The 121,497-nt window shown below is 43.8% G+C and overlaps 2 protein-coding genes, 1 long non-coding RNA gene and 1 other non-coding gene across 6 annotated transcripts; 2 read left to right on the forward strand and 2 right to left on the reverse strand.

Moving 5' to 3' along the window:
- The first annotated feature begins 1,471 nt into the window (after positions 1 to 1,471).
- Positions 1,472 to 74,834, forward strand: DGLUCY (D-glutamate cyclase). Its single transcript, XM_043549098.1, has 12 exons — positions 1,472 to 1,477; positions 14,575 to 14,663; positions 19,020 to 19,218; positions 20,480 to 20,630; positions 22,529 to 22,651; positions 29,648 to 29,845; positions 36,541 to 36,801; positions 37,384 to 37,483; positions 39,772 to 39,920; positions 60,896 to 61,015; positions 63,821 to 63,972; positions 74,103 to 74,834. Exons 1-12 carry the CDS (start codon positions 1,472 to 1,474, stop codon positions 74,235 to 74,237), a joined length of 1,683 nt encoding a protein of 560 aa, XP_043405033.1. The 3' UTR covers positions 74,238 to 74,834.
- LOC122466280 lies at positions 4,589 to 13,772 on the reverse strand. Of its 2 annotated transcripts, XR_006291674.1 has the most exons (3): positions 12,923 to 13,736; positions 10,775 to 10,886; positions 4,589 to 7,945 (listed from the first exon to the last, which is right to left on the reverse strand). It is a non-coding gene; the product is annotated as an uncharacterized LOC122466280 (long non-coding RNA). The 2 variants fall into 2 exon arrangements; XR_006291675.1 differs by lacking the exon at positions 4,589 to 7,945 and having other exon boundaries at positions 10,774 to 10,886; positions 12,923 to 13,772.
- Positions 39,423 to 39,496, forward strand: TRNAI-AAU. Its single transcript has one exon. It is a non-coding gene; the product is annotated as a tRNA-Ile (tRNA).
- Positions 74,835 to 80,275: 5,441 nt separating the features above from the next.
- On the reverse strand, positions 80,276 to 118,352 carry GPR68 (G protein-coupled receptor 68). 2 transcript variants are annotated; one of them, XM_007055465.4, is made up of 2 exons: positions 117,712 to 118,352; positions 80,276 to 81,787 (listed from the first exon to the last, which is right to left on the reverse strand). In XM_007055465.4, exon 2 carries the CDS (start codon positions 81,643 to 81,645, stop codon positions 80,563 to 80,565), a length of 1,083 nt encoding a protein of 360 aa, XP_007055527.2. In that variant the 5' UTR covers positions 81,646 to 81,787; positions 117,712 to 118,352; the 3' UTR covers positions 80,276 to 80,562. The 2 variants fall into 2 exon arrangements, with proteins under 2 accessions (XP_007055527.2, XP_043405040.1); XM_043549105.1 differs by lacking the exon at positions 117,712 to 118,352 and adding an exon at positions 96,570 to 97,174.
- Between the last annotated feature and the right edge of the window lie 3,145 nt (positions 118,353 to 121,497).

The raw sequence follows: 121,497 nt of genomic DNA on the forward strand, positions 1-121,497 counted from the left end.
CAAATAAACTGAGTTAATAAGAAATAGAGGAGAATGATTCCTCCTCAGTGCATCAGAATCTGGGTGACCCACACTTTCTCCCCTCAGGGAGGGGTGTTCAGGCAGGGGTCATCTGGAAAACACTTACTTTCAGTCAGCCCTTGCCTCAGGAGCTGAAGTTGTGTTCTCTTTACTGATCTGCCAGCAAGTGAGCAGCTCTGCTCCCCTTTTAAACTGCTCCTCCTCCAACCTGTGCATGCCTTGCCTGTGTGGTGGGGCAAAGCTGCCTGAGCCTAGAGCTGCATCTTAACTCCTTCTTGTCTAGTGTGGGGTTTGGATAGCCCATCATAGGATGCTATAGCTCTCGCTGAATATTACCTTCCATAAGACAAATGCCTTTCACGGCTTACTTATCAATTTTAAAATCTGCCTTCATGGTGGATGGAATAATGCACTTCTTCCACAGGGACCCAAACTCAGCAACACCTCAGGAACTAACTCTGTAGGCCATACATAGAGACTAGGTTCATAATATGAATGGGAAATTTGCATACCCATGTACTAGTTTGTCCTCTCGCCTCTGTTGCCCTAACTTTTGCAAAGTATGCTAGCACAGCATGAGATACTAGTTCTGGAGAACACAAGGCTAGTTGCTGCAGTTATGTATCAGCCTTGTAGTAGAGTAGAGAAAGGGAGAATAGGAGGTAGGCAAGAATAAAGAAATGAGCCAAAATTCATTTCTGCACTAAATGTCCCAACCGCACTGACCAGAAATAAATCTATAACAGATTTAGTTTGTCATTTATTTAATATTTTAAAAAAAGCTGTGCACAAGTGTTTACTGAGTAACCATGTAAGTTTGTTGACTTGTCCACTGACTCTCTGTTCCTACTGTATTGCTTCCCTTCACAATGTTGAGTGTAATTTAGGATGTAATATTACGGATGCTTATCACAACAATTGATCACCATCCTCCTTAAAACACCCCTTAACATATTTAAAGACTGTTATCAGGTTCCTCCCTCATTCTTTTTTACTCAAGACTAATCATGCCCAATTTCTTTTTTAACCTTTCCTCTCAGGTCAAGTTTTCTAAATCTTTTGTCTTCTTGTTGCTCTCCTCTGGCTTCTTTCCAATTTGTCTACATTTTTCTTAAAGTGTGGCACCCAGAACTAGACATGGTACTTCAACTGAGACTTTAGCAGCGCTGAGTACAGTGGGATAATTACTTCCTATATCTTACATACAGCATTCCTGTTAATACACCCCGGAACGGTATTAGTCTTTTTTGCAATTGCATCATGTTGCTGATTCAAATTCAACCGTCATCCCCACTATAACCCCCAGATCCTTTTCAACAGTACTATAGCCAAGCCAGTAATCCCCATTTTATAGTTGTTGTGAATTTCATTTATTGAATTTCTTCTTATTGATTTTAGACCAATTTCCCAATTTTTCAAGATCATATTGAATTTTAATCCTGTCCTTGAAATGTTTGTAACAGCTCCAAGTTTGGTATCATCCACAAATTTTATAAGCATATTCTCTACTCCATTATCCAAGTCATTAATGAAAATATCAGATAGTACTGGACCTAGGATGGACTCTGACAGGACCTCACTAGTTATGTTCTCCCAGCTTGACAGTGAACCATTGATAACAACTCTTTGTGTATGGTCTCTCAACCAGGTATGCACCCACCTGATAGTAATTTCATCTAGATCACATTTCCCTAGTTTGCTTATTAGAAAGTACTCTTAACACCATTGTACAAATGGGGAACTTAGGCACAGAGAAACTGAGTGGTTTGCCCAAGATCAACACAGTGACAGATCAGAAAATAAACTGAGGTCTCCTGAATCACAAGCTAGTATCCTTAACCACTGGACCTTCCTTCCTCTCTAATTGACCTACCAGTTCCTGTGGCTATTAGTCCTCTAGTAGACTTCAACACAGATGAATAGATACAAAGAGAGACAATTTGAAAGGTTCTAATGGAGGATTCTGTTTCATTAAGATCATTTAATTTTATGAAAACCATTGGGCTGTAGCCCATGAAAGCTTATGCTCTAATAAATTTCATAGAATCATAGAATATCAGGGTTGGAAGGGACCCCAGAAGGTCATCTAGTCCAACCCCCTGCTCGAAGCAGGACCAATTCCCAGTTAAATCATCCCAGCCAGGGCTTTGTCAAGCCTGACCTTAAAAACCTCTAAGGAAGGAGATTCTACCACCTCCCTAGGTAACGCATTCCAGTGTTTCACCACCCTCTTAGTGAAAAAGTTTTTCCTAATATCCAATCTAAACCTCCCCCATTGCAACTTGACTAATTTGTTAGTCTCTATGGTGCCACAAGTATTCCTGTTCATTTTAAGGGAATAACTATCAATTTTCTTGTAACCTGATTGGCTGATAAAGATTATCTTTGGTATAATAAATAATGAGAGATTTTTTAAAATTACTGTTAGTTGACCTAGAGATGGGTCCAAACCAGAAACCTTAAACCAAATTATTTTTATTCATAAAGCATTGACAATGTGTTTAGTGCTGTACAAAGATACATAATGAGGAATGTCCTTCCATTTAGTTCACAGTCTGATATATAAAATCAGAGAAGACCGAATAAACTGCAAAGGAGATGTGACAGAGTTATTTTTCGTTTGTTTGAATCCCTAAAAGACAAGAAAAAAATTCCAGACCTTCCTTCCTTTGGGCTGCCAACCTATTATAAACATATGAAAAGTTCTGGAGGTACAGGGTGCAAAATCCAGACCCTAAACTTGATCTGAATTTCACAGTGGACCAAACCAGAACCCCACTTAAGAATACCTCATATTGTGGGAGTGGTTTTGAAATTTGGACTCAAGATCAGATCAGAATTTCACAATCAAAACCCATCTGCACTCTTAGTGCAAGTTAATTAATAATAAAGTTGCTCAGAAATGTAAATTACCATAGTAAAGTGGTTCATGTATCACCCCTTAGGACTGGAATCTTGCATTGTCATGGTAATAACACAAAACACTGTGGATTTTTAACAGAAATTACCATTTTCTAGAAACCCATAACAACATGTTGTACATTAACTCATGAACTTCTAAAAGAACATCACTGAATTTTCTATGTTTAAAACCACTATTGCTTCTTTAGGAATTGCATCAACAATAATGGCTTCTCCAGAATTAAAAATAACTTCAATGGTAAGGTAATTTGACTACTTGGAGGGTGTTTTCTTACTAACAAGGAGTTGAGCATAGTCTGGAGGTGGCATAGGTTAGTTGTTAGAACAGAGGGGCTGGGAACTAGGAGACTTGGCTTCTGGTTTCCTTTCTCTTTGGGTACGTCTACACTGCAGCTGGGAGTGAGCCTTCAAGCCTGTGTACACAGACTCTCACTAGCAGGGCTCAAGCTAGCATGCTAAAAATAGCAGTGTGGCCGTTGCTGCACTGGCAGAGGCATGGGCTAGCCACCCAAGCTTGGACCCACCCAACACCCTGGGGGTCCATCCTTGTGTGGTTAGTCTATGCCTCTGCCAGTACAGCAACATCCACGCTGCTATTTTTAGCGTGGTAGCTTGATCCCTGCTAGTATGAGTCTGTTTACACAGACTGGAAGTTTCGCTCCCAGCTGCAGTGTAGACATACCCTAAGGCAGAGGCGGGCAAACTTTTTGGTCTGAGAGCCACATGGGGTTTCCAAAATTGTATGGAGGACCCGTTAGGGGAGGCTGTGCCTCCCCAAACAGCCAGGCGTGGCCCGGCCCCAGCCCCCTATCCGATGCCCCCGGAATCCCCGCCCCTGCCTGCCCCAACAACCCCTCCTCTCCTTCCTGACTTCCTCCCCGGGACCCCTGCCCAATCCAACCACCCCTTCTCCCTGACCGCACCCGGAAACCCTGCCCCTGACTGCCCCCCGCAGCCCCATCCGACCCCCTCCTTCCTAACTGCCCCGCCCCCCCCCCCGGGGACCCCTGCCCCCATTCAACCCCCCTATTTCCCACCCTCTGACCGCCCCGACCCCTATCCACACCCCCGCCCCTAAACTCCCCTGCCCTCTATTCAACCCCCATGCTGCCTGGAGCACCGGTGGCTGGCGGCGCTACAGCCGCGCTGCCCAGCTGGAGCCATCCACGCACAATGCAGCACAGAGCATCAGGTCAGGCCAGGCTCACCTTACTGCCAGCACAATGCTCAGGGCAGCGAGGTGAGGCTGTGGGGGAGGGGAGAACAGCAGGGGACGGGACGGGGGCGAGCCTCCCAGGCCAGGAGCTCAGGGGATGGGCAGGAGGGTCCCGCAGGCTGGATGTGGCCCGCGGGCCATAGTTTGTACACCTCTGCCCTAAGGGTTTGTCTGGACTAGGACAAACGTCCAAAGTTAAGTCAGGCTAGCTAACACATTACCTTATCCTGACCTATACTTGAATGTTTTCCTAATGTAGATTCAAGTTAACAACTTTTATGTCTGCTTAGCAGGTTGAGGTTGAGTGGGGAACTTAGGGTGGACTGTGATTAACAAAATCAAGATAAAAGGTGTTAACCTGCATCTACAAAAGGTCAAGGATAGGTCAGGGTTAGGTAATGTATATGACTTCAATCATATTTCCCAGTCTAGACAAACTCTCATTGCATGACCTTGGATGAGTCACTTAAACATCTTTGTGCCTAAATTTCCCCAACAGAAAAATTGACTCAAGAGTATCCATCATACTATATAAACAGGAAATATTAAGGTTACAATTACATTCAGAAAATATATTCTCTGGTTATCAAAGAGCTAAATTTCTAATCTATATACAGAGATATTTTCAGTTAGTAAATCAGTTCTACAAATCAAAATCTGATGGACTAATCTAGTTGTACATTTGAGAGTCTCAAAAAGGTTTTGGGAACCGAAAACTTCAGAAACAAAACAAAGCATTAAAGGGAACAATTATCAGCTACTAATTCAATTGTTAATATATGTGACAGTAATATTTCTGTATGGATTTTACCTAGAGAAGAGATTCTTCTCCCTTGAAAAAGAGAATTTTAAAATATAATACAGACTACTATAGTTAAATAAAATTTCAATGTTTTTGGAAAGACTGTTTATAAAATCACTCCTAGATATGCTCTTCACAGTCAATGTTACTGCAATCATTTTAATAGTGTAAGTACTTGGCATTCACCAGTTTGAGAGGGTGGCTTTTCTCTAATAAGCTATCTTATGGGGAAACCAGAACCCTACAATGACTTCGATTAAATAGTCTGGCAAATTGATATGTTATAGAACGGATTATCTTATTTGATGTAAATATTGGCATGGAAATAAAAAGAGTACAATACTTTGTCCATACAGCACTTTATTTTTCTTGTGTTAATGCAAAACTGCAACTCAAAACCAGTCTAGTAAGTAAAGATCTTTCATTACACAGCCCATTTTTCACAGGCATTTGAAACTTGGCCTTGGAAATGTACTTGGGTTGCAATTTAGCACACAAGGGTTTTCTCCCAGGAGTGAAATTTTGTCTGTTAGGTTAGATTCAAGTCATTTCAGCTATTTCTAAATTATAGGAGGGAAAATAATAGAATTATTACAGATTCAGACAGGTCTGCAATCACCTCAGAACCAGCTTTAATTTAAAGCATGTCATTTTTGCAAGCTACTATTCTGTAACAGACCTCTAGCATCTTTGAGATTTTTCAAAATGAGAAAAAATGAAAAAAGCAGATATTCATCTTTAAGCAGCAACTACTAAAATCTTTTATTTTTTCCATATGTAATACTCATTGACCACAACAGGGATGCAATCAAAGGGGCAGGTCTGGTCTACAGTATAAAATACACAGATTAATAGTCCCTAAAGCCCACATTTTTAAAGGGTATTTACGTGGTGCTGTATCCAGGGATTGGCAACTTTTGGCATGCGGACCATCAGGGTAATCCACTGGCAGGCCGCGAGACAGTTTGTTTATGTTGACCATCTGCAGGCAAGGCCCCCTGCAGCTCCCAGTGGCCGCAGTTTGCCGTTCCCGGGCAATGGGAGCTGCAGAAACTGTACTTAGCTGTACTCAGTGCTGCAACACCTAACTGATTTAGGAGCCTGTGAAGGGATTGACTCACCACTAGCAACTCAGTGTGGCCAGCCAGGCATGGTATAGCACTTCTTTCCCCAACAGATACCTTCTGTGGTGGTCTGCCTCTTCCCATGATGTGGCCCTCTGGCCAGGTCATTTTAAAGTCTCTCCCCACCTTCCAGGATAGTCAACAAACAGAAACAAGGGGAATTAACACAAATGAATCTCCCAAAATTGGATTAAGGCTCTCTTTCTTCAGAGGGCACTTGTCATGCTGTGGCCCTAAACTGAGTTTACAAGTAATAGAAGGGAATGGTTCCATCTCAAGATGAGTCAACATCTAACCCTCCCTTCTTTCATGGAGGGTCCATCAGTTCGTGGTCATCTGGGGAGTTCCTGCCTTCAGTCAGCCGTTTCTCCAGGAGCTGAGGACTGAATCTCTGCTTTCCTTCCTGATCTATCAACTGAGATGTGCTTTTCCCTCTTAAGCTACTTCCTCCAATCCTGACATCGCTCACAGGTGCAAGGGGGAACAGCCACCCTGAGCTCATATTAGCTCATTAACCCTGTGTTGCCCCATTACTAAGTCTAAATCTCAGTTTTAAAAAGTGACTTAGGCACTTAAGAGCTTAAATCCCATTAACAATCAACTCGCTCCTAGATCAGTCAGGCGTTGCAATGCTGAACACAGCAATGCCTAAATACCGTTCAAAAATCTGGGACTAACTGTGCCATCAGTACAGGTGATCTCTGACTTGAGGGTATACCCTTTCCAAGCCTTTGAGAAATCGGACAACCATCTCGTGGGAGAAGACTGATCAGATGTCCACCTTGGGATGGAAGGCAGAAATGGCCGTTAAGTGGACCTTAACTGACAAGAGGGCTAGGCCTTGTTGTTTCAGGAGCAGCAGGTACTCCAAGATAAGCTGTATAGATGACCGTAAAGGTGGGATCTGTCATTGGGATCACCAGATGGAGAATCGCTTCCATTTTGCAAGGTAGGTGGTTCAGATGCAGGGCTTCCTACTGCTCAGTAGGACCTCACGGACCTGCTCAGAGCATGCCTGCTTCTCCGGGTTCAACCATGGAGCTTCCAGGCTGTCAGATGGAGAGACAAGATTTGGATGTAGCAGCTGGCCATCTGGAAGATCAAGTCTGGGTGCAGTGGAAGCTGAATTGGCACCTCCACGGACATGCTGTGGAGAGTGGTGAACAAGTGCTGTCTGGGTCATGCTGGGTTTATGAGAATGACTCAAGCTCGTGGTGAGAGGAGAAGAACCTGCTGACGCAATCCGCTAGCCAGTTCTGGGTTCTCTGGTCTTGACCCTTCGGGGATCCTGGTAGTGGCAGGGTGAGAAGGTCTCTAGCCATTGCGAATGCCTTAGGAGTTGACGGCATCGCAAACTGGCTGGTGCATTGTCTACTCTGAGGTTGCTCCTTTGTAGGTGTCCAACGAGTTTGCTGTAGCACTGGAGTTGTCGACACCTGATGTTTTGGTGCTGGGGGAGACGAACGGTCCAGTGCGGATCTCGCTGTCTTCCTGTCTCCCTTTGATTTCAGCACCAGAGACCTGGTCTTCTCTTGGTGCTTGTGGTGTTTCTACAGGAGGGCGATCAGTGCCGAGAGTCCCAGGTTGATGGATGGGCGCTCGGCACAGAAGCTGAGGTGCTTGGTGCTGAGTCCGAGCGTGGCTCCGAAGCCGGTCTTAAGGCTGCCTCCATGAGGAGGACCTTCAGTTGAGCCTCTCCGTCCTTCCTAGTCCAGAGTCTGAAGTCCCTGCAGATTTGGCAGCAGTCTTTCCTATGAGCTTCCCCCAGGCACTTGAGACAGCTCGAGTTGGGGGTCACTCAAAGGCATAGTTTTATTGTAGGCAGCGCAGGACTTGAAACCTGGCAACCAAGGCATCGCCCTAACACCGGGAAGACAGACAACCCTGCAAGTTAAGTGTGGAAGCATCGGAGCTATTTAAAACCTAAAACTACTAAAAACTACTCTAACTACTAACCATAACAACTACTTACACTAAAACTGGTATGAAAAAACCACTAGGAGAGAACTGCCTAAGTAATGAAGGATTCCCGCCAACCATCAGTGGTGGTGGGAAGTAGGGTGACCAGACAGCAAGTGTGAAAAAATCAGGACGGGGGTGGGGGGTAATAGGCGCCTATAGAAGAAAATACTCCAAATATCAGGACTATCCCTATAAAATAGGGACATCTGGTCACTCTAGTAAGAAGGAACTGAAGGGGAACGGGGTCGGAAGGGCCCTTTATACAGGTGCCATGTGCACACGGCACCAGAGGGCGCTAGAGCCAACCCGATGGATACCGCTGGGGGAAAATTTCTAGCAATTGTGCTTGTGGCATGCACACACCTATGTGGGAATGGACATGTTCAAGCACTTGAAGAAGAATAAATAGTGCACTTGGCCCATTAGAGCACTGCAGGTTACTGTCACTCTGGGTCCTCTAGGTGGTATTTCCTGCGGTGCCTATTCTCCACAGTGGTTCCTGGACATGGCACTGCATGCAGTCCTAGTGGCACTCTGTGAACTTCAGCTGCCCCAGGCTCTGCAGACCTGGGTTCCGGTCCACGGATCCTTATACAAACTGCAACTGAAATATCTGAGACATGATAGAAGTAACTGTTCTTTACATAAAGGAAAAAATATCAATATTAACTTAACATCCTAGGCCTGACCTAAACTGACAAAAGACGGGAAACCAAGAGACAAGGCTACCCACCCTGCTCTTAAAGGAAAATTGCAAAGCAAAGGTGAGAATTGAGGTATGCACAAATTTATGTACTGAATGCTCCCCCCCAAATCCAATCTCTAGGGAGTTTACAGGACAGAAATAAATTTTATTTCTAAATGTACATACTAACTACAGAAATGCATTTATTACTAACCATATTTAATACTAAATGTAAATAAATATATTAAATTTAATACCAAATTTAAACATTTTTCCCCCTCTGAAGTCCACTGACATGTCCTGCTTTGCTGAAGATATTGCAGAAAACATACATTTATGCTTTTATTGAGCAGAGATGAAGATGAACACATGAGGTTAAAAACACCAATCAAACCATCTGACATCATGCATCCATAGCTTAGAAATCTACTATAAATTCAGGAAATGAAGGTTACTAGAATTCTTCAAGGAGGACTCTGCATATTAATACCCTTGGGAGGGGACAACTGGTGTAGCATGAACAGTGGAACTTGCTAGTAGTAATGCCTATTAGAGTACTCACATGTCCCTCCTATAACTTATCAGTGTTCAAGCACATTTGGAGGCTACAAAAGGGGGGCATGGCACCAGCTGACCCCTCAGTTCCTTCCACTGCTAGTACAGAGTATAACAGTATTACTTAATTAGGACTACACAGAAGAGGGGAAGGTGAGCAGGGAGTGTGAACATGCAGAGTCCGTCTTGAAGAACTTTGGTTACACGTAAGTAACCTTCATTTCTTCTTTGAGTGTCTTCTGCATATGTCCATTCTTGGGACAGTTTGGCAAGCAGTTATTTTAAGAATGGATGGAGGGATACAGAGTGCCAATTAACAAGGACTGAAGAACTGCTCTGCTAAATGGAGCAATAGGTCTGGCTGTCAAATTTCACACACGATGTTCAGTGAAAATGTGAATTGTATCCCAAGTGGAAGCTTTGCAATATTTTAATAAGGGGAACATGGCTAGCACATGTTGCAGATGTAGCAACCACTCTCGTAAAGTGAGTCCTAATACCAGCAGTAGAAAAGTAGGAAGAAATGTTATAAGACTCCATTATACATTATCTAATCCAGTAGTTCTCAAACTTTTGTATTGGTGACTCCTTTCACACAGCAAGCCTCTGAGTGCGACCCCCCCCCCCTTATAAATTGAAAACACCTTTTATATATTTAACACCATTATAAATGCTGGATGCAAAGCAGGGTTTGGGGTGGAGGCTGACAGCTCGCGATCCCCCCTTGTAATAACCTCGTGACCCTCTGAGGGGTCCTGACCCCCAGTTTGAGAACCCCTGGTCTAATCCACCTAGACTAGGACTGGGCAGAAATAGCTTGGCCCTTACAATGATGTAAACAGCCGATGTTTGCTAAAGGCCACAAAATCATACAAGGGAACAGGATGACCAGCTCCTTATGCACTTATCTAGAATGTGTGGAGGGGAAAAGCTACATGATCATAGGGAAATTGAGATTGAATGACAGATGCCAGAGGTCTCATGCTGCCCATAATAAAACATCCTTGGAATGTCTAAATATTATAGATGACAATTTCCTAACTCTAAACATTTTCTACCCAACATGGGGAAATTCTATATTAGACCTCATCTTGACATAAAGAGGAACTGACCACAGACCTAAAAATTAATGATAGCTTAGGTTCAAGTGATCTTGACTTGATCACATTTATAATGTGCAAACAGAATAAAGTCCAGATCAGTAATTAATATACACTTGGTGCTTTAAAAGGGCCAATTCCACTGACATTATAGGGAGCTTCTGGGTGCTCTGCAGTTTTAAAAATGAAGCCCTTTAAGTGAGTTAATATGGATTTGGGAGCCTACCTTTAGAGACCCAGAATTTTCAAAAGAACCCAAGTGAAATAGATACAAACATCCTGTCTTTTGCATCTGTTTCACTTATGTGCTTTTGAAAAATCCTGGCCATTTATTATTATCTAGGAATGGGATTTATGTGTCCACCTACAGCTCTTGTGTTCACTTACCCTCAGCCATTCCAGAAGTATTACTTATATTGAGTTTGTTGAATCTAATTAGTCTTCTGACTGTAAGGGGAAGAAGAGATTTCAAGCTTCCTGTAAAAACCATCTCTTCATCCTTGAACAGAAAAAAGTGACAATTACTGGATTATAAACTTAAAAACAAAGCACATGCATTTTACTATTGCTTTAAAATCAAATGTGTCAGTTTCAAGGTTTGTGTTTCCTCTTAATATTCTGCCATGTCTCCTCTCTATTTGCAATTCTCAGTCTCAAAACAAAATGCAGACCACAAACTCAAAGGGTTGTTTCACGGATCGCGACTAAGCAGAGGCTGAATCTCCTAATGAATTAGCCACTGAGGTTCAGTTTATCAGTCTGGCTGCAACGTCAAATCTAGTTAGTTACAGTTAGGCAACATATAGACTTTATTCATTTTGGTAAGTGTTTAACTTCTGAAGTTTTCGGTTCCCAAAACCTTTTTGAGACTCTCAAATGTACAACTAGATTAGTCCATCAGATTTTGATTTGTAGAACTGATTTACTAACTGAAAATATCTCTGTATATAGATTAGAAATTTAGCTCTTTGATAACCAGAGAATATATTTTCTGAATGTAATTGTAACCTTAATATTTCCTGTTTATATAGTATGATGGATACTCTTGAGTCAATTTTTCTGTTGGGGAAATTTAGGCACAAAGATGTTTAAGTGACTCATCCAAGGTCATGCAATGAGAGTTTGTCTAGACTGGGAAATATGATTGAAGTCATATACATTACCTAACCCTGACCTATCCTTGACCTTTTGTAGATGCAGGTTAACACCTTTTATCTTGATTTTGTTAATCACAGTCCACCCTAAGTTCCCCACTCAACCTCAACCTGCTAAGCAGACATAAAAGTTGTTAACTTGAATCTACATTAGGAAAACATTCAAGTATAGGTCAGGATAAGGTAATGTGTTAGCTAGCCTGACTTAACTTTGGACGTTTGTCCTAGTCCAGACAAACCCTTAGGGCAGAGGTGTACAAACTATGGCCCGCGGGCCACATCCAGCCTGCGGGACCCTCCTGCCCATCCCCTGAGCTCCTGGCCTGGGAGGCTCGCCCCCGTCCCGTCCCCTGCTGTTCTCCCCTCCCCCACAGCCTCACCTCGCTGCCCTGAGCATTGTGCTGGCAGTAAGGTGAGCCTGGCCTGACCTGATGCTCTGTGCTGCATTGTGCGTGGATGGCTCCAGCTGGGCAGCGCGGCTGTAGCGCCGCCAGCCACCGGTGCTCCAGGCAGCATGGGGGTTGAATAGAGGGCAGGGGAGTTTAGGGGCGGGGGTGTGGATAGGGGTCGGGGCGGTCAGAGGGTGGGAAATAGGGGGGTTGAATGGGGGCAGGGGTCCCCGGGGGGGGGGCGGGGCAGTTAGGAAGGAGGGGGTCGGATGGGGCTGCGGGGGGCAGTCAGGGGCAGGGTTTCCGGGTGCGGTCAGGGAGAAGGGGTGGTTGGATTGGGCAGGGGTCCCGGGGAGGAAGTCAGGAAGGAGAGGAGGGGTTGTTGGGGCAGGCAGGGGCGGGGATTCCGGGGGCATCGGATAGGGGGCGGGGGCCGGGCCACGCCTGGCTGTTTGGGGAGGCACAGCCTCCCCTAACGGGTCCTCCATACAATTTTGGAAACCCCATGTGGCTCTCAGACCAAAAAGTTTGCCCGCCTCTGCCTTAGGGTATGTCTACACTGCAGCTGGGAGCGAAACTTCCAGTCTGTGTAAACAGACTCATACTAGCAGGGATCAAGCTACCACGCTAAAAATAGCAGCGTGGATGTTGCTGTACTGGCAGAGGCATAGACTAACCACACAAGGATGGACCCCCAGGGTGTTGGGTGGGTCCAAGCTTGGGTGGCTAGCCCATGCCTCTGCCAGTGCAGCAACGGCCACACTGCTATTTTTAGCATGCTAGCTTGAGCCCTGCTAGTGAGAGTCTGTGTACACAGGCTTGAAGGCTCACTCCCAGCTGCAGTGTAGACGTACCCAAAGAGAAAGGAAACCAGAAGCCAAGTCTCCTAGTTCCCAGCCCCTCTGTTCTAACAACTAACCTATGCCACCTCCAGACTATGCTCAACTCCTTGTTAGTAAGAAAACACCCTCCAAGTAGTCAAATTACCTTACCATTGAAGTTATTTTTAATTCTGGAGAAGCCATTATTGTTGATGCAATTCCTAAAGAAGCAATAGTGGTTTTAAACATAGAAAATTCAGTGATGTTCTTTTAGAAGTTCATGAGTTAATGTACAACATGTTGTTATGGGTTTCTAGAAAATGGTAATTTCTGTTAAAAATCCACAGTGTTTTGTGTTATTACCATGACAATGCAAGATTCCAGTCCTAAGGGGTGATACATGAACCACTTTACTATGGTAATTTACATTTCTGAGCAACTTTATTATTAATTAACTTGCACTAAGAGTGCAGATGGGTTTTGATTGTGAAATTCTGATCTGATCTTGAGTCCAAATTTCAAAACCACTCCCACAATATGAGGTATTCTTAAGTGGGGTTCTGGTTTGGTCCACTGTGAAATTCAGATCAAGTTTAGGGTCTGGATTTTGCACCCTGTACCTCCAGAACTTTTCATATGTTTATAATAGGTTGGCAGCCCAAAGGAAGGAAGGTCTGGAATTTTTTTCTTGTCTTTTAGGGATTCAAACAAACGAAAAATAACTCTGTCACATCTCCTTTGCAGTTTATTCAGTCTTCTCTGATTTTATATATCAGACTGTGAACTAAATGGAAGGACATTCCTCATTATGTATCTTTGTACAGCACTAAACACATTGTCAATGCTTTATGAATAAAAATAATTTGGTTTAAGGTTTCTGGTTTGGACCCATCTCTAGGTCAACTAACAGTAATTTTAAAAAATCTCTCATTATTTATTATACCAAAGATAATCTTTATCAGCCAATCAGGTTACAAGAAAATTGATAGTTATTCCCTTAAAATGAACAGGAATACTTGTGGCACCATAGAGACTAACAAATTAGTCAAGTTGCAATGGGGGAGGTTTAGATTGGATATTAGGAAAAACTTTTTCACTAAGAGGGTGGTGAAACACTGGAATGCGTTACCTAGGGAGGTGGTAGAATCTCCTTCCTTAGAGGTTTTTAAGGTCAGGCTTGACAAAGCCCTGGCTGGGATGATTTAACTGGGAATTGGTCCTGCTTCGAGCAGGGGGTTGGACTAGATGACCTTCTGGGGTCCCTTCCAACCCTGATATTCTATGATTCTATGAAATTTATTAGAGCATAAGCTTTCATGGGCTACAGCCCAATGGTTTTCATAAAATTAAATGATCTTAATGAAACAGAATCCTCCATTAGAACCTTTCAAATTGTCTCTCTTTGTATCTATTCATCTGTGTTGAAGTCTACTAGAGGACTAATAGCCACAGGAACTGGTAGGTCAATTAGAGAGGAAGGAAGGTCCAGTGGTTAAGGATACTAGCTTGTGATTCAGGAGACCTCAGTTTATTTTCTGATCTGTCACTGTGTTGATCTTGGGCAAACCACTCAGTTTCTCTGTGCCTAAGTTCCCCATTTGTACAATGGTGTTAAGAGTACTTTCTAATAAGCAAACTAGGGAAATGTGATCTAGATGAAATTACTATCAGGTGGGTGCATACCTGGTTGAGAGACCATACACAAAGAGTTGTTATCAATGGTTCACTGTCAAGCTGGGAGAACATAACTAGTGAGGTCCTGTCAGAGTCCATCCTAGGTCCAGTACTATCTGATATTTTCATTAATGACTTGGATAATGGAGTATGCAAATGATGGACCTCTCCCACTGCTGTACAGAAGTAAACCAGGTGAATGGAAATGTCCTTCTCTGAGCAGCAATTGTGATATCCGGTAAGTGTGGAAGTCTTTCCAAGTGTCTCACAGGTCTGATATGGATACTGGAAATTATTTGAAGATAACATTTTCCAGAGTGCAGACCAGCCATAGCTTTGTACACAGTGAGTCCAACTTGCTCTCAGTTATACCTTTGCAACTGAAGAAAATGGACTGAGGCAATAGCATAGAATTTGACCCATTATCCTAGTTTTTGACAAACACCCCTTTACAATCCGCGTTGTCAACTTTTCAATTGTTTCAGTGATCCGAAAAATGAAGTTATATTTAGTTGCAAAGATCTCTCAGTAGTAGACCTCAGAGTTAGCCAATATTATTTTTCCCCATTTCTGCTTTATCCAATAGCAGCACTGATATAGTTGCTCTACATTGCTCAGAGGTGGTTAGGAGACTGACTTCTGGAGCAAGCAGTCAGAGCAAGAGTCAGAATTCTGAAAAACAGCGGCTCCCTAATTTTGTAATGCTCATGAGAAGGAGATCGGTCTCAGGAGCATTTGTCTAGTAAGAATAAAATGTGTAGATGGCTTGAATGTGTGCCCAAGGTTTCTGGCTTAACATGTAGTTGTGTAGGACAAGCAAGCTTTTACTGTTCTTCGAGTGATTCCACATTCCACTATGGTTGTGCACATGCCCCATGCACAGATGTCAGAGATTTTTTTTTTTTCCCTCAGCGGTACCCAGCAGGGTGGCTCAAGTGACCTCTGTTGCCAAGTGTCAATGCATGCTGGTATAAGAGAGCGCAATCTTCCCTGACATGCTCAGTTTCTTCGTACCTCCAGTGACGGTTGTCGGTGTGATCCAGACTTGAAGTAACAAGTGCTTCCCTCACTCTTTTCTGCATATAGATACTGTTGTAAATGAGTAGTTTGTTATAGTTAGTTTCAGTGCTTAAGCATGGCCCCTTCCCAATCCCTCTTCAGAGACCACTCTCAAAATTGCCCTTCAATAGGAAGTCTAATCTCTTCCTCAGGCAGAGGCCATAGAGGAAGTCTCGTTGTACCTCAGGAAGAAGGGCATCTATTCCTGCTACTACTACATCCCCCAGGACAAATGGGGGTCTCAGGCCTATTTTAGATCTAGGAGAGTTGAACAAATTCCTGAAGAAAATAAAATTCTGCATGATTACCCTAGCTTCAGTTATTCCTTCCCTGGAACAGGGGGACTGGTACTCTGCCCTTGACTTAAAGGACGCTTGCTTCCATGTTGCAATATATCATGACCATCAGAAGCTTCTCAGATTCGTGGCGAATGGTTGCAATTATCAGTTCACGGTGCTTACATTGGAGCTGTCAGCTGTTCCTTGGGTGTTCATGAAGTGCATGGCAGTTGTGGTAGCTCATCTATGAAAATCTGGTGTCCCTGTATGTTCCTGTACCTGGATGACTGGTTGATCAAAGGTTGATCCAAGGCTCAAGTCCTGCCCACTATATCCATTGTCCTGTCCACATTCTTTGCACTGGGGTTCCTACTAAATTGAGACAAATCAGCCCTTAACTCAGTATAGACAATAGAGTTCATCGGGGCAGTCTTAGACTCCACAAGGGCTAAGGCCTTTCTATCACAAGCCAGGTTCTAAACTTTACAAGATCAAGTATTGCAACTGAGAACATACCCTCTCGTAACAGTACATAGCTGCCTCAGTTTTCTGGGCCACATGGTAGCATGTACCTGTGTAGTTTAACACACCAGACTACATCTGAGAAAGCTGCAGGAATGACTAGTGGTTCAAGTCTCTACGTTAGTTCTGTCATGCCTGGAGTGATAAATGGACCCTCTGAAAGTTTGCCTGAGGATTCCCTTTCGCCCCCTGCTATCAAACCTCAGTTTGGTCACAGATGTGTCTTCAGTGGGCTGAGGAGCTCATATGGGGTCCTGCAAACTCAAGGTCTTTGGTCATCTCAAGATCTAGAGACTCATATAAATGTTAGGGAGTTAAGAGTGGTATGTCTAGCTTGCTTGGCTTTCCTCTCCCACATAGTGGGGAAAAAATTATTAATTCTGACAGACAATTTGGTGCCCATGCTTTACATAAACAGACAAGGAGGAACATGGTCAGACCAACAATGCCAGGAGGCAAATTGCCTATGGACTTCTGTCTCACCTCAATTTATCTCAGAGCTGCCTACCTTCCAGGGAAACAGAACATGTTAGCGAATCAGCTGAGCAGATCCTTCTCCGATCATCTTGAGTGATCACTATGTTCAGACATGGCCAGGTTCATCTTCCAACTCTGGGAGACCCACCAAGTGGACCTGTTTGCAATAAGAACCAACAGAAAATGCCATCCATTCTGATCCTGGGGAGGCTCAGCCCAGGCTCACTGGCAGATGCTTTTCTCCTGTCCTGGAAGGAATCCCTTGTGTATGCTTTCCTTCTGATTCCTTTACTTCCCAGGGTCATATTCAAAGTGAAACAAGACCATGCTCACCTCATCCTCATAGCACAAGCATAGCTCCTCAACACAGGTACTCAATCCTACTATCCTTGTCAGTCAAGCCTCCTCTGTCTCTCCTGTTTGATCCAGACATCATTTCCCAGGACCACGGGCACCTTCTCCATCTGACAGCATGGGATGCTTTATGGCTGACGACTTTTGAAATGTCCTGCTCAAAGGATGTTCAGAAAGTGCTTCAGAATAGCAGAAAACCCTCAGCTAGGAGCTTTTACCTCGCTAAGTGGCAGCACTTCTCCATTTGGTCTCATAGGAAAGGTGTATTTCCAGAGCAGGGCCCCTGAACCTCGTCCTTGACTATCTTCTAGATTTAAAACAGAGTATTGCAATTAGTTTTATAAGGGTACGTCTAGCATCTATTTCAGCCTTCCATGTCTTGGTGGATAACAGATCCCCTTTCTCTAAACTCATCCTCACCTGATTCTTAAAGGGCTTGGTCGGATTACACCCACACGTATGAGAACCCATCCCTCCTTGGGATCTTTTGAACTCAGTCCTAGCAAAATTGATGGGACCACCCTTTGAGCCCCTTGCAACTTGCTCCCTCCTTCACCTTTCCATGAAGGTAGCATTTCTGGTGGCAATTACTTCAGCCAGAAGAGTGGGTGAGTTGAAATCTCTGATGTCAGAGCCACCCATACAGTTTTCCATAAGGATAAAGTTTATCTTTGCCCCCACCCAAAATTACTCACAAAAGTAGTCTCTAATTTTCATGTTAATCTAGCAATCTATTTACCCAGTTCTGTCTGAAACACAGTGCACATAGGGATGAGGAAAAGCTTCACTCTTGGATGTGAGAAGGGCTTTAGCTTTCTACCTGGCACAAACTAAATCTTTTAGATCCTGTATGAAGTTGTTTGTAGCAGTTGCAGACAGAGCTATGGGCCAACCAGTTTCCACTCAGAGAATCTCCTCCTGGATCTCTGCATTCGTTTCTGCTACCGACTGGTTAGTACAATCCCACCAACTAGAGTGTTAGTACATTCTACTAGTGCGCAGGCAGTTTCTGCAGCTTTCTTAGCACAAGTGCCAATTGTAGACATTTATAAAGCAGCCACTTGGTCATCAGTCCACATTTTTGCATCTCATTATGCCATTTTTGTCAGTCAAGAGCAGTTGTTCTCAACCTGTGGCCCGATTAGCACACAGCTGTGGCCCATATGATATCCTTAGGACCATAGAGGTAGTATATATGTTGTGTGGATTTGGCCCACATAACACATAGAGAACTGCATATGTGGCCCACAGTGGTAAATAGGTTGAGAACCACTGGTCCAAAGACAATGCCAGTTTTGGACCAGTTATCTTACAATCACTGTTCAGGTAGACTCCGAATCCACCTCCTTGCATGTTTGCTTTTGGGTCACCTACAGTGGCATGGACATGTGCAATCACTTAAAGAATAAAAGCTAGTTACTTTCCTTTCTGTAATTGTTGTTCTTCAAGATGTGTTCCACATGTCCATTCCATGACCCTCCTGCCTTCCCCTCTCTATGGGAATTTGTTTGGTACAAAGGAACTATGGCAGGTCAGTGGCAGCTCTGCTCTCTTATACCAGCACGCATTGGTGCATGGCGACAGAGGGCTCTCAAGCCACACCAACTGGTACCACTGAGGGGGAAAAAATCTCTAACTATGCACAGGGTGCACTCACACCCGCAGTGGAACGGACATGTGCAACCCATATTAAAGGTCAACAGTTACAGCAAGGTAGATTAACCAGTTATTTTGTGTTGGTTGCGCTATCACCAAGAAGAAAAAGAAATGAACAGAACAGGAAAAATCCTGAGATTTAACACTTCATGAATCTCAATGTAGGCAACATTTCTTCATGTAATAATTCATTTTGCTTTAAAAATTGTGATAATTATGACAATATAGCTTTTCCTTTATTTCATTAGAACTGATTGCCTGCTGTACAGGATATATGAGTATGGAGCTTGTACTGGCACTTTGACAAGTCTGAAGGATTATTTTGATCAGCTTAAAGACATGGTGACTTTTTATTTAGGCTGCAGCTTCTCATTTGAAAAGGCAGTCCACAAGGTTGGTGTTCCTCTAAGGAACTTTGAGCAGAAATGCAACATAAGCATGTACAAGGTAAGAATACAGTAATTGTTAAATTACATCGAGGTTCAGATAGGGTTACATCAGCACGTTTTTGTACACTGAAACCTGTACCACAGACCATCTCCAATACACACAATATTGCCTACTAATAAACCACTTTTAGTATCTCCACGTGGTTTTGCTGTTTAGTTAAAAGGTTGACTGTACTATGCAATGGATTTTTGTTTCACCTTGGGTTATCATTCGACATGTTTGTTTCTGTTTTCTTGGTCTCAATTAGAAGAAAAAATCACTCTCACAGTGAGAGCCTATGTTAGTCTTCAGCTTGGAGAAAATATCTACAGTTGTTTATAAAGAAGAATTTTTCTAATTGTGTTTATTCCATTATAGAATTAAGAAAATATCGCTATTTAGTTCAGTAATGGTATTATCAAGATAGCATTTATTTTATCTTTTGAATTTAGACCTATGAATGATCCTTAACTATTATCTCTTTATACTTTAATTGAAATCTAATACCTTTTATTAAACATTTCCTGTGCGGACAGTATTATTTTTTGGTTTGCTTACTATTTCTCAAATGACAAATTAACTTGGAAGTAAGGCATTTTGTCTTTATAACCTAGATTTGTGTTTCTAAGTGGAAATGACTCAACATTAAAATTTCTTAGGACCAATCTGTGACTCCTCTTCCATGGGCAGGAAAGGCCCTGGCCCAGAGGAACTTGAATATTTCTGCTATGGAAATGGAGGATTGCCAATTTTGGGTTGTACTGCGATAAGGATCTGTAGGACCTTTGCAAACACTGCTATATGCAGTTTCCCTGCATTTTAGCATGCATGGAGGGTTGTGGCCAATAGATCTGTTTCTTTGTGCTTTTTACCCCGCTCTCCCCCCCAACCCCCCATAGAAGGAGAGAAAACTAGCAGTTAGGGCTTCATACCTGGGATCCACAGTTTATCTGGGCTTACCAAAATTCATGCTGCATATGCCAAATTAAGGATTTAGCTCTTAGAACATAATTAATGGTGCAGAAGATATTCACTGTAATACATGTTAATTACAAGAGCTAAAGGGTAGAATGTCTGGTTTCTTCACTATTGATTGTTATAGGAAATGGATTATTTTCATTAGATGCTAGTTAGAATATTACTCAAAATCCTTTAAAAATGTGTGTTAAAATGTGCCCCTTATAAATTCAAGGGTGCATAGTCATTTCAGAACTGAAAATAAGCCTTGATAGTTCTTCAATTCCTGCTAATGCCTTGGTTATTTTTAAAATATTGTCAGACAGATATCCCTTGCTGCAGAGTTGCTAGTTTTTGCTGCAATTTAGTGGTCACAATGAGACCGATTCCTGAAGACAAGTTAGAAGCAGTTGTGGGAGCTACTTATCCATTGAAAGACTCACATGGAGCACCAATTCACATTGGTAACCCTGGTCAGTGTACATTCCATACATTTTATTCTAGGAGTGACTGAAACTATAAAGCCAAGGAAAAAAATTAACAAAAGGTACAGGGAACAATAAACATCAGCCTAAATTTCAAGTGGCTACATTAAAAAACTAAACCTTTTTATAGGTACATAGGTACTGATTTGTTTACAGTTTAGTTTAGCTGAAAGTGAAGGTTTGATGTGACTGAACACAGAAAATGTGTTGGATAAAAAGATGGATGTGTGAAACAGGGAAAGAAGTAATGTAGTCTATATGGATTTCAGTAAAGTATTTGATTAAATCTTATTTGAAAAATACATGTGGTTTGGCTTGAATATGTGCACTGTCCCATCATTGGAAAGGGGAACAATAAATGGCAGTGTTGGGAGATGTCAGTTTCGAGACAGGGGATCAGTTGTAAGTCTGGTATTATTTAGCATCTTCATTAATGAATTTGAAAGTAAACACCACATTGCATTTCAAAATGATATTGAACTAAGATGTGTTAAAAACAACTCTGAGGACAGAAAAAATAATACAACTGACTTGGAGAGTTTAGAAATACAGTCAAGAACAAACAAAATGAAGTTCAGCATAGAAAAATGTAAGGTCATTTATGTAGGGGAAAAATGGAACACAGCTATTCAATAGGCAGATTATGTTTGGAAAGCAAAATATCAAAGGGCAACGGTGGAAAACATATTAGAAATGGAGGAGTACTTGTGGCACCTTAGAGACTAACCAATTTATTTGAGCATAAGCTTTCGTGAGCTACAGCTCACTTCATCGGATGCATACGGTGGATGCATCCGATGAAGTGAGCTGTAGCTCACGAAAGCTTATGCTCAGATAAATTGGTTAGGCTCTAAGGTGTCACAAGTACTCCTTTTCTTTCTGCGAATACAGACTAACACGGCTGTTACTCTGAAACCTGTCATATTAGAAATGACCTTTTATTATGAGATGGTAGTAATAAAAAAAGCCAGTGAAGTTACTGGTTTTATCAAATTACAGAGCATGGAGGGAGGTCTATAATAGCACTAGTGACCCTGCACCTAGAATAATGCATACAGGTCTGGGTATTTAACTGCTAGAAAGCAAACTATACATTGGAGTGCATTCAGAGAAGAGCCAACAAAAATGATTTGAGGCTATTTTTGTTGGTCTCTGAGGAGAGTTTTAAATAATCACATATGGCTCACTCAAATGAAGTCTAAGGCAGGTGGGGGAAAATAAGAAAACCAGCTGCAGATGTCTGAAGAACATAAACACAAAGGAGAGAGATCAATTGTTTAGGATGATCCAGGACAGTATAACTAGAAATAATTGAATTAAGTCAAGCAAAGGAAAATTTAGGCTGAAGAACAGGAAGGTTTGATAAATGAGATCTAATAAGCTGTGGAATAACTGCCAAAGGGAAGTAGTGGAGGCCCTTATCTTTAGTTAATGAAAATGGGCTGGACAGAGCACTGGAGAATGTGCTGTAGGTAGGAACATGCCTGTAGTGGCAAATAGGAATAACCCACCACAACTCTTATGAAAGTAGCTCTTGAGTGAACAGATCAGTTATTGTAAGAACGTTTCCTAGGAACTCTGAAATTCAGAGAGTGCTCAGCAGGTTTTCATTTGTCTCAGATACAGCCAGATATAATATGTAATAAAATATCATCCATGTTTTACTAACATACAAAAAAAATTTAAGGCGTGTAATATTAGGAGAGGAACCGAGGACACATACATACATGCTAAGGGAACCTAACAAGCCACTTGAGTCATAGGTTGGCTTTGCCATTGCTGCTTTCCATGCTGCAATTTTAACACCGTGTCACTGGATGAGCTCAGCTTTATACCATTACTGCTTTGCTGGAATTTAATGTTGTTTTACTGTTTGTCAATCATAGGCCTGTTAGGAATCCAAAACCTTTCCAGCCCAGACTATGGAGATCCAGTTCAGCCTCACCCTGGGGATGTTCCAGTGTTTTGGGCCTGTGGAGTAACAGGGGTGGAAGCAGTCAGCAACTGCAGTATGTACTACATATGATGTACTTTTTATGGTTGAGGTAACAGTGATTTCATTTTTATGTTGTTCACTGTACACTGAGAGACTTCTAACTGGCAGGATGTGGTTAGTGGGTCTGATCTTCATTGCCCTGAACTAGACCTGGTTGGAAAACCCTTGATGGACCCATACTCTGTTGGAACAGTTCATCTTTGAGTTATTTTCCCTATGGGTGCTCCACATGAGGTTGTGCACATGCCCATGCACTCTTGATTGGAGATCTTTCTGCTAGTAGTACCTGCAGGGCCGCACCTGCACTGTACACCTCCTTGTGCTCCAGTCTTAGAATATGTCGGCAGGAGTGGACCCATGCTACTTCAGTTCATTCTTAACTTCCTGCAGCTTGAGATGGAGTTCTGTGGTATCAGCTATCTGGTTGACAGTTATTCTTCTGCCCTTTTACTCTTTATTTTTGTTTTATAATTAATTTTTAGTTTTGGATATTGTTAATTTACATTTTATAGCACAGATGTGCTTTGAAGGTGGGTTCCCCCATCTGTCTCCCCTTTCTTTGAGGCCCACTTTTCTCTCAGGCCTTCTTGACTGGCAGCTTTCCTGGTAGGATATGCCCAAGATCCCAGGATTCAAGCCCTTCCAATCCTGACACAAGACTTTCTCCCTTCTGTGATAGGCATTCCAGCTGCTGCTCCTGTCCCATCCAGGCTTCAAGAGTAGATGTCAAAAACTAAGGAAAGACTATCTGAAACTGCTCTCCATGAAGTGCTCCCGTAGACCCACAGGATCAGATTTCACACACATGCACGCGCGCGCACACACACACAACATTAGACTCAGCAGTGCAGAGTGCTCCAATACACACACACACACACACACACACACACACACACACACACACACACACACACACACACACACACACACACACACCATTAGACTCAGCAGTGCAGAGTGCTCCAGAGACTTCATTGGCTGCAACCTCCAGAAATCAGGGGATGACTTCAGGTGCACAGAGAGCTACCAAACATAAGAGACCCCACTCCCCTGATAGAGTATCTAGAAAAGAGAAGTCTCCACTTAGATCTGGGAGAAGGGAAACCTCACATACAGCTGCACATACTGCCAAGGCTCCCACTAGGCATGGTATCAAGGCACCAGCATTGCTGAAGAACACTTTCTTCAAAGCCACGTGCCAAGATACTGCATACTGAAACTCTGAGTACTGAGAAGCCTACAGTTAAGCAGCCCTGAGCTGTTGACTCACTGATACCAAGATCAGACTCTTCCAGATGGAAGGACTCTTAAAAGAAATTATCTTACCAGGTACCGTCCATCAACAGCTAGATCTCTCCAAAATGACTGTGGTCTTCTGTTGTACCGCCTCCTGTACTGCTGGACACATTTCATCCAGGGGAATAGTCCCTGGGCTCATGGGTAGCTTCTAGGTACCTCTCTCACCAAGTCTACAGGGTATCCTTACGCAAGAGATCCCAGCAGGATTCCCATCCACCAATAGCTCAGGAGCCTCCTCACACTACTCAAGAGGGGCCACTAGAGGAGCAAGAGTTCAGATGAAGTATGCCCCAGAAGAGGCAACTATGCTTTCTCTGCCATTCTACATGGACAACTTTCAGAACTTGATGCAATGCATAATAGAGGCTATACAGATTCCCATGGAGGAAATCCAGGAACAAAAGCAATCCTTGGTGGACATCTTGCACACCTTCACCCAGGGCAAGGTAGCCTTACCTATTAATGAGGCTGTTCTCTCACCAGCCCACACAGTGTGGCAGACTCTGGCCATCATCTCACTCACCTGTACAGGGTCAATAAAAAGTACTAGGGCCCAGCCAAGGGCTCACAGTAATTGTTTTCTCATCCCACTCCTAATTCCCTAGTCGTCAATGTCGCAAACAAAAGAAGTCAGCAATATCTGACAAAGAACTTAACCATCTGACCTTCTAAGGTGTAAGAGCTACTTATCAGTGTCTCCAGTTCCGAGTTGCCAACTGCCAAGCTTTGATGGCAAAATACGACTTTACCTATTATAGTAAATGTTCTCACTTCATTGAGTCTTTGCCTCAGAACAAGAGAGAGCAGTTTCTAGCTCTTATTACAGATGGTCATACAATAGCCATAGCCTTCCTGCAGGCCTCCCTTAACACAGTGGATATGGCCTCTCATTCTATGCCCTGTGCCCTAGTCATGTGCCAGGCCTCCTGGGTACAGTCCTCTGGCTTCCTCAAGGAAGTACAAAATATTATGGGCTTGCCTTTTATAAAGGGCCTAAGCTCTTTAGTGACATACAAACAGATCTCTTCATTCACTCAAAGGCTCTAGGGTGACGTTGCACTTTCTTGGTATCTACACTCCATCTACAAAGTGAAAATATAGCAAATTTCAGACAGCACAATGCTCCCATCCGGTGTACTATAAGGCATCTCAAAGAATTATTGAGCCACCCAAAAAAAGGTTTAGGCACAAGAAAGGCCTATCTTCCATTGTCGCCTCTCAGATGGCTACCTCATCCAAATGACCATTTTGATACTTTGGTCGAGATTTCTCCCCAGTGGATCTTTAGTTACAGCATTCATCCATTCTCTCAACCTATGGAGACCGCCTTGCCCACTTCCTCCATTTTTAGGAGCATATCACCTCAGACAAATTGGTACCGGAAATAATCTTGACCGGCTACTCCAGGGTTTCTCAAACTTCATTGCACCACGACCCCCTTCTGACAACAAAAATTACTACACTACACCAGGAGTGGGGACTGAACTCGCCCAAGCCCTGCTGCCCCGGGTGTGGGGACGGAAGCTGAAACCCAAGGGCTTCAACCCCTGTCAGGGGGACTGTAACCTGAGCCCCACTGCCCAGGGCTGAAGCCATTAGGCTTCAGCCCTGGGCAGTGGGACTCGGGCTTTGGCTCCAGGCCCCAGCAAGTTTAAGCCAGCCCTGGTGATCCCATTAAAATGTGGTCGTGACCCACTATGGGGTCCCAACCCAGAGTTTGAAAACCGCTGGGCTACTCCATCCAATTCTGCTCCCCCCCCCCCCCCCCATCCCTGTTCAGGAATCCTTCTCACAGGGGGCTCCTAAAGTAGGAGGTAGAATCCCTCCTGCAACTGAGGACGATCAAAATCATTCCTCCAGGCTTCTTCAGAAAGGGTTTGTGATCCAGGTACTTCCTGGTCCTAAAGAAAAAAGGAGGGTGGAGATCGATTCTAAACCTTTGCTCTCTAAAAAGTTTTTATTCCTACACAGCACTTCAGGATGTTCATCCTAGCAATGACCATTCCATCGTTAGATCCCAGGGACTAGTTTGTCATCCTCAATATCCGGGATCCCTACTTTCAAGTAGCCATAGACCCTGTTCACAGTTGTTTCTTCAGGTTCGTGGTGGGCACCAGTCATTACCAGTACTGTGTCCTGCCATTGGGCTTATCAACAGCTCCTACGGTCTTTAAAAAGTTTGCTTTGCAGAGAGGATGAGGGGTCATTCAATCTCCTCTCAAGAGACTGTGTAAGTAGGTATCAGGATGTATTTTGGCATGCTATGAGACTTATAGATTTTACCCACCCTCCTAGAATCACTACTCACTTCATGCAGGCTCAATCTACTTCCAGTGCCCTCAAGACATTTGCAAGGCAGCCATCTGGTCCTCCTTTCACATATTTTTCACAGCATTATCCCTTACTCCATGCCACCAAAGTGGACATCACATTCGGTGAAGCTGTTCTGCACTCTGTACTGGATCCACCTCCTCAGCATCCTCTTCCACATTAAGGTACTGCTTGGTAGTCTCCTCATGAGAAACCCAAATGGACAACACTTGAAAAAGGAGAGTTTACTTACCTTGTATAGTAACTGGAATTCTTTGAGATGTTTTGTCTGTATGGGTGCTCCACTACCCACCTTCCTTTCCCTTTTGCTTCAGACTTTTACTATGCTCTGAGGTTGAGAAGGAACTGGAGAGGTATGGGTCTGCTTTTCTCCATATGCCCTCTTACTGGAGCATAAGGCGGCATACAATACAGGTGCGGACCTGTGGGATATATTAGCAGAAAAATCTCTGATCGAGAGTGCACAAGTGCATGCACATCCTCAAATGGAGCACCCATAGGGACAAAACAACTTGAATTCCAGTTACTGTACAAGATGATGAATAACCTCTTCTTCCAGCAGAATCAAAATGAAATGCAAAATCATGTTGTTTTCACCAAAATTTTGTTTAGGAGGAAAACCTGGAGAAAAAGAGTTATGGTAATGTGGAAAGGTTCCATTTCAGCATTTTGGGAAAGAAACATTTTGATTTTTCATTTCGAAATTGCTTTTCTTTCACATTTTTTTCAAATTTTGTATTATATTGTGTGTATATACACTTGGAAGGATTAGATTTTAATTGCTGTCAGTAAACATAGATTTCACCATACACACACAAAATGATGAAAAAAATCTTTCCATCAATAATAATTTAACTTTACAGATAGACAGAGTAAGAAAAATGCTGCTTGAGAACTTTAGTTTGATTTTAAGGATATTTATTTTGTACATTTTGACATGTGATGCTGGCAATTTTTGTTTTGATAATTATAAAACTTTAACTTTTGTGAACCTCAACATATACTGTCTTAAATAATTATTGCCTGACCCTCCCGCATAATTTCCTGCAACTGTAAAAATTAAAATTGATTAAAAATATGGGGAGAATACAGTAAAAGCTTTTTTTTTTTATCTGGCATGTTGGGAGAATGGGGGGTGCTGGTGTCATAAACATACAGCTAAGGGTAGTATAAAATCCCTCCTTTACTTAAGCTTATCTGTACCAGCTTAGGTTAAAAACTTCCCCAAGGCACAAATTCTTCCTTGTCCTTGGAACGGTATCGCTGCCACCACTGAGTTAGTTAGACAAAGGTTTAGGAAAAGGACCACTTGGAGTTCCTGTTTCCCCAAAATATCCCCCAAACCCCTTCGCCCCCTTTCCTGGGGAGGCTTGAGGGTAAACAAGGTGAGCGCAGACCAGCCCTTTGGATTTTTAGGGGACTAAAAACCAATCAGGTTCTTAAAAGCAGAGCTTTATCATAAAGAAAAAGTAAAAGAAGCACCTCTGTAAAATCAGGATGGAAGGTAATTTTACAGGGTAATCAGATTAAAAAAACAGAGGATTCCCCTCTCAGCAAAACTTTAAAGTTACAAAAACAAACGAGGAATACCCCTCCCTCTTAGCCTAGGGAAAATTCACAAGCTAAAACAAAAGATAATCTAATGCATTTCCTTCCTATTACTTACAATTTGTAATCTTAGATGCTTAGTTCAGGTATGGCTTTAGGAGATGTATTTTTCTTGCCCTGGTTCCTCGCTGTCCTGGAGAGAACACAAAGAAACACAAAACAAAAACTTTCCCCCACAGATTTGAAAGTATCTTCTCCCCTTATTGGTCCTTTTGGTCAGGTGCCAACCAAGTTATCTGAGCTTCTTAACTCTTTACAGGTAAAGGAGGGATTTTATGCTACCCTTAGCTGTATGTTTATGACAGCTGGTAAGTGAAATTCTGGTTAACTAAGAGGGTGGGAGTGGGGGCACTCAGGGCGCAGGCTCTGGGAGGGAGTGTGGGACAGGGGGTTGGGGTGCACGGGGAAGTGCAGGGTGCCGAATCTGGAAGCACTGAATCTGCAAGCAGCGACCGGTCCCTGCGGCCCCTAGGCTGAGGTGCGGCTGGGCGGCTCTGCACACACTGCCCCCGTCCACACACACTATCCCTGCAGCTTCCATTGGCCGCAGTTCCCGGCCAATGGGAGCTGCGGAGCCTGTGCTGGGGCCGGGGCAGCGTGCGTAGAACCGTTTAGCTTCTAAGGGCAGCAGGGACTGGTCGCTGCTTGCGAGGAGCCACCCAAGGTGAGCGCCCCCCGGATCCAGCACCCCACATCCCCTCCCACATCCAAACTCCCTCCCAGAGCCCTCGCCCCAACCCCACACCCCCAAACTCCCTCCAAGAGCCTGTGCCTCGCATCCCCCCCAGCCCTGCACACACACACACCCCACACTCCGAACCCCTCGTGGCCATTCCTCCACCTAGGAGCAACAGGAACATGTCGCCGCTTCTGGGGAGCCACATAGGGAGCCTGCCGGCCTCACACCAACCGGGACTATAAAGCAGACTTTCTAATAAGATTAGAAATGCCAGTGTATAGAGCTTTCCGGTTGGTAGAGGGCCAGATAACACAGCTTTTACTGTACTTTAAAACCATAATTTTACACTACTGTGAAAATTTAACTCAATAACAACAACAAAATGCTTAAAAATAAACATCAGTATTACCTGTCAAAATTATTTTAAAAATCTAATTTTGCCAAGCCTACTTATTTTACAATATAAAATAAAATCAACTGAAACAAAACATTCTGATTTTCTCAAAAAAATCCATTTTGACAGATCCAAAAAAAAAATTTTCCTGAATTTTCTTTCACAGAGAATTTCAAAAATTGGGGGGTTTGTTCCAAATCACAACAAAAACAAACTTCAGGATTCTTTGTGAAACAGCATTTCCATTCTCCACACAGCTCTGCACTGTACTTTATGCAGACATTTATATTTAATGCAAAGTGAGGGCACAGTGGATGTGAAATCATTGCAAACCTAAGTGGCAATGTTTTACATTGTGTCTAAATGACTACACATTATTTTTTTAATGCTTCTGCAAAGTGAGTTTAGTAACATGGACTAGAGCAGTGCTTACAGAGGGTAGGCTACCTCTCACACACATTTACTATACAGCAAATTCACATATACTAAAGAAAGGCAATGTTGTTTAGTGTTTGTTCTACAGAACTGCGTGACTGATTATATTTTTAATCCCAGCTGTACCACTGACTCATTGTATGACTGTGTATATGTTTTAGGATGCAACTTTTCTATTATTTTTATCGTTCTGGTGCTTTATCAATAATATTTATTTGTTATTAGTATAGCATATTGAGTTGAAGTTTTTCCATCTATTGTAGAGTCTCCACTGGCTTTTACACATTCTCCTGGCTGCATGTTTGTTACTGACCTGAAGAATGAGGATGCTGCAGTTCATAACTCTAAAGAAATCCCGAAGGTCCACTGCATTTCTCAAAATCCTTTGCATTATAGCATTGTATCAGAAACAGCTGTACAAAAGATAAGAGAACTAGAAAGCCTAATTGGAGTAGATCCAGGTAAAGAAAAAAAATTTTTCTTGAGTTATTGAAGAATTAATAATTCTGGAAATATAGGATTTGTCTTACTAAATTAGTATGATCCATTCCATTCATTTAGATATTGCACAGTTGACGTTAAATAGTAAACATTTAAAGGTAATTCCAAATGTTACAAAGAATTCTGATGTTAGATTATTCTGATTGAACATTGTTAATTCTTCCCTTCCACCTTACCAAATGGACTACTTTGGGCCAGCCTAAGGTACTGGTTTGCACCGGATAAAGGGAGGCATCAATTCAGTTCCCATTCCTGGTCTCATTTTCAGAATCTGAGTTCTAGACAGTCAGGCCTGGTGGTTAAAGCAGTGTCCGAGAACAGATATCAAGGGTTAAAGCTGGAGGTAGAATTGGGACCAGGCCGAGGGCAGCACTGAAACTGGGGTCCAGGAACAAACCATAGGTAAGAACTGGGGTCAGAGTCCATAGACATGTCAACTCAGGATCGTAGTCAGAATTTGGAAGCAGGATGAAGTCGAAGCTGGGCTGGAGCCAATCCAAGGGTCTGGGAGTCAGGAGCTGGGTGCAGGGCTGGAGCAGGTCAGGACCGGGGCTGGAGCAGGCTAGAACAAGGCTGGGGCAGGAACAGGGATAGTATCAAGGGAAGGCTGGAAGCATAGGGAATCTGTAACACCATGAAGCAGCAGGAAGATTACTAGCCAAATGGTGCTGTTGCACAGACCAAGTTGTGGCTCTGGTGGGGAGTGTGAAATACCTGTGCCTGGGAGTCATCTGCCCCTGCCCTGGATAGGCTGTTGCATCATGCCTGAGAGATGAGTCACGGCAGGCTCTGCTGGAGGGGTGAGTCATAGCTGAGAGAGCAGCCCTGGTCCAGCTGAGGGGTTGCCTTACACTCATTTTCATGCTATCTTGTACTGCTGACCATCACTGAAAACCGTAGACAGATTGCTCCTGGCTGCTGCAAGGTGATGTGAGAACTAGCTTGTGGCTCTCCACAGGAAGAAATCTAGTTACTGTATATAAATAGGGCCTTACCAGTGCTTAATTTGTAATGAAAGAGGAGCTGGGACTCAAGCAATTAGGTGCCGGGGCTCAAGCAATTATTTACTTTCATAACGGACTTGGCAAGGTTTACCGGGCTCAGTCCTGGCAAGCCCTGGCACAAATTTAGCACTGGGCCATACCAAATTCATAGTCCCTTTTGGTAAATGTCATGGTCATAGGATTTAATGAAATTTCATGGTTTCAAATATTTAAATCTGAAATGTCATGGTATTGTAACCATGGGAGTCCCAATCCAAAAGGGGGTTGTGTGTGGGTGGGGGGTGGCAAGTTTTTGAAGGGTGGTCACGGTATTGGCACCCTTACTTCTGCGCTGCTGCTGACAGCAATGCTGCCTTCACAGCTGGGTGCCCAGCCAGCAGCTGCCACGCTCCAGCATCCAGCTCTCAAGGCAGCTGCCACAGAAGTAAGGGTGGCAATACTGTATCGTGCCACCCTTGCTTTTTGTGCTGCTGCTGGCAGTAGTGCTGCCTTCAGAGTTGGGCTCCTAGCCAACAGCCACTGCTCTCCAGCTGCCCAGTTCTGAAGGCAGCGCCGCCGTCAGCAGTACTGCAGAAGTAAGGATGGCAATACTGCAACCCCCCCTACAAACTCCTTCATATATAAAGCGTGCTGGGGATTTTATTTGTCTATGTACTTTTAAACACTGACTTCTTCTGAATTGAATAATATCTTGCTTTGCTTAAATGTGCATGTACAACAAGTTTGGGGAAGGCAACATACTAAGATCAGGTATTGTATATCTTTCCTGTTCAGTACTTCAGCTTACCTTTCTGCTGTAGTACAGACCAGAGTTTACTTTTTTCAGGGCTTATACAGAATTTAATTTCTGATAGAAGGAGAATGACACAAACTCTAAAGGAAAATTTATGAACTAAATATCTATTTATGAATGCATAACAGTTTACCTATAACCCTTGAAGTAACTGTGAACAATGTCAGCAACTCTTTTAAGGGTTTTTCCCCAAGTTTTAGTACTGATTACTTTTGCAAGTCTCAGTGCAAAATATAATTATGTGCACATACATACATACACTCTTCTAGGGTTCTTTTCTGGGACATTTTACCCCTCTCAGTCTCTGTAGAATGGTGTCCAAACCCTCCATAGAGCATGCAAGCAAGCTTCATGAAGTCTGGGAAACAAGTGATAGTCCCACAGTCTCCTTAAAACTTCCTTTGAGTCTCCGAAACAACAGTCTGCAATTTGCACAGCCTGCAACAATTTTAGTTGCCGCCTTCTTCTCCAAATCTGGCAATCAGTTTGACCCTGAACACATGGAATACAGATAGGGACCACACATCTTGAATAACTTCCAGTAACAGCAAGTAGCCTCCATTTCCTCGTGATAGCCTAGAAGGGAGGGAATATGGCAAGTACAGGGGATGAATTCGTGTTCTTTCCCTAGCATGGAAGCCAAGAATGCAGGTCTAGGGTGCGGTTAGTGTAAATCATGGGGATAGTGCCCCGGATGTGCTCTGTACTGGCTCAACAACACATATCCGATACATCCCTGCCCCATACAGATTAAATAAGCAAGATATACAAACAGGAAAATTCCATCTGATTTTCTCTCTCTTGTGTGAGAACAAAACACACTCATTGCGTTATCCCTGTGTGGTATGTTGGGCTTAGCTGATGGGCTCCAGTTGGTCCCTCTCTCGCCACCCTCGCTGCATGTATGGACTGAGGATGCTTGTGCACTGTTAGACCTATAGAAACAAATTACATGATTATAACAAGAATGCTAACATCCCCCAGGTATTGACTGTGCTCCCCTTTTATCACTGTGCCTCCCAGTGACAGCGACAGGAGAGACATCAATGGAAATGTGGTGCCATCCCCCTCGTGACACCCTCTTAAAATTGCTCCTGTTTACAGACGTTGCTGCATTTCAGCTGATTTCTCTCCTCAAGCCAATAGTGTGATTTTTATCAGGCCAACAACTCTCATCAGAACAAAGTCCTTATCATTCTATTTACACTCAGTGTGTCTGCTTCCTGGTAGGGCAAGTTTGATGAAGTAACAGGCCATGGCACCAGAAACACCCACCTACCCAGGACTGTATTCATTGCAGAATTATTGTGGGCCAATATGAGTTATTGAAAAAGGAAAAATGGTTCCCAAGAACTGGGAGGGTCAGTGGAACGTTGTCACCTCCACATCTGGGTCTTTGCTTTGTCTCATTTTCTAGGTTTGTCTTCCTCAGTCCCTGCCCACATCTTTCATTTTCTTCCCAGCTTCCTTACCTTTACTTATCATAGACCCATCTCTCATCAAAACTCCTAGCCCACAACACTACTGAATTGAGCAGACATTTTGAATCCAAACCAGGATCTGTTTCCAAATTTCCCCAACAGCTCCCTCTTTATAAAGAGCTGAACAAAACTACAGTAACTCCTCGCTTAACGTTGTAGTTATGTTCCTGAAAAATGTGACTTTAAGTAAAACAATATTAAGCGAATCCAATTTCCCCATAAGAATTAACCCCCCCCCCTTTACATTAAGTTCCAGGGAAATGTTTGAAGTGGTGAAGTCAGAGGATGGAAGAGGGTGGGATATTTCCCAGGGGATGCCTTACTGCTAAATGATGAACTAGCAATTGGCTGAGCCCTCAAGGGTTAACTCGTTGTTAATGTAGCTTCACACTCTACAAGGCAGCATGAATGGAGGGAGGGGAGACAGCATGGCAGACAGAGACACACACCCTGTGTGTGAGAGAGAGATGCGCATTGCTCCTTTAAGTACCTGACCCCACTCTTAAGTACACTGCCTTTTTAAATTAACCAGCAAGCTGAGATGGCAGCTGCTGCCAGGAAGCTCCCTCCGTCCTGAGCCCTGTCGTGTGTGTGTCCCCTGCTCTATGGAAGATGGGGTAAGCGGGGTGCAGGAGCAGGGGGACACCCTGACATGAGCCCTCCTCTTCTCCCCCCTCCCCCTCCTGCACAGCAAGCAGGAGACTCTGGAGAGCAGCTCCAAGGCAGAGGGCAGGAGCAGCACATGGCAGTGTGGGAAGGGACAGCTGAACTGCCAGCAATTGATAGCCTGCTGGGCGGCTGCCACACAGGAAACTTAGGGGAACGGGGAGCTGATAGGGGGTCGACCCTGGTTCCAAGCCCCCACCAGCTAGCTGCAACGGGCTGCTCTTCCTGCAAGCAGGGGACACAGCAGGCAGCTGCCAAACAAGGTTATAAGGGAGCATTACACAACTTTAAACAAGCATGTTCCCTAATTGATCAGCAACATAACAACGTTAACTGGGACGACTTTAAGTGAGGACTTACTGTACCTGAGCCAGCCCTTCTATCCTTTGGGGTGAAAGAAATCTGAATCCACATCTGAATATTGCACCTTAGCCCCATCACCAATAATGACTCACCCCTTATGGTGGATCAGGGACTCCTTCCAACCTCTCCTTTTTCCCCCCCCTCTGAGTTGCAGATTGGACAATTGTCTCCATAAACCCCCAAGTCCATTCAAGACCATGCCACTGCACTTACCTAATGGGAGGTGATGTGCTTTTCTGACCATCTGCATTCCTCTTCTCTTTCACTGTCTCTGTATCAGTAGTGCTAGGGCTGCAGAAAAGGTTATTGGCTGCTCCTCTCCTTCAACCAGACTGACAGTGCAGAACAGGGATTGGTCCTGACACAACCTACTGGATAGATGAGGTCATCAGCATTGTGATATCCAGTCAGAGGCAGATTAAGCTATTGTGGGGCCCTGGGCCAAAAAAGTTGGGGCCCCTCCCCACTCCTTCTGCCTACAATCCCCCCCCCCCCCACACTCCTGGCAGGGAAATGGGGTTGGGGCACGGGGGCTTGTCCCGCCTCGCTCTCCCACCCGGCACTCCTGCCGGGGAGCTGGGTTGGTGTGTGGGGGCTTGTCCCACTCCACCTACTTGGCACTCCTACAGGGCAGTGGGGTTGGGGTAGAGGGGCTTCCCCTGCCAGCCCCGTGTTCCTGCCAGGGAGCAGGGTCGGGGCAAGGGGGCTTGCCCCACTCCCTGGCAGGAGCAGCAGGTGGAGCGGGGCAAGCCTCTGTGCCTCGACACCACTCCCAGGCAGGAGCGCCGGGTGGGTGGAATGGGTTGGGGTGTGGGGGCACACATTTTTCCGGGGCGCTGGCCCCATTTGGCCCAGTGGCAAATCTGACCAAAGAAATCACTGCATTTTCACTGACCACACACTCTTAGTTCCACTCCCACTCCCTCTTCCCAGATAGCTCCAAGCAACATGGGGCTCAATATGACTGTTATTATTTAACATTCATCGTGCAGTATGGCCTAAAGGCCGTAGTCAGGTTGGTCCCTGTTGTGCTAGGCCCGGTATTCCAGTTTCTTCCAGGGAATTGAGTTTCTTACACTGGAATCACAGCCTGTTAATTGCACACTCTCCCTCAAGCCCCATCCCTCAATACCTCAACCAGTTTAGAAAGAATTACTGGTTTGGCCATTATTCAATAAATCTATGTTGAAGAAACAGGTTAGAGCGAACAGGTTTGGACAAGTTCAAATGACATTGTCCCTTTCCCATTTAGGAGACAGCCCCTAGCCACAGTGTGAAATGCACACTTACAAATCGATTGCCCTGCCTTGTCCTGCTGTAGTTTTCCTGTGTGTACTTGTGAGCGCATGCATGAGCCTGAGTTTAAATGTATATCTATGCATTTGGACATGGATTGTGCTTGAGCTTGTTTGTGTAAAATGACTGGGGTCTGGATCTACTCAACCTGATTTTGTTCTTTACAGAACAACTTTGGGCCAAGACGCCTGAATTATTTAAAAGGGAAAAGTGGCTCCTGAATGGGAGGATCAATGAACAAAATCCCCTCTGCCCCAGAGTCTCTCTTGTCATATTTTCTAGGTTTATCTTCTGCATTCCCTTCCCACATCTCATATTTTCTTCTCATTTCACATCACTTACCAAAACTCCTGCCCCCAACACTTCTGAAATGAGTGGAACCAATACCCATTGGCTTCTTCTCTATAAAAAATTGAAATGAAGGCCTCATCCATTTGGGGTTTCAGAAATCTGAATCCAAATCTGCAGTTCAGCTTAGTCCAGGCTGAGGGAGGCTTCCCAACCTCTCCTTTTTTGTAAAGGGATCACTAGGTACAACAAAAATAACACTCTACTCCCAGGACTACAGGCTAGAAACCTGCTGCTTTATTCAAATGCATCTCAAACAAATTTAGTTTGTGGGGGTATGGAACTCCCAGTGACAAACATGATGTAGGCAGAGGTAGAGCACGGCTCCATCCCCTAATATTTTGGGTAACTCATTTACCCCACAGTGACCGCTTTATGACATCCTTCACAAGCGCACACATCAGTAGTGCTGCAGAATGGACAATAGTCTTCACAACCTTCTATAAATTCATTCAGGAGACTCGCTGCACTTACCTAGTGGGAGATGATGTGCTTTGCTGATGGTCTCCATTCCCCGGGTCTGTCACTATCTCTGGATCAATAGGGATAGAGGCTGGCAAAGGGTTGTTGGCTGCTCTTCTCGTCCCTGCCAGGCACTTTGACAATGATGGACAGGGATTGGTCCTGACAGAACCTCTTGGAGGTATTAATATGCTAAAAATCTAGCACCGTCTTTAAAAAAAAAAATTGGTTTTGATTTTTAGGAGACCGGGGAGTGAAACATTTGTGCTGCCAGGATGAGCTGCTAAAGACTTGCCTCTCCCTTTCACATGCCCGATCAGTGCTGATAACTACTGGATTTCCTACTCACTTCAACCATGAGCCACCTGAAGAGAATGATGGACCTCCAGGAGCCATTGCTATGGCAGCCATGTTGCAGAGCTTGGAGAAACATGTTGTTATAGTAACAGACCAGAGAGCCATGAGTTTGAATAAAAAGATTATTGAAGATGCTGTTCAGCAAGGTAAAACATGCAGTTAGGCAACAAAGACTGTTAGCTTTTCAGTTTTAATTTGCTAATCTGGTTCAAGATCTATTTCAGTGCAATCTCTAAATTAGATCAGGCCTTCAAGAAGTGCTCTAACATTTAGACAAAAAGGGCCAGATCCTCACCTAGCTAAATCAGCAAAGCTCCATTGACTTCACTGGAACTATACTGATTTATACCAACTGAGCATCTAGTTCGTAATCTTTTGAAATCCATCTAGAATCTTTCTTCCTATTACCACTGCATTTTGAAATTTAATGTATCATCAAAAAGAAGGAGGCGAGAAGAGAGCTTATTTTTAAAGTGTCTTCATCCCTGCACATCATCTCACTTTTGTCAGTCCAAATAACGTCTCTGGACTCTGGCTTGTAGCTCTGATTGTGCAAAAGCTAAGGATGGGCAACTAGTGCAGTATTTCCAGCTGGGAAATATTGTCTTATACAATCATATGTTTGCTAGAATCACCTTACAGTTCTAACTGTTCTGTTCTTTTAAAATCCAAGCTAAGCACACAAAAAATGACCTATGGAATCCATTTTGTATTTTTGTTTGCTCTAGGGGTACTGAAGACACCAGTGCCTCTATTGAGTTATCAGGGAGATGCTGCAGAGTCCGCTTTGATGTTTTTGTGTGAGAATGGGAATCTTGAAAGACCCAGGTATGTGTACTAAGTTCCTGAAAATGAGTAGCAAGGAGGCTATGCAAAGTCATAGTGAAAGGAACGGCTCTGTTCACAGAAGATATAATGATTGCAAGCAAAGCTTTGAAGTATGAAGTATCTGCCAATCAAATTGTTTTGTTCCTCTTTTTAAATGACTGTGTTTTTATAAAATATATATTAAGTAAATATTACAATAGCAGTTGAAGGTCTGAAATTAAAGGAAGAAAATTCTGAGTCAAACACTCCACTCTGCTGTAATATTGCAGTGCATGTGAAATACATGATCCCACATTATTCTGAGACCTCTGCAATCCCAATGTACAGCAGGAAATGGGGAAGGAAGTACATTACTTTGCACTTATATGGCGCCTTTCAGATGAAAATCGTAAAGAGCTCTACAAACATTCATTAACTTACTCTACACCTGTGAAATGCTGTACATCATTATACCCATCTTATCAATGGGAAAAGTAGGCCACAGAGAGATTAAAGGTCTTTCCAAAGACTATACAAAGTCCAGTGGCAGAGTCAGGAATAGAATCCTGGAGTCCAGGACTGTAGTCCACTTTCATCCATGTTCAAATCTTTGATGATCCATTTTATTCCAGTATGGAAGATCCTCCTATCTGTTTTTAATAGTCTGAAAAAGATCCTCATTGTCTTTAGACACCCCAGCCAAAATTTTTGAAAAGTGCATGTATTTCTGAAAACTCATTCAAACTATGTAAGTGCAAAGCCTGATGTGCACAAAGACCCCGATTTGAACATGCATATATTTAGGGTTTGTATACATGCATTGGAGTTTGCACTAAAATGTCCATACATTGAATATGTGGCCAGCAACTTACCCTTCCTTTTAATGGACTTACTGGGGGGGGTGTTCTTGAAGTTTCTCTGTGTAGAGGTGTATATTAAAGTTAGCAGCCAATTCTCTTTAATAAGGGCTTATCATCTAAATATATGCATCTTCAGTTCATTCAATTTCCATTTCTTTTTATGGGTTAATAAAAACTGTAATTTCAATAACACTCTGTTTTTCATCTCTCATACACTAGGCTCAAGAGGATGCTTTTATAATTGAACATAAATCAGCTACAGCTGATTTGTACCTCAATAGATCCCATAATCCTAGGAGGCTAAACTGAATATTTTTTCATGTTGGAAACTCAATTGCACAAGGAGAAATACGATCACAGTGTGTATTAGTCCATATCATAAAACCACTTAGTAACTTGGGACAATTGGTAGCCTCTATTCAGTAGAACTGGAGTAGTAGGGTGTTGCACATTAGGCTTGAGGTATATTGGCAGAGCTGTGGGGGGAAAATCCTAAACAGGGACTGCCTAAAACAGAGCCTACCTGCATGCTTCCCATCCACATTTACAAGCACCAAATTTGTCAAAAATCTTAAACAAAAGAAACCAAATAAATAGGTAACTTACAAGCAATATAGTACTTTAAATAGGAAATTATGAATAATAAACTGCACTTGCCAATATCCCTATGTGAGGTGCTACCTACTTTTTAACTGAGGCACAGAGAGGCTAAAGCCCAGATCCATAAAGGTATTTAGGTCCTAACTCCCATTGATATAAATAGGAGTTAGGTACCTAAATATCTCTGAGGATCTAGGTTCTAAAGTGATTCACCCAGTGCTCCACTGGGTGGAGGAGGATTTCAACACTCTCTCCATTCATTGCTGGCAGTTTGAAGGGGCTGCATTAAAGCTATCAAGAAAACAAACCAAATATTGAAAACAAAATGTATAGGCACAAATTCAAGAGTGAGATAAACGGTGCTGTAAATTACATGTTGGGTATAAGTTGGTGGGAAAATAGATGTACAGCAAGTGGTCCAATCTGGCATTCAGAGGCTTTGCAAAATGAGTGTAACTTGCACCTAAGGAGACAGAAGTGAAGCATGTGGCAGGAAAAGTGGCTGGTTAGCTCAGTTGGTTAGAGCGTGGTGCTAATAACGCCAAGGTCGTGGGTTCGATCCCCGTACGGGCCACCGTGCAACATTTTACAGGGTGGAGGGAGAGCTCAGTGGTTTGAGCATTGGCCTGCTAAACCCATGGTTGTAAATTCAATCCTTGAGGAGGCCATTTAGGGATCTGGGTCAAAAATTGGGGATTGGTCCTGCTTTGAGCAGGGGGTTGGACTAGATATCTCCTAAGGTCCCTTCCAATCCTGATATTCTATTCTAAAAGCAACTGACAGAAAAATGTAAGATCTAAGTTTCGCAATTCCCCCCATTAACTAATTTATCACCTTGTCTCTGACTAGATTTGATCATCTGATAGCAATAGAACGTGCAGGGATGGCTGCTGATGGCAATTATTACAATGCAAGGAAAGTCAATATTAAGCATCTAGTGGATCCCATAGATGAACTGTTTCTAGCTGCACATACCATCCCTGGAGTCACAACAACAGGTAAGTGTGAGACTGTGGCATCTCCTCAATGATGAGAGAAAGGCAAAACGTAGAAAAGGAAGGGAGGATAAAATAGCAGCCAGCTTCCAAAAGACTACTTCGGGACTGCCACTGTTTGTCTCTGCCAAATTGAAAGGACCAGCTAGCCAAAGGCGGCACGCGAGCTGATTTTCAGTGGCACTCACGCTGCCCGGGCCCTGGCCACCAGTGTGGGGGCTCAGCATTTTAATTAATTTTAAATGAAGCTTCTTAAACATTTTAAAAACCTTATTTACTTTACATACAACAATAGTTTAGTTATATATTAAAGACTCATAGAACTAGACCTTCTAAAAATGCTAAAATGTATTACTGGCACGCAAAACCTTAAACGAGAGTGAATAAATGAAGACTTGGCACACCACTTCTGAAAGGTTGCCGACCCCGGCATACTCTCTACTCAAGTATCTGAGCCACTAACGAAAATAGGATTGACCCTGTGGGACCACCCTAGATATGACCTCCTATTTTGGCAGTGAACCATTGGTAACTACTTGTTGAGTATGGTCTTTCAACCAGTTTTGCACCCACTTTATAGTAATTTAATCTAGGGACCACATTTCCCTAGTTTGCTTATGAGAATGTGAGACTCTGTCTAAAGCCTTACTAAAAATCAAGATATATCAAGTCTACAGTCTCCTCCCTATCCACTAAGCTAGTAACCCTGTCAGAGAAGGAAATGACCTGGCATGATTTCTTCTTGACAAATTCTTGTTGCCTATTCCTTGTAATCTTATTATCCTCTAAATGGTCACAAACTGATGTTTAAATTTGTTCCAATATCTTTCCAGATATCTTAGTTAGGCTGACTGGTCTATAAACCACCTCCGGTCCTCTTAGTTTCCATTTTTAAAGATAGGTACTGTTGTATTAATTTTGATGGAATATATGGGTCCGAAGACTCAAAGGTATTAACATGATCCTGAAGCTGTTTAACATTAAACAGTTTTAAACAAGATTCGGGGTTGGATATACAGAGACACAGCCTGCTTAGTACCATGGCAAATACACCATTAAAAATCCTTTATCTTTTATTAAAGATACAGAAAGAAGGAAAAACAGTTAAAGCATTTGAAATGTAAAATATTAAGTATGGCTTTCATTTAACCACAACCCTTGTTCCCTTTCCCTTAGCTGAAGAAAGTTTTTAGAAAGAACTCCCCGTTGTTTGACAGTCTCTTAGATGGTATTAAAGATGGTAACTACTGTCCATTTGGGGAAAAGAGAAGAAGTTAGTTGAGATGGTCTGGAGCTACTGTTGTCAGTGTTGTTTCTGAAGTCCAGTTCATCTTCGAGGAGTGTCCTTGTGGGTGCTCCACTTTAAGTGTTTTGGTGCCCCTGCACTGGTAATTGGAGATTTGTAGTAGCCGTGCTCGGTTGGGACACACATGCATCGTCCCTGTCTCGTGTTGCCTGAGGTGGTTACATAGCATTGCGTGGCCAACCCCCCACTCAGTTCCTTCTCTACCACCTTTGGCTTTAGTCAGAGCACTTAGCAGCACCTCTTTATTGAACTTAGTTCACACAGTGTTTATTTAGATATAGCCTTCTGTCCTCTGTTTTATTATTTTGTTATTTTTTTAAAAAAAATTTCTCTCAGGATAAGTTTCAATTGTTAGTGACCCCTTAGATTAGAGCTGTTCTCCCCTGAGGGAGAAAGCTCCTCTCAGAGGGGCATGTCCAGATCCCTGGGTTTCAAACACTGCCTGACATTCAGACTTTCGATTCCTATCTCGGATGGGTATTTGCAGTGTGTTCACTGCCTGGGCGAAGCACGTATACCACAGAAGTGTGCACACTGTGATAAACTGAGAGCCCACACCAGGAAAGCCAGAGAATTACAACTAAAACTCCTTATGATGGAGAAATCCCTGCACACAGAGTCAGAACCTGAAGCACAGACTCCCCCCTGGACAACTGTCTCCCACAATAGCCTCTGATAGAGGCTCTCCCATGGTGTCTCAGGCAAAGGAGCACACTGCTAACTACTGCGACAGGAAGTGACCCATCTTAGACAACTTGAAGCAGTACCAGTTCAACACAGGGGAAGTGGTTTTTACTCACATTACTTTCTACCTCAGAAAAAACGGAAGGACGGAAGCTCATTCTCTACTTGAGACAGCTCAACAAATTTATGATTTCCAAATGATCACATAGCAACCATAATTCCAGCGCTGGAAAGAGGGGCTTGGTTCTCAGCCCTTGATCTCCAGGACACACATTTTCATATAATGATACAACCCTCACATAGGAAGTTTCTCAGGTTTACCCTCAGAACAGAACATTTCGAGTATAGGGTCCTGCCCTTCGGACTATCCATGTCCCCGTGGATCTTCTCAAAAGTCCTTGCGGTAGTCGCGGCTCATCTCGGAAGATAAGGAATTACAATTTTTCCTTATCTCAACAAGTGCTTACCGACAGCGCCAACCTAACAAGAGACAATAGAGGCTACACAAAACATGGTAGGTCTGGGACTACAAATAAACTTACAAAAATCAACATTGATACCTGTACAAAAACTGGAATTCATTGGAGCCTACCTCAGTTCTCTGAAAGTTACAGCCTCCCTGCCTCAGCAACATTTCACAGCCTTATGCAATCTCATCTTCACAGCGGTGAACAGCCCCCAGATCTTGGCCAAGACTTGCCTAGAATTGCTGGGTCACGTCAGCAACAACATTTGTCGTCAAACACATCACGATACATATGCGCTACCTGCAGGCTTGGCTCTGTACTGTCTACGTCCCAAACAGATATAATTTCCACAAACGCCTCACCATGCCAAAAAAAGTAAAGGTCTCCTTACATTGGTGGACACGACCAACCAATGTTTGCTCAGGGTTCCCTTCGTCCAACACCTTCCAATGATAATAACCACCACGGACGCTTCCCTATTAGGTTGGAGAGAATACCTGAATGCCCACACTGTCCAAGGCCTCTGGTCCTCGGCAGAATCTCTCCTCCACATAAATCTACTGGAGCTATGGGCAGTTCGCAATGGGTGTTCCCATTTTCTTCAAATGATCAAGAACAAAACTGTGACGAGTCCCCCTCGGGGTGCAACATGGAACCGGGGTACCACTGAACCCTCTGACTCCCCAGCCTGGGTTCACTCTCACACACTGCTGCTGTGACAAACTGCAGACTGCTCCCGGTCCTACACTCCCACCATCATCCACACAGGCAGGGACACAGCCAGCTCCAGTTACATCCCGACACTCGGGACCGGGCACATCAAAACAACCGCAGCCTATGCTGCCACCTCCTATCAGCATAGCACATTTGACAGGTGCACCCATACAGACAGCAGCTCCACAGCAGCCAAACCCACCATTACCACATCAATGGCACCAAGGCTGTCAGCACCACAACAGTTCTTCCTTCCCAGACCTCACTGTGTCCTCGACACCCGTCTCTCCCATTCTCGGCACTGAGATCACCACAGCACTGTCAGTACCGAGAGCTGCCCCACCACTCCACTGCCATCTGCTCCCCCATTTTTGAGCGATGACAAGGATGAGGACAAGGGAGAGACATACCTTTGCAAAGCTCTTCCCCTGCCCGCGAAACGATCAAAGGGATGTACTATACGCCACATAAGGAGTACTATACGGGGGCCAAAGAACAGCAAGTGATATGGGCACCCATGAATGGCACCTATGCCCTTCCCTCCACAGTGGCAGTATTGAGCCCCATGGATGGCATATCCCCCACACCACCTCAAACCTCCTAACCACATAGGAAGGGTACATGGCAGTCACTTGGGACAGTCATACCGGGACCATCTGAGCCCCTTGAAGAGATGACGGGAGAACAGGAAGAAATCTCTGACCAGGATGTTGAACCAACAACCCATTTTTCTCTATCGTCCCTGGACGACACCATCATGCTCCCTCCTCCCAACGTGGGGGATAATTTTAGACATTTCAAGGATCTCTATAGGAGAGTTACAGATTTCCTTGACATCTCACTGGAGAAAGTGCAGGAGACATGACATAAGCTCGTTTACATCTTGCAACCATCAGCATAATCTAAAATCGCTTTACCCATGAATGATGCAATCATGGAACCTGTCAAACACATCTGGCAGACCCCTGCAACAATCACTCAAACCTGCAGGAGGTCCGACAGGAAATATTATGTCCCTGCAAAGGGAAAAGTTTCTTTTTTCACATCCCGCACCAAACTCCCTGATAGTGGATGCTGTTACTGAAAGGGGCAGACAGTCATACCTCAAAAACACACCGTATGACAAAGACTGGAAGAGACTCGACCTCTTTGGCCAAAAAGCTTGTTCCTCACTGATGCTTCATCTTAGAATTGCTAATTATGAAGTGTTATTAGCAAAATATGACCACACAAATTATGGCAAACTGTCAGTTTTTATTGAATTTCTCCCTGAGGAGAAAAAAGAGCAATTTGGTGCACTCATTTCCAAAGGCCAGCTGATCTCCAGGACAGCACTGCAAGCTGCCCTAGATTCAGTAGCTACAGCTGCATGATTTACAGCCACTGCAGTCGTAATGAGAAGGGCATCCTGGTTGCATCTCTCTGGCTTCCCAAAAGAAGTACAAGCAACAGTGGAGGACCTGCCCTTCCAAGGGCCCAAACTTTCCGCAGCCAAAACAGATGAGTCTCTGCATGCCCTCAAGGACTCGCGGGTGACTCTGAAGTCCCTGGGTATCTATACTCCTAGGACAAAGAGAAGACAAGGAACATATTACAACCCACAATGATTCCTGTCCACACCATATGCACAGACACTCAGGCAATTGGAGCCACTAGCCCAGAAACAAGACCCCCAAGCAGACAACAACCATCAAATCAATCTACCACGTCTCATCAACCATCTGCCAGGCAGCAAGTTTGAGACGTTGGTCGAGGGCCCCAGACCCCACAACTTCAAACACTGAGAACTGCTACCATCTCCCAGCCATTCGGAGACCGTTTAACTCCCTACTACCCAGTCTGCCAATCCATCACTACAGACGGATGGGTGCTGAAGATAATTGAAGTTAGATACTCCATCCCTTTTACTTCCAACTTCCCTGCCCACCCTCCCTCCTCGTCCCTCTTCAGGGACCCCTTTCACAAAGATCTACTACGTCAGGAGATAATCCACCTCATCCATCTAGGAGCAGTAGAACCGGTACCAACAAAATACAGAGGGACAGGTTTCTACTCAAACTACTTCCTCATGCATAAAAAAGCAGGAGGATGGAGGCCCATTCTCCCTCTCTGATGGCTCAACAAATTTGTCAGAAACTAACACTTCAAGATAGTGACACTGACCATCATTATCCCAGCTTTAGAAAGAGGGAACTGGCTCTCGGCCCTCGACCTCCAGGATGCATACTTCCACATAACAATTCACCCATCACATCAGAGATTTCTCTGATTCGCCCTCGGACCAGAGCACTTCCAATACAAGATCCTGCCCTTTGGTCTGTCCACTGCTCCCCAAGTCTTCTCACAGGTACTTGCAATAGTCGCTGCACACCTCCACCAGAGAGGAATCATGATATTTCTATATCTGGATGACTGCTTACTGAAAGCAGTGAATCGACCAGCGGCAGCAGAGGCTACCCAACAAACAGTAGATCTCTTTACGCAATTAGGTCTCCAAATAAACACACAAAAATTGACTCTCACACCAATACAGGAACTGGAATTCATCAGGGCTTATCTCAGTACACCCAAGGCTTCAGCATCTTTACCAAGGCAATGCTTTCTTACTCTAACAAATCTGATCACCACATCACTGAACAGTCCCCAGGTAACAGCCAGGACTTGCTTGCAATTAATGGGCCACATGGCCACATCAACGTTTGTCGTCCAACACGTGAAGCTACATATACGAACCCTACAAGCTTGGCTCCATACAGCTTATTCCCCACAAAGGCACAGTATAAACAAACACCTCACAATATCAAGCAAAGTAAAAGACTCACTATCCTGGTGGACGCAACCACACAACGTATGCCTAGAAGTGTCTTTCACCCAAACCCCTCCTACATTGACTATTATGACCGATGCATTCCTCATAGGTTGGGGAGTACCTCTGAACTCGTGCTCTGCTCAGGGTCATTGGTCCCCAACAGAAGCCCAGCTTCACATAAATCTACTAGAACTAAGAGCCATTCTCAATGCATGCACCAACTTTCTACCCATAATCAGAAACAAGACCATACAAATTCTCTCAGACAATTTAGCACATATGTTCTACATAAACAGACAAGGGGGTGCACACACACACTCCCTGTGTGCAGAGGCCATGCAACTTTGGCACTGGTGCATCCTGCACAACATCCATATTGTCGCAGCATGTCTGCCCGGATGTCAAAACTCTATGGCAGATGTACTCAGCAGGAACTTTTCTCAGGACCATGAGTGGGAATTCGACATCAGGGTTCTCCACAACATATTCAGACAGTGGGGATTCCTCGCAGTAGACCTCTTTGCAACAGAGCACAACACCAAATGCCCACAGTTTTGCTCCAGGGCCAGAATGGGCCTTCACTCCTTGGGAGACACCTTTCTTGTCAAATGGGACGCTTCCCTCCGATACTCCTTCTGTGCCATTCCCCTAATGGCACGAGTGCTTCACAGAGGACAAGGCCACAGTAATACTATAGCCCCTACATGGCCTCATCAAACATGGTTCCCCTACATTCTCAGATTGTCAGCATGCAGACCTCACAACCTTCCTCTCCTACCTCGTCTCCTGTCCCAGGACTCAGGACTAACCCTGCATCCAAACTTGGAGATTCTCCACCTCAAAGTGTGATTGCTGCATGGCTCCAGGGACCTGAAAATGACATGCTCCAAAGAAGTACAGAATATTTTATTAAATAGTTGCAGACCGACTACCCGCCACACATACTTACACAAATGGAGACATTTTGATTCCTGGTGTCACACAAAGCAGATCACATCGGTATCTGCGCCCTTATCTTTTACTCTGGATTACCTGCTTGAACTTAAGAGATCAGACCTCTCTATTAGCTCAGTCGGGTACATCTCTCAGCCATAGCTGCTTTACATTATAAGATGGATGGCGCATCAATTTTTGCACACCCCACCAAACGTTTTCTGAAAGGCCTCAACAACATACCTTGAAATCCACACTCCCACTCCACCTTGGGACCTCAACTTAGTTCTGCAGGGCACCACCAGACATGCGTTCAAACTATTAGCCACTTGCTCACTTCTGCACCTGTCAATGAAGGTGGCCTTTCTAGTCGCCCTCATGAACTAGGGGCCCTCATGGTTGTACGCAGTATTTTCCAAAGATAAAATCACTCTCAGACCGCATCCCAAGTTTTTACCTTAGATCGCCTCCTCATTCCACCTCAACCAACCCATCTACTTACCATGTTCTATCCTAAGCTACACCTTCGATGTTCGTAGGGCCCGGGCTTTTTACACAGATAGAACAAGGTCATTTCGCAAGTCCCTGAAATTATTCATTTCAATCTCAGAACGATCAAAAGGAGATGCCATATCCAAACAGAGGTTCTTGAATGGATTTCAGAATGCATCAAACTGTGTTACCAGCAACAGAATCTGCAACCCGCTCTAGGGATTCCAGAGGGGCAATGTCAACTTCGATAGCTTTTCTGAACAGTGTTCCCATTACAAACATATGTAGAGCTGCGACCTAGGCCTCTGCTCATACATTTACGCAGCACTATGCATTAGAGCAGCAGGCAACATCTGATGCATTATTCAGACTCACCATATTATCCTCTGCCACGATTTCAACTCCAAAGCCCCTCCCTTCCATTGAAGGGCACTGTTTTGAAGTCACCTAAAGTGGAGCACCCACAGAGACATCACTCGAAGAAGAAGAGAGGGTTACTCACCTTGTGCAGTAACTGAGGTTCTTCGAGATGTGTCCCCCTATGGGTGCTCCACAACCCTCCCTACTCCCCTCTACTTAGGAGTTTCTCACTATCCTTTGCAGTAGAGAAGGAATGGGGTGGGGAGGTTGGTCACTGTCATGGGGCGACGACTCACCGCTGCGGCACCTCCTGCTGGTTGTCCAGGGAATTGGCTCTTTTCAGCCAGGAGCATCTTCTGCCAGTCGGTGTCTTGCCTACTGCTGGCCCCATGCCCCTCCTGGACCCCGGTGCCCTTCTAGATTAGGGTTCTGCCCCCTGGCAGTACCCCCTCAGTCTGGGTCTCCCCTCCCCGGGGGAACCCCCAATCCGTTATCCCTCCCTTGCCTCAGTGGTTGCTGTCAGTCATCGTCTAGCCCCCGCTCCCCGGGGCAGACTGCAGTCTGTACCATTCATCATGGGCAAGGGGGGTCGGACCAGCTGCCTCTGTCTAGGTCTGGGCTGCTCCTCTGCAGCCTTAGTACACTTATAGAGTCATAGATATTAAGGTCAGAAGGGACCATTATGATCATCTAGTCCAACCTCCTGCACAACGCAGGCCACAGAATCTCACCCATGCACTCCTACGAAAAACCTCTCACCTACGTCTGAGCTATTGAAGTCCTCAAATCGTGGTTTAAAGACTTCAAGGAGCAGAAAATCCTCCAGCAAGTGACCCGTGCCCCATGCTACAGAGGAAGGCGAAAAACCTCCAGGGCCTCTTACAATCTTCCCTGGAGGAAAATTCCTTCCCGACCCCAAATATGGCGATCAGCTAAACCCTGAGCATATGGGCAAGATTCACCAGCCAGATACCCAGGAAAGAATTTTCTGTAGTAACTCAGATCCCATCCCATCACAGGCCATTGGGCCTATTTACCATGAATATTTAAAGATCAATTAATTGCCAAAATCATATTATCCCATCATACCATCTCCTCCATAAACTTATCGAGTTTAATCCTAAAGCTAGACAAGTCTTTTGCCCGCACTGCTTCCCTTGGAAGACTATTCCAACACTTCACTCCTCTGGTGGTTAGAAACCTTCGTCTAATTTCAAGTCTAAACTTCCCGATGACCAGTTTATATCCATTTGTTCTTGTGTCCACATTGGTACTGAGCTTAAATAATTCCTCTCCCTCTGCAGTATTTATCCCTCTGATATATTTATAGAGAGCAATCATATCTCCCCTCAGCCTTCTTTTGGTTAGGCTAAACAAGCCAAGCTCCTTGAGTCTCCTTTCATAAGACAGGTTTTCCATTCCTCGGATCATCCTAATAGCCCTTCTCTGTACCTGTTCCATTTTGAAGTCATCCTTCTAAAACATGGGAGACCAGAACTGCACACAGTATTCCAGGTGAGGTCTCACCAGTGCCTTGTATAACGGTACTAAAACCTCCTTATCTCTACTGGAAATACCTCGCCTGATGCATCCCAAGACCGCATTAGCTTTTTTCACAGCCATATCCCTTTGGCGGCTCATAGTCATCCTGTGATCAACCAATACTCCAAGGTCCTTTCGTGGGCCTTTACCTTGGCCTGCAACCTGGGAGTTCCCCAGCTCCCTCTGCACTTCCCCAGCACTGCTCTGCCCTAGGTACCCTCCTCAGCTTCCCAGCCAGCCAGGTCCTCCTCTCTCCATGTAGCTAGAGAGAGTGTCTGTCTCAGCTCCTGGCTAAGAGCCCTCTTATAGGGTCAGCTGTGGCCTGATTGGGGCGTGGCTCCACCTGTGGCTACTTCCCCCAATCAGCCTAGCTTTCCTCCAACTGCAGCCCTCTCTTAGGGCTGTTTTAAGCCCTTCGAGGCATGGCGGGGCCACAGTCACATAGCGCCAGTTCCCCGATCGCCATGAGTTTTCAAAGATAATGGCCAATGGCTCTGCAATCACAGCCGGCAACTCCTTTAGCACTCTTGGATGCAACGCATCCGGCCCCATGGACTTGTGCACGTCCAGCTTTTCTAAATAGTCCCTAACCACTTCTTTCTCCACAGAGGGCTGGCCACCTACTCCCCATGCTGTGTTGCCCAGCGCAGCAGTCTGGGAGCTGACCTTGTTCGTGAAGACAGAGGCAAAAAAAGCATTGAGTACATTAGCTTTTTCCACATCCTCTGTCACTAGGTTGCCTCCCTCATTCAGTAAGGGGCCCACACTTTCCTTGGCTTTCTTCTTGTTGCCAACATACCTGAAGAAACCCTTCTTGTTACTCTTAACATCTCTTGCTAGCTGCAACTCCAGGTGCGATTTGGCCCTCCTCATTTCATTCCTACATGCCCGAGCAACATTTTTATACTCTTCCCTGGTCATTTGTCCAATCTTCCACATCTTGTAAGCTTCTTTTTTATGTTTAAGATCCGCAAGGATTTCACTGTTAAGCCAAGCTGGTTGCCTGCCGTATTTACTATTCTTTCGACACATTGGGATGGTTTGTCCCTGTAACCTCAATAGGGTTTCTTTGAAATACAGCCAGCTCTCCTGGACTCCTTTCCCCCTCATGTTATTCCCCCAGGGGATCCTACCCATCAGTTCCCTGAGGGAGTCGAAGTCTGCTTTCCTGAAGTCCAGGGTCCGTATTCTGCTGCTTACCTTTCTTCCCTGTGTCAGGATCCTGAACTCGACCAACTCATGGTCACTGCCTCCCAGATTCCTATCCACTTTTGCTTCCCCTACTAATTCTTCCCTGTTTGTGAGCAGCAGGTCAAGAAAAGCTCTCCCCCTAGTTGGCTCCTCCAGCACTTGCACCAGGAAATTGTCCCCTACATTTTCCAAAAACTTCCTGGATTGTCTGTGCACCGCTGTAGTGCTCTCCCAGCAGATATCAGGGTGATTGAAGTCTCCCATGAGAACCAGGACATGTGATCTAGTAGCTTCTGCGAGTTGCCGGAAGAAAGCCTCATCCACCTCATCCTCCTGGTCCGGTGGTCTATAGCAGACTCCCGCCACTACATCACTCTTGTTGCTCACACTTCTAAACTTAATCCAGAGACACTCAGGTTTTTCTGCAGTTTCATACCGGAGCTCTGAGAAGTCACACTGCTCCCTTACATAAAGTGCTACTCCCCCACCTTTTCTGCCCTGCCTTTCCTTCCTGAACAGTTTATAACCATCCATGACAGTACTCCAGTCATGTGAGTTATCCCACCAAGTCTCTGTTATTCCAATCACGTCATAATTCCTTGCCTTCACCAGGACCTCCAGTTCTCCCTGCTTGTTTCCAAGGCTTTGTGCATTTGTATATAGGCACTTGAGATAACCTGCTGATCGCCCCTCATTCTCAGTATGAGGTAGGAGCCCTCCCCTCACAGACGTTCCTGCCTGTGCTTCCTCCCGGTATCCTGCTTGCCCACTTACCTCAGGGCTTTGGTCTCCTTCCCCCGGTGAACCTAGTTTAAAGCCCTCCTCACTAGGTTAGCCAGCCTGCTCGCAAAGATGCTGTTCCCTCTCTTCATTAGGTGGAGCCCGTCTCTGCCCAGCACTCCTCCTTCATGGAACACCATCCCCTGGTCAAAGAATCCAAAGCCTTCTCTCCAACACCACCTGCGTTGCCATTCGTTGACTTCCACGATTCGACAGTCCCTACCCCGGCCTTTTCCTTCCATGGGGAGGATGGATGAGAACACCACTTGCGCCTCAAACTCCTTTATCCTTCTTCCCAGAGCCACGTAGTCCACAGTGATCCGCTCAAGGTCATTCTTGGCAGTATCATTGGTGCCCATGTGGAGAAGCAGGAAGGGGTAGCGATCCGAGGGCTTGATGAGTCTCGGCAGTCTCTCCGTCACATCGCGAATCTTAGCCCCTGGCAAGCAGCAGACTTCTCTATTTTCCCGGTCAGGGCGGCAGATAGATGACTCAGTCCCCCTGAGGAGAGAGTCCCCGACCACCACCGCCCGCCTCCTTCTCTTGAGAGTGGTGGTCGTGGAACCCCCAACCTTAGGACAGCGCATCTCATGCCTTCCAACCAGCAGAGTCTCCTTCTGCTTTCTCCCCCCAGACGTATCATCTGGTCCACTCTCCGCAATGGTACCTGTGGAGAGAACATGAAAACGGTTACTTACCTGTGTCTGCGTTGCTGGTACCCAGACATTCCCCCTTCTTCTTCTGGAGGTCACGTGTTGCCAAGCTTCTTCACTGGCCTCTTGGCTCCGCTGTGCAACCTGCTCTAAATCTTTAGAGCTTTGTGCCCGTAGAAGCATATCCTGACTTTTGTCCAGGAAATCCTCAGATTCTCGTATGCAACGCAGGGTTGATATCTATTGCTCCAGACCTTCAGTCTTCTCTTCCAATATGGATACTAGCTTGCACTTTGTACAAAGTTGCTTCTGTCCTGTGGAAGAAAGACAAACATGGCACATCCAGTGCAGGTCACAATAGCTGAACACCCCCCCTCCATATCACCTTCCTACTATGAGCTTCCTCAGAGAAGCTGGCAAGATGTAAGCCTCACTGGGCTCACCCCAGGCGAACTCCCAGGAAAACTCCTGCTGTTTGCTGCTCTGCTGTTCCCCGCTGCTCAGCTGGTCCGCCGCCGCTCAGCTGGTTGGCGGAGCTCTGGCTATTTTTAAACAGCCAGGCTTCCCTGAAACTAACAGACAGACACCCCCAATACCCGCCCCCTGCAGGCTACCACCCAATCAGGCACTCGCTCAGGCTTTCAAACTGCCCTCCCAGAAAACACACGCTCGGATACTCACTCAGCAAACACACACTCGGATACTCACCAATCCCAGGCAAACTCCTGCTGTTTGCTACTCTGCTGTTCCCCGCTGCTCAGCTGGTCTGCCGATTTTCATGTGTATTGTGGATAGATAGTTTTAGAAATGAGGTTACAACAGATTTTTAAAAAAAAAAACAAAAAAAACTATGTGATAAACTGTCTAGTTTTTGTCACCATTTGAACGGGTTCTTAGAAAAATCCCTGTACAGAGAAACAGTGCAAAACCCTACTAGCAACAATAAAAGACATGGCTCTTGCTAGTTTAGTTTCAGTCACATTGGAACATTGTTGCTAATGTTTTTTCAACTGTAGCATGGACGTCTTTAAATATTCCCAAATGGGCTTGAACTTTGATACATCAATAATGATAGTATTGCCAGAGTTTAGAGGACTCCTGCAAAGAGAATGTCTGGTCTGCTTCCAAGGGACTAGTATCTCATTTACAAGCTGCATAGAAAAGTTCCTGGTGTATTTGATGTTATTTTAAAGCCCCCAATAAATATGGTGACATTTGTTGCGGGTTTTGGTCCAGTTCACAGTGAATAGTTGGCACTGAGTTGACAGCCTCAATAGAGAAGCCAAGGAGTGAACAGACATTTTTATATGTCCTCCATAAAACCTTTCAGCAATAGTATCTCAAATGCTTCCAGGTTGGTTACACCTTTTATTTGTGAATCATGTGTTTAAACTTTCTGTCTGCTTTTAGATTTTAAAATAGTCAGTGCAGAGACTTGGCCTTTCCTCTGTTTTACAACATCAGTCATACTGCCAGCATTCAATAAAAATATCCTAAACCCCCAAGATTGTCACTTCAGAACAGGTTAAAGCACACTGTTAATTTGTGGATTTTTGCACTGCAATAGAAACACTATGTGCATGGACTTCAGCATCCATGGGGGTCAATCTGACACTATTTGCCAGTGCTAAGTTTAATTTTAAAAACGTCTGAATTATTAGAATACTCTTTAAAATTTAATTAAAGAGCAAATATGAAACATTCCAATGCACAATATATTGTAAATAGAAAGCAAATAGAGAAATAAGTTATCTATCTGTGCCATACTATCATTTAATATCTCCAGAGAGATATTTTAATAGAGAAGGGTTTAATTAATCTCTAACCTTTTTCAATACGATTAGGAGTGAGCTAGTGATGATCTAAAACAGGATGAAAATATAGGTTAGTATTTTAATAACTAGGAGCTGTTCTGTATTACTGTTCTAGAATCTGGATCAGATATTGATATCAATGGAAGTTGAAGGTGCTCAGTATCTGACAAGATCTCCTGTGAGGTAGTATAAATGGATGTTGTGTACTAAAAAACTGGGTATCTTTTTGAAAAATATTTTTAACTTATTCCTGTTACTCTCCTCCTCTACTACTACTGCTTGTCACGCTTACTTCTTGTGCCTTGAATTTTAATTAGATTGATAGTGCTTTGGGGCAGGGACCAGGTCTTTCTAACTGTGTACACAGCACCTAGCACAATGGGGCACCAATCCTGAGTGGGGCCTTTGGCCACTGTCACAACTGACGGTAGTTGTAATGAGTTTTGGTGAGGTTGACTCTGAGGAAAGGGAAAATTCAAGGAAAACTGAAGCTATATTGATTAAACATACAGTGCTTGGTTAGAGACAAGTATGTTATAGAACCCTTGAGAGAAGAATGATCACTTTGACAGGGCTATGTGGAATAGAAAGGGATAAGGAAAAGAAGTAGTTGTCAACTCTTATAGAACTCTTAGCACAACAGAGTGTTTGCTGCCTGCATTTGCCATGGTTGACTGTGTCAAGCTTTTGATAAAAAACCAAGATCCAAATACGTTGTCTTAAATTCCACTGTGTAAAATAGCCATCTGACCTGGGAACTTTGTCCACAGCCAAAACATCTGTGGTTTCTCTGAATACTAATGCCATAACAAGTTGTAGAGCTAGAGTGGACTCTCAGGAGCAGACTTAGGCAAAGTAAGAATGCATGAACAACTGCTGGGCTCAGTGCATATTGAACAAAAGCATTGGAATAGACAATTAAAAGATGTTCCAAAAAGACCATACTAATTTTCTCAGCCGTCGTGTTTTTGGCACTTTCATATGCTGTCTTTAGCATCAGTTAATGGAATATTATTGAGAGATCTGGCAGGGGAAAAAAATAGCTTCACTTGTTGCCCCTTTTGTTCAAGTGTTGTCTAGCACTAAGGGCTGAAGTCTGAGAGGTTTTTAGTTATCATGGCTTCAGACATTACATTAGTCAGCAAAAGCTCATTTATAAAGTCAGGAGGAAAATCTCAAATCTACTGCTCAGCACTACTTTCTAAAGACCAGACTCACCAGAGGTTATTGAAGTACTAAGATGTCATGCAGAAGAGTTGGGGAAGGTAGAAAACAGTCAGTAAAAGAAAAAGCTTTAAGTGGGAGATGTGAAATCCTTCCCTTCCCAGTGGTGGATTACTATAGTGCCAATAGGTTTCGGAGTAGCAGCCATGTTAGTCTCTATCCGCAAAAAGAACGGGAATACTTGTGGCACCTTAGAGACTAACAAATTTATTTCAGCATAAGCTTTCCTGGGCTAAAACCCACTTCATCGGATGCATGCAGTGGAAAATACAGTGCCAATAGGATAGATCCAAAACAACACAGCCACTAACTAAACACACGTACAGAAACAGATGTCCCAGAAAGGCAACATAAGAGTGACATGGAAAATCCAAAGGATTGATATCTGCACTATTATAGAAAATATGTACTATTATGAAAGGACAAGAGCTAATTTTAGGAATTTTTTTTTTAATATGTGCCTTAATCCTGGGACCCTGGATACAGGAGTCATTTATGTGTCTAGTTTAGGTACTTACTGGGCAACAATCACCAAAATATCTCAATATGATAGTAAAGTAAACCCCAGACCATGTGAATAACTATCCAGTGGGTCCACACCTGAAATCCAGTATCAACAAAAGGAGTGAAGATTTAAATAACTTATTTAGCAAGTGAACAAAACAGAATGCACCATCACATTCCAGTACTGTGCATCCATTCACTGCCATAAACTTGAATAGGCTACAGAAGCAAAAGGTGTGAGATAAAAAGCACAGTAAATGTAATGGCGAGAAAGCTAAAAAGACCCAAGTATTACTTACTCACCAACAATTATTACTTTTCAAAGCTGTGCATGAGACTTAGCCACTAAACTCCCTGTCACACTTCAGGGCTCAGTCCTGTCCAACTCTGAAAATATAGATGTTAGTTGGGAGCTAAATAGAAAATTCCTGCTGAGGCATAGCTTTGAAGTCACTAGCAGAAAAATTAAACACATATACACACTTGAAATCTGAACTACATTTTAATTAAAATTCCACCTGTATTAAGTTTCAGTGATTAATTCAGTTATTAAAGAATAAATTGTTAGTACAGGAATCTTACTGTTGTAGAATGTGATATGCATTAGAATCCAGACACACTTCAAATACAAAAATGATGCATTGCAAAGAGGAATTTGGCACTCTCAGCTGTTCTGTAAACATGAACATTATATTTTGTTTCACAAAATCTGAACTTGGAGTTCTTCAAGTGAACATGTGCATTCCATTCTTGCTGTCTGTGCACCCAATGCACAGTCATCAGAAATGTTTTCCCTCAGCAATACCCATTGGGTGACACAGTCACCAGGCTTCAAGCTGTGTGCTTCTTGCTAGAGGCCTGTGCCAGTGAGCAATCCGCACAATAACTGCCTGAAGTGCTTGGGTGAAACACACAAAAGACTGGTGCCTGATTTGCAGGGAGTTCAGGCCTAGAATGAAGAAGGCTAGGGAGGTTGGCTGAAATTCCTGCTGATGGAGGTAATGCTCACCCTCGTCTGAGTCTGCAACTTCAGTGAGAATCCCACCTCCAGCTCTAATGGGATCCTGGCACCTGTCTCCACAGGTGCTGACTTTAGTTTTTGCTAATGGATGCTCCTCTCTGCCCTCTTTCCCCTGTGCGAGAGGCGGGCGGGGCCTCAGTCAGAAGACGCCGAGCGGGGACGGGGCTTCGGGCAGGAGCGCAGGTGGAGCATGGGGTGGAGCCCACAAAAGATTAATCTGGTACTGCAGGTGCTGAACATCCCCTATTTTTATCGGTAGGTGCTTGAGCCCCAGAGCACCCATGGAGTTGGCACCTTGTCTCCCTTGCCCAGGCTGAGGAAGAAATATAAGACTTCCAAAGATGCCCCAGCCAGGGGAAGGTCTCCACCCTCTTAAGTTTGGTAAGGGGGTGAGAAGGAGTTGAGCAGAGTGCACCTGAAACCTAAGCACTCCTCCTCCAGATCGGTGCCTAAGTCAGCACAGTTGGCTCTGGCACCACAGAGAGCACCATCAAGCCTGGTGTCAGAAGTGGCACTGGCATCTTCTTCAGCACCACAACAAGATACCATGTCGGTGCTGACTACCTTGGAAGCATTTGCGGTCCCAAAAAAATCTGCTCTTTCTCTCAGTGCTGATGTCTCTGTCACTACAGGAGTTGGATTCCTTGGCAATATTGTGCTATCCCCGTGCCAGCAGTTCAACCTCCGGTATTTCAGTTGCCTGCTTCCTGCACTGTCTTAAGGGGAAGCCTGATATGATGGCAATGCTCCGCCCATCACCAGGTTCTCATCATTGGTCCCTGGCACTGACTGGATCAGCCCCTTCATGGTCGGAGGAAGGGGAGTCTTTGTCGTTGGATTCAGCAGTGGGATTTTAAGTCTCACAACTCTGAAGCTGGACCTACCAGTCTCCTCCCAGATCCTCTCTTCCAGCCTACCATTGTGACTCCTTAATGGGAACTGCCATGGGAATGTAGCCAGGTCAGTGGGGTCCAGCCCCATATCATTGGCTGTTTTGGAACCCTTGGAGTTTTCCCCCAGCTTCCAGATTTTGTTCTCACTGTATGCACTCAGTACCCTCATCCACAAGGGCAGAAACTATGGACTGGGCAGCTCTGTCTCCAGAGTCCAGTACCAGGGCTGGCACCGACCATCAAGAAGAGGTCCTAGAGCCAGACCAACAGCCATAGAAAAAGTTTTGCCCTCACCAGTCTTGGCTTCCTCTTAGAATCATAAAACCATAGGGCTAGAAGGGACCGCCAGGGTCATCTAGTCTAACCCCGTGCCAAGATGCAGAATTTGTTGTGTCTAAACCATCCACGACAGATGGCTATCCAATCTCCTTTTGAAAACCTTCAGTGACGGAGCTTCCACAACCTCCCTAGGCAGTTTGTTCCATTGTTCTTACAGTTAGGAAATTTTTTCTGAGATTTAATCTAAATCAGCTATGCTGTAGTTTGAACTCATTGTCTCTTGTCCTGTCCTCTGGGGCAAAAGAGAACAACTTTTCTCCATCTTTCTAATGGCAGCCTTTCAAGTAGTTGAAGATTGCTATCATGTCCCCCTTTAATCTCCTCTCTTCCAAACTAAACGTATCTACTTCCTTCAGCCTTTGCTTATATGCCTTGCATTCCATCCTTTTGCTCATCTTTGTTGCTCGGCTCTGGATGCTTTCCAGTTTTTCTACATCCTTTCTATACATTGGTGACCAAAATTGGACACAGTACTCCAGCTGAGGCCTAACCAGCTCTAAGTAGAGAAGTACTATCACCTCCCGTGACTTGCATGCTATGCCTCTGTTAATGCAACCCAAAATTGCATTTGCTTTTTTTGCAGTAGCATCATATTTTTGACTCCATGTTAAGGTTGTGATCCACCACAACTCCCAGATCATTCTCAGTAGAGCTGCTGCCAAACCAGTATTCCCCCATTCTGTATTTGTGCATTTGGTTTTTCTTCTCTAAGTGTAGAACCTTACATTTATCTTTGCTGAATTTAATTTTGTTGTCTATAGCCCGGTTCTCTAATTTATCAAGATCCCTTTGAATTTTAGCTCTGTCTTCCAAAGTGTTGGCAACTCCTTCTAGCTTTGTGTCATCTGCAAATTTGATCTGTAGGCTCTCTATTCATACATCCAGGTCATAAATAAAGACGTTAAATAACACCAGACCCAGATAATATCCCCGTGAAACCCCACTTGAGACTTCCTTCCAATCTGACATCATTCCATTAATATCTACTCTTTGTTTGCAGTTGTTTAACCAATTATGTATCCACTTAATTTTTGGAATTCACCAATATTCATGCAATTTAATGATTTATCTGGTATCTTGCTCTCCAGATCTCTATCAGCCAAATTTTTCAGGTCTTCAATTTTTGGGTGCCCAACTTAAGACACATAGGACAGCCAACAATTATTCAAACATTTATTGGTCCCTACAGCTTCTATTGACTTTAATGGTACTATAAATGCTCAGCACATCTGAAAGTCAGATACAAAGTGTTTCAAGTAGGGCACCCAAAAACAGACACTCCAAATTAGTGACCAATTTTTAAAAGTATAGGTTTATCTTTCTAAGAGGAAAACTGGTGGGGAAAATGAGAGTAGTGAGAGTATAATTAGGGCTCCATCTGTTCCATGGCACAAGGGGACTAAATGCTGTAGAAAACACTCCTAAGTTCTGGGAAAGAACTCCTGCTACCTCCAAAGGTATCACATACTATTTGCATATATTTGTGCAAAAATTGTTACCTGTTTTAAGAAAAGGAGTACTTGTGGAACCTTAGAGACTAACCAATTTATTTGAGCATAAGCTTTCGTGCATGCATCCGATGAAGTGAGCTGTAGCTCACGAAAGCTTATGCTCAAATAAATTGGTTAGTCTCTAAGGTGCCACAAGTACTTCCTTTCTTTTTGCGAATACAGACTAACACGGCTGCTACTCTGAAACCTGTTACTTGTTTAATTTTCTCAAAACTAGCAACAAGCCAAAGTTTACCTCTTTTGCTTCATTTAAATATTTCACAATATTTTGCATGTATATACAAAAATATATTACATTTGTTTAAGTCCTTCCATGAAGTGTAAGATTACTACCTCTCTCTCCTAGATATAGTGTCAGAGCTGTTCAAGAGCATTGGATAATGTCACCTTCTTGTAGCTGTTGCTTACAGAGCATAATTTCTAGTTACTACGCATACCTGAATGTTTTGTAAGTTGGTATATTATAACATAATTAGAAGGCGGTCGCAGCTCTGTCCCCGTCCGTCAGGGAGGGAAACCACGCCCCCTTGCTATAATGCTTCTGGAGTGACTCAGTTCAGGGGGAAATTAGCCGACAGTTAATAGGCCCAAGCCTGCAGTACAGGCCGGGCAGCAATTGGATCTATAAGTCCCAGACCTCAGCCAGGGCGATGCAGCAAACAGTTAATGGCTCTGGCCTGTAGTCAGGCAGAAGAGTAGTGAGTCTATAAGCCTGGATCCTTCAATCGGGGAGGGCAGCAAACACTTAATGGCTCTGGCCTGCAGTCAGGCAAAGCAGCAGTGAATCTATATGCTGGGGGGACCCTCAATCAGGGCAGGGCAGCAAATAGTTAATGGCTCTGGCGTGTAGTCAGGCAGAGCAGCAGTGAGTCTATATGTTGGGGGCCCTCAATCAGGATGAAGTGGCAAAACAGTTAACGGCTCTGGCCTGCAGTCAGGCAGAACAACACAGTAGTCTAGGGGGATCAGCTCTCTGGTGGGACAGAAAGCAAAACCATCTGGCATCCTAACTCAGGCCGGGGACACACCAATGCAAGCCTGTTGGCCTAAAGGTGGGGAGGCTGCCACACTCAGGGGCAGGGGGACACAGGCTCACCCGACTCCACTGTGTCCCAGCCCAGGGCCCTAACAGTGGCAGAGTGGTCTGCCACTGGATCAGCAGGGAAATCCGGCAGCAACATGTTGGCCGGCTTGCAATTAGTAATACAGCCAAACCCTATTCGGCTTCCCTGGGCTCCTTCCTACACTCCCATTCCGGGGGTACCTGTGTTCCAGGGTCGTCGTTTATCTGGCTGGGGTAAACAGCTAATGGCAGCCCCAACAGCTCCTCGGTGTTCCCGGTTGCTGGCAGCTCCAGCAATCCCTCTGGGTTTCTGGCGATGTAGCTGCCTCCATCGGGTCCAAGCTTCAGCAGCAGCGGGGAGATGTCCTGCTCCTCTGGCAGCTCTCCCCCAGCTGAGCTGGAAGGCCTGCCTTTTATATTTCCAGTTCCTGTCCCACATCTCTCTGCTTCCAACGGGGCAGTTGCGGATATCCCGGCTCTGCCCACCAGGGAGACAAAGCCCGCTCACTACAATGTTTTCAGCTATTGTTTTTGTGATCTTCTGTTTTGTGACACTTTTGAAAACAGTTCAAGAGAGCTGACCTGTTATACACAGACTATTGTGGATAGCTTATAAATGGGTTTGAATTTGTAAGGTGGTTTGGGTACTCATGGCATCTTTTTTCTTTTTTAATGAAGGCATTGGGGATGGAGGAAATGAACTGGGAATGGGAAAAGTAAAAGAAGCTGTAAGGAAGCACATAAAAAATGGAGATGTTATAGCTTGTGATGTTGAAGCTGATTTCGCTGTTGTAGCCGGTAAGTTTTTAAAAAGTGAGAACAAAGCACATGTGTTGCAGATTAATTTTGGTTTGGCACTTTCTCTAAATGACCTACTGAGCATTCAGGTACTGTGAGCTTTCTCTCTTTTGTGCCCAATCCTGTGAGGTGTTGAGCATCCACATCTTCCCCGGTATAACTGAAAATGGAGAATGCTCAGCATGTCACAGGATTGAACTTTTCATAATGAGTTCCTGCAAAATTAAAAGATCAAAGAACATCACATGACTCTAGAGTCCTGTTTGTGAGTTACTTTGGAGCCTTTTTAACTTTTAGACTGCTGTTAATTTCATTTCGAAACTGTACTAAGCAATTAAAGCTGTTATGTTCAAAAGCATTCAGCCTCTCTCTGCTCCCATTGAAGTCAGTGCTCAGTATTGGCATAGCTCTGCTCTCATTAAAGTCAGTGTTACTTCAGTGGCAGCAGAACTAGGCCAACACTGAGTACTTATGAAAATTCCCACCCTAAATAAATATTAAAATCATTTGACTCTCAAGGAGAACTGTACAGCCATCTTCTATGCAGGAATTAAATGAACTTTGTATTCATATAAGTTCAGTGTATTTGTTAGTGCCCTGGGGGTGTACCATACCAGGCTAAAATCAATTGCACTTATGGGGTGATGCGAACTCTATCAAATAATCTCTGCAGGGCTTCTATACATTCTAAATTTTGCATGTAACAAAACATAAATACAACTTCATGTTTAGAACCCTTTCCTGTCCTGTTGACTTGGCCAGCACAAAACAGGCTTTACAGAAGTTAATAATGAAGGAGACTGATTCAGCAATGACAGATTTACAAATTGTGTGGTCTGTATTGTGCTATAGCTCAGTACATTGGGTGCCCATGTATGTGTCATAATGGGAGGTCACTTTAATAGAAGGGACTAGGGAGGCTAGATTTCCAACACCAATGGTACAGAAATAGGAAGTAGTTGGGGAGGAAATTGGGAGTGAAGAGTCTGATTGTTTCTACCCTTTCTGCCCATGTGTATGTCCTAAAGTTGCTGTTCTAGGAACTGCAGTGTTTATACTCAGAGCAGCTGGCTAGCCCAAGACACAGTAGAGGAAAGAAAAGGAATGTGTTTTGAGCAGGAAGGTCAAATGGGGAATGTAACATGCACTATAACATTAATTTCCAAATTTTCTAAAAATGGAAGTGTGGAAAATTTGAATATTCCAGACTTCTGGGAACAGAGGTCTAGGAACAGTAGTTGTGCGATTACGGGTGCAGGAGCAGTCGTCGTGTGATCGGAGTTGCTGGATCAGTAATGATAAGATATGAAGTCTGCTGAGAGAAATGCAAACACAGTATTAGAATGATCAAGTATTTTTAAAGAAGTTGCCAAACATCACTTAAAAGACAATGAGGTCTAGTCTGATCTCAGTGTACAAATAATTCATGGATATTAACTTTGTTGGGATAAACACTTACAATCTCACAAAGCCCTAAAGAAGAATTATAGACTTCATCAGCAGTCAACAGACAGTCATTTGCTGTTTTCATCACAGCTGCTCCTCCCATAAAACGGCTGAATTGTTTACGCAGCCTGTGCTCTTTGTGAACAAAAAGAATAAGCTATGAACTTTATAAAAAATTTTCATTATAAAATCTGACACCATGTAAATCTCACCTGGTTTTGGAAAAGCTGGTAACTCAACTCATCCTAAGTTTGCAAAAGTTGACAAGACTTGGTTCAGTTAAAGCCACACAGAATCCGTGGCTTTGGCACAAAGCCAAGTGAAATTCTGGTTTTGACTATTTCCCTTTTGAGTTTTTGCATTTGTTTGAACCACAAACCCCCAAATTTAAACTAGTAGCTGCAAACCTGCACGTATTGGATCTGAAATAAAAGTTCACACAAACAGCTAAAAAAAACTTTGCTCAACTCTAAATTAGACACACAAATACAGCACATAGCAAAGTTAGAAACTTTTATATTACAGAAGATACCCAAAGGTGAACGTGAATGACAAGATTTGTATCCACCAAGTGAGATGAAACATGATTTAGGAGTCAAAGCACAGGCCTGGGAGTCAAGACTCTTGAATTCTATTCCTGGCTTTCTCATTTATTATTAGATAATTAGTATCACCCCAAATATTAATATGTACTTTGAAGGACTGATTTTAATCTAGAGGAATGTCAATAAGCTGTACGATGTATCTAATAATAGCTTGCAGGAAAATTGTTGATGCCATGGAATTCCCCATGAGATTTTTCTGGTAACATGCTTCTGCAAGTATAAAAATAAACAACTGTAAGACATATTAAAAATAGAATATCTCTGTGGAACAGTTAATGAAACAGCACATGGCTGTTCTTATAGACTATTTCAATCCAAAACAGGCACTAGGAAAATCTTGCTAATAAAACCCATCAAATTGTGTATTCCACCACTGGTCCATAAATTGGTTTTTGATTGCGGCTAACTTTGTCACTGGCAACTAACCTATCAAAGTAATGTGGAAGGCTAGAGACATCTCCAGTCTTTAGCCCTTACAGCTGAGTTTTTCCAATGTAGTTAAAAGCATAACTCTAGGGTAGTACGGTAACTTTTCAGAATTTAGTAAACTGGTAGGGTGTGTACAGTGTACTGTATGAAATGTTTGTATTATCTTAAAATATTTAATTAAAAAACCCTTATTGCTGAATATTATTAGGACATTCCTACCTCTCCCCCCACACTTTGAGATTTACGTGGATTAGGTTCACAATTATTTTAAAACATTTTATGTTTAATTTTTACTGTCCAGTTTCATGGTGACTTTCTCTTGCAGGAATCTCTAACTGGGGAGGCTATGCTGTTGCTTGTGCTCTGTATATCCTCAACACCTGTGAAATACACGATCGCTATTTGAGGAAAGCTATTGGGTTCCCCAGATTGTCCAAGAAGGCAAACTGGGCATCAGCACTTCCATCCGTTACTAAGGTATTCTCTGTGGATAGGTTAGGAGATTGATAATGGGATGGTGAAACCTTCAGCTGTTGGTCACTGGTTCAGAACTACTACTATCACATGGCTATTTAATGGGCTACAGGAAATGAGTTTGGGCTCTCAGTCCAATTCCTAGTGGACAAGAGCACATACCACAACCAACATTCTCAGAAAAGGGTGCACTGATTATGTGAGCATGGAAAACTGAACCTCCTTATTTTTATAGATGTGCCATCCAGAATGGGGTTGAGGCAAATTAATGGGACAACATGAGAAATCTTGTATACTGAAGGTATCTGTATTGCACCTGTTCCCCGGATAAAAAAAATTTCACTCTCAGTGGCTGCCAGACTCCTTTCACCAGCATGAAAATCATTTTAAAAATATTCAAAAATATGTAAACTTTGTCCTCTGAATACATTGCTGCTGGGTTTCTGTGAGTATTTGGACAGAATCAGTAGTATAAGCATATAAACAATTCTAGGGTGTTACAAGCTGCCTTTCTCCTAAAGCAATTCAGTTAAGTTTGAGAGAGACCAGGTGGATTTTAACCATTTGTTGAAAACTACAATAGAATACAAATGTGATCGTAGGCTTCATTACAGCAAATAAAGTAAACAATCACCCTCCTACTGGGTGATCCAGCAAGGCATACTGGGTGTGGGCAGATGAACCTTTCTCTCTATTCAGAGTCTGTCACCATGCTACCACAAAGAGAAGCTCTTAACACCCCGTACAGATTCTAAGTTACTCGTGTCTTGTGATGGTCACATGTCACATACATAGCATGTTCAGACATGCCGAACCATAGCTCTCCCAACTGCTAGAAAATGTGAAACAGGTGCTAAGAACATTAAAACAAGGGCAAAGGTGCCTCATCCCTGGGACACAGGAACATGTAAAGGTGCATTTGGGGAGTGGAGGGGTTCTCCAGTCTCCTAACAGGGTTTCATTGTTTTTTCAACTTACAGTACCACTACTCTCCATCTTGAAATATAACCTTTCTTCCCACCTTATTATGTTTATGTAGGTAGAAACTGATTTGATGCCTGACAGTAAGATTATAATTGGAAATCTATAAAGGTTTCCATTTGAGGGAGCCAACTGTAAAAGTGTTCTTAGCTGAAATTGATTGTCAGGTTGAAGCCCAGGAGTGAACTTTATTTACCAGATTTGATGTTTGCTGTTTCAGATATTTCTAAATTAAAGAAGGGACAGATAATTGAAGTTCTGAAGTTTCAAACATATATTTCACCAATACAACTCAGAACTAGGTGTAAATCTGTAATCCTGTGGAGGTTCTCAAAATGAGAATGAGTTAAAATGGCAGAGGAGAGTCATAGTTATACTTTTTCTTTTATAATAAAACGGAACATAATTAAGAGAGCAGGGTCTGGTATACTGTGTCAATAACACAACCAGTCTGGATTTCCTAAATGTTCATTGGCAGAATGACCAACATAATGGCTTGGAAAAAGTCAATACTGTCTGTGTGATCTGCAAGCAAAGTCCTAGGCAACCTCTGTTTATCCATCCATCCTGTATTCATCACAGTAGTATTTCTACTGGGATCACAATAGGTTCTACTTAAAATTCCATCAAAATATCTCTCATTAATCTCAGTGATGGGTTTGTTATTTAACACTGGAAAAACTAAATTAATATTCCAGGTTAGACAAATACAACAAAAACAGGATACTCAGGACTGTTTCTTCATATCATGTGCTTAAATCATCAGGTATTACAAAAAGTTTCTCAGAACAGTGCATGCACTTTTTAGTTATTTTTTGATACCTGGTATAAGGGAAAGATAATTGAAACTGAAACCATATTTTTCTAGCTCTTACTCTTATGGGGTTGTCCTGTGACCTAGCAAAACATCTCTCAATTGAAATGAGTTACTTTTCATTCTTCAATCATTTTTCACTTACATCACACCTCTAACTTCCCTTTAATTCTACATGACCTAAAATCAAGGGGAATTTAATCAAAATCCCCTAGTAATGAGGTATTGTAATTAAACACAGTATCTCACAGAGCAAATCCTGTCTTGCATTTGTATTACCAAGTTCTACAGCTGGCAGTCTTGATAATGATCTGATAATGGGAGGAACCCTTGAAGGTTCAATGCTAACATTCATTCAGATAAAACTAACGGAAACAGCTCTGTAGGGAGAAAGAAAATCACATATTCTCTGTCAAGAGGCTATGGTGGCTTTAACTGTAAACCTTGGAACAGTTAAACACTGCAGCAAATTTCTTGAGCTTCAACACCTTACTCCATTAGGGTAAAAAGATAAAAACTGAGCAAGAAATTCCAGACAGTTTGTGTTTTCTGCTGGCAGTTACCTCTCAAATGCAATTGCTTTTAGTGCTCTGCCCAAGTGCCCAGTTAAGATAATAAAGCACCCTCGACATCTATACGCTTGGGCACCCTGATACCAGTATTCGCTTCAGGACCGACATGGCCTTCGGCACAGGCATGTGATCTCATCTGAGGCACCACTTCTTGCCTCATTCTGGGCGATGGATGAATCAGATCACCTACTCTCTTCCTCTGCTGTTGCTCTACCCCCGTCACCAAGATCCCAGGACTCTTCCGCATCCAAGTCAGGGTGGTCCTCCTCCTGCTCCACATCACTCAATGAGCACTGCGGGCCGCTAATGGACTGTTATGGCTCCCAGGATTGGCATGCACCCTGTGGTCAGGACAGAGGTCCCTGACCTGATGCCTACTGGCCAGCAATGTCCTACTCATATAAGTGGCCTCCTTGGACTCAGTGGGATGCCCCTCGCTTGCAGAGATCCCACTCCTCATTACACCAAAGATCATTCACCAAAACAACGGTGATGGTTGCAGATCAGCTGCAAGCCCAGGCATCAGCAGGCCTCCTCCCTGCAGAGCTCCGGAGTCCTCCCATCTGGGTAAGTCATCCCGGGAGCAAGATCCAGCTTTGGCTCAATCAAGAACATCATCCTCATCTCCAGATGATGCTGTTCTGTCTGATTCATCCTCCCCTTCCATACTGGAGGACTTTGAGGCATATCGAGACCTTTTACCCAGTAGCCATGTCCCTTGACATTCAGGCAGAGTTCCTACATGAGAACACCCACAAATTGGTGGACATTCTGCAGCCATCTGACTCTGGGAGAGTTGCCCTCCCAATCAATGATGCATTCCTTGAACCAGCAAAAGCCCTCTGGAGCACACCAGCCTCGGTACTGCCACTGGCTAAGTGCATGGAGAAGTGCTATTTTGTTCCTGTGCAGGGATTTGAGGAGTTCTGTTCCCATTCGGCTCCGAATTCCCTGGTTGTAATGGTGATGAATGACACGGCTTGACAGGGCAGAAAGTCCACCCCTAAAGACAGAGACTCCAAGCTGTTGGACCTTCTGGGCTGGAAAAACTACACATCCTTGTCCCTACAGATGTGGATCGCCAGTCAACAAGTCTTGCTGTCCAAATACAATTTCCTTAATTGGACAGCTGTGCACTAATTAGTGGGCCTGAGACCTTGTGTGAGGAGTTTTGGGTGTTTGTCATGGAAGGCTGCTTGGTGCCCAAGACGTCCTTGATGTCTGCTCTTGATGTTGTGGACACTTTGGCCAGGGTGGTGGCTTCTGTAATCACTGTGAGGAGGGCTTACTGACTGCAAAACTCTGGAATTGCACATGATGTCCAGCAAGCCATCAATGACTTGCCTTTTGATGGATGGACCTTGTTCTCGGAAAAGATCAATGACACACTAGCGCTCCTTTAAGGACTCCAGAGCTATCTTGAGGTACACATTGTTGACACAGAGGCACCATTGTGGTGGTCAGCAGCAGTAGTACTGCCTGCAGCACTCCTTTGTGCATTTCTTCCCCCTGAAACAGCAGGACTACCCAAGAAAAAGGGATCGTTCCCACAAGTCGAGCTTGGGGTTTGGCCAGTCCATGTGTCTTCCCCCTGTACCCTCTGTGTGCTCATTTTGACTCCTTGGTCCAATGAGTGTTCCAGTCATTGCTCCACCTTCTTCTTCCCCCTACTCCTTTGGGGACAGGCTGGACCGCTTTAACAATGTTTGGGGATCAATTACTTCTGACAACAGGGTCCTAGACACTGTCAGATCGGGTTATGCCATCCAGTTGCTCTCTACACCTCCTCTTCCCTCTCCAACCCTCTTCAGGGACCCCTCTCATGAGATACTGCTCATCGAGCAGGTCAGCTCTAGCTAGCGTTGGGAGAGGTGGAGGACATTCTGCCAGCATATCAGGCTTCTACTTCCAGTACTTCCTGATACCCAAAGCCAAGGGTGGAATAAGACCCAACCTCAATCTTCATGATATCAACAAGTTTATCAAATACATGAGGTTCCAAATGTTTACTCTATTGACTATCCTCCCCATGCTGTCTCAGAACGACTGGTTTGCTGCTCTGGACCTACTTTCATGTGGCAATTCTACCAAGCCACAGAAAGTTTCTCCATTTCGTTGTAGAAGAACACCACTTTTAGTATATGGTTTTCCCATTTGGCCTCTCTTCTGTCCCCTGAGTTTTCACCAGGTGCATGGCCATGGTTATGCCATAACTCAGGAGGAAGGGAATCCACATCTTCCCCTACCTTGATGACTGGCTACTAAGAAGCAGCTCCAGAGATGAAGTTGTTGCCTACACCAACACCATGTTGTGTTTGCTCAACTGTCTGGGTCTCATTTTAAACACCATAAAGTCAACGTTGGCTCCCATCAAAAAATGGAGTTCATTGGGCCCTGTTAGATTCCATAATATTAAGGGTGTTCCTGCTGAGTGATCACGTCCATGCAATTCAACATCTCTGCTTTAGTCTACGTTCTCAGCCCTCCACAACAGTCCAGGCGTGTCTGAGCCTGTTGGCCACATATCCGCTTGTACACATGTAGTCGAATTTGCGAGGCTGTACTTTTACATGTGGTAGACGGTCTACCAGCCTGCCCTGCATTCTCTGGACAGATTGGTTCACCTTCCCCCACTAGTTCTGCACTCCTTACAGTGGCAGACATGCCCACACAATGTATGGCAGGGCATCCCATTCGCTCGGCTCTCTCCAAATAAGTCAGTAGTTACAATGCTTCCCTTCAGGGTTGGGGAGCACATCTGGACTCACTGAGGGTACAGTGTCTATGATTGGAACAGGAAGCCTCACTCAATAGCAGCGTGCTGGAGCTTTGGGCAATCCACAGTGCATGGTTCACATTCTCACTGACAATACCACCGCAATGTACTGTGTGAACAAACAAGGGGGAGCACACTCCAGGTTACTGTGCCTAGATATGATCAACCTGGGCAATTCTGCATTTAAGAGGACATCACTCTGATAGCTGTCCACTTGCCTGGCATGCAGAATTTTCTCATGGACCATCTCAGTGGGGTTTTCTACATGAGTCACAAGTGGTCCCTGAAGGCGAGGGTCCTCCCAGGTCGTCGTTGCAACCTGGGGCATTCCCATGGTTGACCTCTTTGCAATGAGCAAAAACAGGAAGTGTCACCTATTGTACTCTTGGTGGGGGTGTCTCAGCCTGAGCTCCCTCTCTGATGTCTTCCACTGTAGCTGGCAGTCGACTCTTCTGTATACTTTCTCCCCTATCCCGATCATTCCTCAGGTCATCCTCAAGCTCAAGGTCGATCAGGCCAAGCTCACCCTCACTGCTCCAGCACGGCTAAGGCAGTACTGGTTCTTGGACCTGATTGTAACGTTGGTTCAGCCTCCCATACCACTTCTTCCTCATCTCAACCTACTCACTCAGAACCATGGCATCACTCTCCATCCTGCACTTACCTCCCTACACCTTACGGTGAGGCTGCTGCATGGTTTAATGAAGAGAAAGAGCAGTGCTCAGTGTCCAGCAAGTACTACTCATTAGAAGGAAGTCCTCTACTAGGATGACCTACTTAGCAAAGTGGAAGAGGTCTTCCATGTGGTCTGTGGCCTCCGGGATCCAACTGATGTAATCTTCTATTCAGGATACCTTGGAATACCTACTACATCTACAGAAATTGGGCCTCGCAGTCAGTTCACTGAGTGCATCTGGCAGCAATCTTTCATGTTCACAGAAACTCAATCTTTTCCAATGCCTTGATGACAAGATTTCTAAAAAGGACTTCTCCATTTACATCCTCTCGTCCAAGAGCCAGTCCCCTTGTGGGACCTAAACACAGTTCTGGTGGCTCTAATGGACCCTCTATTCGAGCCCCTTGTTTCCTGTCTACTGCCCCTTTTGTCTCAGAAAACCACATTCCTCATAGCCATTACATCTACAAGGAGGGTGCATGAGTTGCAGGCCTTGATGGGTGGGCCTCCTTACACACAGTTCTTCAAAGACAAGGTAACTTTACGACCACACCCAAAGTTTTTATCCAAAGTGGGGTCTCAGTTTCATTTGAACCAAGCAGTGCATTTACCTGTATTTTTTCCTAAGCTACATTCATCCCCAGAGGAACAGTACCTCCATACTTCGGATGTCAAACAGTGTCTAGCCTTTTACCTGGATAGGACTGAAGTGTTTCATGCTTTGCCTCACCTGTTCATGTCATATGCAGACTGCGCAAAGGGGCAAGCAGTCTCTTCACAGACCATCTCCAGATGGATAGCATCCTGTATCAAGATTGTGCATTAGATAGCTGAGGAGGTGCAGTTCAAGCTGATATGGGCTCATTCGATGAGAGTGCAAGCAATGGTGATAGTGTTCCTCAGTGACTTTTCCATATTTGATATTTGCCACATGGTCATTCATACACACGTTTACAGACCATTATGCTGTTACCGCATCTTCCAAGGTGGATGCAAGCTTTAATAAGGACAGTCCTGTGATCCCTCTTTCGATAGACTCTTAGCACGCCTCTCCTGGACGGGGTACTGCTTGTGAGTCACCTAAAGGGAATACACTTCTACATCTACTTGAAGAAGAAGAAACAGTTACTTACTGTAACTGTGGTTCTTCAAGATAGTATGCAGATGTGTATTCCACAGCCTACCCTCCATCTCCTTTGCATCGGAGTCTTCTGTCAGGGGCATTCAGAACAAAGGAACTCAGCAGGGTGGCGCTGTCTCATATAGCCGGGGAGGGGCCACAGCCATGAGGTGCCACCCCTCTACAGGTACTGTCAGGCAAAATCTCCAGCTCCAACATGCTGTGTGCTCATGCATCTAAGTGGAATACATGTCTGTATCACATCTTGAAGAACCACCGCTAGAGTAAGTTTCATCTTCCAGTAGATCTACATCTCAAAGAACCATTTCTTTTGGGAGTTGCTGTATTGCTAAAATTTCATTATTAGTATTACAAAATATACGACACATCATTCCCTCACACATTATGTATTATCACAAATTCAAGCTGAACTATAGTTGTCTGCATAAATGAACAATATATAAAGATGTACTATCCTTGTTTTGCTATTATTTATTTGCTTGTTAATTCACAAATGGGTTTTCCCCATTACTAGTGCAAATTAGTGCATTTCTACTGTATTACTTGCTATTCCTTCTATTAAATTTGAATCTCTTGTTGCCCTAATTTTTGCTCTCAGTTTAAAGTACTTTTGTAAACATTGGTTTGAGAGTGAATTGCAAAGAACTCCACAGCTAAGGAAAGGTGTTATACATTGTGTTTGCCCATTACAGACACACACACAGTAACGTGTCTGACAGTAGAATATAGTTTATCAAAGACAATCACATCATATTAAACAGGAGAAGTTTTTTCAGTGTAGTCAGGCCAGAGATCTTTAGCAAGTAAAATGTACTTGGTAAAGGTAAAAGAATTATAGCTACAAGATCAGAATAAATTAATCTAGTTTGTTTCTCCCTCATGAGTCAAGAGGAGAAATGTAGTTTACATCATTTTGCGTTCAGCAACACTTTTTGCATGGGGAAAGGGCTCATACTTAAATTTACAACTGGATTCTGTACTTGGTATTGTGACAAAGTTCCTCTTCTGCCTTGGTGGGTCCTGCGCTTATTGGCGGATTTGCTCACCTCAGAGGTTCACGGCAGCCCTCAGTTTGGCCACTTTCATGGCTCAAATCTGCCATTCATTCAGTTACCCTCATCACTGGCTAGCATGGGGAAAAGGAAGAAGAACAATCCCTGTAGTCTCTGCTGATCCACCTAGTGGATCAGGGAACAGGCCAGAGACGTTCCCCTCTGGTGGAACCCACAGTCCAGATCAACTCCTCTGGAATCAAGTAGGGAGTTGGGGGAATGGAGGGAACCCAGGCCCGCCCTCTACTCCGGGTTCCAGCCCAGGGCCCTGTGGATTCCAGCTGTCTACAGTGGCTCCTGTAACAGCTGCGTGACAGCTACAACTCCCTGGGCTACTTCCCCATGGTCTTCTCCCAACACCTTCTTTATTCTCACCAGAGGACCTTCCTCCCGATGTCTGATAATGCTTGTACTTCTCAGTCTTCCAGTAGTAAGCCTTCTCACTCTCAGCTTCTTGTGCCTCTTGCTCCCAGCTCCTCGCACGCACGCCACAAACTGAAGTGAGCTTCTTTTTAAACCCAGGTGCCCTGATTAGCCTGCCTGTCTTAATTGATTCTGGCAGCTTCTTGATTGGCTGCAGGTGTTCTAATCAGCCTGTCTGCCTTAATTGTTTCCAGAAAGTTCCTGATTGTTCTGGAACCTTCCCTGTTACCTTACCCAGGGAAAAGGGACCTACTTAACCTGGGGCTAATATATCTGCCTTCTATCACTCTCCTGTAGCCATCTGGCCTGACCCTGTCACAATATATTTAGATGTTAAAGTACAGTTATGATCAGAATCACGTCACTGTCTTATGAAAATCGGCACTTTTGCAAAAGATGAAGCTAGATGCTTTCTATAAGTTGATTGATTGATTGCTGTGTACAGTTTGACATAATGTAACTAGGCGTTTTCTGGTTCTTTACTGTAAAAGCTGTGATTTATTTAAGACTGCTTTGGCTGTGAAATATATCACATGGATCAGGAAATTTAAGAAAGATAGCAATCATTATGGGGTACAGTTAAAAAAAACGGTACAAGATAACGAATTTTTGATTGTTAATTGGCTTTGGGAGACTATTCCAATGCTTCCAGAAAAATTTCAAATGTAATCAAACACAAAAGTACATTAAACATACATATAATAATGCTACAGTATACTTCATTTATATATCCAAACACTGTAATAAAACTGTTGTAATCAGTAGGGTTTGAAACATTTCCATACAAATAGTGTACATTTTATGAAAGGGAATACTTGACATTTTTGGTTTATGAATTCTTGTATCGAGCAAACAATTACTGAAAATGTTTCTTTTCTTTCCTTCCTGTTTCTCCTCTCATTGCATTAGGATCCAATCAGGTGTGGTGCTAAGCACCCGCAATTCTCACTGAAATCAGTAGAAGCTGAGCGTGCTGATCATTGTGCAAAGTTGGATATAGGTTGCACAGATTATCCCAGTATTTTCTATTTCTCTTTCTCCCCATCTATTCTCTTTTCCCCTGTTCCTTTTCTTTAAAATCTGTCTGTTTCTGATGGTTGTATATATCAGGAAATAAGTTAGTTAGGGATGAGAATCCCAAAGGGTAGCAGAAGCCCTTCCACAGGTGAATGTATGTTACTTATGGGGAGACCCCCCACACACACACACACAGAGCCAGCCCTAGCCCTTAAAAGCAGTCAGTTAGGATTAGCCCTAAAAGAACAAGTCACGTCGAGGCTGCTTTAAGCCATTATTTTCTGGGGGAACCAGATAGTCTTTAAGATGCTTTGTGTGAATATGTATTTGGTTCTACTTTGTGAAATTTACTAACATGAAGCTAGCCAGAATCTCAACACAGTGGATTGAAATTTTGGAATGGACACTAATGTGCTTTTGGTTTGGTACCATTAACATTGCTCAGTAATTAAAGGGTATCTATGAATCCTGGCTTTTGTTAATTCCTTAGCACTTGCATTTCCTGCTACTAAAGGTACCCTTTGGCCCCCTTAGAATGGGAATGTTTTTGATACTGCTAGCCAAAATAAATTCTTAGGAAGATATGGTCACAGTCTTCTAATGTTTAATTGAAAGATTTTGAGGAATATTTCTTTGCCTTATTAGGTACATTAATAATATATTAATTATACCTTTTTTTAGGAAGAAAAGTTGCTGAAAACACTTATAAAACATGGAGTCCGTAGTGGAATAACTGCTAGTCTCGAAATGGAAGGACTGCCCTTCTACAACATACACTCACTTATGATTGAAAAACTGCTGGAGCAGATACTGTAATGACTTTTCCCTAACCATTTCTAAACTCTAAAGTTTCTATTAGATTATCTCTCCACCCGCAATCTAACAACAAGGTATGGAAGACCAGAAAAGGCTTGTTCTATATATGTAGGTACTTATGTGGCCTCCATCACTAGTATCTGAGCATCTTACAATCATTAATGATTATCCTTCTAACATTGCTGTGAAATAGGAAAGTTTCATTAGCCCTGTTTGGCAGATGAAGACATGAGAGAGGGAGAGATTAAATGATTTCATCAAGATCACAGAAGAGGTATGACACAGGCCTGAATCCAGCTCTCAAGAGTCCCAGGCTCGTGCCTTCACCACAAGCCCATCTTTCCTGTTTGATAAGTATAAAACTCTGAGTTATGACGACTCACTCATACAATCTATGGCCTTATATAGTAAAAGATGACCATGTTTCATGAAAAAAATCAAAAGTCTCTTGCCATTAAATGCAGAAGTGTTATCACCCTTGCCTTTTCCTCTGTTACTAATTCACACAGCTGCAACAGGAAGTAGTGCTTGTAGCAACTTGGTTTTTAAAAGATAGTATGGAAAGCAGCTCCAATAAAGATGCAGGTTAAAAAAAAAGAGGCTTTATGGCAGTGAAAGTCCTAAATGTATCATCTACACCAGAGGTTCTCAAACTGCGGTCCGCAGACCACCAGTGGTCCACAAGCTCCATTCAGGTAGTCTGCGGATAGTTCCCTCTAAGGTGCGTGCCTGGGCGGCTGCACACAAGAGAATGAAGGGCCACCCGTCCAATTAGTGGAGCCGCGCAGGCAGGGCTCCACTAATTAGGTGCCTGGATCCTGGAGAAGACGCACATGTGAGGTGGTGGACTTGGGGGGAATATGGGGTAGGTGGGAGGGGGCAGTGGGGTGAGAAGAAGGGGTGGGGTGAATTTGGGATGTGCAGGGCTGCGGCAGCCAGAGAAAGAGGCGACTTTCCCCAACTCCAGGGCTGCGGCTGGCAGGGAGAGATGGCCCTCCTTCCCAGCCTCAGCTCTGTGGCTGCTGTGGCGGGGCAGAGTCCCCCCTCCTTCCCAGCCCCAGCTCAGGGGCTGCCATGGCAGGGGAGAGAGGGCACATCCATCGCATTAGAAAGGTAAGACTACTGATATGAAAATATGAGTTGTGTGCCTTTATTTGTAGAACACAAAAACATTATTATTAAGGTTTTTTTTATATATAAAGTGTTTTACAATAGTTAGCTAACGGTAAAAACAACATTTGGAAAGATCATTAACAACATTTGGAAAGTCGGCCGAGCCCCTCAGCAATTTTCAGGTAGTCCGTGGAAAAAAAAGTTTGAGACCACTGATCTACAGTTCCTGCAACCCCTCTGACTGTGTATTCCTTTGATCGTGGATAAACAAGGGAAGCTTTACCAGAACTAATGAAATAATAGTAGCATTGCATGACTCCTATGTAAAGCATGGGGAAATAATGAAACTGACGTTGTGCAGAAATTTCCCTTTAGTAAGAGAGAGGCCTGGTGTGTGTGTGTGTGTGTCTCTCTCTCTCTCTCTCTCTCACATACACATCTGCACCCACACACAGGCCACTAATAGACTGCATTTACTTAACTCTATAACCACCAATTAGCAGCTGTAACAAATGTATTTTACAACACTAAATTTAGTCAAGAATGTTTGAATTAGTAGGTCTTTATCCCCTCGCATCTTCCGTCCAAATACAGGATATGTCAGATAGCTATTACTGGGAAATATTAAGTTTAACACTTTATTGTTTTTCTCTAAATAATAAAAATCCCAGCACTTTTTCGTTAACAAGACTTTAATCCAGTAGTGATGAATAGCATTTTCCTGACAACTGCAATGTGGCGTATGATGTTATATGCAGAGTAAAAGGCAGTCACAGTGAACATCTGTGATAATAAAACTCCTGGTATAGTCGTGGGATTAAAATTGCACCTGTCTGGCAGGATGAATTTCATTAAGCAACACTGAGTTCATGTTTAGAAAAAGAAAACCATCAACACCTCCCTTTCTGTAGGACAGATGAAATTTTAAAGTTTTAAGGGCCAAATTGTGACTCAGTTGCACAGGTTTCAATCTGCTTTTACACTGATAATGAAATTTGGCCCCACACCTGTACCAACTCAGATTAGCCATATTCTGGTAGATGACAGTTGCATGTAAGATGCCATACTCTGCACTTCAGCTTCATATTTTAATTGACAAGGAAAACTATAAAGTAGCTAAACATAAACAAGGCAACAAATGCCTTCAATCGTCTTAATCCAAAACTGGTGTGTGCCTTACACCATCTTAGATCAGGGAGAATGAATAGTTAAAGATGTGGTTGTGCAGGCTGCATTCCCAACAACATTCTAGCTTTGCTTTAGTGCAATTTGGAACTGCTGCCATGTGACCTAGAGGGCACCAAAAGGGAAGAACGGACTGGGAAAGGTTTGGAAGGAAGTAACGACTGATCAAGAGAAGTGCATGTATAAGGAAATCAACCCAGCATCATGGGAGCTCTCAGCATAAAGAAACTTAAATGAACTAAACAATCTGAGTGTTAATGTAAACAGACCTAATCCTCTTTTGGGAGTGGGGATATGATTTCTTTTGGCACAAGGAGGGAAGAGAGAATGCTCTGAAGTCTCACAAATGGACTCTGTGGGCCAAACCCAAAAGATAGAACAAATCAATATAGGAGGAAAATATAATCCATGCATTATTTATTAAATGCATTCCCTAATTATTTCTAGTGTATACCTTCACAGTGACTTTCAGTGCAGCATTCAGTATGTATTATTTGTTAAGCATACAGTCAACACAAGATGCAAAAGGTCTGCCTTTAAATGTCTTTTTAAATATATTGGGTATTTACATTGCTGTGCGTTGTCTGTGGGTTGCACAGAATTAGTGTGTTTTAAGGAGAGCTTTGAAAGCAGAAGGTGGATGCCAGGAGCAGCAGCAGTGCAGGGGGAATTTTAGGGTGTGAGGGGCAGAAGGCAAGAAGGCACAAAAATTAGACTTCAAAAAGGAGATGAAGTAAAGGTGAGGCAGTATTGATTAGCAAAGCAAGATGTATAAGAAACAAGATGTTGGCAGGAAGAGTTGTGGGAGCCTATACATATGCGACTCTCCATTCTTTTATTGCCAATACATTTCATTGTATAATAGTAACTCCCTATGTTTTTGCTGTTCCCTCTGTGTAAATCAAAGGCCATTATGGATCACTTTACATACAGTGCATTTTGACACTGTATTCCAGGAAAAGTGGGTCCCTTTGTAACAAATCAAACCATAGAATTAAAAAAAAAATTGTTGGGGGACACAGAAGTTAAACTCATCCTGTTCAACACACTGTCTGCTCTACAGTTTATTATAATTTAAGTGCCTTTATGCTCTGTGCTGCACAAAACACAGAAAGATGGAAAAACACAACGATAATCCAAATTTTAAACTGGTTAGCGGAGTATCGATTTAAATGAATGTGTATCATCAAATACTGTGAATCAGTGCACTGGCATGTGGTGTCAACTGTATCCATGACCCCAAACTAATCCTTCCTTTGAAGTCCATGGAATAAATTCATTGCCCACTAAGTTCCAGATTGAGTGTCCACTGAAGTCATTGGCACTGGATCAAGCCCAAAGAGCAGTGGCTCAAGACCCAACAGACATTAACTATCAGTTATGGAAAAGTGCTTCATCGTGAATTCTCTTCTAATATATCCCTCATGATTTTGTTGGTTGGTTTCTTTGCTTTTTTAGTTTGGCTGTGTCTTTGCATTCCCTGCTCACTGGTTGTTGCATGGCTTCAGGATGACTGGGACAAAGTTACAGAAATCATACACATACACAAAACATTTTCTTTTGGGAAATGTTTATCACTTCATTTTACACAATTTGTTCCATCCTCCACCTTTTCAGCAAGGTGATCACAGAGTTTGACAGCTTTTTCATAAAGTCAATACATGGACAAACAATCAGCAATTAAAGACCATTATGGCAAATTCACACCACTAACATTATCTTATTTCAGCCAGTCCAGTCATCAGAAAAGCAGCTTCCCCATGACTAGCGCTATACTGAGTCAGTAATATATACATGTGATCTAAGCTAAACTGACCTAGCGTAAATTTTCCCTGCCCTATGTCAAGGCCCAGGTTACTCAAGGGAACTAAAGACAGGTTTCAGAGTAGCAGCCATGTTAGTCTGTATTCGCAAAAAGAAAAGGAGTACTTGTGGCGCCTTAGAGACTAACCAATTTATTTGAGCATAAGTTTTCGTGAGCTACAGCTCACTTCATCGGATGCATTCAGTGGAAAATACAGTGAGGAGATTTATATACACACAGAACATGAAAAAATGGGTGTTATCATACACACTGTAAGGAGAGTGATCACTTAAGATGAGCTATTACCAGCAGGAGAGCTGGGGCGGGGGACTTTTGTAGTGATAATCAAGGTGGGCCATTTCCAGCAGTTAACAGGAACGTCTGAGGAACAGTCGGGGGGGGGGGCGGAATAAACATGGGGAAATAGTTTTACTTTGTGTAATGACCCATCCACTCCCAGTCTCTATTCAAGCCTAAGTTAATTGTATCCAGTTTACAAATTAATTCCAATTCAGCCGTCTCTCGTTGGAGTCTGTTTTTGAAGTCTTTTTGTTGTAATATTGCGACTTTTAGGTCTGTAATCGAGTGACCAGAGAGATTGAAGTGTTCTCCGATTGGTTTATGAATGTTATAATTCTTGACATCTGATTTGTGTCATGTATTCTTTTACGTAGAGACTGTTCAGTTTGACCAATGTACATGGCAGAGGGGCATTGCTGGTACATGATGGCATATACCACATTGGTAGATGTGCAGGTGAACGAGCCTCTGATAGTGTGGCTGATGTTGTTAGGCCCTATGATGGTGTCCCCTGAATAGATATGTGGACACAGTTGGCAACGGGCTTTGTTGCAAGGATAGGTTCCTGGGTTAGTGGTTCTGGTGTGTGGTTGCTGGTGAGTATTTGCTTCAGGTTGGGGGGGTGTCTCTAGGCAAGGACTGGCCTGTCTCCCAAGATTTGTGGGAGTGATGGGTCATCCTTCAGGATAGGTTGTAGATCCTTGATGATGCGTTGGAGAGGTTTTAGTTGGGGGCTGAAGGTGATGGCTAGTGGCGTTCTGTTATTTTCTTTGTTGGGCCTGTCCTGTAGTAGGTGACTTCTGGGCACTCTTCTGGCTCTGTCAATTTGTTTCTTCATTTCAGCAGGTGGGTATTGTAGTTGTAAGAATGCTTGATAGAGATCTTGTAGGTGTTTGTCTCTGTCTGAGGGGTTGGAGCAAATGCGGTTGTATCGTAGAGCTTGGCTGTAGACGATGGATCGTGTGGTGTGGTCTGGGTGAAAGCTGGAGGCATGTAGGTAGGAATAGCGGTCAGTAGGTTTCCAGTATAGGGTGGTGTTTATGTGACCATCGCTTATTAGCACCGTAGTGTCCAGGAAGTGGATCTCTTGTGTGGACTCGTCCAGGCTGATGTTGATGGTGGGATGGAAATTGTTGAAATCATGGTGGAATTCCTCAAGGGCTTCTTTTCCATGGGTCCAGATGATGAAGATATCATCAATATAGCACAAGTAGAGTAGGGGCATTAGGGGACAAGAACTGAGGAAGCGTTGTTCTAAGTCAGCCATAAAAATGTTGGCATACTGTGGGGCCATGCGGGTACCCATAGCAGTGCCACTGATTTGAAGGTATACATTGTCCCCAAATGTGAAATAGTTATGGGTGAGGACAAAGTCACGAGGTTCAGCCACCAGGTTTGCCATGACATTATCGGGGATACTGTTCCTGATGGCTTGTAGTCCATCTTTGTGTGGAATGTTGGTGTAGAGGGCTTCTACATTGTCTGGCTATGTAGACTCCCTCCTCAGGCCCTACGCTACCAGCACTCCCAGCTATCTTTGAGACACCACTGACTTCCTGAGGAAACTACAATCCGTCGGTGATCTTCCTGAAAACACCATCCTGGCCACTATGGATGTAGAAGCCCTTTACACCAACATTAAATCTCCTCACTGTATTTTCCACTGAATGCATCCGATGAAGTGAGCTGTAGCTCACGAAAGCTTATGCTCAAATAAATTGGTTAGTCTCTAAGGTGCCACAAGTACTCCTTTTCTTCAAGGGAACTAAGAAATTTCCCCTGTGGAAAGAGTATCAACTCAGCTCTGCTTACAGTTCTGATGAGTTATTAAGCTCTTTAGAATGTAAAGCAGTTGCAATACGTTTATAAACCAAAGACTGAAGCCCAAACTTAGACCTGGAAACTTTAGATCAGTCTCCCTTTCTAATGGGTGCTAAAGTCTTTCATTTCATTAACAGTATGTAGTTTGTTTAATAACTCTGGCTCTTCATCCACTGGTACACTGCTGCTTTTTCTGAGGGTTTCTGGAGTTTTCAGCTGGTAGGATACCTTGGTTTTAGTCTTTAAACATCTTAAGCATGTTAAACTGGAGTCTCTCATTTTGACAAAATTCTGGTAGGTGCTCTCACTGGAAAAGCAGTACAATACTGGGTCAGCAACACAGTTAAAACTAGTCAACAAGAGAGAAAAGTGATAAATGTTAAAGATTTTCCCTGCAAACATGCAGTTTTTCTCAAACAAGCTGCGAATTACCAACAGGATGTGGTATGGTCCAAAGCAAACCAAGAAAATGACAACTGTGCTTGAAACCAGACGTTTAATTTGGATTTTTGTCTTCTTTTGAGTGCCATGGCTCTTGCAGACAACTCGTAAAATGCCACAGTAAGAAAAGAACAGTAGGAAGAAGGGGAAAAGGAAGCCAGCAAAGAAGCGGTAGTAATTGATGTTGTGCTCCCAATTTTTGATGGGATAATGTTCAAAGCATATTGTATGACTCTCTGCATCCTTACTAATTTCAACTTTCTTAAAGAAAAACCAGCTCATCAGAATTTCCTTGCCCCAGATTATGATGCTCACCACCACAGCAGCCTTTATTGTCCGAAACTGATAGAAACGAAAAGGATGTACCACTGCTAGATAGCGGTCAATGGAGATGCAGCAGAGGAAGCCCACACTGATGTAGATATTCTCATACAGGAGTATGCCACAGATTTTGCACAGATCTGCGTCATAGGTCCAGTTGTCATGCTGCAAAACGTACTGGAGCCAGAAGGGCAAAGAGAAGATGTAGAACAGGTCTGCTATAGTCAAATTGCACAGATAGATCCCCAGTTCATTTTTGGCCCTGATCTGTAGGTACCCATAGTACAGCGAGAGGCAGTTAGCTGGGAGACCTACTACAAAGACAAATATGTATATAGTGGGGGATAAAGTCTGGTGTATGCTGTGATTAATGGTGCAGACAGCAGAATTATTCTCAGTCGCATTCTGTAGATAATCCTGCATCTTCTAGCAGTGACCATACATCTATCATCAGGGTCCCAAAGAGGGAGATGTAAATTTTAATTTCATCCTGTTTCATAAGTTACTCATTTCTTCCACTCTGTCTTCCTACTGAGGTGGCTGTCTGCCTTAGGATCCTAGCGACCTGAAAGTAAAACATATGAAAGTTCTTATGAGAAATATCACTGAAAAATAGTATCATTTTCAATAAACTTAATTGTCCTAGCCCTGAGCTGTCTCAAGTTCTCTAACACAAGACCTGCCACAGAAATCTCATAATTTCGGAATTCTAAATACATGAATATATTTCAGAGTAGCAGCCGTGTTAGTCTGTATTCGCAAAAAGAAAAGGAGTACTTGTGGCACATTAGAGACTAACCAATTTATCTGAGCATAAGCTTTCGTGAGCTACAGCTCACTTCATCGGATGCATAAAGTGGAAAATGCAGTGAGGATTTTTTATACACACAGACCATGAAAAAATGGGTGTTTATCACTTCAAAAGGTTTTATCTCCCTCCACCCCACTCTCCTGCTGGTAATAGCTTATCTAAAGTGATCACTCTCCTTACAATGTGTATGACAATCAAGGTGGGCCATGTCCAGCAAAAATCCAGGGTTTAACCTCACAACCGTGCTATCAGATAAGGAAATATCTCCATTTTACAGATGAGGCACAGATATATTAAGTTAGTTGCTCAGGATAACATGCTTCCTGAGGCAGAGTAGTGAATAGAGTCCTATTCAAACTTCCTTATAGGGCACTGCAGCTATGGCAATTTAATTTCCTGAACAAAATGTACTGACTCTGCAATTCCTGCAAGGAAATTGCACTTTTCAAGCAGTCTCTCCTGCACAGACAGTTCCAAAGATGCTTTTCCCTATCGAAAGACTTGCAGGGAAAGATTTCCAGAAACCTTTAAAAATCTCTAATAATAGCGTATCCATTGTCTCTGCCCTGCAAGATATTCCATTGCAGATCTGCTTAATTACAATGGATCCTCAAAAAAAAAACCCAATCTGCTGCAAGTTTCACTTTGTACATCGCCACTGCACGTGGGTATAAATATGTTCAGCTAAGGAACACTTTTATAATCCAGAGCTCTAGCCCTACAAGCCTTGTCTACACGACACAGTTTTACAGTGTTTGAACATGGTTGTGAAGAGCTGACTACAGTTTAGCAGTCAGTGCAGACCACAGTAAATTGCACTCAGCATCAGGTAGCTAACTGATTAAATCCTGATCTCCACCAACCATTAAATCATGGTCAGCATTTGGTCATCTAACATGATTGTTCACAGGTGTGTTCAACCACAGTAAAAGTAAAGGCTTCAATGTAGATGTTCAGAGGGCCCTTGTGAATATAGCCCTTTTTATATGGTGTATTTTTCCTAAAGCTCAAATTAATATTAGGCAGTTCAAAAAAATGCCAGCATTCTAAGGGAGAGTAGAAATGGTCTTTACAGCTTCTGCATGTTTCCTCTCCCTGTTTGATTTCAACCTAGTTGTATTGTTGTTTGTTTCCTTTCATCTCTCTGCAGTGTCAGGTTGTATGACCCCTCCCAACATAATACAACAAACAACAAAAAATACTATCCTTTTCTACAGCAATTGCCCCAAACATTGCCGCAGTTGGATTGTGCACTGCAGTGTTTGAGAATGTTACTGTAGAATTTTTTTAATGCTTTTTATAAAAGGAATTGTAGTCTTTTTCAAGATAATGGGCTACAGTCCTTTAAAGGGGACCTACAAAGAAGTTTGAAGAATTTTACTTCTATACGTGATGAAGGTGATTGGAAGTGGTTTTCCCCCCAGACTACAAACATTGACCTAGTCCTGCAAAGATTTATGCATGTTTCACTTTACTCACTGTGGAGTAGTCCCACTGAAGTCACAGCAATGATAAGCATAAACATGTCTTTGAAAGATTGTGCTTGTTTTTTCCTTTTGCTTCCCTCCCGTTCCCATCAGGAATATCAGGCCTGGTCTTGCTAGAGGCTTTCTTAGGGATCTCAAATATGTTCAGTGTGAGCCCTTACATCCTGTGTGAAGGGGTGGGCATCTTGAGTGCTTAATAAAGGCATCCAGTCACTACAGAGCCTTCCCAGGGAGACAAGACCAAAACCAACGGACCTAGTTACTTGAGTACGGTTTAGTTATGTGACTGCAAGACTGGGCCTTAAATTCTAACTAATTGGTCTGTGAGCTTGTTTGGATGACCTACATACCAGGAAGGCAGCATGAGCAAGGTTTCAGAGTAACAGCCGTGTTAGTCTGTATTCGCAAAAAGAAAAGGAGTACTTGTGGCACCTTAGAGACTAACCAATTTATTTGAGCATGAGCTTTCGTGAGCTACAGCTCACTTCATCGGATGCATACTGTGGAAACTGCAGAAGACATTATATATACACAGAGACCATGAAACAATACCTCCCCCCACCCCACTCTCCTGCTGGTAATAGCTTATCTAAAGGACACACATATTGCGATGCTATTTTTAGACCTTTCCCCTAAACAAGATTGGGGTGCAAAATAGTGGTCCTGTGGTGCAGAAGGACTGGTCAGGAGCTAGTCTTTCTCTGAGACTCACTAGGATGCACTGCAGTGGGTGTGAGGCTGTGACACTCAGTACAGAAACATGGCTTCTTGTGTATATTTCACATGGGTAGTTAGTACCCTCAATCCCATTTTCCTTAATCACAATAATACCATTTTACCATTAGGACAGCACATCCCTGAATTATTTGCCTAATCTCAGGTTTTCACTTTTAAGCAGTTATATCGCTAATTTTATGTTTTAAAGGATACCTATCAGGAAGTAAAATAATCTTTCATGCAACTTTCATTTAAATGATGATCATTGAAGTATGCAACTTTCGTTAACATGTAACAGATTCAACAAGGTTTGAATCACCTCTGAGGTGAAGGAGGACCCTGGATCTCCCCATGAGCGGGCGGGAGCACCTTCACGCTATTCCACTCAGTAATCAGAAGCATGAGACACTGGGCCGAATCCTTCTTACCTTTCTCATACCAACTAATTTCATTGACCGAAGCTAGTTTTGTGTTAGACAAGCAGTATCCAGCGAAGTGCAGAGAGTTTAGTCTCCTGCTTGGCGTTCTCATACAAAACTGTGCGCCTCCACTGTGGACAGTGTCACAATTATTTTATGCATTAATCAAGTGTGGCAGAAGAAAGGCTCTTTGAAGGGAACAAGTCACAAGTATCAATGATTTGGTTTGAAGTTTGCTCTTCATTAAAGCAAACTTCATAAATCTTCTCCCATAGAATAAAAAGTGTGCAAATGTACTACCAAAGTCTTTAACTGTTATCCAGTTTATAACTCCACAGTGAATGTAGATTGCACTGAGACAAAAATCAGACGCAATCCGTATTTGTAAAGTGCTTTGCAAATGGTACTTTTCCTCCAAGGAACTCAAAATATTATTATTATAATATCAGTACTACTCCATATGCAAATCAAATCCTGTAAGTATGAGAAAACCCCAAGTTAGTTGGGTTTGTTTTCTGGAATCCTTCAAAATGGAGAGCAGTATGAAGGCCACAGCAAAAGTTTTTTTGGAACAATATTGTTCTAATACAATTTAAACTTACATGTGATGGCAACAAGGTTTCCTGCTACTGTATGAAATGCATTGCCTCCCAGAAGTGCTGGAGTATGTTATCTGGGTGGGGAAGGAGAGGAAATTGACTTCTATAAAACTCTTTGCCCTGTTACAGCTAAAATATATATTTGAGCCCCTTTTAAGGTTTTAATCTCTTTGTCACTTAACACAGGGTTCAAATATGGGGAAAATCTCAGAAGTCCAGCTGGTTGGCTGCACAGTAGCTGCTATGTACTGGTCTACTTGTGTGAGGTAGCAGTGAGCCTGGAGGATTCCTCCAGTACTTCTGTCATGCTGGCCGGAGTGGCTGATGACCATGAGTGCCAACCTCAGGGCAGACTGTCAAGAAGCAAGGTGGAGACCCCAAACTGGTTGTATGTTCTATAATTAGATTTCACCGATCTGGTAACAAGTGTGAACTCCTAAAACACTGTAACAGTCTTACCATGGAGTTACAGATAGTGCCTTTGGGCATTCCAGTCTATTTTGCCACCCAGGCAAGATGGACTTAGTGATAGTTGGTTGCTATACACCAAAGATCACAAAATATTCAGGTTGCTTCCAGTCACAAGAGACCAGTCACGTACCTCAGGTCAATTTGTACCTCAGATCTCACACCAAAAATAATGCTTGTAGCCAATCCTATAGTAAACTATCTAAGGATTTATTAACTAAGAGTCAGGAAGGAGTTAAAATTCAGCCAGCAGAAAAGACAGAAACTGCTAAGAAGCAAGGACACTGACAACTGTAAACAATTAATAAGCTTATATGGTCAATGCCCACCCAGTAAATCAGTACTTAGAACAGAATAAACCAGGGATGGGCAAACTTTTTGGCCCGAGGGCCACATCTGGGTGGGGAAATTGCTTTCAGGGCAAGGGCAGGGGGTTGGGGTGCAGGGGTGGAGTGCAGGGGGTGGGAGGGGGTTCGGTGTGCAGGAAGGGCTAAGGGCAAGGGGTTGGGGCAGAGGAGGGGTGCGGGATGTATGAGGGAGCTCAGGGAAGGGGGTTAGGGTGCAGGAGGGATGTGGAGTGCAGGAGGGGGCTCAGGTCAGGGGTTTGAGGTGCAGGAGGGGTGCAGGAGGCGGCAGGGGGCTCAGGGCAGGGAGTTGGGGTACTGGAGGGGTGCCAGGTGCATCAGGGGGCTCAGGGCAGGGAGCTGGGGTGTGGGGTGCAGCAGGGGGCTCAGGGCGGGGAGTTGGGGTGCAGGAGGGGGCTTAGGGCAGGGAGTTGGGGGGCAGGGTGTAGGAGGGGTTTGGGCTCCAGCCTAGTGCCACTTACCTAGAGTGGCTCCGGGGTGGCAGTGGAGCGCACCAGGGCCAGGGCAGGCTCCCTGCCTGCCCGCCCGCCCTGGCCCAGCCCCACGCTGCGCCCCTCCGGGAAGCAGCCAGCACCATGTCCCTGTGGCCTCTGGGGGTGCGGGGGTGGGGGAGGCGAAGAGAGCTCTGCGTGTTTCCCTCACCTGTGCATACCTCCCCCGAAACTCCCATTGGCCGTGGTACCCCATTCCTGGCCAATGGGAGCTTTGGGGGAAGTACCCACAGGCAAGAGCAGTGTGCAGAGCTCTCTGCCACCCCACCCCCACCCCCAGGGGCTGCAGGGGCATGGTGTGGCCACTTCCCAGAGCAGCGTGGAGCCCACAGCCGTGGCAATCCCGCAGGCCGGATCCAAAGCCCCGAGGGGCCAGATCTGGCCCACAGGCCGTAGTTTGCCCACCCCTGGAATAAACCCTCCTTCACAGCCCACCAAATATCTGTAAGCACTCATCCCTACCCCCTCCCCACCCCACCTCCTTCCCCTGCAAGGTAGCCATAAATGCTTGATGCAATAGGATGACCTCTATATGTATGTACTGTTCCTATTTTTATCTTTGTTTAGGGTTCTCTCTTGATTTGTAACAATGTCTGTCTCTGTATGTACAAATAAATGCAAATAAATTAATAAGAGAATGTATATAACTGGCCACTATGGCACCATATTTTTGAAGCTGCTTGTCAGTCTCCCCGGTACCGTGAATAAACCCCCTTCAGTATTGTCTGTGCTTGCCTGATTCTTGGGGAAAAGAATCTTTTTGCCTAACAGTTTTGGCAGAGTGAGCAGGGTGTGATCGGGATTCCTCGGAGAGTTTCTCACAACCAGGGATAGGGGTGAGTACCCTTTTACTTACCACCTCTAGTGCACACCTTGGTTTGGGACTTCCCGAGACACCCCTTCGCACCCCTTTTTTCATATGAACCACACATAGGATGCATAGGCAAGAGAACTGAACAGGACTGTGTTTGTGGCCAAGATTGTTGGGGTGCAGGGATCGCAGAAGGCAAAGGCTGCACTGCCAAGTACTGAGCACCAGGGTGTGTGCTGCAGTAAACTGAGTACATAGGTTTCAGAGTAACAGCCGTGTTAGTCTGTATTCGCAAAAAGAAAAGGAGGACTTGTGGCACCTTAGAGACTAACCAATTTATTTGAGCATAAGCTTTCGTGAGCTACAGCTCACTTCATCGGATGCATACTGTGGAAACTGCAGAAGACATTATATACACAGAGACCATGAAACAATACCTCCTCCCACCCCACTCTCCTGCTGGTAATAGCTTATCTAAAGTGATCACTCTCCTTGCAATGTGTATGATAATCAAGTTGGGCCATTTCCAGCACAAATCCAGGTTTTCTCACCCTCCGCCCCCCCCCCCAACTCACTCTCCTGCTGGTAATAGCCCATCCAAAGTGACCACTCTCTTTACAATGTGTATGATAATCAAGTTGGGCCATTTCCAGCACAAATCCAGGTTTTCTCACCCCCCCCTTTTTTTTTTTCCCAAAAACCACACACACAAACTCACTCTCCTGCTGGTAATAGCTTATCCAAAGTGACCACTCTCCTTACAATGTGTACGAAAATCAAGGTGGGCCATTTCCAGCACAAATCCAGGTTTTCTCACCCCCCCGCCCAAAACACACACACACAAACTCACTCTCCTGCTGGTAATAGCTTATCCAACAGAGGCTCGTTCACCTGCACATCCACCAATGTGATATATGCCATCATGTGCCAGCAATGCCCCTCTGCCATGTACATTGGTCAAACTGGACAGTCTCTACGTAAAAGGATAAATGGACACAAATCAGATGTCAAGAATTATAACATTCATAAACCAGTCGGAGAACACTTCAATCTCTCTGGTCACGCAATTACAGACATGAAGGTCGCTATCTTACAACAAAAAAACTTCAAATCCAGACTCCAGCGAGAAACTGCTGAATTGGAATTCATTTGCAAATTGGATACTATTAATTTAGGCTTAAATAGAGACTGGGAGTGGCTAAGTCATTATGCAAGATAGCCTATTTCCCCTTGTTTTTTCCTACCCCCCCCCCCCCAGATGTTCTGGTTAAACTTGGATTTATGCTGGAAATGCCCCCACCTTGATTATCATACACATTGTAAGGAGAGTGGTCAGTTTGGATGAGCTATTACCAGCAGGAGAGTGAGTTTGTGGGGGGGGGTGAGAAAACCTGGATTTGTGCTGGAAATGGCCCACCTTGATTGTAGGGAGAGTGGTCACTTTGGATGAGCTATTACCAGCAGGAGAGTGAGTTTGTGTGTGTATGGGGGGGGGGGGGGCGGGGTGAGAAAACCTGGATTTGTGCTGGAAATGGCCCACCTTGATTAGCATGCACATTGTAGGAGAGTGGTCACTTTGGATAAGCTATTACCAGCAGGAGAGTGAGTTTGTGTGTGTGTGTTTTTTTGGGGGGGAGGGGGGAGTGAGAAAACCTGGATTTGTGCTGGAAATGGCCCACCTTGATTTTCATACACATTGTAAGGAGAGTGGTCACTTTGGATAAGCTATTACCAGCAGGAGAGTGAGTTTGTGTGTGTGGTTTTTGGGGAAAAAAAAGGGGGGGGGGGTGAGAAAATCTGGATTTGTGCTGGAAATGGCCCAACTTGATTATCATACACATTGTAAGGAGAGTGATCACTTTAGATAAGCTATTACCAGCAGGAGAGTGGGGTGGGAGGAGGTATTGTTTCATGGTCTCTGTGTATATAATGTCTTCTGCAGTTTCCACAGTATGCATCCGATGAAGTGAGCTGTAGCTCACGAAAGCTCATGCTCAAATAAATTGGTTAGTCTCTAAGGTGCCACAAGTACTCCTTTTCTTTTTACAAAAGTTAAACACTCCAAAAAGCTCTTACATCAGAGCTAAATCAAAAATAGATTTCAACCACAAGCTAAGTCAGCTTGAAGCAAAAAACAAGGCTCTAAAAGCAAAACTTAAAAAAACCAACTCCTCTGCACGTCATATTGTTGCTAGCATACAACAGAAGGGTAATTTTACTGACCCTGACTCAAGCAGCAATACTAATAAAAACCAAAATGAAATTAATTGAAAACACCTTAAAAAACAAATTCAAAATTGGAACCTGGCACACACCGGGGAAGATCAAGATCATTGTGCCCCTCCTCTTCCTCCCCACCCTTTTAACCCAGAATTTAACCCAGTGTTCCCTTGGCCCAACTTCAAATGACCACTCCGTGGTCAGGGACAGGTAAAAACAGAGTGGCTCATAATGCTTATAAGTACACTCCTCTCAGCACAAAGGAAATGAGGGGCTTACTGAAAAATCTCCCTAATCTAAAGCCCAAAGACCCAAATTTAATATTCTGAAAAAGAATAAGCCAAATGGTTACCACCTATATGATACATCCCAGGGACCTTTATATTTTAACATAAGCTAAATGCCCCGATCTATCATGGGCCAAAATCCCTACAAAAGGACATATTTTGAAACAGCGTTTGGGCCTCTGTTAAGTTTAAATCTGAAAATAATATGACCCTTGCCTGCACTGGGTTTAAGGAAGCCGTGCAAGAAGCCTTGGGGAATGGAGCCAGTAACTGGGGACTGATCGTGGGCAAAAACAAGCCTGCGGCTCAATACTATAAAAAAAAATGGGAGATGTATTCCAGCAATGCAGGCCCCGCAGACCCCCAAAAAACTAATCAGGCATTTTAAAAAATGTTAAAGGAAGGTTTTAACGCCCACCTGCAAACAGCCCTTAATTTGGGAGTGAACCCAGGCTCTGATTATGAATCCATCCGTATATGGGCCTCTAAATGCGAAGCCAAACAGGCCAAAAAAATAAAAAGCGAGTAGACTGCAAGTGCAAGGCCTAAAAGCCTAGTCAGAGACAGAATCACAGCCAGTTGAATCCCTGCAGCACCTCACTGCCCTGTCAATGTGCCCACTGCCCCCCCACCCCACCTCCCAGTGTTTTGTGTGCGGAGAGACCGGACATTGGGCAGGTGGATGCCCAAGCCCTGGGCAACTGGCCTCAACCTGAATCTCAACCAGCTGCCAACCCTTACTCACACCTAAGCAAAAAGGAAATGGCCAGCCTTTTAAATTCCATGACCCGCTAGGCTCCAGCGGCCCCTCATTGCCTGTCAGTACTGCTGATGCAGATATAAATCCCTCAAGGCCACACTTACAAGCATGGATAAGGGGCCAGCCATGCACAATTCTCGTGGACACGGAAGCATCTGTTTCCATTACTGACCTCCCCCTCCCTGCTGCTAAACAGTGTATTACTATTTCAGGGGTAAGAGGTGCCCAACTCATGGCTTATAAAAACTATCCTGTTCTTGTCAAATCTAATCTGTTCTTCTATGCAGCTTCAAATGCAAAGGGGACTATTCTGGGCATGGACACGCTCTGTGACCTTGCAGCAATTCTCAATCTTGCTCAAAGTTACATTGACTAATAAACTTATGTGTACTTACACCATCCTCCTCTGCAATGATACATCCCTCTCTTTTGTTGCAATTGCAAAACCTGTGGCTCTTACTTGGGATACATCTAACCCTTTTCAAGAATTATGTTCCAGGTTCCCCTCTGTTTGGGCCGAAAATAAGCTGTCTTGCAGTTCAATGCCTGCTCATCTTTGCCCACCCATCCAGGTTACCAGTCAATTCCCTCCACCTACCAAGTAATATCCTCTCAAACCTGAGGCCGTAAATGCGGCAGGTAACATTATTCACTCTTTACCTCAGCAAGGCATAGTGGTTCCTTGTAGAAGTGCACCCTCTTAAGCCCAGGACCCTCCAGAAACCCTATCTTGAGCAGACATACAGGAGGGAGAACAGGTCCTGGTAAAACATACAACTCCAGGGTACTTCAGTCAAAATACTCCGGCCCGCACATGGTATTGGCCATTACAAATACCTCTGTAAAAGTGAAAGAAATTCCAACATGGATCCATAAAACGAAAATTAAAATGTATAAATACATTAATTTTGTTTATATTGTATCCTTTTAGGTAACAAATGTAACTCACCACGCTAATCCTCCTGGCAAACATACCTGATGCAGCCTCCTGGGACCTGCCCTTGGTACATGCTACAAAGCTAGCCAGTACGTGCAACTCCCTACAAAAGACAGTGGTGAACGGGTAAAGAAACCAGACACTTGGCTTACCCCCAGACCAGACCACCTGGGACCTATTGTGGTTACAGCTCACCTCCAAAAACATCCAGGCTCCAAGGTCTCAATCTGACTACCACAGCCCAGGAGCAGTCTTCGGCTCTGTCAGGGTTCCCTCCCCACTCTGAACTCTAGGGTACAGACATGGGGACCCGCATGAAAGACCCCTAAGCTTATTTCTACCAGCTTAGGTTAAAAACTCCCCAAGGCACAAATTCTCCCTTGTACCTTGGATTAGGTAACGCTGCCATCACCAAGTGATTTAGACAAACTCAGGGAAAGGACCACTTTGAGTTCCTATTCCCCCCTAATATCTTCCCAAGCCCCCACATCCCCTTTCCTGGGAAGGCTTGAGAATAAACAAGATGAGCAGAGACCAGCCTTGGGTTTTTTTAGGGGACAAAAAAAAACCCAATCAGATTCTAAAAGAAACAGAACTTTATTAGAAAGAAAAAAGTAAAAGAAGCACCTCTGTAAAATTAGAATGGAATATAATCTTACAGGGCAATCAGATTAAAAAACACAGAGGATTTCCCTCTGGGCCAAACTTTAAAGTTACAAAAAGAAAAACCAGGAATAAACCTTCCTCTCAGCACAGAGAAAATCACAAGCCAAAACAAAAATAAGCTAACGCATTCCCTTGCTAGTCCTTACTAATTCTAATGGAGTTGGATTGCTTGCTTCCTTGATCTGTGTCCGGCAAGCACCCAGACAGGGCCGGCTCTAGCGTTTTTGCCGCCCCAAGTGGCAAAAAAAACAACACAAAAAACCTTGCCGCCGAACACGGAGGCGGAGTGATGGTGCGGCCGCCAAATTGCCGCCGGCAACTGAAGAAGAGTCATGTCCCCGCCGCCGAATTGTCACCGAGCACGAAACGCGCTGTGATGGAGCAGCCGCCGAATTGTCGCCGCCCCAGAGCCCGACGTGCTGCCGTCCCTTTTCATTTGCCTCCCCAGGCACCTGCTTGGTTCGCTGGTGCCTGGAGCCGGCCCTGCACCCAGAACAGACACACCAAAACCTTTCTCCCTCCCCCGCGCAGATTTGAAAATATCTTGTCCCCCTATTGGTCCTTTTGGTCAGGTGCCAGCCAGGTTACCTGAGCTTCTTAACCCTTTACAGGTAAAAGGATTTTGTGCTCTGGCCAGGAGGGATTTTATAGTACTATATACAGGAAGGTTGTTACCCTTCCCTTTATATTTATGACAGGCTCCCTACCTGCATTTCACCGGATCTGGACTGTAACTGGGTATTTAGCTTCAGGGGCTGTGGACACACACATATAGGACCCACAATTTCGGGATACAAGGTCATACAATTATTGGGTCAAAGGCCAAACTACCCAAGCCCTTAAGCATACCAACACCGGGTTCTCTTATGCTCTGACTGCAATTAATGTAGCCAAAAAGAATTTTTACAAAATCATTTAAAAAACCTCAAATGCTATAGTCAACCTGGCCAAGTCACAAGCTAAAGGTCATGCTCGTGATATGCTGGTTCGTGATCTGTTTAACATTGCAAAAATAAAAAAAACATGTTAAATGTATGCCTGGGTTTTCCCCCGTCCCATACCCTTTCCTCACCCACCCTTGCCCACATTGCAGGTATCTCTACTCAACTAATAGTAGACTCTCTACTTCCTCCAGACTCACCCTTCTCCTTTAGGTATCCCTAAATTTTCTTCTTGTGCATCCCTCTGTTATTCCTATTTATGTGTTTCCTTCCTCTTTCCATTTAAATCTATTAAATATGTAGCTAATAATATGGTGTACAAAGTAAGGCTGTTTGGATACTTGACACCATCCCCTGACAATGCTACACTAATGACAACCTTGAACTGTGGCACAAAAACAAACAGTTACATCGTGTGTTCCTGTTCTACCCTTTGTCCTTTAACCTCGTCCTCTTTTGTTATCATGCGTGTCCTTCCTCTTGCGGATGGTGAAGTTGCTGTACAAGTATCCACTATTCAGTGGTGTTTCATCACTGCTGCATCTTATTACATGTACGGACCATTACAGTGCCAGGCAAACGCTTCCATGTGCCTGCAAATTACTGACTCATTTACCCTAGGTGATGTGCACCTCCCCGGCCATGGGTTCACTGGAATGACAACAGCTCCTCAGTGGTACAACAATCTATACCTGGGCAATACACCAGTTCAACTGGCCAAGGAGCTACTTCTCAAAGTGTCCTGGCTGCTGCGTCTGCATTTACCACCATTCATAACCATGTCACCAAAGGTCGCATTTAAGTCCAGCTCTCCAATTAAACCATCACCCAACTGGAAGATCCTGTTCATAATGCATCCTACAGCCCCATCTCCTGGTTGACAATTGTCAAAATAGCTGCCACTGCTTCTATATTTGTGTCAATAACCTCTCGTCATGTGTGGGTACTCTAAACACGCTTAAAAATCTTACTATGTTTCCTCCCTTTACCCTCTTCCCCCAATTCTCCTCTCCCTCCCCCCTCCCTCGGGCAACCCTAAAACAAATCATATATATCAAAGTATTTAAAGTATTGACTTTATCTCACTTAAAAGTTCAATTTGTCAAAAAAAGGGAATTGGCAGGAAGGAATTCAGCCAGCAAAAAAACCCAAAAACTGCTAAAAAGCAAGGACACTAACAACTGTAAAAAATTAATAAGCTTGTATGGTCAATGCCCGCCCAGTAACTTAGTTCTTAAAACAGAATAAACCCTCCCTTCACAGGTTTCAGAGTAACAGCCGTGTTAGTCTGTATTCGCAAAAAGAAAAGGAGTATTTGTGGCACTTTAGAGACTAACCAATTTATTTGAGCATGAGCTTTCGTGAGCTACAGCTCACTTCATCGGATGCAACCGATGAAGTGAGCTGTAGCTCACGAAAGCTCATGCTCAAATAAATTGGTTAGTCTCTAAGGTGCCACAAGTACTCCTTTTCCTCCCTTCACAGCCCACCAAATATCTGTAAGCACTCATCCCTACCCCCTCCCCACCCCACCTCCTTCCCCTGCAAGGTAGCCATAAATGCTTAATGCAATAGGATGACCTCTATACATATGTACTGTTCCTATTTTTATCTTTGTTTAGGGTTCTCTCTTAATTTGTAACAATATCTGCCTCTCTAAATACAAATAAATGCAAATAAATTAATAAAAAAATGTATATAACTGGCCACTATAGCACCATATTTTTAAAGTTGTTTGTCAGTCTTCTTGATACTGTAAATAAACCCCCTTCAGTATTGTCCGTGCCTGCCTGATTCTTGGGAAAAAGAAATGAGAGAGTTATTATAAGGTTAAAGCAAGCAAACAAATATACACAAATGAGTTACAGTCTATGGTTTCCAAAAGATGACAGTTGTAGTCATCTGTCCACTCTGAATGTCTTTTAGGGGTGACCCTGGGGATCTCTGCTTCTGTTTCATCGCTCCCACCTTGTGAGTCCAAACAGCAAAAGCGATGAAAAATTTTCTTCACAACTATTTTTCTTTCTTTCTTCCAGAATTCAAGCTGAGGGGACGAGCCCTTTTTCATGTAGCTCTTCATGGGTGTGAAGGGGGCAATTAAAGTGTATGTATTGTGATGTCCCACAATGGCCCATTTAGTTTTGATAGGCCTTCTTGATGGTCAGAAGATGATCCGTCCTAACTGGGTTCACAGCAGTGCTTAATTTGTGACCCAGCACCTTTGAGCTTGCCCTGACAGTTATGAAAGTAAAAAAATTGCTTCAGCCCCAGCACCTTTTTACAGATTACAGATTAAGCCCTGGTTCACAGTTAGAAAGCAAAAACTTAAATATTACTATTAAAGATATTATAAGTGAGATTAATGCATATGGCAACTTATAACAGTGTGTTTAGACTTTATGAAATGCTTGTAAATTCAATACCTATCTTAACTATACTAACACATGGATGAAGCAGACTGGTTTCCAACAATTAATTTATCAGTGCTTGGCAGCCAACGTAAAGTAGAGCAGCCCCAAGGCCAGGGGCCAGATGGCTCAAGGATCGAGGAGGCATAAAGGTTGTTTAAATCCACCATTTCCCCTCTTCCTCCCTCTATCCTTCAAATGCACAATGCATAGCTCAGCTGTAGCCCAGGATCTGGCCCAGAGTATAATATGCATTTTTTCAAAATGCATCATGCTAAAATAACTGCCTGTCATAACGAGAGCTCTTTTTTGGTTTTGGCTCACTAATCTGGACACTTTTAGAGAAGGCGGTGGAGAAGAACTTTTTAAAAGAGTACTCTGGTGTTATGAAACTGACAAATAACTCTCTTGTAAAATGTATCAGAAAAGCTAGAATTGAAGGGAACAATAATAAGAAGTTAAGGCAAAGAGAGTCTGAGCCAACCCAGACAGCAGAAGAAATTTAAAAAAAAGAGAGAAATGAGTAAGTTGCACCACACGCAGTTTTTACAGAGCAACTAAACCCAATGTCTAACCAGAAGATAGTCACTGGTCTACTACCAACACCAATTAGGGATGGTAACAGACAAGCACATTTTTCTTAAGATAGCTTTAAAAAACAAAATAGTAGCAGCTGCGTCCTTTTTCAGAGCTATGATCTGTAACAGCGGCAGCATCTCCCGGCTACTCTATGGCCGCAGTCCAGGCAAATTACTTATCACACTGGTCATCTGATGGTTTCCTCTCCTGTCTCTACTCACCCTATTGCACTATGTCTCCTTTTAATAGACTCATCTCAGAGCCCAATTCTCCAAAGGTGGGAAAGACAGAAGTAGACTCTCCTCAACATCTGAAGATGCCCCAATCACTCCTCCTGTTCCTGATTTAAACACAACACAAAGACAAACATTCACTACTCACTCTCACACCTGCAAGAGGTTCTCTCCTCTCCAATCTCTCCATATCCTAACTGCAGCCAAAAAACGTAGTGCCTTCCCAAGGCAGTTAAACTGTAAAAAAAAAAAAAACATACAAAACTGCAACACTATGTCTGTGCCAAGCACAGTCTGCTGGTGATGGTATAGGAAACAATATAACAGCCTTCACAGACTCAAACCGAGTAATAACATGTAGCTAGAGTGGGTCCTTTGGTTTGAATGACTCATTACAGGAAATCCCTCTACACTCTGGCCCACACCTTCAGTAGCGGGATCATAGGGCCCTACTCCAAAGAGCCTTCCTTAGGCACGTATGAAGTTTGCACTCAGCCCTTCTCACACACAAGACACTTATTTTCATGAACAGCTTGGGTAGTAGGATGTGCCTTTGTGCACACAATGGGTTGACTTTGTGGCACTGGATCTCTTGATCTCTAATCTGCCTCTACCCCTGTCACACAGCAAAGACAGACTTGAATCATTGTCCTTTATAGCAGGAGATGAGCCAAGGTACACGTTTTAGATCAAAACTTCCCCAAAGCTTGAGGTTGTTTATATTTGGGACTTTGGTTCAGCCCATTGTTTTGATAAATGTCAGACATGAAGTTCACTTCCAAATTTAAGGTGTAACGGGACCACCAGATCATCTAGTCTGAGCTCCTGCACATATCACAGGTCACCAACACCACCCAGTACCTGCACACTGCACCCAACAACTGAAATAAGCAAAGTATTACAACCCTCAGAAGACTACGCTACTGTGGACCATAGGCAGAGAATAGGAGGGAAAAAGGCACGCAAGTGCCAGCAGGCCCTGCAGTGGCAGGGAACTGATTAAATGAGATATATCCAGATGATCCTGGCAAGCAACCCACATCCCATGCAGTGGAGGAAAGCAAAATCCCTCAAGGTCCCTGCCAATCTGACATGGAAGGAAATTCCTTCCCAGCCCCACATGTGGTCATCAGTTAGACCCTGAACATGGAAGCAAGAAGCAAGCACCTGAGAGAGTATTCTCAGTACAGTCTCAAAGCACCAGTCCTCTCCATCCAGTAAACCATCCCCAGCAATGGCCTAAATTTTGGGGATTCTTGTATCCCAGATATTAGTTTTGGCTCATGGTGATTGGGGAACAGATTGGATGAGTAGCCTAGTGGGGGGAGACTAGAATGGGGGCCCCAGAGGAGACTGGGAATGGAAGCTGGGGGCAGGGGAGGGAAGAGAAAGAGATTAGGACCACTAGAACACACTCCTCTCCAGAAACTGGAATAGAATCCAAGTTTCCCGATTTACCACATTGCTCCTTTGTCAGCAAACATCTCTGAGATCCACTGGTAAGGTGGTGTATCTCATGCCCCTTGAGAGCTGTTCCACACTGAGGATGACAACATATTATTTCTATCAGTTACTCCATTAGGTAAAGTGGCAGAGGTCTGGGCAATGGATCTAAAGGTTCCAATCCTGCTGATGACCTATGTGGCACCGTATTGACATCCACATGATGCAATTTCTGGGTTTTTTTGGTTTGTTTTTATAAAAACTTGGTGAGTTACACACAGAAACTACTTTAAAAGAACATTAACGTTCCAGAATTGAGCACTCAAAGGTTAAGAAATGGCAGGATGAAGGTTGCCTGTGCAACCCTAATTCAGCCATGTACATATGCATTATGATACTGTGATTACCTTGCCTCACATAGCTGACACTGCTGGCCTAACACAGCACTACTGTTCAGCAAACGAAGCCCACACATTATATTTAAATCTGGGATGGGAAGAGTCTTCAGAGCTTCTGCAGATGTTCAGACACTTTTATTGCAATGGCATATTGCAGTCAGAGCTAATCACTTTAGCAAAAGTACTGGAGGAGAAGGCTGGTTGCTCCCCTGCAGCCATCCCAGAAACAGGGTCCTGAAGTGTGTAGAGAAGGTAAGTGACCCAGCTGCATGGTGAAGCAGCCTGATCAAGAGACTCTCCAGAAGTCCATCCACAGAACACAGACAGGACATTGAGGTCTGTGAACCCATTAAGTTCATTTCCACTGAACGAACCTCATGAGAGCACGCTTCCTCGCAAAACACTCATCCTCACCCAGAAAGACTAATTTCTCTGCTAAATGACTAGTACCCTGTGTTGTGCCCCCACAAGCCTCCAAGGTATGGTGTCAGGTAATGAAAAAGTTGGCCAATGATATGAAGACATACCCCTCACAGACACCACAGTGGCACTGTTAGGTTCAGCAAAAAGGAAAAAAAGGTCTAACTACTTCATAGTTAAATGTTTCAGTGTTGTTTACACTCTTTTGCTGCTCCGGGCTAGCTCCATACTTCTACCCACCCCTAGGAATATGGGTCAACATTAGCATATGTCTGACTATACCATTCTATGCAGTCATGCACTACAACACATAGTCCGGTAGGAACAGTACTACAAAGTGGGATGCCCACACGCCCCAGTCTCTGGGATTAAGGTAGAGTATAGCACAAGGGCCTTTGCAATTTTAAAAAAGTTGCTGTATGAAGCACCTGATAAACTACTAAAGAACAAGGGACTGGCTCTGCTTTAAAGCTGATGTGCAAAGCATTTTTGTTAAGTATTTCAATACATAACCAATAGTGTATTAGATATTTTACTGTCAGGTATGAAGTTCCTGCCCCTACAAGCTTAAAACCTATAACTGTTGCTACAGCAGGAAGAGAACAAAAAGAATGTTTTTATCTAGGCCTGTGTAAGAGCGGCTACAAAGCATTTTGTTTCTGCCTTCTTCTGTTTCTTTTTTATGCATAAAGTCTTCCTCAAAGACTTTCTGCTATACCCGCCTTCCAGTTTTTCTCCACTTCTTTTTTTACATTAGAAAGATCGGGTCTGCTTGTCTTTTCTTTGCAGAATGATCTTGCCAAAGCCCTACAGCAAAAAGATGGACTTTGTTTTTTAAATCTGACACCACCTTCATTCATCCTAAAGGAGAAGTAAAGGGCAGAAAACAAAGCCACAATGCTTCCTTACCTTAAACCTGAACCCCAGCCTAAAACTTAACTCAGACCTGAACACTACCCACTCAATGCTAGTCTGTTTTATTAACTTGTAAATGGGCACCTCTGACTTGTATTCCTATGCACAATAATAATGACTCACTTGTGTATTTGTTTCCATGGGAGGGAACCATTGAATTATTCTGTAAATTACACATTCCTTGACTTTTGTGATCCCTGCTTGGCTTCATTTATAAAAATCTATTGTAAAAAAGGAAGCCAACAATATTTTTTAAAACTCCGTATAAACAATTGATGAATTAGTCAATGTACAATTTTCCTGGAACACAGACACACAATTACTCATTGCATTAGCTAAACTTCTTCACTCATCACTCTCTTGATTTCCTGTTAGTTTTTCCAACTGGTTGACTTCCTTTCTCAATTAAATCCTTCAAATGTTTGAAACAGGTCTGTGTCCTTAAGTGTTTAATTACTGAAATTGACAGTTTCAGATGCCATCTGTGCTGTAATTTTTGCAAATTTAGGACTAATGACCATAAATATGTTGGTAAGTAGCTGTTAAATGGATTTGGATATCAGTTTTTAATAGGAAACTTCCTTTTTTCCTCAGAGGGAATTTAGCGTTTATTAACTGTGCTGGATTGGACACGTTTTCTACATGGAAAAAGTGCTATAATATTCCACAGAAATGGTTTACACCACTGTTGTTACCGATGTGCTTTAGATGAGTACTCTAGAATACTGCAATACATTAACTGACATAACATTTCTTCATTTCTCTTTTGGTAACGAATCCCATCCAATAGACTTTCATCCCATTCTATCCAATAATATAGATAATTTAGTCTCATACTATACTACTGTGACACAGAGACCCCTTGGCAAAGGGTCCCCTGTTCTTTGCAAACAGCTCTCACCTCAGACCTGACAAACTCACTATGCCAAACACAGGTCTTATAGAATCTTTATCCATAAAGAGTAACATGCAAGGTATCTATCAAAGCTTGTAACTTGTCGAGATTCATAATAATTGAGAGATGTATGTCTGTGTAATATTTAAGGAATAGTGTATTTATATTGAAAATACGCTTTATGGACTTGGAGTAGAAATTAGTTACCAGGAGATTGTGTGTCTTGATGATGTCCCATTCAGGCAAGGTGGAGTTGTAATCCTGCACTGTTTGGCCAATGATTCACTGAAAGGCTCAACTGTGTAACGTTGTTTGTACAATACTAAGACTTTGAACAGGAAACCATCAGAGGCAACTGTAAACAATCAAAACCCCAAAGATTAAAAAAAATGCTTTACAAGGCAGAGGTTTGCCCTATGAGTAGAAATAAAAGGCTGTTTTCAGTATAACATAGAGGGAGAAGCACTCTGTATCCATTCACTGAGGAAACCCCTTGTGGAATGGGGCTGCTCTCATGAACGTTTGAATCTTGGTTCTTAGGAAACCAGCCAGTTCTGCAAAAGACTGAACTTTGGGGTGGGGAGGAAGGGAAATCTACTTTATGAGATAGGAGAGAGAATCATTCACAAATGTAGATCCAGGTTTGTGTTTTATGATTTTGTTTTGCATTGTAGCCATTTGTTTCCATCAGTCTCTTATTTCTAGTTAAATCGTTATTCTTTCTTAAATAAACTTGTGTTTTATCAGAAGTGCTCACAAGTGCTGTGTGGTTTACAGGAGCTGTGGTGTGTGGTAAAACTTGTGCTCTGTGGTACACTTTTGGGCGCAGAGCATCTGGAATTTCTGTGAGTAGCTAGTGTCGGGGATGGATATCACAAGGGAATGATTGAAAGGGACTGGGTGCATCTACTGTTAACCTGCAAGGTGATGTTAGGCTTGGCATAGCCCAGAGGAAAGTGCTTGAATGGCTGAAAGACTGACAGTGTCAGGGAGCCACTACCCAGCTACCACAAGGAAGACTCCCTCTTGTTGGCAGCAGTGGGTGCCCTGAGAACTGTCACAACTACATATTATCATCCTATCTGATCCAGTCCCAGGCCTACCCACCCAAGAATGTACATGCCCATCCTATTCCATCAAACCCACCATTATCCAACACCTAAGCATACTGTCCTCTTTGATATCTTTCAGTACCAGATCACCTAGTACCATCCAATGCCCTCTCTGGAATACTGCTGGTCTGTTGTTCATTTGTTTTGATTTAATAAGCGCTGGAAATGAATAATCTCTATTTATCCATAGCATAGGTATAGTATGAGGGGCAGCAATAAAGTCCAGTTTCCCCATTGGTATTCCTAATAAGTTCTGTTTTCGGTGCCCTTCATTGGCCTCACTGCTGAAAATGCTACTGAGGATGACAATGGTTGTGGGGGAGCATAAGAGCAGCACCACTTGTTTCACAGAGTCTGCCCATCACTTTCATTCACTCAAACCTTAACCAGATTGGAATCAGTGACAGGATAATAAAATATTATCTATTTCATCACCAATCCCATCAAGACAAGCTATTTGTTTGAGAATCCCTAGAGGTGGAGTTTGCACCTCTATTTCTCCACCAGAAGTTGAATTTGCTGGCTTTCCGTATGTTGCTCTAGGTTCATAGTTTCGGTCAAACATTTGCTTGACTCGGGACGTCACAATTTTCCCTCCCATTCAGGGGTTAAAGTGCTTGACTTATTGATACCAAATATGAACAAAACAGGCAGTGTGTGTTACATTAGAAAATATATAAAAAGTAATTCCTTGTCATTCTAAGTTTTGTTCTAGTGCTGTCTGGCTTCCCACAGGTAGCAATATCATAGAATCATGGAAATGTAGGACTGGAAGGAACCTAAATAGGTCATCTAGTCCAGTCTCCTGGACTCAAGGCAGGACTAAATAATAACTAGAAAATTCCTGACAAGTGTTTGGAGGTTTTTAAGAACAAGTTACACAATGACAGAGACTCCACAACATCCCTAAGCAATTTGTTCCAGTACTTTACCTCCCTGACAGGAAATTTTTTCTAAAGTCTAACTTAAAACTCCCTTGCTGCAATTTAAGCTCATTGCTTCTTGTCCTATCCTCAGAGGTTAACAAGAACAATTTTTCACCCTCCTCCTTGTAACAGCCTTTTACATACTTGAAAACTGTAATCATGTCCCACCTCGGTCTGCTCTTCTCCAGACTAAACAAACCCAATTTTTTCCATCTTCCCTCGTAGGTCATGTTTTCTAGACATTTAATCATTTTTGTTCCTCTTCTCTGGACTTTCTCCAATTTGTCTACATCTTTCCTGAAATGTGGCACCCAGAACTGGACACAATAGTCTAACTGAGGCCTTATCAGTGCGGAGTAGAGTGTCTTGCTTACAACACTCCTGTTAATACATCCGAAAATGATGCTCGCTTCTTTTTGCAACAGTGTTACATTGTTGACTCATATTTAGCTTGTGATCCACTATCATCTCCAGATCCCTATTCATAGTACTCCTTCCTAAGCAGTCATTTCCCATTTTGTGGGTGTGCAACTGATTGTTCCTTCCTAATTGGAGTACTTTGCGTTTGTCCTCATTGAATTTCATTCTATTTACTTCAGACCATTTCTCCAGATCATTTTGAATTTTAATCCTGTCCTCCAAAGCACTTGCAACCCGTCCCAGCTTGGTATCGTCTGCAAACTTTATAAGTGTACTCTCTATGCCATTATTGAAATCATTAATGAAGATATTGAACAGAACCAGACTCAGAACTGATCCCTGCAGGACCCCACTCATTATGCCCTTCCAGTATGACTATGAACCACTGATGACTACTCTCTGGTAATGATTTTCCAACCAGTTAATCACCCACCTTATAGTAGCTCCATCTAGGCTAGCTTGTTTATGAGCGATAAGGGGTCCTAGCACATGTAAATAAGATGGGCAGGAAGATAAATACAGTTCAGCCCATGTGTGAAGGAGCATCATAGTTTTATCCATTTGTTACTGAGCAACCCCACTCAGGAGCACCCTCTTGTGGCAGGCATTGACATGACAGACATGCCTGCCTCAATCTCCTTCCTTTGCAGTCCCCAGAAGTAGTTCAAACAGGCTTTCTGAGTATAAATATCCCTTGTAGAGTTAATTTATTACAGAAGAAAGCCCTGTTTACATAAATCATAAGCCAAGACCCATACCCATAATCCATATGATTCTGCCATCCCCCACCATGCCCCAGTACCTCTCAGCATGCCTCACCACAGCCCCTCTAACTAGCATGTTTCTTCAACCTGTTTCAATATCAGGTGTCATTTTAGCTCTTGTCTGGAGACATCAGAAGGCTCACAACCTCCATAATTCCCCAGCTTTTAGCCCTCTCCAGACCTCTGGCTTCAGCTCTCTAGCACCAAAAGCCAGCAGGCCTCTCCATTGCTATAAACCTTCAGCTCTCACCTGCCTTCTCTGGCTGAGGATATCTGGCTCAGGAAAGGTAACCAAGTTCACCCCCTGCTGATTTCCTAGCCCTCAGCCCTTTCCAACCTCCTGGCACTAGCTCTGACTCACCAGGAAGCCAGTGGATGGGATTTCCTAATTCCTCCCTCTTTCCAGAGAGAGCCTGCAGAGAGCTATCTACAGCTTTCCTCCAAAGACCTCGTCCTCCAGTCTCCTGACTCTCACCAGGTCCCTCATGGATCTTTTATAGCCCCCCTCTCCATATTTCCCCCCTCTCAATTGGCTGTAGTGGGAGCACCAGTTCTGGCACAGGGGCATTAACTGTGGCCACCACTGCTTTTCTTTTTACTGTGTAGTGAGGGCTGAACCATTTGCACTGCAGAGGTGCTGAGAGTTCCTCATGCTAGTGCTAACCACAGGGACAGTGCGAAAAGGAGCCTAGAGGTTCCTCCTGGAATTCCCTATTCCTAGCATAGCAAAGTTCACACCCCTTTTTAAAATTATTTTTTTAATTTGTATTTATTTATTGCCATAAGTGTTTGGCCCAGAGCCTTGTGAAAGACAACCCACATCGATCTCTTCTCCCTGCTGCTTTTAAAGTCACCCAAATATTCAGGGCAAGCCTTTGTTCTCCACCAGTCTGGCATCCAACAAAGAGGGGTGTGAGCCTTCAAATCATCACCTGACTAGTTCTCACCCATCTGATTCATCTGATTCACGTGAGCAGAACTACCTGCATGAATTAGGGATGTGGGATCAAGCCCATGGCTGGTATATTTATTAACTGCCAAAATCCAAATGCCAACACCTCCACCCCTCAAAAGGACAAAACCCCTGAAAACCAAACCACCATGCTCTATGAACAGAAAGCCAGGCAAATAGGTGGTTAGCCTGCCATTATAAAATAGTGCCTAAAATCCTCATTTAAAGTGACAATACCAGAAATTCTAAGTCTGTTTTTGTATTACCAGTCACAAGCCATGTAGATCACAGTGACAAATAGAACATCCCAGCTAAGGGACAAGAGTTCCACATGCCCATATACACAGTGTTGGTAAAGGTGCACTGTAGGCACAGGACTGGGAACCAGGAATGCCTGTGTTCTAAATTGACAGGTTTCAGAGTAGAAGCCGTGTTAGTCTGTATTCACAACAAGAAAAGGAGTACTTGTGGCACCTTAGAGACTAACCAATTTATTTGAGCATAAGCTTTTGTGAGCTACAGCTCACTTCATCGGATGTAGCTCACGAAAGCTTATGCTCAAATAAATTGGTTAGTCTCTAAGGTGCCACAAGTACTCCTTTTCTTTTTGTGTTCTAAATTGGCTCTGACACAGAATAGTCTCTAGAGCTCTGGGCAAATCACCTAATCTCTCTGGGTTTTTCCCCAGCTGTAAAGTGGGAATTATTGTATTATCTTCTTTCGTCCCAGTCGGACACCAGCACTGTCCTCCTGTTAAGCAGCTGTTTGGGCCTTGCAGGTCAGCTTTCCAGTGAAGGGGAAATCAACGATATAGAGTCTGGGTATATTCTAAGTGCCACATGCTTTACTTACACATACAAATATCTTCCTTATGCCACACACACTCTGGAATGGGGGATAGGGTGTGAAATAGCATGCAACACTCCCTACTTTCAGGGATCTCAGCCCAACACTGATTCCCTTGTTTCCAGAGAGAAACTCTGCTCAGGAATTGACTAAAAAGAGACCAGGGCACAGAGTAACTCTCCTGCAGCTTACACAGCTCTCTCTCCAAGGGCCACTGACTCTACACAGAACCTTGCATTACCACAACCAAAGTCAACACAGCATGTCTTCCTAAGACTGAATATTTGTTCACACAATAAGAAAATGAACTTGGAACAGCACTGCCTAGTGGTACATATCAGAATACTGCAGGCCCTACCTGTCAGTGGCAGAGCTAGCTCCCAGCCTGGTCACTAGGTCACCTAGCAAGCTCAGCTGGACCCATTGAGCTCTCTCCAAACAATTGATCTCCCTGATTGCTGGCTGCCTTGCTCAATCTGCTACTTCGGCCTTCCAGCAGCTGCTCAGTGTGTATCCTGCCCACAGGTGCACTTACCCTGCTCTAACTTCTGCTTCTTGCTCCAGCCTGTTTACAGTCCTTGCTCCAAGCCCTATTTCCTGCTTCATTCTGGTTTCTGACTGCTGGCTCCCCATCTTTGCTACATTCCTGACTATGACTCCAGCTTACTCATTGGCTTAGGCTTTGGCTTCTGACTGGTTCTGACCTTCTGCTTGGCTCCTTGACCCTAACTAATGCTTTACCTTGGAATAGTGCCTGATCTCTGGATCTACACGTGTCATCACCTGAACTGCCACCAAAATCACCAGGCAAGGTCCTGCTCTACCTGCTAGGCAGGCCGCCCATGCCCTGGAAGCTTACACTACCTATCTCAGAGATACATTGTGAAGATTCATTAGTTAACATAGGTAAAGTGTAGTAGTGTACCTCTCTTGTAATCTTCAAAACAAGAGCCGGTGACTCAATGTTCACAATAAACAATCAAAATGAAAGAGTTAATTTTTAAATATATGACATGAAACTGAAAAAAATGTAATCACAGTTGCATTCATAGCCTGTTTTCTGTAACTCACATTTTACTGTCTATTCATCAATACAATCATTTCCCCTCTTCTGGTTACCTACCAACAGATACAATTGCTTCTACAATGTTGCTGACAAGCAGCAACCCTAACCATGAAATAAGTCCAAGTTTCACTAGCAAACAAATGGAAAAGGCTGCTTTTTAAAACTTTCTGCTTGCCAAGGCTGTCTAACTCAGTGCCTGGGACTCAGCTGCTCAAGAAGGTTATATTTTAGCATTAACATTCGTTGTATCATACATCATTGAATAGTGATGCATCCATTTACATCAATGCTGTAGCGAATATTATTTGCTGTACATATGATTCAGTTTGTGTGGCAAGGGTTTTAACCGGTAATGGAAACCGTTACAAACTGTTTAAACTATTTTGGGATTCCCCCTGCCCTCCTTCTGATAATTGTCCCTTCTTCCTCACATCACTGCATTTATCTTAATTCACGGGGCACAGTTCATCATAGGAAATTAGTCTGCTGAATTAGAGGGCCTCATATAGCACACCCAGACATTTAAAAAAATTACTCATTCTTTTGTACTGTTTGTGTTTCTGGCTTACGCTGAATTACTATGTTTTGTTTTGTTTTGATACTCCTGGCATTGGCTCATAATTAAAACATTATAAGTTGATCCTTTAGTATCAGTACACAAAGGTGGCTTCACGCAGCACTGCCTCATTATGGAGTAACTCATCCAGAGACCTTTGTACTGGTTGGTTTCCATGGGAGTGTCAGCACTGGCGTTCAAATGACAAATGTCTTTTTGAAGAGTTCCCTAAATGCTCTATTTAAGAGTTCGTCTTCATAGCTAATTGTTGTTATTGTCTCTCTGAGAGATGGATTCATTTTATAATTCTAAGATTATCATCAAATGTAGCCTTAAGATGTATTTGTATCTTAGCTCTTAATATTGCTGTATTTAAAAACTCAAAACCTTGTTTATCATGAGCAACAGTGTGTTTTTCATTTCTTCCAAAAGGCTCATTCACAAGAAGTTTATGGGAACATACACCGGGTGTGTGAATTTATATACTTCTGGGGTGGCTAACTTCTGGCACAGTCACCTTCACATTTAATACAGAGATGAGGATTGTGGAAAGTGCAGAGCCCAGCATGAAATGCTCTCTCTAGATCCAAGTAGCCTGGCCACTTAAGCTAAGAGGGAAGACCATAAGATGAGACCTATAGTCACTGTGGGTCACTTCTTTGTATCACATACAAAGGCAGCTGCAAACTGCAGACATTTGGTTTCTGTGTGCCTCACTTGGGCAGCTCCTGCTGTATCTGCTACTCAGAAGTTGCTCCTGGTTGATTCCAATACTTCCTTATACCAAAATATAAAAAATAGATCTGGTCTGGATTTGAGGTTCATTGTCATTCAAAATGTTGCACTCTCTGTGATTCTGCATGCACACGTAATGTTTGTGGGAGTCAAAAGGAGAATAACTCTGCTTGATACTCTGTCAGATATAACCAGTCCTCAATCAGTTACCTTAGGATCAGCCAACCAGCAAGCAATATTGATATTCATTCAGAGATAAGAGATTCAATCCATAAATCAAGCATCAAGTTAAGGAACCATGACATTAAATAAGCATAAAAATTAAATTATCAGAGCAACAAGTTCAAAAATAGTCTTTACAGTGGAATTCTGTTTTAATTAGATGGACTATTTGGATTAAAAGATTTAAGACCCCAATATTCAGAAGTTTTGAGATGTTTAGGTCATGGGTTTTGGCGTGGCCCATGTACTGGGACAAGGGTCCAGCTGTAAAATGTGGAGACAGGTGTGAATTCCAAATCCCGTTATTTTGGGGCGTTCGGATGAGGGATTCTGGTTTGGGCCCATAGAGGGTAAATTTGAGCAACCCTCCTTGTAATAGTTATGTCTGATTGTGACACACAGATGCATAAAGCAGTTAACTCCCCAAATTAGGTATGTGCATAGAAGTTAAATCACTATCCTCCACAGGTGGAGTGAGTTCTACTAGATGGGTTCTTTCCATGGCATAAGGAAGATGGGAACACTTCCCAATTATTTCCCTGAAATAACATGTTCTAATTCTATTTATTTCTAAAGTAGTTCAAACAGTACTGTAGATCTTAAAATCTTGTGCTAAAAAATCCTAAACCAAAGCCAAAAATCTTGATAAGTTGCATCTCTATGGTGATGTTTCCATTTCCCTCCTACTGGCGTTGTCCATTTTTGCTATTTAATGCAGTTTGTGATTGTAGCAGATGATTTAAAGCTACAGAGAATCTAAAATTTGAGGACTGCAGTAACTCAGCCAGAGATTATGGACCTACTACAGGAGTTGGGGGGTGAGGTTCTGTGGCCTGCAATATGCAGAAGGTCAGACTAGAAGATCATGATGGTCCCCCTTCTGGCCTTAAAGTCTATGCATCTGTTAGAATATTTTTTATTTTTGTAACGCTCCCATTTCAGCTTCCTCTCTCATGATAGCTAAAAACACACCTTTAAAACTATATTAGCACTACTTTAGAGCTCAGCCAGCAATAAACAAGCTCCAGAACAAGGGAGCATGAAGGTTTGTAGGTAGGCAACTACAATAGTGATGTTTAAAATTAATAGACTGGAATTACCTCAGCAGCAACAGCTATATGTGGCAATTGATGAGTAGGAGAATGTCATGAGTGCATTTGTCATGGGGGAATTGTAACAGAAGCATAGTACAGTGCACCCTCGGTTACTTACAGACTAGATCAGATTTGCCATTCTTCCAGCCCTTAGTATGGTTAGAGCTCTCCACATACCAATATCAGATTCAACCTCCAATCCAAACCAGTTTACAGACAAATTTGCTGTCCCTGAGTGGCTCAGCCACTACTCCCGATGACATTATGTCATTAGCCATGACAGGCTGCGGGAACATTCTGCATGCATCAAGGTAAACTTATTATCAGTCTCCTCCTACTGCAGGAATAAGATGGGAACAGAATTTTTAAAAGAGTATTACTTAGTCTTGTTCCTCAGACCGATTATCTACAGATTTCTGATCAAGTGTCCAAAATGTTAAGTCTGTGCTCCCTGAGAAACTCACAAAGCTCAAGAACATAGATTCTGATGGGAAATTACAATGGAGCTCGGCCTTGCTTGACATACTCCCTGAGACAATAAACTACAGAGCTAATTCTTAGCTGCTAATTACTGATACTATGACTTGTAGGTCACTGCCCAGTTTTGCTTTAATCAGTGCTGCCGCTCTGCAAGCATCCTCGGCAAGGATGTTCAGTTTTCTGTCATTAGAAAGTTTGATTCTGTGATTAGAAAGTTTCTGTGATTAGGAAAGTCCTAGTTCAAATGGCTGGTCCAAATTTGTATATTTTTTAAAAAAGGATTCTTGTACCTTGAAATCAATAAGTAAAAAGGTGAAAGGCCTTTGAGTCTTTCCTTATACAAGGTTAAGCAATTCCCACATCCCAAATGTAGGAAGTACGTCACTCTCTTGGCCCACTCTACTTCATGTAATCCCATCAGAGGGACAGATTCACCCCGCACTGAGCTGAGCACCATCCCTCCCCAACTGGGATTCGTGGCAATCTTGTCAGTCATCTGAGCTAGCTTCTCTGCTCAGAGAAAAGGTTTTAATGCTCTCACCGCCAGTTACAAGGTGGGGTCAATACAGCCCCCATCTGTTAGGGCCAAGCCATGGGTGGCTGGTGTGCACTGGTCAGTTACCAAGTTGTGGTCAAGGGATGTGTAGTGGAGTTGGGATTTAGCAGGGTCAGGATGCCAGGAAGTTAGGGTCAGGCATCAGGTGACAGACAGGAGGCAAGTAGTGGAGTCAGGGACAAATCAGGGTCAGGAGCTGGAGTCTGGGGTTCACAGTAAGGCAAGGTCTGGAGCAGAAGCAAACAGGTGGTCTGCATCATTGCTCAGACAGCTCTCCATGCTGGCTTCCTGGTATATACACAAGCATGAGTTAATCAGTGGGCTGCAGGGAGGACACCACTTAGGCCCCACGGGTAGTACTTCCTGCAGTGTCTAGCTTCATGAGGTCCTCCAGTGGAACCCCAGCCTGAGCTCCCAAAGGTGATGCAGAAGCATTGGTGGCCCAGAACCTCCATGGTCCCAGGTTTTAGTCCTGCAGGGTCGAACACTAGCATAGGCACCAGTTGTGGTGAAGTTTTTTAAAAATTAGAATAGCCGGGCTACTACTTCTCTCTTCACCTGAAACGGATGTTTAACACTGCAATACCATGTTATAACATTATCGTGTCCCAACACCATGCTTCACCACCATATGTAGTCAACTCATTGTCAGACTCCAGTGAAAAGTGTTCCATCATTGCATCACAACATGATTCACAGACCCTGGAAAGACTCCCAAGCAATGACTGAAACTCAGGGAATATACTTCACACTATTATCATCTTATTTACTATCTGACAGCAGCTAGATGCCTTATAATACAGAAAAGATTACATGACACCTCCCCTGCCCCATCCCCTGCCTTCCATGAAGAGCTTATAATTTAGTTACAGGCAGTGACACAATGAGAGGGACAACAGCACAAACAGGAAGATGGGGACAAAGGAAGGACGGGTTACGTATTAAAAGTTTATGTTCAGCAAAGGCATGTGTCAGGGTTCCCTCCCCACTCTGAACTCTAGGGTACAGATGTGGGGATCCGCATGAAAACTCCCCTAAGCTTATTTTTACCAGCTTAGGTTAAAACCTGGTATGCTGCCACTACCAAGTGATTTAACAAAGAATCCGGGAAGAGACCACTTGGAGACGTCCTCCCCCAAAATATCCCCCCAAGCCCTTACACCCCCTTTCCTGGAGAGGCTTGAGAATAAACAAGATGAGCACAAACCAGCCTTGGATTTTTAAGACCCAAAAAACCCAATCAGATTCTTAAAAAACAGAACTTTATTAGAAGAACAAAAAAAGATACAAGAACAAACTCTGTAAGATCAGAATGGAAGATAACCTTATAGGCAGTCAGATTCAAAACATACAGAATCCCTCTAGGCAAAACCTTAAGTTACAAAAAGACACAAAAACAGGAATACACATTTCCACCAGCACAGCGAATTTCACAAGCCAAAAAAAAAGAAAATCTAACGCATTTTCTAGCTAGATTACTTACTAACTTTACAGGAGTTGGAGGGCTTGCATCCTTGATCTGTTCCCAGCAAAGGTATCACACAGACAGACAAAAGCCTTTCCCCCCATCCAGATTTGAAAGTATCTTGTCCCCTCATTGGTCATTTCGGATCAGGTGCCAGCCAGGTTACCTGAGTTTCTTAACCCTTTACAGGTAAAAGAACTTTGCCTCTGGCCAGGAGGGATTTTATAGCACTGTATACAGAAAGGTGGTTACCCTTCCCTTTATATTTATGACACGCCGCCCAAATCACATATAGTGTCGGACAGCCAGTTCCACACTGGCTGTGATTTCTTCCTGGAGCTCTAGGAGAAAACAGAGTTAATAAGACACATGCACCTTTAGATATACTACTAACTATATAAAAACTAACAATATTTCCCATATTTTAAGGACGATTTTAACCAGTTGATTCTGGGAAACTTTCATGGGAGAGCGCATCAGCCACTTTGTTAGACGTTCCTGAAATGTGTTGTATTTCAAAATCAAAATCTTGGAGAGCTAAACTCCATCGAAGAAGTTTTTTGTTATTGTCCTTGACGGTGTGAAGCCACTTCAGCTCAGTATTGTCAGTTTGTATTTGGAAATGCCATCCCCAAACGTATGGGCGTAGCTTTTCCAGCGCGTATACAATGGCGTAGCATTCCTTTTCACTGATTGACCAGTTGCTTTCCCTCTCAGACAGTTTTTTGCTGAGAAACACGACAGGATGGAATTCTTGATCCAATCCTTCCTGCATTAAGACTGCTCCCACACCACGCTCGGACACATCTGTGATTACTAGGAACGGATTGTTAAAGTCTGGGGCCCTTAGCACAGGGTCAGACATGAGTGTCGCTTTAAGCTGGTTAAAGGCCTTTTGACACTTTTCAGTCGCCTGAACTGAATTTGGCTGTTTCTTTTTGGTTAGGTCTGTCAGTGGGGCAGCGATTTGGCTGTATTATGGTACAAATCGCCTGTAATATCCAGCCAAGCCTAAGAAGGATTGGACCTGTTTCTCTGACTTTGGGACAGGCCACTTTTGGATAGCACCCACTTTGGCCTGTACTGGGTTGATAGTTCCTTGACCCACCTGGTGTCCAAGGTAGGTCACTCTGTTTAGGCCTGTTTGACACTTCTTAGCCTTAACAGTTTGTCTTGCCGCTTTTATGTGCTCAAAGACTTTTTGTAGATGTTCCAGGTGTTCTGCCCAGGAATCCGAAAATATGGCCACATTGTCAAGGTAGGCAACTGCATATTCTCCCAATCCCACTAGGAGATCATCTACAAGTTTTTGGAAGGTGGTGGGTGCATTTTGCAGCCCGAAAGGGAGCACATTAAATTCATACAGTCCGACATGTGTGATGAAGGCTGACCTTTCCTTGGCAGATTCATCTAGAGGTACCTGCCAATACCCCTTGGTTAAGTCCAAGGTAGAGATGAACTGGGCCCGTCCCAGTTTCTCTAATAGTTCATCTGTGCATGGCATTGGATAGTTGTCTGGGCGAGTTACAGCATTTAGCTTATGGTAGTCCACGCAAAAATGTATCTCCCAATCTGGTTTGGGAACTAGAACCACTGGAGATGCCCAAGCACTGCCAGAGGGGCGGATTACACCCATCTGTAGCATATCCTGGACCTCCCGTTCTATAGCAGTTTTAGCTTGAGGAGATACCCGGTAAGGTTGGGCTCTAATTCGGAGAGCATTACCTGTGTCAATGGGGTGGTATGCCCATTCAGTCAGTCCTGGGGTGGCTGAGAACACTGGCTCGTAGCTATTGCACAGCTCCTTGATCTGCTGTCGCTGCCTACACCCAAGGGTCATGGAGAGGTTCACCTCTTCCACGCCACCAGCCCTTTTCCCTTCATAGTAGACACCTTCAGGCCACTCAGCATCATCTCCTCCCTGGGCTATAAACTGAGAAACCTTTAATTCTCTGGAATAAAAGAGCTTTAGAGAATTAATATGGTACACCTTAGGCTTTCGGTTGGAGGTGGGGAATGCTATGAGATAATTAACAGCTCCCAGGCGCTCTTGGACCGTGAATGGCCCTTCCCACAACGCTTCCATTTTATGGGCCTGGAGCGCCTTTAAGACCATGACCTGGTCCCCTACTTTGAAGGAACGCTCTCTGGCATGTTTATCATACCAGGCTTTTTGCTCTTTTTGAGCATCTTTTCGGTTTTCTCTAGCAAGGGCTAAAGAGGTTCGGAGGGTGTTTTGTAGGTTGGTTACAAAGTCCAGAATGTTAGTTCCTGGAGAAGATGTAAACCCCTCCCATTGCTGCTTCACCAACTGTAATGGCCCTTTAACCTCGCGGCCATATACAAATTCAAATGGTGAAAACCCTAAACTGGGATGTGGTACAGCTCTGTAAGGAAAGAGCAACTGCTGCAACACTAGGTCCCAATCATTGGAGTGCTCATTTACGAATTTACATATTATGGCCCCCAAAGTTCCATTAAACTTCTCCACCAGGCCATTTGTTTGATGGTGGTAAGGGGTGGCAACAAAGTGATTCACCTCATGAGCTTTCCAAAGGCTTTCCATGGTTCTTACTAGGAAATTAGTTCCTGCATCTGTAAGGATGTCAGAGGGACAAGCTACCCTGGCAAAAATGTCTGTTAGTGCCTCGCACACACTTTTAGCCCTGGTGTTGCTTCGAGCTACTGCTTCCGGCCATCGGGTGGCAAAATCCATGGAAGTCAGTATGTACTGCTTTCCTCTTGGGGTCTTCTTCGGAAAAGGACCCAGAATATCCACAGCTACTCACTGAAATGGAACCTCAATGATGGGGAGTGGCTGGAGAGGGGCTTTGACCTGGTCTTGGGGTTTTCCCACTCTTTGGCACACCTCACAAGACCGGACATAGGTAGAAACATCCTTGCCCCTTCCCTCCCAGTGGAAAGACTTTCCCAAATCATTTTTGGTCCTGTTCACCCCAGCACGGTCAATAGGATGATCGTGGGCTATGCTTAAGAGCTTTACCAGGTACTTAGTTGGAACTACCAACTATCTCTGAGGATGCCAGTCTTCCTGGTGTCCACCAGAAAGAGTTTCCTTGTATAAAAGTCCTCTTCCTACAACAAACCTGGATTGATTAGAAGAGGTGAGAGGCGGTGGGCTGCTCCGTGCCACCGTCCAAGCTTTCTGGAGGCTTTCATCTGCTTTCTGTTCAGTCTGGAACCGTTCCCTTGATGCTGGAGACATCAGTTCTTCATTGGATTGTGGACCTGGGCTTGGTCTCTCTGGAAGCGATGCAGGTGATGGGGCTGTTTCCATTGACTGCGACCCGCTCTCCGCTGGTGCACTATGTTGGGGTTCAGGCTCCAGCTGAGCCTCTTGTGTAGGGTTATCTGCTGCTGCCAGTGCAGGTTTGGTGGGGCCCTCTGGTGTTCATGTTGCAAGCACTGGATTCAGTGCTGGCAATGGTTCTGGTGCTGGTTGTTCCACCGGTTCTGGTTCTGGGACTGGCTCTGTCTGGGTCTCTGTGACTGGATGCACTACTGCTGTCACAGATGTTGGCAGGGGATCCAGTTCCATCACCTCCATCTGAGTCTCTGGTAACACAGACGGGGCCCTGGTGGAAGGCTCAGGAATAGGGATAGGTGTAGAAGCTTGTTTAGCCTTGCTGCGGGTGACCATTCCCACCCTCTTGGCTAGTTTCACATGGTTGGCCAAATCTTCCCCCAGCAACATGGGGATGGGATAATCATCATAGACTGCAAAAGTCCATGTTCCTGACTAGCCCTTGTACTGGACAGGCAACTTGGCTGTAGGCAAGTCAAAAGAGTTCTACTTGAAGGGTTGAATCGTCACTTGGACCTCTGGGTCGATGAAGTTGGGGTCCACTAAGGATTGGTGGATAGCTCCGGTGTCCCTCCACGCTGTAACCTTCTTCCCGCCCACACTCACAGTTTCCCTCCTCTCTGAGGGTATCTGGGAGGCATCTGGGCCTGAGGACCTCTGGTGTGATTCTGGTGCAATGAACTGTAATCTGTTGGGGTTGTTGGGGCAGCTGGCCTTTACATGCCCCAGCTCGTTACATTTAAAACATCGCCCAGCTGACTGGTCACTGGGGCGAGGTGGGTTGCTGGAGAACAGTGTTGTGGGACAATAAGGTGTCTGTGGCTTTGGGCTGTCCCCGGTAGTAGGGTGTGGTCTGAGGGTGTCCCTTACGGTATCTGCTCAAACTGCGACCAGGGTTGTTCCTCTCTCCTCCCTCCACCAGTTTTGTTCCGGTTTGCCCTGCCCCTCTGGTGGTCTGGGACTGCTTGTATTGATCAGCATAAGAAGCAAGATTTTCTGCTGAGTCCATTTTCTTATCCCTTAAACACTGTTTTATATCATCTTTGGACATATTCAGGAATTGCTCCTGTATCATCAAATCCCGCATTCCTCCAAAGCTAGTTACATCCCATCCTGATTTAAGCCATTTATCAAACAGATCCTTCATCTGGTTTACATAAGCCACATTACTTAGTCCAGGCCCTCTCTTAAGGGTTCAAAATTTTACTCTGTAAGTTTCAGGTGTAACTTGAAATTGTTTTAAAACCAAATCCTTGAATTTATAATAGTCAGAAGCCTCATCAAGAGGCACCTTGTTGAATATGTCCAGAGCTCTTCCAGTCAATTTTGCGACCAATGTGGTCATCTTGTGAGCATCAGAAATTTTATGTAGTATGCACAGTCTCTCAAAGGTGAGAAAATATTCAGCCATATCACTGGATTCATCATACTGTGGACATGGTCGCTCCCATTTGTGGATTGTTGGAGAAGGATTGTTTAAAGGTAAAAGGACTTTGCCTGTGGCCAGGAGGGATTTTATAGCACTGTATACAGAAAGGTGGTTACCCTTTCCTTTATATTTATGACAGCATGTCTGACTCACTTCTTGCGGGTGTCGTGGTGGAAATTGGCCTGAAGTAGACATCTGAATGAGGACAGAAAAGTGGTCTAATGGGCTGGGAAGGACATTTTTAGTGAAATGTGGTAAAAGAACATATAATTAAGGTAGTCACAAAACTCTTAGAATGACACTATGTTGTGAGCTGGTGTCTGGCCGTTTCACCTAGGCCTGTTGAAAAGTCTCTTTTTTTAGATTACTAGTTAATAGCTGTACATAGAAATCGCTGAGTAAGTTCTGAATATTTTCTTCTTAATTTGATATGTGCATTTACAGCCCCCACAAAACCAATCCCTCAGTGATTTGTTCCAAAGAAGTGTCAGAAATCGGAGGAAATTCCCAGCAGCACAAGCACCTACAACAACGAAACTATATATACTGTGCAGTAGCAAACCAGCATGTTTTCTGGTGGAAGGATTTCAGGACAAAGCCTTCCAATGTCAAGTGTTCCACTGGTCACCATAAATAATAGTGAGAAAAGTCGTTTAGAGATGAGGAAAATATTTAGATTGGGTCCTTCTGAGTGATCAGTTACACAGATAAACCCTACAGCAGTACACAGAATACATATATAGCAAGGTGCTTGGTTTGGCAGTTTCCCTCTGGATTGCCCTCGGGAAATCACTTATTAATCAGTCCAAACTTGCTTACATTGGTAGCTTCGTATTGATATGCTTTGAAAGTGCCTTAAAAAAAAAAAAGGTCTGTCTACCTGTCTCTGTGCCAGTCCATCTGCAAACATGAAATCATTTGCAGCCCATTCTAATAGTCCCATTTCATCTCCGTATCTTCAACATTTAACTTCCCCCCTACCTAAACAGAACTCACCTATGTTCTGCCAAAGAACCTCTGTCCAAAGCACTTACGCTATGGGGATCTGGCTCTTTGGAGACGAAGGAAGTTATTTTAAAGTTGCGCTTTTCTATGTACATTTCTTTGCTCAAGTTCCTGGATTCTTCGTTTTGTTTTGCTTCTGCTTTTAACACTTCAGCAGAAACTGATGCCCCCTTGCCTGTCCACTAGGACCCTGACCCTGAACAGTGCAGCTCAGTGCTGAAAAACTTCATGTGTGTTAAAAAAAATAGAATAAAATGGAGACTCACTTGAGAGCAGGGGATCCCTGGAGAGCGCTGGGATAGGAAATTCACTGAGATGCAGCAGCACAGGTCTTCTGTCTTTCCAGCTCCTGACTCCAGCTGGCTGGCTTAGCTGACCTCCGCCCCACTCCCAGCAAGGCAGTGAGTGAGAGAGTCTGGAGGAGGAGTGGGAGGAGATTGTGCTTCAGTTCCTGCTGCTCTTGCTGGTACCACAGCAGAGGAGTGAGACTATCAGCTGCCTCCTGCTACACACGCTCAGAGAGCACAAGAACAAAACCACATCCTGAGGTGCACAAATCAGTTAGAAAATAACCACACAGCCATACGCAACAACTGTTCAAACCTACACAAACACACTGGTGGTCACAGACACAACTCATAAGCGGGTCTAGCATATATACACAAATCCTATACGCAGGGACCAAACATGCACAGCCCAGATTTCGCTGTGTGTAGTGTGTCTGGATACACAATGTATGCCTGGTGTGTGCACACCGACATGACATACACAAAGCATACAGAGTATTATTTGTATTGCAGTGGCTCCTAGAGGCCTCATATGAGATCAGGGTCTCATCATGCTAGGTACATAAACATTATTTACATAAACATAATGAAAGACAGTCCATGTGAGATTCTGCAGGGACTGGAACCTGGGTCTGTGGGTGGCCCAACACAGCTGTGATAGGGCCATATGCCCTATCACATAGACCCGTGGAGATGAGCACCACAGGAAGTCCCCCATAGAATGCCAGACTGATAACTTCCCTCCTAGCCCCTGATTGGTCCAGGCACTCTGTTTAAGCCCAGGAGTTGTTTCAGGAAGTGTCCATGCAAGGAGAGGGTCTCCCCTGCCAGCCGTAGTAAAGGACCTGCCTGTTGGCCCGCAGTCAGACTCCTGACCCCAGCTCTGACCTTTGGCACTGTTCCTAGCTTTTGACTGGCACTGCTATGACCACTAGGACTGACTGCCCAAGCCCCAGTCATGACAGTCCCAGCCTTGAAGAGTTTACAAACTACAAAGGGCTAGAGAGGAAGTATTGCTACCTGTAATTGACAGACGGGATGGGGAACTGAGGCACTGGGAGATTAATTCATTTGTCTAAGGTCATATAGGAAGCCTGTGGCAGAGCTGGAAACTGAATCTGAGTTGCAATCCAGTGCCTTACCCACAAGTCCATCTGTTCTCCTCCAGGACAAAGAGACGCACATTAGAAACGGCACAATGTATATTAAACACTGCAGAACACAGGTGTAGACACACACACACCATCAAATAAATAAATAAAAATCCATGCCAGTTTGGAGCATGGGATAGGTCCAGATAGGATCCATCCATTAAAAGAGAAGGTGCGAGCTATTGGGAACTTTGCTATATCCCCAAAGGTTTCAGAGCACAGATATTTTTGGCAGCCTTAAACTATTATAGAAGATCTGTGTCAAATTTATCAGTATTAAGCAAACTACCTGCATTTTTAATTAAAAGAAAATATTAAATGGATTTTGGCCAAGAGCCAAAAATAAGGTTGTGATGGGGGCACTCACTTCCTGAGTGTCTCCTAGCAGCTGGGTGTGGTACTGCAATCTTTTCCCTATGCCTGGCCACCTTTATAGGTTGCCAGTCTTGCTAGGTGGGTCTTCAGTGGCTTAGCCTTCCGGCCAAGTCACACAGTCAAATGGACTCCTTACAGGGTGATAATGAGTTCACCAAAGTGTCTGCCCTCACCAGGGTCTTCAGCTCCATCTCTGGGCTCTGTACATTCAGCCCTCTGCTTAGACTTCTAAAGGAGCTTTGTCCCCTTCTCAAAGCCGAGGCCAATTCGTCAGTGGGTGGTGGAAGAACCTAGACCTGCCCACGCCTCTGGGTCCCAATCCAAGGACCCTATCCACAGCAGCTGCGTATGGCCTCCTTTAACAAGTTGCTGCTGTTTTCCCTGGGCTCTTCCCACCTTGTCCATTTGTCTTCACCCATTACAGGAGGGTTACAGTTCTCATGCCCCCTCTCTCTCTCTGGTCGAGTAAATGTAGCCAGTCAAGCTCCTTTGGCCAGATAGAAGCACCCTTCCTCACCCTTCTGGTCCCAGCCAGGAACTGGCCTGCTAAGCTCATACAGCTCTTTTTATCTGAGCCTGCTGGGCTCTGATTAGCTGCTTCCATGTTGTCATCAAAATAAAGGTAAGGGTAACCACCCATCTGTATACAGTGCTATAAAATCCCTCCTGGCCAGAGGCACAAAAACCTCTTACCTGTAAAGGATTAAGAAGCTCAAGTAACCTGGCTGGCCAAAAGGGCCAATAAGGGGACAAGATACTTTCAGATCTGGGGGGTGGGGGGAAAAGGCTTTGTCTGTTCTGTTTGGCTTTTGCCGGAGACAGAACAAGAAAACAAGCACTCAAACTCCTCAGTAAGTATTTAGCAAGGAAATGAGTTAGATTGTCTTTTGTTTTGGCTTGTGATTTTCTCTGTGCTGAGAGGAGGATGTATTCCTGGTTTTTCTTTTTGTAACTTTAAGGTTTTACCTAGAGGGAAATTCTCTGTGTATTGAATCTGATTGCCCTGTGAGATTATCTCCCATTCTAATTTCACAGAGGTGCTTCTTTTACCTTTTTCCTTTCTAATAAAGTTCTGGTTTTTTTAAGAATCTGATTGGGTTTTTTCAGTGTCCTAAAAAACCCAAGGCTGCTGGTCTGTGCTCATCTTGTTTTTTCTCAAGCCGCCCCAGGAAAGCGGGGTGTAGGGCTTGTGGGGATATTTTGGGGGAATGGGACTCAAAGTGGTCCTTTCCCTGATTCTTTGTTAAATCACTTGGTGGTGGCAGTGTTTACCTAATCCAAGGTACAAGGGAGAATTTGTGCCTTGGGGAAGTTTTAACCTAAGCTGGTAGAAATAAGCTTAGGGGGTCTTTCATGCGGGTCCCCACATCTGTACCCTAAAGTTCAGAGTGGGGTGGGAACCCTGACACATATGTCCTCCCTGGGCAGACCTGCGGGACCCACCTCCACTGTTCCTTTCCTGGGGCAGGGTGTAGTAGGCTCACTGGGCCTCCAGCAGGGGGCCACAAAGGGCCAGGTAAACCCCATCACAAAAATCTTTCAGGAAGCAAAATGAAAATTGTCTAGTTCCATCACCTTTTAATCAAAAGCTTCCTGTGTTGTTAGCATATGATGCCTCTCTTGTTAGATTTGTCATTTCAAATATATGTAAAGAAAAACCCATAGTGTTCGCTTCCAGGATATTATCGAAGGCTGGGAAGTGTTACTCTTAAATAAAGAGCCGCTAGGCATTGTTTTGGGATAATTATGTTTCATTAATACCTGTTTGGAGAAAAATCCACCTTGATCACAAGCCCCTGGTAATGACACTAGATCGAAAGGCAAACACTCCACCTTTAGCAGCAGCCAGAGTGCAGAGAGAAACGTTCATGTTAGCTGCATGGTCGACGTAAGCCGTTAACGAGACATGCTAACACTGATGCATTATCCCAATTGCCACTGAAAGTAGACAGATGATCAAAAATAATATTGGTGAACTTTTCTAGACCCCCGAAGTCTGATGCTTAAACCCCTGATTTCCAGAGGTGCTGAACACTGGAGCTATACCTGAAGTCAACAGGAGTTGTGGCTGATCAGTGTCTCTGGAAATCAGACTCTTGGACGCTGGACACATCATTTCCCATTAGAATCCACGGTAAAGGAATTATTTTTATGCCTCATTCTCTAAAGCAGGCTTTTTGGATGGAGTTGCATCTCCACTTCTTGACACCCCCCCACCCCAAAAAAAGAAGAAACCAGA

This window comes from Chelonia mydas, chromosome 6 (assembly GCF_015237465.2).
Source record: "Chelonia mydas isolate rCheMyd1 chromosome 6, rCheMyd1.pri.v2, whole genome shotgun sequence".
Classification (NCBI taxonomy): Eukaryota; Metazoa; Chordata; order Testudines; family Cheloniidae; genus Chelonia; species Chelonia mydas.

Coding starts and splice junctions, on each gene's coding strand:
- DGLUCY (XM_043549098.1), top strand. Junction 22,652..29,647: donor GGAAGCAGTCAGCAACTGCA/GTATGTACTACA, acceptor CATCTATTGTAG/AGTCTCCACTGGCTTTTACA. Junction 63,973..74,102: donor CACTTCCATCCGTTACTAAG/GTATTCTCTGTG, acceptor ACCTTTTTTTAG/GAAGAAAAGTTGCTGAAAAC.
- GPR68 (XM_007055465.4), bottom strand. CDS start 81,645: ATGCAGGATTATCTACAGAATGCGACTGAGAATAATTCTGCTGTCTGC.